The 117,919-nt window shown below is 54.6% G+C and overlaps 5 protein-coding genes across 8 annotated transcripts; 2 read left to right on the plus strand and 3 right to left on the minus strand.

Annotated features, from left to right (window-relative positions):
• Positions 1 to 40,277: 40,277 nt before the first annotated feature.
• On the minus strand, positions 40,278 to 43,690 carry SOST (sclerostin). The gene is made up of 2 exons (XM_045837563.1): positions 43,471 to 43,690; positions 40,278 to 40,699 (listed from the first exon to the last, which is right to left on the minus strand). Exons 1-2 carry the CDS (start codon positions 43,688 to 43,690, stop codon positions 40,278 to 40,280), a joined length of 642 nt encoding a protein of 213 aa, XP_045693519.1.
• A 3,204-nt stretch (positions 43,691 to 46,894) lies between these two features.
• DUSP3 (dual specificity phosphatase 3) lies at positions 46,895 to 57,425 on the minus strand. Its single transcript, XM_045836702.1, has 3 exons — positions 57,231 to 57,425; positions 53,951 to 54,177; positions 46,895 to 50,588 (listed from the first exon to the last, which is right to left on the minus strand). Exons 1-3 carry the CDS (start codon positions 57,353 to 57,355, stop codon positions 50,383 to 50,385), a joined length of 558 nt encoding a protein of 185 aa, XP_045692658.1. The 5' UTR covers positions 57,356 to 57,425; the 3' UTR covers positions 46,895 to 50,382.
• A 1,322-nt stretch (positions 57,426 to 58,747) lies between these two features.
• Positions 58,748 to 62,383, plus strand: CFAP97D1 (CFAP97 domain containing 1). 2 transcript variants are annotated; one of them, XM_045837314.1, is made up of 6 exons: positions 58,748 to 59,140; positions 59,676 to 59,746; positions 60,017 to 60,135; positions 61,112 to 61,235; positions 61,713 to 61,769; positions 62,263 to 62,383. In XM_045837314.1, exons 1-5 carry the CDS (start codon positions 59,017 to 59,019, stop codon positions 61,767 to 61,769), a joined length of 495 nt encoding a protein of 164 aa, XP_045693270.1. In that variant the 5' UTR covers positions 58,748 to 59,016; the 3' UTR covers positions 62,263 to 62,383. The 2 variants fall into 2 exon arrangements, with proteins under 2 accessions (XP_045693270.1, XP_045693271.1); XM_045837315.1 differs by lacking the exon at positions 61,112 to 61,235.
• A 7,265-nt stretch (positions 62,384 to 69,648) lies between these two features.
• Positions 69,649 to 94,604, minus strand: MPP3 (MAGUK p55 scaffold protein 3). Its single transcript, XM_045837309.1, has 19 exons — positions 94,553 to 94,604; positions 93,344 to 93,397; positions 92,955 to 93,073; positions 92,620 to 92,697; positions 91,382 to 91,462; positions 91,025 to 91,162; positions 87,782 to 87,863; positions 86,577 to 86,662; positions 84,892 to 84,966; positions 81,897 to 82,093; positions 80,109 to 80,173; positions 78,891 to 78,911; positions 78,239 to 78,280; positions 77,051 to 77,215; positions 76,866 to 76,946; positions 74,397 to 74,490; positions 74,090 to 74,198; positions 72,245 to 72,367; positions 69,649 to 70,312 (listed from the first exon to the last, which is right to left on the minus strand). The coding sequence occupies exons 2-19, from the start codon at positions 93,366 to 93,368 to the stop codon at positions 70,136 to 70,138; spliced, it is 1,758 nt and encodes a 585-aa protein (XP_045693265.1). The 5' UTR covers positions 93,369 to 93,397; positions 94,553 to 94,604; the 3' UTR covers positions 69,649 to 70,135.
• A 7,534-nt stretch (positions 94,605 to 102,138) lies between these two features.
• On the plus strand, positions 102,139 to 116,601 carry CD300LG (CD300 molecule like family member g). 3 transcript variants are annotated; one of them, XM_045837310.1, is made up of 8 exons: positions 102,139 to 102,238; positions 104,486 to 104,821; positions 107,343 to 107,441; positions 108,122 to 108,464; positions 109,110 to 109,222; positions 111,125 to 111,177; positions 114,783 to 114,887; positions 115,402 to 116,601. In XM_045837310.1, exons 1-8 carry the CDS (start codon positions 102,196 to 102,198, stop codon positions 115,510 to 115,512), a joined length of 1,203 nt encoding a protein of 400 aa, XP_045693266.1. In that variant the 5' UTR covers positions 102,139 to 102,195; the 3' UTR covers positions 115,513 to 116,601. The 3 variants fall into 3 exon arrangements, with proteins under 3 accessions (XP_045693266.1, XP_045693267.1, XP_045693268.1); XM_045837311.1 differs by having other exon boundaries at positions 108,365 to 108,464; XM_045837312.1 differs by lacking the exon at positions 107,343 to 107,441 and having other exon boundaries at positions 108,365 to 108,464.
• The last annotated feature ends 1,318 nt before the right edge of the window (positions 116,602 to 117,919 follow it).

The following is a 117,919-nucleotide window of genomic DNA, read 5'->3' on the forward strand; positions in this document are numbered from 1 at the left end:
AGTGTGGCGGGGCCCCTTCTCGTGGGGAAACGCATGAGCATCTCACAGAGGCTGCGGCCAGCGAGGGAGGGCTTCCCGGTGTCTCCTCGGGGCCCTGCATGCTGACAGGCCCTCTTGGGCTTCCCCGACTCTGGGTCTCCCCTCTGGGGGGCTCCCCAGTGTCCATCAACACTCAGTTCTCTTACGTTCTCTCTTCTCTCTTCCCCGTCCCTGGAAGAATTCTCCACTCTCGGAAAAGGCTTCGATTCGGTTGTCTGAGACACGGCTCACGCCCGGAGTGCTGTGGGGTCCCCGGGGCCGGCCTCCTCTGCCGCCGGGGAAACTGAGGTTCATGCCTGCTCTTCTCTGCCGGGAAGGGGGCGTGGGGGCCAGCAGCTGAAGACACTTTTTTTTAAAGGAAAGGGTGCACATATTACTTTTACAAATTTTAAAAAAAGGATATCCTTATCTAAAAGAATATTCAGACACAAAACAAGATATGCTTATATGCCTGGCAACAGCCCATGCCTAACTGAGGCCCTGAGTGGCCCGGCCTGGAGGGAGGGGCAGGAGGGAGCATGGGGGGAGGGTTGAGGCGCCCCGGGGGGCTCTGGGGACTGTAGACTGTGTGAGCACAGGTTTCTGCTGGCCTCCCCTGCTCCTTAGTACCACGGACAGTGCCTTGCACACAGTAGGTCCTCAGTAAACACCTGCTGATCGCTAAGTGAGGCAAAGGCCTGGATGTAAAGTGTGCCTGAGGCCAGGGCAGGGGAGTGGGGGTCCCACTAGGCTGCAGGGGAGGGTGTCCCTGGGGGCAAAGGTAAACTGAGGCCCAACTGGAGGAGCGTTTCAGTGCCAGCCCAGGAGGGGCTTCCTCGCCCCATGGGGAGGAGCGGCAGCCCCAGGCAGGGGCCCAGGAGCAACATCTGAAATCAGCATTTTAGAAAAATGCAGGCAGTAGCCCAGCCGGTGCCAAACTGTGGACTGGAGTGGACTCCAGGAGGGAGGGGCCCCTGAAGCCCCTGGGTTTTAGACAGTCCTCAGAGAGCCCCTCCCCCCGTGATGGGCTCCGCTCAGACCCAGGCCACCAGGGGGACATGTCTAGACAGTGAGGTAATGCCCAGGGTCTCAGGGGCAGGGAGGGGCTGGAGAGCTGGGAGGAGCCTTCCTCACCTTGAGAGACGAGATGGGGCTGGCTGGGAGGAGCAGAAAGGTGAGGGCTGGATGTTGGAGAAGGTCCCGTGGGGGGGGGCAGAGAAGGCAGTGGTGGGGGTGATGGAGTGGGGGGGAGTTCGGGTGGGAAAAGCCACAGAGGCAAGGCGGGGGCACCTCAAAGAAAAGCAGGAGAATGAGGACTGGGAAGGGCCCGGGACATGGCGTGACTGTGGCTTACACTGGTCCTTACAGAAACCAGACGTGGGTGGGGGTCCTCCCCCAGGGGCCCCTCCTGCCCCAGCTCTGCTTTTCCCCGTGTTCTCTGGCTCTCTCAGCAGGCAGCCAGAAACACGTAATACCAGACGAGGGGAATAAAACCCCGAGTCCTTCCCACCGGATCTGTCCCCAGCCCCCTTCTTGAGCGTTCTCCCGCCTCGCCCACTGGGCCCTGGCTGGCTCCCTCTGCTCCAGCCACACAGTCCCGCCCCTACAGAAGCTCATCCCTGCCCCGGGACCTTTGCACTTGCTGTTTCCTCCGCCTGAAGTTCCCCACCGCAGATAACCACACTCCTCACTCCCCGCTTCCGTCAGGCCGCCGCCCCCCCCTTATCAGACGGCCTTCCCGCCGCCCTATCTGCAAGAGCACTCGCCACTCTCTTCCCTTCCCCAGCTCCCGCCCGCCAGTTCCTGTTGCCACCCGACATCGCACCTTCGCCCGCTGGAGTGTTTTTACTCCATCTCTGCCCGTCTCAGTCAGCTACTGCTGAAACAATGCCGCCTAACAAATCATCCCAACGCTCGGGCTTAAGACAACAAGCATCTGTTCTTCTCATTTCCGAGCCCGTGGGCCAGTCAGCCAGGGCACTGCGCTTCCAGGTGGGGGCTCAGGCGCAGGTCTGCTCCAGGTATTTCTGTATTCGCCTGGGACCAGCGGCTTCAGGGCACGTTTCTCAGACAGGGCGGCAGGAACTTAAAAGCCAAGGTGAACCTCACAGCATGTTCAAGGATGCTCGTGACATACCGCTAACGTTTTACTGGCCAGAGAAGTGTCGTGGCCAAGTTCCGTGTCAGCGGAGTGGGGAAGAAGACACGCACCCTATGACAGGTGTGCGAATGTGTGGGTGGGGGCCGGTGGGGTGGGTAGAGGAGTGACGGTTTTCATGACAATAGTCCAAGCAGTCATACCGCCCAGGAGCACGAACACACCAGGAGGCTACAGCTGGGCTCTACCCAGCTGCGTCTCCAGCACCTCGAACATCCTCCATCCACAGCAAGGGTGCAGCAAGCGCTTGCTCAGTGCACACACAGGGGAACCGCTCAGCATTCGGATGATGAGGTCGTCTCCCTCCTGCCAGCATCTGTGCCTGAAAGGCCGGTTGTCTCCCCACCTCTCTAACACGGCTCTCCTGCCCCCACCTCTCTGGGCCCGGGGATCGGGCGCTGCAACTGGAGGTGTGGGCGCCTCTTGTCTCCCTTGGGTTCCCAGTACCTTGGAGAACCTGTGTGCACCCTTCCCCCCCGGGCTCACCTGGACTTGCACCCCCAGGACCCTCTGGAAGAAGCTTCCAGGGCCCCCCCTTGTCATCCCATTTGCCTTTATTCTCTGTGCTGCCCACGACTTCTGCCCGTGTGATCACCTGACTGCGGAGCCCTGGCCAGCAGTGGGGCGGCCACGCCCTGGGGCCGGCTCCCTGAGACCCTGACTGTTGAAGAGTCTGTCAGGCTGGACTGGGGGAAAAAAAAAGGCTGTTATAAAGGGTGGTCTTGGACAACCAGTGAGATTTGAAAATGGACCGTGCTATATATTACATCACAGTATTCTGTTGATATTCAGTTTCCTGGTGTTGAGTGGTCTCCTGAAGATATAGAGAAGAATTGGCCTGAAATATTTAGGGGGAGTGGTCACAATCTCTGTAACTACTCTCCAGTGGCCCAGCGGAATAAAAGAGTACAAATCACAATGTGCACATTATGATGTTAGACACACGTATGTACAGCAAGAAAGAACTAGAGCAAACGTGGCAAAACGTGAGAATGGGTGACTCGAGAAGACAGGCCTGTGGCCGTCAATGATGTTCTTGCAACTTTTCTGTAGGACTGCACATTTTCAAAGTAAGTTTAATAATAAACACAAAAGCGGGCAAGGGGGGCCTTTTAAATCCTCTCCGAGGGAGCTGCCCCCTCGTTTTCTGTCCCCTCCTCTCCTCTCACGCATCCCTCACCCCACTCACGGGCCAGCGTTCCGTTTACTACACATCCCAGCAGTGAGCCCTTGCCCCCTGATTTCGTCCATCACAAATGCGCTCGCTACTCACCACAGGGCAATTTGTGACAGCCTGTGGCTTGCACTGCGAGGAGCACCGTCCAAGTTCACCGCAGCCCCGAGCGGAGACGAGGGTTGGGGCCAGACACTGGGCTGTGGGGGTGGCACGGGCACCCGGGCAGCGCTGCCATCTTCCTGTTTATCAGCCACGAGAGGCTGCAGAGGGCAGCGGGCGCTGCTCCTGCCAGGCCAGCCGGTCAGCTCTGTGCAGCCAGAGCCCGGGGTGCCCTGACTCCTGGGAGCTGAAGCAGATGCTTGGGCCAGCTCTGCTTTAAGTGCCTTATGTGTATGCATTCATTTAATCTGCACCCGAAGCCTGGGAACAGTTGTTGTTACTATTGTTATTACACCCATTTTGTAGACGAGGAAACCAAGTCACAGAGAACTGTTAAGTAACCTCCGCAAAATCACCGGTAAGTGACAGAGTCAGGTCTGACTGGCATGGTCATCACGCCACATTGCTAAGTGTGTTTCATTGACATCTCACGATTAAAAGTCATGAAAAGCAACACTTTCACTGCTGCCTGAATCACCTCCCTGAACCCTGTGTAAAAGCCTCCATTAGCTCCTGCTGCCAATTTATACAGTAGAAATCCTTAACCTGTACAAAGCCCTCTTCCTCTCTGGTTTCCCGTTTCCCTGGTCCCCCTTCTGGTAGCAGCCCTTTCCCCAACAGCAATACATGTAGTTCAGGGGGAGCTGACTCCAGCTTGCTGTGCACCAGACCAATCATGTGACCCAGGACTGGCCAATCAGGTCCCCCAATGCCCCAGCTATAGTGATTGGTTTAGGGAGGGACACATGACCCAGCAGAGCCAATGAGGATCTATTCTGGGACTTTTTTTTTTCTGAACTTGAGAAAAAAAATCTCTCCTAACCGTGCAGTGGTTGAGAGAATGAATGAGAGCCGGGAGTTGCTGGCAGTGATCCTGCTGCTCTTCACAAGTTCTGAATAGTTTTCGCCCTTTCTGATAATTCTAAATCTTCATACTTCCTGGTACTTCCTCTCACCAATAACATCACAGCACTCGAGGGCTTACATGGATTCTCAAACTCTTGGAGTTAAAAGCTGCCTTTTTCTTTGCAGCTTTCCTGGGCTGAGCCTGGCAGCTTTCTAAAGCTGCTTGTGGGGAAACTCTCTGCCTGCCCTTCCTCCCCGGTTTTCTCAGAGTACAGAGTCCCTGCCCCACTCTTCTCCCACAGGGGCAACACAGGAGAGAGTCAGGTCGTGGCTGTAAATGCACAAGCCGCTGGCGGTGCAGCAGAGAAGACGCCAGCGTTGGGGCTGAAGACTCTGGTTAGATCCTAAGCGTTGTCCGCCACGTCAGTTTCGGTTGCCCCACCAGTGAAACGCGTGCTGCCGAAGGTTACATGGGGTGTGGCCTTTGGAAGTGTGGAGCACCAGGCTTCCCGACTGTCGCCTCAACAGAGATATAACTGGGTGTCTTCTTATCCAGGATGTCACTGAGGTTCCGGTCACTGGGAGGTGGGTGGCTGAGTGCAGGTCTGCGCACACGCAGACAAGGTTGCCTCCTGTATCCATGGGGCGTCCACAGCCTTTGCTGACGGCATGTGGACCCCCGATCAGAGTCTGCAGAATGCGTGGGTCCGTGAGAACTGGGTCAGAACACAAACACAGATGCTGTCTCCTTTCGGTTGTTGTTACTCGACGGGACTAGTCTCACTACAGGACTACAGCACAGAACCCAGAAATTCCGGCGTCTGAATAGATGGTGTTTGTGATTCCAAGTGACCTCATCAGGACTCTCTTGTCCCTGGGAGTGCGTGGAAAAGTCACAGGCTTGTGCAAGTTTTCATTCAGCAACGGGAGATTACTCTCCCGGAGGAAAATTTAAAAAGAGGTGGGGACGTAAGTAAAGTCGCGTTTCAATGGAACTGGGAGCTGTGCTGGGTCGCTGTGCCAGTTACATCGGCTGTCACGGACGCCGTGCGTCAGGGCACCCGGAAGTCTAACAGTGTATCCAGAAGGCCTCGGAGGGCATGGGAGCAGGAGAGGTCCGTTGGCTAAAAATGTGAATTAAACCCCAACAGCCTTCCCTGCCCGTCAGCCCCCCGATTCTAGGGACTCTGTCCTCGAATCTCACTGCTTCTCCCACAGGCTGCTGGGAGTCGGAATCCACCCCAACCCCCTCCCCCAGGCCCCAGTCATGGGAAGGGGGGCTCCTGAGCAGCCAGCCAAGCCCCGTTCAGCCTGGACCCAGATTCCCATCCATGGGGTGGTGCGGGCAGTGGCCGGCCGAACAGTGGTAATTACTGTGAGGTGCCGGGCACTCAGGCGGCCCCCAGACCCCCACCTCCCTGTGGGCAGTGAACGGCCCCGGCCCCAGCCTTGGCTAAGACGGTGTCGGCAGGCGGCTGCCCACCCCGTGCTGGGTTCCCAGGCCCCCGGAGCCCTCTTGTAATAGGAGCCGTTTGCCCCATAACCAGTGGGTGACCAGGTTTTTAATCTTGGAGGCCCCTTGGATCTCAGCTGGGAAGTGGGATTTGTCAAATGGGGAGGGGAGAGCCTGTCTGGGAATCCAGAGGGCTTCTCAGGGGAAGGGGGTCGTCCTGGAGCAAAAGGTCTCGGTTCCAGACCAGCCCCTGCCATCCCTCCAGCCTCCCCCAGCCCCTGACAGACGACGGCTCTGCTCCCCATTGTGTTGTCTCCAGCGCAGCTACCCGTGAACAAAAGCCTGAGTTCGAAAGCAGGATGGCTTACTTTGCACTAACTCGGGGGCACATCAACTTGGGGTACGTCTCTGGCACCCCTCCTCCCTCCTTCGAAACTTCCTCTCTGGCCCGCTGCCTGTCAGCGACTGTCCCGCAAAGGTCCCCCACCTGTCCGCTGCAGAAGCCGCCTCCTGGGTGCCAGGAAGGGTGAGAAGCACCCTTGGACCAACACCTGCCTCCTCTCCATCACAACTTGCTGTGGGACCCTGGGCAAGTCATTTCCTCTCTCGGGGCCTCGGCTTCAGCAGGGGGACAGACTCGGAACTTCTTGAAGGCCCCGTTCTGGAGACACGTGACCCCATACAACCCTTGCCAATGACCCTGTGACCTGTCTCCTTTTCTCATTTTGCAGGGCGGAAGACGCTGCCTGGGAGAGCCGAAGCGACAGACTCAGGCCTCACAGCCAGTTGGTCTGGGGCCAGGATCCGGAGCCAGGTGTCTCCGATGCCCCTGCCTCAGCCCTTTCTCCGCCACTGTGACCTCCAGGAGATCCCGAGGATGTCTTCCAGACTAAGGCGGAGAGCTGTGATCACAGCCCCTGGGGCCCCCTGCCTGCCCCGGGGCATTAGGTGCCTGCCCACCCCGGCTCTCTCCTCTGAGATTGCTCCCCCCACCCCCCGAGCATCTTTCCCCAACGTGTACGGTGTGTGCAAGCTGCTCGCAGTTTAGCCTTTGAGCCCCCGTTTCCTCCTCCATAAATCCGGCTTTCAGGGTTGACATGCTCAGATTCCGCCTCCTGGGGGGGTGGGTGCCTTCTGGGGCCATGCCCCAGGAGGCAGAGCCCCGCACTCATGAGGGTGAAAGTATTTCACATCTTCACCAGTTTATTATCATGGGTTCCCCAAGAGAATGGAAGTTGCACAAAGACAGGGGCTTGACCTAATACGTTCACTGTTTTCTCCCCACCACCGAGAACCAGCCCCTGGTTGGCCATGCCCAGCACACATGGCGTTCAGCATGTATCTGTGTGTGTGCATTTCTCAATATGTGGTGAAGCATGAATGAATGACTTTATGATATAACACAGCTACCAGTTCTGGAGTGCTCACTGCGTGCCAGGCACTGCGTCGAGATTCCTAACCACCCCACGAGGAAGGGCAACTGGGATACCCATTCAACAGATCGGAACCCCGAGTCGTGTGGCAGTTAAATAACTTACCCATACCCTATGGTCTGGCTTTCAACCTCTGCGTGTCTGACTCCGGTGCTTGTCAGAATGCTTCATCGACTCAAAAGTGCCTAAAAACCAAGTGGCTCATTTTGACAGAGCGTCTCCAGGTCGTGCTAAGAGCTGGACCTCTGCCGTGCATGGAGCCCCCTGCGTGGCCGGCCCTCTCCCAGGCCTCCTGGCCTTGCCGAGGGGAAAAGCACCGAGGCCCCACGGGAGCCCTGAGCAGGGACTTGCATCTTCTCTCTCTCGTCGGCAGTTGTCCAAGATTGAAAACAAACACTTTAAAATAAAAGCCATATTAAAACCCAAACCCAACTTTCTGCCTTAAAATATTGCGAGCCAGGGGGGCAATTAGCAATTATGCCGTATTTTATTATGAGGAGATGGAATTCTAATTGGACTGATTTGAATTCCACACACCTCCACAGATTGTTTTGGGAATTAAGGTATCAGTTGTATCGGTAATTATGGTTTACCGTGAAATTAACCCCCCACAGAAAGCTGTTAAATTGTCTGTGACGGTGCTTAAATTTAGCCCGGACCCATGTCCTATGAAGACAGAGCGAGTCAATACAAGCCACCCGGAAACCACTGGGAGCCCTGTGCCAGGCGGTAATTAGGGGTTGAGGTTTCCAAAGTTTTACCTGAGACAGCAGGGACAAGCCCTGGGCTGCAGGATGCTCACGTGGAGGGCCGGGGCGGCCCCTCCCCCAGCCCGGATCGGCGTTCCTGGATCCCGCTCCGCTTGGCTGGGCCAGCACCTGAGCCGCAGCAGGCATTCTGGAAGGCGGTGTGCTTTCAGCTGACGGGCGATGCTTTGGCGAGGTGGACCAGCGCGGAAGGAGGCCTAATAGGGCGGTGAGGGACCGCATGTGGCTCAGGGACTTTGCAATCTCACGTATCGGGGACTGAGCCCCTGCTCTGCCATTTGGAAAAGAAACTCAGGAGGGCGGGCCACTTGATTCCCTTGAGCCTCTGTTTCCTCCCTTGACAAGGGGGTGCGTGCCACCTGCCTCGTGCATGGGCTGTCGTGAAGATGAACTCAGACCCGTATGGTGACAACAACCTCTCCAGCGCCCTTGCGGTGTGCCCCTCACATGCACCCGTCTTTCCTCTCCACGACCACCCTGTGAGTCGGGTAGAAGCGCCGAATTGGGAGGATTGTTTGACTGCAAGCCATAAACCTCGGTTCCAGCTGACTTCAGCAAACCTGGAATTTATTGGAAGGGCCGGGGGCACTCACAGAACGGAGAGGAAAGCTGGAGACGAGACTCAGAGCAGACAGGAGCCAGGAAGCATCCGCGGGCGCCAGAAAATTGAACTGCTCATCGCATGCTCCCAGATTCCCCAGTAAAACAAGCCAGCTCTGATCGCCTCACCCCTTCCTGCCCCCCTCACCCCTCCCTGCCCCTCTCATGACCCCGGTTGTATTCTAGAGCCCCCTTGGCCCTACAATGTAGGGCAGCAAGAGGAACTTCCCAAAGGGCAGGCACCTGGATTTCGTATTCCTCAAGACAACACCAGCAGCGGTGAGGGCGAATTGGGGGAATGGATACAGGCAGGATGATTGCTACCCCCCCGTTTTCCAGACCAGGAAACCACGGGTCGGGTAGGAGCTGTTAGCCACTTGCCCCAGCGCACACAGTCAGCAGGGAATGGAGCTGGGACTGAAACGCAGGCGCTCCCAGAAGAGAGCTCCCCTTCCCTCAGCCCCCAGTCCGGACTCCTCCAGCACAGGACCGGGCATCGGCAACTGGGGCTCCGTGGTGGGGTCTTGGGGTCTTGTGCAGATGTCTGCCTCTGGGGAAACTCCCCCCAACTCTGCCGGCGGAGTGGGAAAGCCTCAGGATGGAGGCGCAGCTACCCTCACACGGCCAGATGATTGACGTGAAGACCTTCTCTCTGACCTTTCCATGTGCAAGACACACGGCTGTCCAGGATGAGCTGGGGGTGAAGGCTTGTTGTCAGGACATGGAAGAGCGTAGAGGTTGTCAGATGTTCAGGGGCTGGTTTGATGGGTGAAAGTCCTTCCCTCGCCCCTTCCCTCCATACCATGGCTTTTGCTGTTTCCTCCACGTAGGATGATGTCTCCCCATCAAGGTCTGACAGTCCTACACGCTCCTGAAAGCTGGACCCAAATGCACTGTATCGATGAAGCTTCCCTGACTCCCCAGCTGGGGCCGACTGCTCCTTCCTCCAGCCTCCAAACCCTCCTCAGGGTTTGTTCTCGTTGCCGTGTGTGGCCGAGGGCTTGTTCTCACACCTGCCACCCTGGCAGCGACTCCAAGAGGCCTCACTTAGCTCAGCCCACAGCATCATGTTGGATCCAGGGGAGATGCAACCGAAGACAAAACAGCTCCCGCCCACCCCACAAACACTCAGTTTGTGGATGTCTTTCCTCCCACGATTGTGTGGGTGTCACCCCAGCTGACATCATGGGCCGTGGCGTGAGTTCCCTGGCGACGCTGGAGGAAGCAGGCACTGCATGGGGGACCCCTGGGCTCTGGGAAGACAGACTTGACTCCTACTCCTCTCTAGCTACTCAGGGAATGGGGGCCCCAGCGTCGTCCAAGACGCAGGTCTGGGTGGGTTGGCCGTGTGTCAGCGCGTTCTGGGGGGCCCCAAAGCCCCTCACAGAGTCTCATATATGCTCCCAAGTCTTCCTCCCATGTCTGCGCCATGGGGGAGTGGACAGGAGCTGGCCCTGGCAGAAGGGACTCTGAGGGTGGACGGGAAGGTGGGGGTTTGGGAGTGACCAGTTCAAACATCTGACAGAGAGAACGGAAAGGGTAGGAGAAGGAGTCCGAAATCCAGGAAACCTGCCCTCCCAGAAAGCACCGACACCAAGGAGAGAGCACCCACCCCTCCGCCTCACTTTTCACGTGGACCTCTGCCCCGCCTGGAGCCGCCCACAGGGACCTGTTCTTCTGATCCCCAAGGTCATGGCCTTTGAGTGTGGATAAGAAAGTGCAGCACACATGTTTGATTATCTCCTCCTTTTAAACTTTTAAAAAATATATTTATTCATTTTTAGAGAGAGGGGAAGGGAAGGAGAAAGGGAGGGAGAGAAACATCAATGTGTGGTTGCCTCTCACATGCCCCCTACTGGAGACCTAGCCCGCAACCCAGGCACATGCCCTGACTGGGAATCGAACTGGCGACCCCTTTGACTTGCAGGCTGGTGCTCAACCCACTGAGCCACACCAGCCAGAGCAACTCTTCCTTTTAAAACATAAATTATCAGACATAACGTTTTTGGAAAGCAATTTGGCAATAATACCAAGTGACATAAAAATGTTCATAGCCTTTGGCCCAATAATCTTCCTCCTGGGAATTAATGCTAAGGAAATAATTCATCAGGAAGAAAGAACAATTCTATATCTACAGAGACATTTACTGCCACGTTATTTATGATAGGGAAAGACTGGAGACGTCTTCTCCGGCCAACATAGGGGGATGGTCCCCATTATTAATGGCGCATGCTGTTAATAATATACCTCCAAAGAAGTATTATACCACTAGGAAAATGGTACATTGGAACACGGCATAACAGGAGGCTGTTTAGAAATTAAAAGCGTGTGGGAAAAGGAGCAGAGAACTGTACATATGCCACGATTATCACAAGGCTGACGAGTCTGTGCGTGCGTAGGGGCGAAGCGCCGCCAGAAGCTGGAGAAGTTAAAATAGCCATTGCCTCGCGCGCAGGGGTTGGGAAAGTGGGTGTAACTGTGCTTCAGATGTCCTTCCCCGTGGCTGGAGGGTCCAACTGAGAAGTCATTTTTGTGAAACCGTAATTCGTCACGGCGGGTTTTGGCTTTCTTTATGGCCTCTTGGGAGGCGGCCCGAGAAGCGCACCTCAGACTTGGAAGCCTTGGTCCTTCTTCCTCCGCCACCCTGGCTCCTCAAAGATGCTGCAGCTCCCGAAGCCCCGTTGCGGCGTCTGTCCCTTTGCTCTGAGCTCTCGGTGGCAGACAGAACACTTTGGGGCACTTTTTCATGATCATAATTCAAATTACCTGTTTAAGTCGGTCAAATGAAAAAATAGCAGCTCCGCCCGCACGGGGCCGGCGGGGGCGCCTGGAGCGCCGGGGCGGCTGCCGTGCGCTCTCCGCGGCGGCCAGGCCGGCCGTGAGCTCATTTCCTGGGGCGCGCGCGCCGGGCTATTTCAGCCTGGCGCTGTGCAAACAGGACAATTTACTGCGGCCAAAAGGGGCCCAAATTACAATCGTATCACAGACAAATATCCGCCACGCCAGGCCTCCGGAGGCCAGGGAGGGGCCTCTCTCCCGGCGCAGGGGTCAGGCGGGTCTGAGGGGCTCAGCCCCTCCGGGACGGCGGTCCCGGCTGCGCCCCTGTCCGCGCCTGCCTGTGAGTTGTGCCCGCACCCTGAAGGTGGATCCCTGGAGATCATTCCTAGGTGGTCTCCACTGCGTACACGCCTTGCCTCTTCGGGGGATTCTTCCTGATTTAAGGCCCCCTTTTATTTGGCTGCCTCTCTGCACTTAGGATAAAAGCATCCCCACGTCCAGCCCAGAAACCTCAGTGCCCCTCCCTCACCCTTGGAGAAAAGCCCCGAATCGCCAGCCTGAGGGTCAAAGCGCCCATGTCCTGACCCGGTCCATCAGTCCCAGTTAGCTCCTCCACCGCAGCCCCACCTGCGTGCTCCAGCCACTGAGAACACGCCAGGCTTCTCCACAGTCTCTTGTCCTGCCATTTGCCTTTCCGCTCCGCCTAAATGTTCCGTTTTCTCTGCCCGGAGAGCTCATTCACATTCTTCAAGACCAACTCCTGTGTCACCTCCTCCGCGAAGCCCTCCCTGACTTCCAGGCGGAGTTAGTCCCTTTCCCTTCCTAGCACTGTGCAGAAGTCTATGATGCTTCTCCCGTCCTGTGTATCACTTGCTTGAATGCCTGCGCTACCATGTCCCCTGGTTACAGGGAGTCCCTCCCTCCTCCTCTCTGGCAACGGATGCCAGGTCCCTCACCCATTGGCCTCACTCAGGCTTGGCTGTGTGTCTCGCTCCGGCCAATGAAGTGGGGCATGAGAGTCGGTGGGGAGCAGAAGTTTGCAGAGCTCAGTGTGGTTCCCCATGCTTTGCTTTCTCTCCTTACAGCAGAACAAACACAAAACGCGAAACATCCCAGACACTCAGCCTCCCGGTCAGAGGGAACCCCCAAATCAACACGGCTGAAAGCGCTCTTCAACAAGGACAGGAGAGGCCAGGTGCTGGCGAGGGTGCAGAGAAAAGGGAACCCCGGCGCACTGTCGGTGGGAACCTAAATCAGGGCAGCAGCGGTGGTGGAGAACAGTACGCAGGCGCCTCAAACAGTTAGGAGCAGAACTACGGTGTCCCTCCGCAATCGCGCTTCGGGGTGTATAGCTGAAAGAGATGACGTCACTATCTCGAAGCGCTGTCTGCATGGCCCCTGTTCATAGCAGCCGAGACGTGGGAACAGCCTGAGGGTCCATCGCCAGGCAAGTGGACGAAGAAAACGTGGTGTAGGCCTATGCAACGGAGCATTAGTCAGCGACGAAAAAGGGAAATCGTGCTACGAGCAACAGCGTGGATGGATCTTGAGAGGATTATGCTGAGTGAAGTAAGTGGGACTGAGAAAGACAAATACCGCGTGATCTCTTATATGCGGAACCTAAAAAAGCCAAACTCACAGAAACAGAGAGTGGAATGGCGGTTTCCTGGGGCAAGGAGTTGGGGAGGGTGGGGAGATGCGGTCCCAAGGCTACAAACTTCCGGTTCTAGATGAGTTCTGGGGTTTGATGCCCAGAATGATGACTGCCGTTAGCAATACTGTGTGGGATGCTTGAAAACTGCTAAGAGAATGATCTTAAGTGTTCTCACCACACACACAAATGGTAATTGTGTGAGGCGATACGGGTGTTAATTGACCTTATTGTGTTAATCATTTTGCAGTGTATCTGTGTATCAGATTGTCACATTGTACACCTTAAACTTATACAATGTTACATGTCAATCATACCTCAGTAATGTTGGGGGGAAAGATTGGATATAGGAGGTCTATCCAGAAGGTGTCCTGCCATGTAATATGAGAAACAGAGACATTTACGGAAGAAGATACAAGGTACAAGAAACATGGTAGGTAGGACGATGACACCTCAGTCCCCTTCAAAGTAGGCACCTTGGGACCTCACACAGTTCTCCCAACCACCATCAGCTGCCCCATCGTATTTTCCCAAGTCTCATCAACAGTCTGAAATCTCTTCCCTTTCAAAGGTGATTTTAGTTTTGGGAAAAGCCAGAAGCCACAGGGCGCTGAATCTGGGTTGTGGGGGTTTGAGTCACCTGGGTGATTTGATGCTTTGCCAAAAAACTCTGCACAAGAGGTGATGCATGAGCGGGCACATCGTCGTGATGAAGCCGCCATAGCTGCAACCCACTGAATCATCCGAATCGTTTCCATAGAGGAAGGTTCAAGCTTAGTGCAGAATTCGATGCAGATTCATTGCTCTACTCCCTCAGTCATTCAGAATGTGACAACCACACAGTACACATGCTCACTCAATGGCATTTGCTGCCCCCACTGACTAGTACAGAGAGGTCATCACTGTTCACACATGTGCATTCCAGTCCACTCTCCTTGGCTGCCAGGTTACATCGATGTCACACAAATCATTCTCATTATATTAACAATGGCTAGACTTTTTCTGGACAGACCTCATATATTTTTTTTAATTTAATTTTTTTTAAAGATTTCAAGTGCCCTATAGAACATCCAAGAGAGGCAACTAGAAGGCTAAGGTCATTTCAAAACCTCAAAGCTAAAATCTTTTAGCTCTTCTTTTTAAAAAACGTATTTTATTGATTATGCTATTACAGTTGTCCCATATTTTTCTCCCCTTTATTTCCCTCAACCCTGGACCCCCCCCCCCCCCACCTTGACCTTCATGGCTTGGGAATTTTGGCAACTTCTTAAAGGCCTCCCTTTCCTCATCTAACCTTGGCCACAAAGTCATCCATCCAGCTCTGAGTGATTAAGTCTACGTGTCAGGTCCAGGAGAGCAGAAATGAGTAGGCTGTCTTCAAGGGGACGAGTGTCTATGGGGAACAAAGACCTCTAACAAATTAGAGGACGGTGGTGTGCCAGGGGCCGTAATAGCCGTGTGTGCCAGGGCCCATTGAGAAAATGAAGGGGTGAAACTCCAGCTCTTATGGGAAGCCCAGGAAAGTGCCTGGAAAAGTTAGAGTTGATCTGAGCCTTGAAGGATGAAGAGGAGTCTTCCCACAGAGGAGATGAAACAGTGTCCCGAGGAGCCATACGCTGGGAGTCAAAACTCAGGTCAGTGACATAAACGACCGGGGCAGGCACGAGTGAAGCAGCAGGGACCGGCGGAGGCCGGCGACTAGAAGACCCGCATCCTGCCTCCGGCACCTCCTTCTGCCAGACAGGGAGCCTGCTCTGGATTCAGCCCCCACTCGCCCCATCGGCCAGGTGCCTCTGTGCACAACCTCTGTAGCCTCACACGGTTGCCTAAGCTGGCCATCAACTGTGTATTGCCAAGGCTGAAAAGGAGGACTTAGTGTTTGTTTGTTTTTTGCTGCATCTTGCTTTTTTAAAGAAAAGCCAAAGTGTCGCAGGTTCGATTCCCAGTCAGGGCACATGCCTGGGTTGCAGGCCATGGCCCCCCGCAACTGCACATTGGTGTTTCTCTCTCTCTATCTCCCTCCCTTCCCTCTCTAAAAATAAATAAATACAAAATCTTAAAAAAAAAGAAAAGGCAAAAACTCAAATTTTAATGTAAAATTCTCCAATTCGTCCAATCCTGTGGAGGCCAAACAATATCCAACCTCCGACTGCATCCACCCTCGAGTTCTCCCTTGCAGCCCCAGAGGGAACCAGTTCCCGGACACATTCCACTCTCTCCTTCCCGTGCGCACCGCACACCCAGGCCTTTGCTGACATGCTACAGGGAAAGGCACGGCCACTGATGAGACCCTGTGCGAGCTGCTGCAAAGCCCTGGTAGAAGGACGAGGCTGGCTTTCGTACGGGAGGAGAAAAACGTGGGGCTGTCTGACCGCGGCCACCCGGTCAGACGGAAGGGTACAACTTTAATTTATGGATGTACCCTGTCTTGAGAGCGCCTCCCCTGCCCTCACGGCTGCCCTCACCCCAGCCCCTCCTGTTTTGCTAATGATAAATGACAAGCAGTGGACGTTATTAATTAAACTGCCCCCAGTAGCCGGCGGGAACACTCGAGGCCTCATGCGGACGAGGCATTCAAAGCATTCCTGCTGCCCCCACCCAGGGCGCAGGCCCCGGGCTCTCTCCGGCCCCGGCTGTAGCAGGCCCCGGCGGCCACAACCTCGCACAACGGGCCTTCCCTGGGGACCGTCTGGGCTCCGCTCTGTCAAATGGAAATCACCAACCTGGGCCACACAGTAATTAAACTCCTGTCATTCTTCGGACAAAAAATGTTCCTCCTGGGACATTCCCACAGGCTGCCGCAGGGCCGTCTGGGGCCCGCAAGCTCCCAGCTGATTACCAAGGGATTTTTGAAGTTGGCCTTGACTGGGGATCAAAAGGGGACGGGAGTTCGGGGGGTGAACATGGGGGTGGGAAAGGCCTTAGAATTAAATTTATCACTCGGTTATTCAGCTGGACCCGCCAGTAACGGCGTCCCCACGACAAGATGGGCAGAGAGAGGAAAACAGACCTCAAGGTCACTTTATTCCTATTCTTATCGTCTGTTCACTGGTTTACCCCAGGCACCTGAATAGAGCCTGGCGTATAGTAGGTGTTCGAATGCTGTATTTTTGGACTGTAAGACACACTCCCCACCCCCAGATTTGGGAGGAATAATGGTTGTTAATGCTGCTGCTGAGTTCTGTTTACATTTACATTGGTGAAATACTATGTTATTTATGTCGTTAAATATTTCGCCACATTTTTTGCTTCAAAATTCTTTTCCCTATTTTCCTCCTCTAAAACCTAGGTGTGTCTTACGGTCCGAAAAAAAATTACAGTAAGTATCAATTAAATGATCAGCAGGAGATGGGCTGGTGGCAGTGCTGAAAAGCAGCAGTCAGGAGCAGTGCCCAGTGAACGTTGTAGAACCAGTGGCTTCTAAGTGTTTGTTGCCACAAGACTGTACGTGTGTTGAGGATGAGGCCGGTGTCTTATTCAGTTGACTGTCCTCAGCGCCAGGCACGGTGCCCAGCCCAGGGCCTGCACGCAGTGGTTTCTTAACGGTGTCTGTTGACGTAAGGACTCGGGGGCGGGGGACGGCGGGGGGGAGGGGGGGACCGCAGTCCTTGGCCGGGTCCCGCAGAGCGCCGCTGGGATGTGACCTGTGTGAACTCAGGCAGGCCCTCGAGCGGCGGCAGCAGCAGCAGCGGGGGCAGTGCCAAGGTCAAGAAGCCCAGGGAGCAGACCCACAGTGCATGTCCTAGATGGCAGCCAGACTCTGTGCAGAAAGAAGAAATGAATTTGTTACAATTGGGGATTTCTAAGAAATGCGACTTAATTTCCCTGGGTCTGTCTCTTTGAGACCCCCATGCTGCCTAGCAGCGGAAAACTTAATCGATTTCAGCTGAACTCAGAAATGTCGGATTTAAATTCAATCAGTGGAAGCCAGAGAAGGGATTATGAGGACCCCCCTCACCTGCGTCAGCCAGCACAGGTTCGAAGCTCCTGTCCCCTCCACAGGGCAGATGGGAGGGCCCAGTGTGGACTCCAGCCTCTGCCTCAGACCCCCCCACGCCCCAATGTCAGCCCTTTCGGATTCCAGGGGGAAACCTGTCTTCCTCCTCCCATTGAAGAGGGGAGCTCCAAGTCATGAGCAGGGGAGTCCGATGGGCTGGACGTGAACCCCAGCTCTGCCACTCCCCAGCAGCCGCCCCCAGCAACTTGAATCATCCATAAACCATTTTAAAAACACATCCTTGGAAGGACTCGTAAAGTCCTTAAAGTCCTCAAAAGAAGAGGGGAAACTAGGACCCTAAAAGACGCAAACAGGTGATTAGACAAATACCTCATTAGCTGCAGTGGCGTCAAGCCCATGGTTTCCCTTGGTCCGTGACACTGGGCAAGTTGCTTGTCCATTTCAAACCTCAGTTTGCTCCCCTGGAGAAAGAGGCTAATAAATCCCATTTCCCGGCGGTCGTCGGGACGTTGTAACAGAGCGTGTCTTCGTGCCAGGCAGACGGTAAACATTCGATACAGTCGCCTCCCCTCCCTTCCTGCGCACTGGGACCACACAGAGGCGCCCACTGCCCTGGGCCCCGGCTTTAAGTAGCTTGTGGTCACCGAGAGGCTCCCACACTGGAAGTACACGCATCCCAAATTGATGCCTAACTGTATACTTCCTGGTGGAAACTATATGTCGACTCTAACTTTAGCCCGGGGGAGCTTCATTATTTGTTTCCCTTTCGTGGAAGCTATAATAGAGGGAGAGAAAACCCTTCCTCATGCATTCCAGTTCCTGAATACACCATTTACAATTTTCGGGGATATTATTTAAGCTTATTTTAGTTTTTGGAGTCTCACCATCCCCGTGGGGTGCTCATTTAAGTTCCGGGTAGGCTCTGGGAAGCCTGGAATATCTCGGAGGGAGGGAAGGGGCGTCTTCCCGGTCAGTTACTAGCAGGGTCAGGGGCTTGGCAGGTTCCGGGGCTCAGAAGTCTCCCGGACACCGGCTGAGTGACCCCAGCGTGCGGGCTGTGCTCACCCCAGGCTCTCCTTTTCGTGGCCTGGAGCTCTGGCAGTTGGACTTCCTAGCAAAGCCAATGAGAGGGACCTGCTGGACCTTGGCCTGGCCGGGGGCTACGGCTTCCTCCCTTCTTTCTGGAGATGGCCATAGGTGTTTGCTGCCGGTACCCGCACCCCGCGTGTGAGCACCGACCAGTGACTTCCGTCTGGTTCTCAGAAGGGAACCAGAGGCACCCCCAAAAGGATAAAAACCATCAGCCAGATGGTCAATGTCTACCTCCCTCCCATCCACTTCCTGCCCTAAGTCCTGTTCTGGGGACAAGACCGTCCCTGGCTGTCAATGGGGGGTCCCCGGGAAGGCCCCAGGCTCGCTGAATACCCTCCCAGGAGGACCCCTGCTCCTGGGCCGGCGGCGAGGGCCGTCCTCGCCGCGCAGGGTGGAGTGGGCAGCGCGCTGGGACTCTCCCTCCTTGTTCTGGCTGCAGGTCGTAAACTCCTGTCCTGGAGCTCCACCCCAGAGCCCCCAAAGCTCAGTGTGCAGACGCACCTGCTGTGTTTTTAAAAGCAGGGGATTCTGAGGCAAGTGGGCACTTGCAGACACACTGGTTGCAAAAGCTGCTAGAAACCTGTTCTGAGTTGCTGGGTGTGTTTGAACTGTTAAAATAATAATAATAATAAGCCCTGGCTGGCGTAGCTCATGGATTGAGCGTGGGCTGCGAACCAAAGTGTCGCATGTTCGATTCCCAGCCAGGGTACATGCCTGGGTTGCAGGCTATAACCCCCAGCAACCGCACATTGATGTTTCTCTCTCTCTTTCTCCCTCCCTTCCCTCTCTAAAAATAAAAAAAAATAATAAAATAAACAAATAAATAAATAAAATAAAATAATAAAGTAAAATATAAAATAAAAGTAGGTGCCCCTTAAGAAGGCTGGCTGAGCTAGAAGACTGGTCCCCAGGGAGAGCAGCCTGTGAGCGCAGTAAGAACATGGCAGCTGCTCCTGACGTAGCACCACTATGTGCCGGGCGCTGTTCTAAGCACACAGGACCCACAGCCCCGTGAGGAAGGTGCTCTTCGTGGCCTTGTTGTTCCGACGAGGAAACAGGCACAGAGAGGTTGAGAGGGGTAGACAGGGGCCCAGAGTTACTCGGGGGGCTGGACCCCAGCAGTCTGGCCATAGAATCCCTGCTCCCCAACCCCATGTGGCAGAACAAGCTCAGGAGTTGCTGCCTCTGTTTCAGGAATGGCCTTCTGGACCCTGCGGGAGGGTGAGCGGGGGAGGGCCGTGGGGCCTGGGTGGGTGAAGAGGTGGACCCCGAAGCTGGAGCAGAACTGGGAGCATTTGGAGACCGTGAGGTGTGGTTGGCAGAATGACGCCCCTTCAAAGGTCCACATTCTGATTCCTGCAACCTGGATTATGTCATGGCAAAGGGAACTCTGCAGATGTGATGAAAGATCTTGAGAGGTCGAGAGTATCCTGGATTATCGGGGTGGGCTCAGTGTCATCACAAGGGTCCTTAAGTGTAGGAGAGGGAGGCAGGGGCTGAGGGTCCAAGGGGTGCGATGGGAGAAGGCCTCGGTCAGCCACTGCCGACTCTGACGATGGAAGGGGCCACCAGCGAGGAAGGCAGGCCGCTCTGGAAGCTGGAAGAGGCGTGGAAATGTCTTCTCCACCAGACAGGGCTACCGCCCGCCGGCCCCTTAATTTCAGCCAAGTGAGACCCAGCTTGGACTTCTGACCTCCAGGACTAGGAAGGAATAGATTTGTGTTGTTTTAAGCCCCTAAGTTTATGATAATTTGTGACAGCAGCCACCGGAAATGAATAAAAGGAAGAGAAGAAACTGTCAAGAAAGATTGCGCACTTGGCTTTGCACAGTGGCTGGAAACAGAGGAGAAAACAGGGAGAAGAGGTCCCAGAGTGGGGAGGGCGGGGCAGAAACAGTCTCCTCCCAGGATGCAAAAGGGGTGGGACTTCCAGACGGCTCCGGGAAGTTTGTCTCGTGATGCTTTTCAACATTCAGTAGAAATAAACCAATTTCTGGGCTGTCTTTATGTAAGATGTTTGTTAGGAAAGGATTTTCTTTTCCCCCAAATACTTGCTTCTCTTAGCCTGCCAAATATCCAAGAAAAAACCTGGTGTTCGAATAGCATTAAAAAGCTGATGCCATTCACCTGGTACATGCTCTAAAATGTACACAATGTATCTAGGACGTCTTCATAGTAACAATTAATAGCAACCCGTTGCTAATATGTAACTGCTAACGGGAAACTGAGTGCTTACTCTTTGCCAGGCGCCATACCAGGCAGCTGGCACGTATTGCTTCATTGAAGTTCGCAATGACCTTTGTTAAAGTAGATGCTACTTTGGTTTCCATTTTATAAATGAGAGGCATTATACTGGGGTGCAGCCAACACGGTCAGTTGCCATCAGTCTTTACTCCCTTTTTTTCAAAGATTTTATTTATTTTTTTATTTTTTAAGATTTTATTTATTTAGTTTTAGAGAGGGAAGAGAGGGAGAAAGAAGACAGAGAGAAACATCAATGTGCGGTTGCTGGGGGCCGTGGCCTGCAACCCAGGCATGTGCCCTGACTGGGAATCGAACCTGCGACGCTTTGGTTCGCAGCCCGCGCTCAATCCACTGAGCTACGCCAGCCAGGACTGTTTATTTATTTTTAGAGAAGGGGGAAATAAGGGAGAAAGAGAGGGAGAGAAACATCAATGTGAGAGAGAAATATCAATTGGTTGCCTCTCAAACTGCTCCAACCAGGGATCAAACCTGTAACACAGGCGTGTGCCCCAACTGGGAATCGAACTGGTGACCGTTGGCTTGGAAAGACGATGCCCCACCTACTGAGCCACACGGGTCAGCACCCTTCACTCTTCTTCCTCCTTGCTAAGGACACCCTTCGATGGTGGTCAGGAGTTGGCCTTTGAGTGCAGTGAATTTTAGCTAGTCCAAGTGGCCTTTATTGCTGACTAGAAATAGTTTAACAAATACCCACGCCGTGGCTCCACCTCGGAGCCATCGATCACAGAGCTCTGGAGGGGGCTCAGGGAGTCAGCCGAATCTCTGAGGGGGTTCTCATGTGCCGTCAGGATCCACACCCACTTGTCACAGCCGGCCAGGGCGATTCATGCCTCTCCCTTTGGCCAAGGCGTGGCACGTGAGCCGTTCTGGCGGAGGAAGCGGGAAGTCTGCTTCTGGACGTTGTCCTCTGAAAGTGACGTGCTGCACGGCGGCTGTCTCGGCCCCGTGAACGGGGAGGAGGCGCTGCTGGGCGGCTGAGTTAGCTCCCCAGGAGCCACACGACTTCCAGACTCACCGGGGTACAAGGAATGCCTGCCGTCCTGGTTCAGGACCCAAGTTGGCAAACCACGGCCCAGGGGCCAATCCAGGCCACAGCTTGATTTCATACATAAAGTTTGATTGGCCGACAGCCACGCCATTCACTTACACACGGTCGGCTTGTTGCTTAGTACCACCACATCGGGGGTGAGTTGTGACTGAGGGAGCCCTTACTCTCTGACCCTTCACAAAAAAAGATTGCTACTCCTGGTTTAAGGGTCTTTTGGTGGCTTTTTTTTTTTTTACTACTTGGAGCTGAGGGTATCTGCCGTTTGGGAGTTTGGGAGTTGAGCTTCCCAAATATGGCATTGTGAGGGGTGGCCAGCTTCGCCCTCTTTAAGCCATTTTTCATGAGAGAGTTATCCCAGCACAGTCTTTCAGGGATTTAACAATAGCACCCACGCCCTCCCCCCCGCCCCCCCCCCCCCCCGCCGTGGGGATGCGGGACGCTGTGCAGTCACGCAGGTGGGGGCTGCAGGCGGGCCTGCGCTGACGCCGTGGTTCTGCCACAGAGAACAGTCACTCAAACCCTCTGGCCTTCAACTCTCTTATCGAAAACAGGACAACTATATTTATGTGAAGGATGAGTAGGACTACGGAGGGAATTTCAGGCAAAGGAATCAGTGCTGGCAAAGGCACCGCCCTAGTCCGCCGCGGCTGCCGTAACCAGACACCAGGGACTGGGTGGCCCGCACAGCCGGAGTTCATCTTCTCACAGCTCGGGAGGCCGGAAGGTCTCAGGAAGGTCCAGCCGGGTCCGTGCCTGGTGAGACCCCTCTTCCCGGTTCGCAGGTGGCCACCTTCCTGACCTGTCCTCCCTCGGTGGAGGGGGTGCACACAGGAGGGGGGAGAGAGAGAGACAGAGAGAGAGAGGGAGAGAGACAGAGGGAGACAGTGCAAACTCTCTGACGTCACTTTTTTATTTTAAAGATTATTTATTTATTTAGAGGGAAGGGAGGGAGAAAGAGAGAGAGAGAGAGAGAAACATCAATGTGCAGTTGCTGGGGGTCATGGCCTGCAACCCAGGCCTGTGCCCTGACTGGGAATCGAACCTGAGATACTTTGGTTCGCAGCCCGAGCTCAATCCGCTGAGCTACGCCAGCCAGGGCCCCAACCTCACTTCTGTTAAGGACACTAATCCTGCGGGACCAGGGTCCCACCCTCGTGACCTCATTTAACCTTAATCACTTCCTTAGAGACCCCAGGTCCAAATACTGTCACCTTGGGGGTTAGGGCTTCAACATAGAATTTAAGTGGGAGCGTTGGGGGATGCTGGAGGACAGAACTCAGTCCGTAGAGGACACTGAGGCGGGGAAACTCCGAGCCCGTGCAGAGAACAGCGGGGAGGTCTGTCTGACCTGAGCCGAGGGCGCGTGGAGGGGGTCACGGAGGGTACAGGGGTGCGAGTTGGTTGGGACGTCTTGGGTCCTTGTCCTGGGCCCCTGGGAGGGAGGGCTAACTGCATGGGATTTCCCTGGTGGTAGGAGTAGCTCTGGCTGGCATTCATGATGGGGGGTCCCTGGGACACCCAGAGTTCATGCTCACGAAATGGCTCATGGTGGGCCCTTGGGTGGCTTCAGGTTAGGGGCTGTCTGTCAAAGACTCACCGTGGGATTAGAGGGTCCGGGCTTTGAGCCGGGGGGTGTCAGCCCGGCCTCTGGGGAGGGAAGAGGGCTGGAGATGTGGAGTTCGGTCACCAACTCAGTCAGGGTGCCTTTGTAATAAAACTCAATGAAAACCCTGGGGTTATGAAAATGAAAAAGCATGATCGAGCTTCCTGGGTGGTGAGCACATCGTGTGCGGGGAGGGTACCTATCCTGATTCCATGGGGGGTGGGGCGGGGGGAGGGCAAGGAATCTCTGCATCCTGACCCTGTCAGACAGACCACACCCTACAGATCTCTTCATCGGTCTTGTCCTGATTTGTATCCTTTGTAATAAAAGCATAATTGTAAGCATAGCACTTTCCTGGGTTCTGTGAGTCATTCTAGCAAATTATTAAACCTGAGGGGGTCATGGAAACCCCCAAAGTTAAAGCCAGTTGGTCAGAAGTTCGGGTAACCTGAGGACTGCCCCCCCTTCCCCCTGCAAAACTGTGGCCGGTGTCTAAGGCCAGGGCAGTCTTGTCGGGGACAGTGCCCTTCACCTGTAGCGTCCGCTCTAACTCCAGGCAGTGTAGCCCCGGGTTCACGAATGCCTGATTCAAGAGCGGGCCCTTATTGGGTTGGTGGCTGGGAGTCATAGAAAGTTTATGAGGAGATGAATGATAGGGTTAGTAACTGGGATCCTGGGGGAAATGATCCGGCAGACACCGAGGCCGGCCTGAATTCTCCAAGGCCCAGGCCCCTGTGGGCATGCTGTCTCAACTTTGACATGTAATGCTGGGCACCAAAGATACTCCCTTTCAAAAAATAAAGAGCTACCTGCATGGCAGGTGTGGCTCGGTGGGGGGTTGTCCTGCAAACCGGAAGATCACCGGTTTGATTCCCCGTCACACCCGATGTTTCTCTCCCTTCCTCCTTCCCTTACCCGCTCTCCAAAATAAAAAAATAACAATAAAATTTAAAAATAAATAAAATAAAGAGCAGCTATAAAGCAGTCTGCATGGATTTACAGTTGTGAGTACACAAAACACAGAGTTCATTCTTATATTATTACTTATTAATTATTGTCTTGTTTTCCATATGAACAACTGTAAACCAACTTTTGTCCCACCCTGTATATTGGTGGGGTGGGAGCCAGGGCAGGCCAGCCAAGCAGAGGCAGAAAATGCTCACTCCTGGGAGGGGAAGGTCAGGTGGTTCCTCCTGGCTCACCCTCTGCAGGCATGGAAGTTCAGGAAAAGAATCGTGTGTGTGCACCCAAGCACAGCCGAAGAGAAGCATGTGCTTTCTCTTTTTTTTTGTTTAAAGATTTTTATTTATTTATTTATTTTTAGAGAGGGAAGGGAGGGAGCTAGAGAGAGAGAGAGAGAGAGAGAGAGAGAGAAACATCAATGTGCGGTTGCTGGGGGCCGTGGCCTGCAACCCAGGCATGTGTCCTGACTAGGAATCGAACCTGTGACACTTTGGTTCGCAGCCCGCGCTCAATCCACTGAGCTATGCCAGCCAGGGGTAGAAGAATATGTTTTCTCTTTAAAGCACAAGGGATGTGGCAGCATCCCCTCAGGTGTCTGGGGAAACTGGATTCCCTTCTCTCAGCCTTCCTCGCTCTCCAGCTTACTTCTTTCCTGCAACAGCTAAACCTTGGCACATTCTATTCTGACATTTCTTGCACAGCCCTATAAGCCAGGCACTCGGCTGCGTGCTGCCTCTGATTCTGCCCTCACTGAAACCCTGCCCGGGGTGATGACTTAATCTCTGGGCCCAGTGAGTAGAGCCACAAAGTTCAGATGGATTTTGCAAGACAAAAACCTAAATGTATTTTGTGGCCGCCGATACACATTCTGACTTCACCACATCCGCGGTCATTTAGACCACAAACACAAAAGGTGCTATAAATTTTTTTCCATGCGGTATTTGACTGTTTCTGGCATCATTCATTTCTTGATAAGTCGGCCAGTCAAAACAACCAGGCCAGGTCTGTCACTGGTCCCACCAGCCAGTGCTGGTGTCCTTGCATTACTAACGTGTTAGGTCTTAATTGTTTGCAGCTGTTTCTTCCCGAGAACTCTATTTTCTCATTGACTTTGATGAGGAAAATAATTTGAGAGAGATACTAGTGAAAAAGTTTAATTGCACTAAAAAAAAACAACCCAGCAGCCTTTTTTTCTTAGGATGGTGGTTGACAGGGGCTTAGAAAAATGGGGAGTTATTTTTTAATGGGTATAGAGTTTCAGTTTTACAAGCTAGAAGAGAGTCTGGAGGTAGATGGCAAACTGGGGTCGCACAACAATGTGATTGTACTTAATGCCATGGAACTCTACATTTAAAAAGAGTAAGATGGCAAATTTGATGTTATATGTATTTTACAACAATTAAAAAAATGTAAATGAGTCCTGGCTGGTGTGGCTCAGTAGATTGAGTGCTGGCCTACAAACCAAAGAGTTGCTGGTTCGATTCCCAGTCGGGGCATATGCCTGGATTGCGAGCCAGGTCCCCAGTAGGGGGCGCTCGAGAGGCAACCACACATTGATGTTTCCCTCTCTTTCTCCTTCCCTTTGCCTCTCTAAAAATAAATAAATAAAACCTAAAAAAAAAAAAAAACCTAAATCAATTGACCATACGTGTAGGGGCTTGTAGAATCTTTAAAAAAATAATTTTAAGTACCCTTTGAGATGCACAAAGAATATGCCATCCTGGGTTCAAAATAAGTCACAAGAACACATTTGTAAGTTCCAGACTATGATGGAACTTTCTAGAACTTAAAATTATTTTTTAAAAGCTTCTACAAACCCATGCACTGGATTCATCTAATTTATTCCGAATGTTCATCTGTAAAACCATTCTTAGCTCACAGGCTGTAAAAAAAAAAACAAAAAAAAACCTTTTTTCATTGAAACAAAGACAGAGGGCCTAGCGTATGGTCCCCTCCAAAGTTCTAGCAGCTTCGCTAGTAGTGAGCTGTTGCTTTTGTCTCCACCCTAGTTTTGCCTTCCTTCTTTCTTTTTTTTTTTAATCCTCACCCGAAGATTTTTTTTTAATCGCTTTTTAGAGAGAAAGGAAGGGAGAGAGAGAAACGTCGATGTGAGAGAGAAGCACACATTGGCCTCTGCAGGACCAGTGATCTCCTGTGTGCCCGGACTGGGGCGGGGCCAGGGAAGAAACGTGTGCACCCAACCCGGAGTCGAAACCGCGACCTTTCGGTTATGCTCCTCGGAAGATGCTCCAACCAGCTGAGTCACACCGGCCAGTGCTGCACCCTCATTTGTTTTTCTTTGATCACCTCTCTCCTGTTTCATGCAGTCCTGGTGCAGCTCTCAGCCCCTCCCACCCCGGCCATCAGCGGGAGAGAGCAGCGGTGGCAGAGCTTCCCAGCTGTGGGGCTTGGAGTTAATTCCCGCCTTAAGGATCATGCCACCGTGTCTACCTCGGTCTTGAGGGATTTTTGAGAACCACGCTCCATCTGCCCTGCTCTGAGGCCAGCAGACAGTCTTTGCCGTATCCACTGATCGATTCAGTTTGGTGACATCTAGTCATGACCCTCCCGTCCTGGGCAGATGCGTCTGAAGTGGCCCCAGGGATTACGGATCTGGCTGTTCTCTCTCCAGCAGCAGCACGGCCGCCCCACGGACTCTCTTGCTATAACACATTCATCTGTGCGCCAGAAACGGGACCCTCTCCCAGTCTGTTTGGGCCATGGGGTCGGACAGTGGTGCTTATCTTCTGGGAAACAATCAGGCAATATGAGTAAGAAAGGGCCCCTTCTAGGAAAAAAAAAATCCTAAATACAGAAAACTGTATTTGGGCAAAGATGCCCAGTGTCCAAATTTGGGTACAGGCTCAGTCCGCCAGCAGCGAGTACTACTCAGGATGCAGGAGGTTCCCACGGTCTCAGCCGGGTCGCCTCCAGAGCAGTCCCGTGGTGCCCGACGGCCTCCCTCCCCTCCTTCCTTCCCTAGCACTCTTCTCTTAGAAAGCCAGCCTCATCCCCTTGGGCCAGGAGCCAGCAGATCTGGGCTGTTCCCTGTGAGCTGTGTGCCCGAGTGAACACGACCCCCTGTCTGCATTCCCCCCACCCTCTGAGTGGAGGACCATTGACATGATCAGCCTCGCTGGGTAGGATGGATTCCCACCGTGTCACTCTAATGATTCATGACATTCAAAGACTCCATCTCCAGTAGGGGATGAGGACAGAGAGGGGAGAGGGCCTCACAGGGCTGGCTGGGTTCATGGAGCCAGAACCTGGCCCCAGGATAGGACATGGAGCTCCAACAGCTGTTAAGGAAACCATCTCAATGATCCATCATCTCAATGGCGCAGGCAGCTGTTAAGAGTAATGGTCGTTGCCCCAGCTGGTGTAGCTCAGTGGATTGAGTGCGGGCCTGCAAAGCAAGGGGTAGCTGGCTCCATTCCCAGTCAGGGCACGTGCCTGGGGTTTGGGACCAGGTTCCCAGTAGGGGGCGCTCGAGAGGCAATCACACATTGACGTTTCTCTCCCTCTCTTTCTCCCTTCCTTCCCCTCTAAAAATAAGTGAATAAAATCTTTAAAAAGAAGAATGGTCCTGAAGACTGCAGCAATATGGAAAATGCTTATGCTATCCTGCAGAACAGGTAACTGTATGGACCTACAATACAAACACACGTGCACACACAGGAAACGGACCGGAAGGAGTTACACCTCATGCAAGCCACACTTGTGTTGACTGGGAGGGGTGGGATCGTAGGTGGGTTTATTTACTCTGTATTTTTAAATAAAATAATGACCCAGGTCAGGAGATAATTTAGTCAGCACTTCGTCTGGCAGCCTCCAGGGAGAAGCCCAGAGCATGCCAAATTCCCACCACCAGGCCGCGGAGGTCTGAGAGGGCCAAGAGTCTCCTCCTCCCTCTCCCGGGGCCCTGAGTCAGGGACCTGGGGCCACATTCACTGGGGCACCCGGTGGGGACAATAGGAGCGGATGCCGAAGCTGGCAAAGCCCAGCCACGTGGGGGTCAGCACGCTGGGACGCCGGTCCTGCTTCCAGTGCGTCTTCGAGGTCACCCCAGGCTGCTGCCGCCTCAGCAGCCTGGAGGCCGGCAGCCCCCACCCCACGCTCGTCCATTTCCCCAGCCAGCTGGGCCCAAGGTGCCTCCAGGACACCAGCTTCCCCGCTCACGTGTAGAGGAAGGCATCGTCTCCCTGTCCCAGCTCCCCAGACACGGGCAGCTGTGGCGTGTGCTCTGAGCCCCTCCCGTGGGCCTGACCCGGCCGCTAGCCACGCAGCCCTTCCCAGCCCGTGCCCTTCTCGGCCCTTCTCAGCACTGCTCAGCGTTCCCAGGAGCTTTCCTTGCGGCTGAGGCTTTGCTGGGCCTCTGCGTCCAGGTCGGGACCCCGGCAGGGCCCCGCACCGAAACTCCACGTTGGTCTCCACTGCCTTTTCCAGGAAACATGCAAACTCTCGAGTCCCTTAGTCCGAGCTCAGGGCTTTCAGTAAAAGCAGAAGATGACCTATAATAGGGATTAGGCATATTTTGACAGTGAGTAGTGTTAACAAACGATGGGAAAGTCACTTATTTCTCTATCGGAAGAGGCAGAACTTCCCTCTAGAAAAGTATCAGACTTAATCGGTTAGAAATACATTCTGCCCAGGCAGTCAAGCCAGTGTGATGGAGACTCACTCAAGATATTGGCTGAAAAATGCAGGAGCCTGGGCCCAGCTCCAGAGCCACCAAATCAGCATCTGAGGGATGCCGAAGACAGGGAGTCTGACGTTATTTTTTTAAGATTTTATTTATTTATTTTTAGAGAGGGAAGGGAGGGAGAAAGACAGAGAGAGAGAGAGAGAGAAACATCAATGTGTGGTTGCTGGGGGTTGTGGCCTGCAACCTAGGCATGTGCCCTGACTGGGAATCGAACCCGCGATGCCTGGTTCGCAGCCCGAGCTCAGACCACTGAGCTACGCCAGCCAGGGCAGGGAGTCTGACTTTTTAACAAGCTCCCGGGTCCTTCTGAAGTACAGTAAACCAGTGGTTGAGTAGCTTCCACGCCAGGGCAGCCTGTCCACCCCCTCCCCCGACCCGGGAGTCCTCCCCCACCCCCAGCGTGTGAGCTCCTTGTTGCTAAGATGTTCCGTGACCTGGGGGTGAGGAAGCAGAGGGCAGCCGGAGCCGCAGCTCGGGTGTGTGCCAAGTTCCCTGGGAGCCCAGAGGAGATCGGGCTCTCAGGGAGGAAAGATTTCTCAGGGAGCAGGTCTCCAGGCCGGGATCCTGAGGTCGAAGTAAGGTTGACCAGCTAAATAAGGGAGCAAGGACATTCCGACGGAGGGCATGGCATGGCACGGGCCAGGCACATGGGGAGTATAAATAGACGGGGGATGAGAGGAGGCTGGAGAAATGAATGGGGACAGGAGCCCCTGCTGGTTGGTGTTATTTCAACTTGGTAAACCTGGGAATAACGCTTCCCAGAACCCCCCTCTCCGAATGGGTTTGGGGTGGAGCTGGGCCAAAGAGAAATCTGCAGGAGACTTGGAAGATGCGGCGACACCACGACTCTCCACGGGGCTGTAGCTGTCAGACGCCGGGATGGGCGGAGGCAGGGGTGTCTGGCCCGCTGGCCTTGCTGAGGAATAGCTGTCCAGTGCCCACCGTGGGCGACCAGATGCACTTGATATCTGGAAGGCCTCTGCGAGTCTGACTTGTCGCCCGTGGCAAGACTGGTTAGTGACACTTTCCCTGATCATCCACTCCCCTTGCAGGACGCCATGTCCTCAGCCCCTCCTGCACTGGGAGTGTGTAATGCTTGTAGTGAGCCCCCATTCCCATAGACCCTGCTGCTTCCCGGCTGACCCTGACCAACCTGGTCCTTATCACGGGTCGCTCTTGAAGAGCAGGGAGCACCTTGCCTGTGAGCATCTTCCCCAACACGTACACACACACACACACACACACACACACACACGCACGTGCACACGCACGCACACAGGTGGCTCACTTGGGGTAGACCTCGTAATAGCCAGGAGGGCTGGAGAAGGAGCAGTCCTCGCCCACCCACATGTTAGGAGAGCTGTGCCCTCCCTCAGGCCGCCTGCCAACAGGAGGAGAAGGTGCGTCCAGCCCTTCGGTAGCAGGGCTCCTTCAGGCCTCGGTGCTCTCTAGACGTCTGAGAACTTTTCTATGGCTCCTCCTTCTGGAACCCGTCCTCCTGGCTGGGACCCCGAGGGGCAGGGCGTTTGATTGACATCCTTCTAGCCGGGCTGCTCCTGAATGTCCCAGGATTTTCAAATCGGGGTCTTCTCTCCAACCCTGAGCCTGGCAGCCAGTCGCTGTCCTCACGAAGCCCCCCAGGCTTCCAACAGAGGAAACAGACAGGGCAAACCGGCCATTAAAGGGCACTCTGCGGGGGGCGATATGAGGGACACTGCAGTTTTCCACGAGCATACAGGGACGGGTCCTCGAACAGGCCGGAGGGAGACCCAGAGGGGGCTTCCGGGAGGAAGTGATGTGAGCCCAGGCAAGAGCAGCTGGTGCTACAGGACAGGCTTTTAGGAAGGGCCCAGCTGCATGGAGGCTGCAGGTGGGAGAGGACGTGGGACTTGGGCGAACAGGGAGCTGCCCAGAGAGACACCCAGGAGGTTGCCAGGCAGTGGGAAGAGAAGCAGCTAGAAAGGTGGGAAGTCAGATCAGGTCTAACCCGGGGTCTGGCTGGGGCACACGGGCAGGGATGGGGGGGTGGGGGGGGGCCAGCCCGGTCCCTGATGAGTCGTGCTTAGGAGTGGGCAGCAGGAGCAGACGTGAGGTGACACCAAAGTGACAGACCCTGACAAGGGTTGGGAAAGAGAGCAGCGGGGTCCCGTGTCAGGTGGGGTGGTCACGGGCAGCCCCCGAAGAGGTGACATTTGAGCTGAGGCTGGAAGGCGGAGAGCCCAGGAAGGGCGTCCCCGGCAGAGGGAACAGCATTGCTATGAGTGACGAGCCTGTGCTTTCGAGGAACCACAGGAGGGGCAGCGTGGGTGAACCGGGATGGGTGTGGGGAGCGCGGATGGGACACCAGGCTGGAGAGGGGGTGGGGGCTGGCTGTGCAGAAACTGAGATACTTTAGCCAAGTCCAGGCCAAATGATCCCCCCGGGGCCCTTGCTACCCCGGGTTTCTGTGACATTTTAAGGCGCCAGCCTGGGCACGTCTGTCCGTGAAAGGCTCGGTGACGGTCTGCGTCCATCCCCAGCTCCCCTTTAAGAAGAGCAGGCACCCCGGCGGCCAGGGGACAGGTGACACCCAGGCTCTCATGGAACAGGTGACCCAGAAGATGGCCCTTGATGCCCTGCGAACTGTCTAGCAACATTTTTAGAAAATGTTCCCTTTTAGGTCCAGCTTCTCTTAGCCAAATTATCCAGCGAAAAATAAGTCCCTACAAATAGCGATCATTGGCAAACGAGGAGAGTCATTATCTTAAATTGACGCTGGTTTCTAAGAAAAAAAGAAAAAGAAAAAAAAACACAAAAACAAACCCAGGCCGCTGAGCCAAAACCTCACCCCCAGCACATACGTGAGGCGGGCGACCCACCACCCTCCCTGCCAGTGCGGGGTGGAGAGGGCCTCTGGGCGAGGGGAAGGAAGCAGGCAGGGAGGAAGGAAGGCGAGAGATTAGAGAAGCTGACAGATGTAAATAGCCTCGGAGGAGCCACGCTGTCCCAGCGCTCCTCCCCAGGGAGCCCTTTGTCCTGGGGAATCTGGTTGCCTGAATGAAAAATGATATCATTTATTTCTTTTGTCAGAGCTGAGCTGTTTTCTTCAGACATAGAAATAACCTCACACCGCAACACCAAATTGGTGGCCAAGTGATAGAGGTGGCCGTCATTGGGGCGCTCGATAATGTTCTGGGTAAACAACCATGGACTGGGTTTCTTGGCAGGGGCCCTTCTCCCCTCAACACCGTTGTTGCAAAGTGGCAGGGGGACTCGCAGGAAAGAAATGCTTTTGAAAATGTCCGGGAGCTCTTGCCTGCTGCTGAGCTAGAAAGAAGCCGGACCTCTCATTCCTGCGGCTCAGACCGCTCCCCGCCGGCCGCGCGCCCATTCATTCGGCAGGGGTTATTGCGCACGGACCCTGGCCAAGCCCGTGCCAAGGCACCGGGACTGCCGCTGTGCAGAGGCTGGGGCCTCGCCCTCCGCAGACCCACAGCCCGGAGGGGAGGGAGTCACGGCGGCAGTCGCTGCGCTGCAACGCCGTCTGCACGTGGCGCAGTGGTCTGCTCCCGTGGAAGGGGCAATGTTTGAGGTGAGACTTGAAGATGCCGAACACATCCCGGACCAAAGAAGAAGCGGGGTGAGGGCGGGGGTGTATGTGGCAGATGAAACAATGTGCGAAAGCACAGAGGCTTGAAACTGCCCGGACGTTTTGGAAATTTTTAAAAAATACAATGTTATAGCCCTGGCTGGCGTAGCTCAGTGGATTGAGCGCGGGCTGCGAACCAAAGCATCGCAGGTTCGATTCCCAGTCAGGGTACATGCCTGGGTTGCAGGCCACGGCCCCCAGCAACCGCACATTGATGTTTTTCTCTCTCTCTCTTTCTCCCTCCCTTCCCTCTCTGAAAATAAATAAATAAAATAAAATAAATACAGTGTTATAGAGAATAAAGCGCTAAAGAGGCCACTGGTCGAATGTATAATCTGGCAGAAACCAGGTTATATCCTTGTAAAGGAAAGAGTGTATTATGCTTTAGGTAATAGGGAGCCATGGAGGAATTTTGAGCAGGGAAACGATGTGATTATATTTTTGTACCAGAATATTCACTCCTTTCCACCTTAAAGAGACTCAACCACATGTCATGTCAAGAGACTAATGCAGGAAACATCCTCACAGCATTGCTTGTGGTAGTGAAAACGCTGAGAACGCAACGTCCGCCAGTAGGAAAACGGATACATGAATAAGGGGACAGTGATAAAATATCATCGAATTCAATAGTTAAAAATAATCTGCCCTGGCTGGCGTAGCTCAGTGGATTGAGCGTGGGCTGCAAACCAAAGTGTCGCAGGTTCGATTCCCAGTCAGGGTACATTCAAACACATTGATGTTTCTCTCTCTCTTTCTCCCTCCCTTCCCTCTCTAAAAATAAATGAATAAAATCTTTAAAAAAATAATAATCCGATGTGGCTGGATCTTAAAGACACAACTTTGAGGAAGAACAGGTGCATTTCAGAATATGTGTAGTAGGATGAAGTGCGTGTAAATTTAAAACCACACGTGTGTGTGTGTGTACCAGTCCCAAATAATACACGTGTAGAAACATGGATTGTTGCTTCTGGAGAGGAAGGGAAAGGCATGGGGGCGGGGAGAAATACAGAAAGAATTGTATCTATAATCGTTCTATTATCTTTATATTTAAAAAGAAATAAGGGAGCAAAAGCGCCGAGACATTAAATTTCCTGCATTTAAAAAAATGTTGAGTTTTTTTAAAAAAACAGAGGAAGGTCCGTTGGGTAGTACTGCAGCAGGTGGAAGGGAGGAGGCTGTGGGAAGGCCCCTTGGCACCCCCCCACCCCCACCCCCACAGCTCCTCCCGGATGGAACAGAACTGGGGGCAGGCGGTAGGTGGCCCCCGGAGGGCAATGCATACAGACAGCGCCCCACCTGGGGGGCTGCTTTTGGCCTCTGTGCAGAGCTGAGGTGCAGTCCTGGCCTCTCATTTGGTGTCCCTGGACGACAGAGCGTTTTGCCCAGAACCGGCTGCCTTTCTGATCTGACTTGACGTCTGGGCCGCAGCCTTGTTCACAGTCCCCGGATGCCAGTGCCACGCCTAGATGCCCGCTAACCAAGGAGCAGAACCAGGCGGCGTTCGGCACTCTGGGGATTGTCTGGGGATTGGCAGTGGATGCCGTGACTAGAGCGAACCCGCAGAGGGGAACATGCTTCTATGCTCCAGAGAAGTAAAAACAGATCTTTCCAGAAGGAATTCTAGACTCCCTCTTACCCTTCAGACCTCACTCCCCCGACCCACAGGATAAACACGTGCACCTCGACACAGATCTGTGCGTCCGGGCTGGAGCGCTGCCGGGAGGAACGCCAGCACACCCTGGACCGAGCTACTCCCTGCTTCTCCCCCAGCCTGGATTCTGCGGGCACCCAGCACAGGAAAACGGCAGGCTTTTCTGCAGTTACCTACGGATTTCCTAACGCGTGTCCTAGGAAGAATGCACCTGCCCAATGCCCACAGCCTTACCTGAGCAAACCTGTCATGCACTTTAAGAACAAAGGTGCGCGTGGCTACAAAATTAGTAACATGCAAATTATTCCTCTCTGGGGGCCCTGTGTTCTTTAACATGCAGAGCCAGGAGAACAAAAAGACACTCTCTTACACACGCACTTCCCCACTATAATTATAATTACTACGCTGACTTCCAGGTCTGGGGTTAGCGGCCTTGGCACGAAGACGCCTGAAAGACACCCAAGGCAATTAGTGGTGTTCCTCCCCCACCCCCACCCCGCCCCCAACCTTGCATCTCTTCCAGGCCTGTGCACTTGCTGGTCCCCGTCCTGGCACATGCCTCCCCCAGGCCCTCAGCTTAAATGCCGCCTCCTCAGAGAGGCCTGGCCTGGCTCTCTGTCTGCTCGCCAGCTGTGTTTTGTGTCCCAGAGCTTTGCATTCCTGGGTGTCACGCTCTGCATTTCTTTGTCATCCGCCTGGCCTCCATCTCCCTGCAGGCACAGACCACTAGCTTCGAGAGGCTCCCTAACCACAACCACACTCTTGGGGCCTCGGACGGTGCCTGGCCCACAGCGGGCACTCAGCCAGTATTCGTGGACTGGTGAATGCTTACCCTTCACTTCCTCCCCCATCCATCCTCTCTCTTTCTGCCTACTTCCCCTCCTGCCCATCTTTCCTGCCTCCACCTGAAGCCTGGGGAGGGTCATCCCTCAGGTAGCTATCGGGAAGATGAGGGTTGTTGCCTGGACTCCTTTCTTTCCATCTCCCTTTCCTGCTCTCCCTCCTGGGTACCTGCCTGCTACCTGCAGCTGCCCACGGCCAGCTCTGGTGCATAGGACCCAAGCTCTGGAACCCCGGATGGCTGTAGGGAAATTGGGGATTAGGGGAAGGGGGTCAGGCTGTAAAGAAGGCAGGACTCACTCTCCAAAGAGGAGAACAGAACGTCGTTCAAGGGCCCTTCCAGCACCCACGACCCAGCTCCTTCTTTCCCACGGGAGCCCAGGCCACCATTATGGGGACTCAGCCCCTCCTCCTTTTCGCTCTATGCTTCCTCTCTCCTGCCAGGAGTGACAGTGTCCAACTCTGCCCCTCCCCACCTCCTCTCCTTCCTGACTTCTGCTGCTTCCCTGGGTAAGAAACTCGGCTGGGGAGCGCTCGCTGCACGCCAGGTCCCAGGCTGGCATTGCCCCACCCCCGAGCCTTTCCCTTCACTGCCTCTTCTCCCTGCCACTCTGCATCCCGACTGCTCCGCAGGACCTCGCCCCTGCCTTGCTCCTCTGAAGCCACCCACCCCTTCGGGCCTCCAACACGCTGGTGACAAAAGATCGTATCTGCTCCCCAGGGGCATCTCATGCGCTCATTTTCCACTTGACTCCCCAGCAAGATTATAAACTGCCAGAGGGTAGGAGCTGTGTCTTATCCTCACAGACGCGGTAGAAACTGATTCAGGCAAACAGCTTCTTTGCACAGGTGTCAGCTCCTCCCTTCCCTCCTCCCACCGTCGCCCAGACATCCCCATCCATTCCATCCACTCCTCCCACGAGCGAAGAGACCCCAAATAGGTTAAGCAACAACTATACAACCTCGGTGCATGGGAGGCACCTGCTGTGCGCCGGGTACCTGGAGTGTCCCGTGGGCAGCAACAGACCAGAGTCCCTGCTTTGCTGGGTCTTATCATCTAGGAGGAAGGAAAGATCAATCAGATACTTACATGAACAAATCTATGATTGCATAACTCCCGAGAAAAGTTCTCTGAAGGAAGGGAGCTTTGCTCATGGGAGTGAAGGCGCAGGGGTTTGGACGGGCCCCACTGATCAGGAAGAGCGACATCCATCCGAGAGCGGAAGGATGGACTTGATTGGGCCCGCAGGAAGCGACCCAGACAGAAGGACTGGCACTGGAAATGCTCAGTTGGGCCCCAGTCATCCCCGAGAGACTTGCATCTCTTACTAGTGAAGGACCGTATATAATTTATTGCCCAAACTGGGACATTTCTAAGAGTAAAAGCAGGGGCTGTTAATAATTATGCTGGGCCAATAGGCATCAATGCCTAGGCGAACCCAGTGCATGGTCACACTCATTTCAGAGCGACAATCCCCCTGCCTTCTGCCCTCCCCTCCCCCCAGCCACAACAGGAACGCCAGCTGTTGGCCAGGGCTGCCAGGGAACTGAGCCTGCGCCCTCCCGGAGACAAGGGAGAAGACAGAGGCTGCACCCCAGGATCGAGGCAGGTGGGGCAGAAAGGACCGTGCGGGCCCCAGAGCTGGGACCAAAGATGGGAGCTAGGGCAGGCCTGTGTGGTGGGGGGCTTGTGGGAGGCAGACAGGTGTGGGATTGGCACCAGCTTCCTGTTGCTGTGACAGCGAACTCGGCTGACACACAGGTGGCTTTGCAAGCTCTCTGGCCCTCCCCAGCTGCCCAAGTCCCGCCTTCTTCGAGGAAACAGATTCCTGTGGCTTCCTCCGGTTTCTTTTGCTCTGCCCGCTTGTGCAAAGGTGGCCTGAGTTGTGCTTGGAATGTAGGTAGAGCCCCAGGGACAAGAGTGTATGTGAGTGTGTGTGTGTGTGTGTAAGAGAGAGAGAGACCTGTTTCCCTCCGTCCCTCTGTCTGACTCTCGGACCATTAACACAGCCCCACGTCGGGCTGCACCCCCAGAACCTGCGCTACCCACAGCAGAGCCCCACCCCTCTCAGCGGAGCCCATTGCCCTTTCCGTTTCTGAGCGGCGCCAGGCTCACAGACCCCATGGAGGTAGAATATAACTTTCCAAAAATAACCCCTAGTCCGACCTACAATTTAGCCTTTGGGGTTTTTTTCCCCTCGTGGTAATGGGATTGTAGCCTGGCCTGGTCCCTCCTGGATCTCCGGTCCCCGAAAGCAGACTTTAGGGGTGTCTGGTGTGGGGCATCACTTGGGGTTCCCGGTGCCCCGCACTCCCTCGCGCAGGGCGAGGGCTGCGCGTGCGCTGAGCAGAGGCAGACTGTGTCTGGCCCACGTGACCAGCCGTACCTCCTCGCTGCCCCCCTCCCCACCCCTCAGCCTGTGCGAGAGCCTCGCCCCACCTGTGCACCTCCAAGCTGCACCACCTCTGTGAGGCTTTTTCCCTGCCCTTTATCCCTTGTCCCCACCGCAGAGCCAATCACTCCTGTCTTTGGTTTCAGAACACTTTGTACGGAGCAAGGTGACCCAGTCGTGTGCCCACGTGCCCACCAGGCCCTGGGCAGCTCGCGTGAGTGAGTGTCCTGGGGGCAGGGAACTGAGCTCACAGCCAGCTGTGGGCAAAACATTTAACCCCTTGGTGCCTCCATTTCCTCGGATTCAAACTCTAACCCGGCTCCAGAGCTCGTGTTTCACCCACAGAAGCACCTTTCCTCTGGGAGCTGGAAAACGTCCCCATCGCCCACAGGGGTGCTGGGCTCCGGCGCGCTCTTGCCTTGCACCCAACACCTCGCAGCGCGCACACGGCTTCCCTGCAGGGTCTCACCCAGGCCCCCTGCGGCCTGGAGGCGGAAACACGCTGACGCACAGCGCAGGCTTGGTGGTGCTGCTAACGGATTTAGGAGGCTTCCTCCGGCGTTGAAGTCACCAGGGACGACCTCAGCTTACTTTAGGGGGGTGAGGAAGGCTCTTGGGGTGGGTTACCCCAAGATGGGCTGCACTTGATTTAAAACTTTACAATCGATCATCCCTGCTTATGGCAACTGAAGAGTATTTCTTGAGTCTAACTAGCATCCGGCACTTTCACTAGAGAGGCATACAGCTTGCATTTGGTGAAGAGCTTGGCCGAGCCCCCGTGAGCTGGCCCTGAATGGACGTGGCCTTGTGTCTATCCCAGTACCAAGCAGGGCGTGGCCAGATAACACAGGTGGTCCTTGAATGAAGGTCAAGTGAAAGACAAACTCAGGAGCGAAAGGACGGGTGTGGACAAAGGGGGCCGGACGTCTGAGGAGAGAGGGGTCAGTGGGGACTGGAATATCTCTGGAAGGTTCAGGGAAGAGATGACAAGGAACGGGGACCCCGAAGGAAGAGCAGGCGCTGTTGGGGGTGGTGGGTGGCAAACCAAGGAGGCAGCGGCCGTCAGAAACGCCCGTGGCCACTAGGAGCCGTTAAGGAAGGTTGATGGAGCGGGGGATGGGAATCAGGCAGGTGGAATTCCGCCTTACATGTCAAACTTAGCAGCCTGAACTCGATCCCGGGCAAGGAGGAGCTGCTAAGGGACCTCGAGCAGGGCTGTGACTCACGATAAGAACAGTGTTTTTGGAACAGCGTGAAGGGCAGGCTGCTCGAGGGAGACTCGGCTGAGCTTATTCCGATGACCAGAGTGAAAGGAGGAGGTCTCAGTTTGCAAAGGGAGGGACGAACACGACTCTTCAAAGGAAGGACGTAATTGCCCCAAGGGCCACCATAGTGCAGACCAAGGTGTCACAGTGACCATGGTAACTTTGACAGACGTGACTGTGTGTGGTTAACAAATCGAGACCACAGCCTCTCCGTAACGACTCACTGTCTTTATTAACAATGCCTCTGGATTCTGAAAGAACAGACCAGTACTTCATAAAGCAATATTACTGTTGTCATTCTCTACAAGAAAAACTTTGGCATAAATAACTTAAGTGAGAAAATAAATATGTAACTTAACTCTTTAAAAAAAACCCACAACTTTCCATCTTTCCCGTGGGACGAATTCCACATGAAAGATTGCAAAAGTCGACCAGCCCAGCAAGCTTTCACATGGTGTGCGCGCTTCTTTTTTGTTTTTTTTTCTCTCTTTTAAATCTTTTTTTTAACAATTAGAAACTACCCAGAAAGGGAGAGGTGACTGGAAATGATGTTCAAAAAGGTTTTTGGATGGCAGTTCTCAGGCTTTGCGGCTTCCCAGCGTATGTACAGCACGTATAATTGCTCCCCAGTGATATTATTTGAATGTAAGGTACGCCATCACGTGTAACAGCATCAAAAAGCAATTTTCGACACAGAAGTGTGCCTGGGAGGGGTGGGCAGGAGGAGGGTACCCTGGAGGAATCTGCTGGCCTTGGAGTGGGGGGTGGCTGCTCCCTTGCGCCTGCAAGCCCAGGGTCCTGGGACCTTGAGATTTTCTGCAAAAGGTGGCTTTCACAGACGGCCATAGGGGGAGGAGGGTGCTGTTTTTTGGGAATGGCGGGGGGCATGGTTTCTGTCCTTCCCACCACCCTTGGGACCTTCTCCTTATCTACCCCAGCTGATGGTGTGTCTGCATCCTCTGAGAGGGAGGGGCGGAGGTAGCCGAACACCTGAGGAGGCCAGGCTGGGAAACACCTCCGCCCCTCTCAGGTGTGTGTCAGCCACAGATGGACTCTTCTTTGCCCCTGCGTGGTTTTCATTCACCTTTGGCTGTCAGATCAGAGGTGTATGAGTCCGAATTCTGGACTCGTACCCTGGCAGTGATTCAATCCAACGCTCTCTCCCCGCCCTTTCAACAGGCACCCAAGCCCTCAGCATCACAGGACAGGAGATCCCTTCCGATTCTAATCCCACCCCCACCCGCACTTTACAAACAGAAAGTCAAGGTCCAGAAAGAGAAGCGTGTGTATAGTCCAAGGTCACTCAGCGAGTTAGTGGAAGAGCTGGGACTAGAAACCCTATCTACGGACCCAAGTCCTGTGCTCTGGGCACAGCACGGCACTGTGATTCTGTGATTTATGACGGACAGAGAGGGGGACAGGGATGTCACCTAACTTTCATAACCAGTTCCCAAGACTTCTCACTCCCCACAGCTCCCTCAGACCCCCGGGGGCGGTAAAAGGCTTCCTTTTCTCGCTGCTCTGAAGTGGGACCTGCGAAAATAGGCGCCCCAGTGGGCGGGGCTGCGTGGCTCAGTGTCTGTGACTCTGCTCCCTCCCCCGCCCTGCGGGAACCCTTGACGGCGGGTGGGGACTGTGGGGCTTTGCCGGCGCCCGGGATCCGCAGGACCTGGCTACCTCCTGCGAAGCCAGGCAGGTCGGAGCCCCCTGCCCTAGGTTGCAGGCATTTAAAATGAAATACAAACAATCAAACCGCGCGCAGAGGGCAGAAACCTGGGGCGCCCGGTTCAGGGGCGCCCGCTGGGGAGGCGCGGTGGGCAGGTGGCTCTAGTAGGCGTTCTCCAGCTCGGCCTGGTTGGCTTTGGCGCCCCGGGCACGGGGCCGCGGCTTTCGGCCCTTCTGCGGCCGCGCGGCCTCGGGCCCGAAGTCCTTGAGCTCCGACTGGTTGTGGTAGCGGGTGAGGCGCTTGCACTTGCACGAGGCCACCAGGCGCACCTTGCGCGCGCGCGGCGCCGCGCCACCGGGACACAGCAGCTGCACCCGCTGCGCGCGGTAGCGGTCGGGGATGCAGCGGAAGTCGGGCCCGTTCGGGCGCCACCACTTGCCCCGGCCGATAGCGTTGGGCAGCAGGTGCGCAGGGCCGCACTGGCCGGAGCACACCAGCTCGGTGATCGGCTTGGCGCTGCGGCAGGGCCCGTCGGTCACGTAGCGGGTGAAGTGCAGCTCGCGGCAGCTGTATTCCGACGCGTCTGCCGAGAGAGGCGGCGCGTGAGGGCCGCAGCCCGGCCCAACCACCCCTCTCGGCCCCGGCCCGGCCCCCTCCCTCCACACCACCCCGCCCTTCCCAAGCCTGCCTCTCTCCAGAGGCTTTGCCTTTATGCCCATGGGCATCTATTGTGGGAAGGGGCCAGCTGGTGGAAAGATCTCGCCCTAAAATTTTGGAACCAAAGTGTGTGTGTGTGTTGTTTGTTTTGCTGCGGTTCAGATACCAGCTGCATCACTGTGTGATCCTGGGCAAGCTACTTAACTTCTCTGTGCTTCCCATCTGTAGGATGGATTGTCCTCCGAGTGCAGGGAACACCACCGAGCACACAGTGCGATCTGGACGTCTTGGCCGTGGTTCTTTGCTATTTGTATTCCCTTCCAAGGGGGACCCCTGGGCCAAACTTAAGTCACACCTGTGCCACAGAGTCGCTGGCCATGGCAAGGCTGATGCTACTAGCCACCCAAGTCTCATGGCTCTGGCTGATCCCAAATTCCTTTTCCAGCCACTTGGGAGGGGCGGTGAAAGGAGGAGGGGGTTAATTGAAGGCAATAAATCAGGGCAGCTGCTTGGGAGGAGAGAGCTGGAAGGGGAGGTAGAGAGGAGGAGAAGTCGTTAGGCTTGAAAGGGAGCAAAGGCGGCGTGCCCAGCCCCCTCGTTATCACTGAGGGCAACTGAGGCCCGGAGAGGGAAAAGCATGTGCCTGAGAAGAAGAGCTGGACCCCCGACTCTGCTCCCCCAGGGTCCCAGCACCACTCGGCTCCCCGCCGTGGGTGGAAGCTGCGTGCCCAAGCTGGGCTGGGAGCCTGGGGGTGGGGGAGGAAGGGCTGTTTTTCACTATAACACTTCCCTACCAGAGGGGGACCGGGACCAGACTGAAGACCCACAGGGTCAGCGACCACAGACACTCAGTAAGGACGTGCCATGTGCCAGGCACCCTGCTGGCCACAGCTCTGCTTCGTGCCGTTTGCATGGGCGTCCAATGGTGGCACAGGCTTGCTTCGTGGGTGGGGGGAGATTGGGCTCTGGGGCTTGGCTCCGTCCCCTGAAGTCACCTGGATGGTGTCTTCTAGGGTGGGGTTCAATGGGTGGGAGCTTTTTAAACAGCTGGTCCTCATGAGAGCACCTGTCCACACCCAAGGGTCTCACGGGGGCCATTCCTATATGACATGAAGGGATGAAAAACAGTCCCGAGACCAAAGCCAGAGAGAGGGCAGAGGAGGCCAGGTGGCTGCCCCGGCACTGGAGGGCAAACCCAGCAGGGGAGGTGGGGTTTGCCCCCCACACACACCCCCCGTGGCTGGCCTTCTGGTTTCTGGGCTGGTTTGGCATCCTTGCTCCTGCTCCTGGGCCGCAGGGGTGGTGTGTAGGGGCGGCTTATTTGCCCAGGGAAGGAGGCTTTGGGGCTTTCCAAGAATAGTGCCCCAAGGTCAGGCACTTCCTCTGCACAGGGTGACTCTGTTTTGAGCAAGTGGCTTCCTCGGGGCTTGCGGCCTCCCGTGGGGGCCCAGGGAAGCAGACACCTCATACCTGAGTCCCATCCTTTGAGCTTAGTTGACTTTTCCCGGGTGGTAGTGGGAGCAGGGCACACCTGACCCCCAGAATCCCTCCTCCCAGCTTCCTCTGGAGTTGCCCTTTGCAGAGACCCACGTTCCCAGCTGCTCGTGAGGCAGGGGAGGATGGGATGCAGGAGCCTGGGCAGTGGGCTCCTCTCCCACCTGGACAATGGCCAGAGGGCAAGGAGGCCCACACTCTGAAGTGTCGTCCCAGCCCCTGCCCCCAGCCGTTCCTGCCAGCTGCAGAGCCAGCTGTGCACACTGCCCCCGGGCTTCTCTGTGCAGACCTGACCGGGGCCCAGGTGTGCCCTCCGCTGGGCCACTGACCCTTCTCTGGGGCTGGGCTCCCTCCCCAGGAACGAGGCTCGGCTCGGTCTGAGGTGGGGACCCAGGACGGACGCCAGATTCAGTAGACACCCCTGCACACAGGATGCTGCCTCCTCTCCAGGGCCTGGGCCCAGCTGCCGCCCGCGGCGGAGGCTGACGCTGCGCCTACACTCCCATTCAAGGGCCAGCTCGCCGGACAGGCCACGGGTGAGGGGAGCTGATGGGGTGCTTCTCTGCCATCCCTTTTCCTCCTGCCTTTGGAGGATTTGCTCTGGCTGTCGGTCCCCAAAACCCCACTCGCAACCCCCCAGCAGGGCTGTCCTGGAATTGGATCCAACTGGGCTCTGATCTCAGTTCTTCTATTCACTACCAGATAGATGCCTTAACTTCTGGAGCCTCCATTTCTTCAGCTTCGAACCTGGAGTTCACCTCACGGGGCCCCCACATGGTGGGTCCTCAGGGCACAGGACACGCACAGCCCACGGGGAGCACCCGGCGCCCGGCAGGTACTCCCAACGGGAGGCTGCCCTGCCCCGGTGCTGCTGGCGGCTGGAACTGGCTCTTGGACTCTCAGGAGGGGATTCCTCGAAACCTCCCCCTTTCCCCGCCCCTGAGCCTGTGCCAGTGCTGCGCCCCACCCGCTCCGCCCTGCCCCCCTCGCCGGCTCTCTGCCAGCGCCCTGCCAGCCTCCAGTCTCTTCTCCCAGATGCCAGGACCACACCGGCATGCCGTCCTTCTCCTGCCCCCAAGGCAAGACGGTCTCTCCACCTTCCGCCGGCAGTGCCTGAGGGTCTACCCCGATCTCCAACATGTCCCAAAGGGACCCCCCCACCGGAGGACCCTCACCCTAAAAGTACTCCCTTACACCCCATACCTTTGGTCTCAAAGGGGTGGTGGGGAGGCCTCCCACCGTTCTCCGCCCGGTTCATGGTCTTGTTGTTCTCCGGCTCTGGCGGGGGCTCGGGGAACTCGCCCAGCTCGGGGATGATCTCCGTGGCGTCGTTCTTGAAGGCCTGCCACCCCTGGGGCTCCACCGTGCGGAGGGTCGCGTGCAGCAGCAGGCAGGCGAGACACGGGCCGAGAGAGAGCTGCATGGTGCCAGCTGGAGGAGGGCACCTGGCCTTCCGGTAGCACGGGCTCCAGTCCCCAGCCCGGACTCGTTTGCCTTTTTAAAGCCCCCTCTGCCTCGTGCCAGCCAATGACAGGCTGGGGCAGGGCTGGTCCCATGCTTCCCTCAGCCCAGGGGGAGGGAACAGGGTGTGCTCGGAGTAAGCCCTCTCCAAAGACGTCGTGGCCTTTCCTCCAGCACAGCAAACTCCCACATTGCTGCCGGTGCTCCCAGGTGACCCAGAGAGGGAGGGGGGGCGGCGTGTGAGGCATGCCTGCTGTCCAGCACTTCCCCTGTGCGGGCGGCTGTGGTTTCCAGATATCAACACGAGCCCCAGATCTTAATCTCTACCTCCCTGGGCCCCTCGGGCTTCCACAAGGCAAACTTTAGACCAGCTGAACAAAGCAAGCTGCAGCTCTGAGTCCTGCATAGGGTGGAGCCCAGCCGATGCCGTGCCTCCGGCCAGGTTGATCTGTCCCCCCAACGAATGGCCCTACGGGTGTCAGTTGGGCCCCCACAGACCCAGACAGAGGGAGAAGGATGCTTTTTAAGAAATCTCATGGGTCCTGATTCCACAAGGCTCAGCCTTGATTATCCTGGCCAAGGAAGCCTCTCTTGGCATCTCTGGACGGCGGGAGAGAAAGCCGAGGGCCACCCACTTGGGCAAGGGGGCGGGGATTCTGGCTACCAGGACCGGATGAGCAAGTCAACAGGCTGTGGTGATGGAACTCAAGGAGGAAACCTCAGCTCACGCTCCTCAGACATCCTGCGGCACGTACTTTTGGGGCAGGACACTCAGTGTGTGGCTTGCAGGCTGGGGTCCTAAAGGCAGTCATTTCCCTAGTCAGGCTGCGGGTACCAGTGGAAAGCACAAAGTCCCTTTTCTTACAAATGCCAAGGCCAACATTTTTAGTGCTGACTTTTTTTTTTCCTGGTCTCCCAGCCCATACATTTTTAAACACCACCTTCGAGTCCTAGATGGAAAGTCTTATTGCTGCATACCACGGGGTGCATTCCATGAAGCCATCCCCGGCCCTGCCAGCCACAAAGAGACCCAAAGGAATTGCTAGCTCAGCCCCGGAGCGGGAGGAGGGGCCCGGGAGGGGCGGAGGCGTGGGGCAGGAAGGTTCACACCTGAGGTGCAGGAAAAGGAAGGAGGGCCAGCGGAAGCTTTCATTGCAGGTGGATGGCGGAGGCAGCGGCCGCTCCTGGCCCCGAAGAAGACTGGGAAGAGGGCTGTGGCCCGGGCCCCCTTGGTATTTTCACTGGGCAATGAATCAGCAGGCCCCACCTGCAGAGCCTCTGCGAGGCTCCTGCCACCTGCCTCGACTTGTAAGTCGCTGTGTCCATCTGCGGCCGTCTGTCCCTCCTTCTTTCCATCATCCATCACTCCACACATGAATGCAGCTGCTCTGACAGTTTTACAAGCCAGACAGAAGCCCCTGCAGGAAGGGCCCTCTCTGATGCCTGCTTCCTTCGTCTTTCCTTCCTTCGGGGCAGACGAAAACAGCTGTGGCCATTGTTGGGGGTGATCTATCTCTCCCAGCAGAGCCTGTGTGTTGTGAGAAGCTGGTCCTTCACGCCCCCCCCTCCCCCTGTCTGTGACCCTCTAGCCTCTTCTTCCCTTGCTCTGGAATGTGGACCGTTAACCCTGTTGTGGCCGGACAGCTTACCTTCTTGCCCGGGACTTCGGAGAGGGCCGTTCAGATGCCTGTGGTCCTTGAGTTGATGGGACTGATGCTGGAGCCCCACCTGCTGTTGGAAGCCGCAGGCCCAGCCGCTGAACCGGAGATGTGCAGACCATCCTTGGAACACTTCCGCCACCTGCCGGAGATGCAAGGGGAAGCCAGCTCCTAGAGGCTAGCGAAGGTCAGGATTTTATTTATTTTATTTGAAACAAAAGTACTATTTTAAAAGAGAGAGATGGGAGAATCCAGTAGGCTTGAATCTCTAGATTCTCTCCAAACTTTTGAAATATTCTCTGTCAATGTCTAGCCACGCTTTCCGCAGAACGGCTCAGAGGCAATGTGCTATGAAGCCAACTGCTGTTTCACGTAACGTAAATGCAGCTTTGCTCACCCGGTCCCCACACTTGTCGTCGCTCAGAGCTGACGAGGTCAGCTCCTGGGGTCAGCCCCCCCAGCGCTGGGTCTGACTCTGCTGTGGGTACTTAGGTTATGTCCGATGTCCCCCATCCTGAGTAGGGGGACATCGGACATGCTATTGCCATGCTATTGAACATTCTGTACAAAGAAACTTTTTTAGTTAAACCTTTTTATTTTGAGATTATTGTAAATTTACATGCACTTGTAAGGCATCATACAGAGACAATTCCATGTGCCCCATTTCTCTCCATGGTAATGTCGTGCAAAAGCAGAGTGCAATATCAAAACCAAGACACTGGCATTGACACAGCCCACCAATCTTACTCCGATTTCCCCAGTGTTATCTGCACATGTCTTTGGTGCTATGAAATTGTGTCACATGAGCAGGGTCCAGTACCCACCACACAGGCAAGATAAAGACCAACTCTGTGCCCTGGCTGGCGTAGCTCAGTGGATTGAGCGCAGGCTGTGAACCAAAGCATCGCAGGTTTGATTCCCAGTCAGGGCACATGCCTGGGTTGCAGGCCACGGCCCCCAGCAACCGCACATTGATGTTTCTCTCTCTCTCTTTCTCCCTACCTTCCCTCTCTAAAAATAAATAAATAAAATCTTAAAAAAAGAATATTCCAGTCAATGGTATCTCAGTAAAGCCGAAACCTTTTAAAATAAATAAATAAATAAGCCCTGGCCACATGGCTTGGTTGTTTAGAGCACTGTCCTGTGCACCGAAAGTTTGCGGGTTTGATTCCCAGTCAGAGCACATGTCTAGGTTGTCGGTTCAGTCCTGGTGAGGGTGCAAAGGGGAGGTGGCCAATTGATGTCTCTCTCTCCTCTCCTCTCTCTTTCTCCCCCCTTCTTCTCTAAGTATATCCTCAGGGAAGGATTAAAAAATAATAATAGATTTCTTAACACAGGAAATTCCTAGTACTGGAGGGATGTTCAACAGATATGTACTGTATAAATATAATCATGGAGCCTATCGCTGGCTCAGGAGGGCTAACTTTTAGGTGATTGTTTTAAAAAGAAAAAGCAAGCATAAAAGCAATCAAGGGTGATAAAAACAAAAAAAAAAGAAAGAAAGACCATTTCTTGGTAATATAGGACATTTATTTTGGTTACAGAATTAGTATTTTAACACTGATTTGTGATATAACAGACATTAAACCTCTTTTTTTTAAAAAAAAATCTAATACATTCCCCTTTTCTGTCCAGAAAATTCACACTTTCACAATCAAATTACCCTAAAAGCTGACAGGAGGTAAGTTACACTTCCAACCAATCCATTCTCGCAACCGGAGATGGCCTTGGTTTCCAATCAGGATAAAATCTTGACTTGGAAAGACCATCCTTGTTGCCTCTTTAGTGGTACTTGGCACCGGCTTTATGGCAGAAATTTCCTGTGAGTAAAGCTTATATCTTTATTATGAGAGTGCTTATTTTGATTAAAACATTAGCATCTTAACATTAACTTGTGACACAAAAGGCACCAACATTCATTTCCGAAATCATCCGTCACCCCCTCCCCCCGGTGGAACACAGCGCCACCTGCCGGTCATCGTGTAATTACATCCCCTCTGATTTCCAGGTGGTGTTCAGTTACAAGCGGGGACTCCAAGAACCCTCCAGTGTCAGGGCTAAAGGGACTTCAGAGGTCCTGTTTGGTAGATGGTGAGTTCTGCTCCCCAGATAATCAGAGGGGAATAGACCAGCCTGTGGTATGTGTACTCCTTTACAACAGAGAAGAATCGCTTGGTGCTCTAATTTGGGCATCCTGCTAGTCAAGGAAAGGGACTAGGTCAGCGGAGGGAGTGAGGGCACCCTGAGTTCCTATTTCATCACTTCCCAGGGGCAAAAAGCTGTCCAGAAACAGCTTCCACTCAGCGCTGGGCGTGGGTTGACTCTTACACAATAGAATTCATTTCCTCAAAGGACGAGAGGCTAAATCCCGTGACATGAGTATGGGGTTTCCGAGAATGCAGACTACGGAGAAATCCCAAGTCATGGGCATAAAAGTCGTCCCAAAGTGAAGGCAGTAATTCTCCCACTCACCTCTTCTCCCTCGTACTCCCCACAAACAGGCCTTCAAGAAGAGCTCCTAAGCAGCTGTGGCTATCCTGTGGGGTGACCCCCGCCCGGGCATGGGAGGGGAGGCCCAGACCCACATCCTGAGCCTCTTCCAGAAGTGCAGCAGAGAGCTGCGACTTGGGGATGCTACATGCTTCCTGGAAGAAGAGTCACTCGTCTGACCCAATCCTTTACTTCCTTTTCCTGGAGCAGGGATGGGTGTGTGCCGACTTCGTCCCGCCCCCATCCAGGTCTTTCCTGGGCACCACAGCTTGAATCTTTGTCCTCTGTCCACAAAGCTAAGTGGCCCTTGTGCACACGGGCGGGGTCAAGGGCAGGCGCAAGTGCACCTGGTCACTCCCAGGAGGCGCACTTCTTGAGGAGAAGTGTGGCATGAGAGGAAGAATTCAGCTTCAGGGAGCAGCAAACCTGAAATAATGCCCCAGCTCTGCCGTGAGCTGGGCCATGCCCTTAATCACCCTGAACCCCAGCTCCTTTTTTTTTAAAGGGAACAAGACATGAATCTCTACCAACGAGGGTCACTGCCAAGGTCAAGTCAGACTGAGCAGGAGGGCGATCTGAAAACTGTGAGGTACAGGGTAGAGAACGGCCATTTCACTTGGGTGGCTCCCTCTGGGCAGCCAGCATCTGAAAAAGACGGCAGATCCTGATGCGTTCAGGGCTGCCGTGCTCACAGAGGACGGGGGCATCGGGCCGCATGGCGCTGCCCCCACCGAGACACTGTCACGCCTGCGCGTGAGCCCAGAGGCTCGCCTGCTTCTCCCGGTCCCGGCCCACAGCTCCTGCTCAGCCGAAAAAGGCACATTCCGCACTTCCACGTGTTCATCCTGGCTGAATTTAAATTTAAAACAACTTTAAATATTCAACAAAAGTCCCTGATATTTCATTTTCAGGTAAGACTCCTTTAGAAGCCCTTGCAAGTGATCCTACCACAAACTCGGGGATTCTGGGAGCTTGATATACCCACCAGAACAACGCCCTACATATATTTGGTGCTCAAAAAAAAAAAGCTTAATTTCACAAACTTTTATCAGACGCCTATATGCTAGGCATTGGGGGCACGGCAGAGGACCACCCCTGTGCCATGAGGGAACCTGAAGATGACAGAATTGTATCACTTTCCATGACAACAAATCATGCAAAGCCCTAACAAGACTGTGTCGAGAATAAAAGTCTACATTCTGACAAACGTGCGCGCCCATGTGCGAGCAAGCGCGTTCCAACGTTCTCCTAAAAAAGTCCTTTCTTTCTGTTTGTTTGCTTGTTGGCTCTACCACCAATAACGGCTCCGTTTGGACGCACCGTCGCATTTCATTTCGGCCCCACTGAGTCATTTCTGCTCCCCCGGGGGTCCAGGGTCCTTTCCGGCACCAGAGAGCTGTCAGAAAGGCCTGTAGGTGGGTGGGCTGTGAGCCTGGGACCACTCATCTCCCTGCTCCCCGGCCCCCTGGCTGTGTTTCTGAGACACCGCCCCCCCTCACCCCACACACACCCCCACATACACGCTGTAATTGGCCAACTTCCTCCTCCTGGTCTGAGAATAGCAACGGAGACAAAAAGCAGCTGGCACGAGCAGCCTGGGCTCGCCAACACTATAATTCAGGACGAAACCCTTGTAATTCTCCAAATGGCGGGGCTTTAAATAGGCTGGACTTCAACACCCTGTTTTCTAAAAAGGACACACACGCCGTGCCCAAGGCAGCGCTCCTCGGACCAACCGAGTGACCAGAGCGGTCCCGGGACACGTTCCCGTGGATTTGGAACGCGAGCCTTCCAAGGCCTCGCATTTTAGAAACTCCTGGTTCAGGGGAGACCCCCGGGGGGAGTCTGTGTGCCCACCTGAGGGCCTTGTTGTTCAGGTATCTTTAATCCTAAGGAAATAATTAACATGTGGTCTCTCTGCGGGCATTTCCACCCACGAACAATGGACGGCTACCCCACGCCGGCCGCAGACCCCGGAGCGTCTCTGCCTACGAGCAGGGTGTGGGCGGCTGTGAGGAGCCGGGGGAGACAGACACGGCGGGGGAGAGGGGCCCGAGTTTGCATAGTTCCTTTACAAGGCTTCAGGTGCTGCGGTCCCCACTCAGGAGAGGACCTGGGGATCAGGAGTGGGGGTGGGGGGGGGTGCAGTCAGGAGGGCCCCCTGTGAGCGTCTCAGGCCTTCTGCTTCCACGGACCTGCTGCCCCGGGTCATCCAGAAGCAGGTGCCTTACACGTCTCCCCCTCTGCGGCCCCACCCCAGCGGGGCGGGGTGTCACAACCTGCAGGCACCGGACGCACCAGGGAGCAAAAACGTCCTCCGTAGCAAGCTTCTTTATATGCTCCCCGGGGGGTGAGGAGGCCCAGGGCTGTGTTGGGGCAGATCTGTGGGCGAGTGCCTGGCGGTGCTGGGAGCAGGGTACATCGTGTTTCCTAAACGTGGCAGTTAGGGACGCCTCAGCCAGGGCCTCCCCTGTGCAGCCTCTAGAGAGGAGGCGGTGGGGGGACCCTAGAGTTTCAACTTGCCCTCCTTGACTAGTCTGTCGTTGAGCTGGCAGAGCTGGGCCAGGAAGCCGTCGTTGGGGCCGATCTCACGGTTCTGCCTCACGATGCTCAGGGCAGACTTGACGTCCATCTTCTGCCGCATCATGAGGTACGCAATAACCAGGGTTGGGGAGCGGCTGTAGCCCTCACGGCAGTGGACAAGCACGCGGCCTGGAAGAAACGGGGTGACACGGTGAGCTGGTGCCTCCAGTCGCAGTGTGACTCGAGTCAAAACCCTCCCGGCAAATGCAAACAAGGCGTGAAACGCAAGGCCATCCTGTGCCCACCAGATTGGCTAGAATGAGAAGGGCGGGAAATGCGGAGCTCAGGCGAGTGGGTGGAGCAGCCAGGACTCGGACACGTGGCTGGGGAGGGGCCAAGAGTCCGCACGCCCCTTCGGGTAACGGGGAAGCGGCATCTCCTGAGGCTAACCCCACGCATCCCCTGTGGCCCAGCCACGCCATCCCAGACCCACGCCCGGCAGGAATGCGCACCCACGCTCTCTGAAAGACACGCATCAGGATGTCCCCTGAGCAGCACCATTCCTAACAGCCCCAGTGTGGAGGCTCCGGAGGCCCCTCGACGGCAGAACAGGTACATGACCAGAATGCACACTCCACCAAGCATCGGCAGCCACATGCATGAAATGCCCCGGTAGGAAGTACAGGATCCCACAGAGCAGGAGCGCAGGCGCACTGCGTCTGTGATATCAGGAGCGTGGAGAGGGATGGAGAGTTGGGGGCAGAGGGATCTGAGGCTGGGCTCTCTGGGGTGCTGGTCATGTCTTATTTCTCAATCTGAGGAGCCAGTCCACAGGTGTGTGCGGTGCACTGACCTAAACTCTTGTGATATGCCCATTCATTCTCTGAATGAATCTTGCGTTTCAACCCAAAGCAAAACATGGAAACAACCCAAATGCCTATCAACGGGTGAATGGATACATAAACGGTGGTACATCCAGATGACTAAATACTATTCGGCGTTAAAAAGGTTGAATTACTGACACTTGCAACAACGTGGATGACATGCAAAGGAGCTGTGCCGAGTGAAGAAGGCCAGACCAAAAATGCGAGCACACTGTGCGATTCCAAGTCTATAAAGCTCTGCCGACGCACGGGTGTCTGGTGACAGAGAGCAGATCGGGGGCAGGGCTCAGGAACGGAAGGCAGGGAGGGCGGCAGGGAGAGGTCACGGAGGGACAGAGGAAAATCTGGAGGGGTGATGGAGACGCTCACTAGCTTAGTTATGGCCATGATTTCACAAGTATATACAGGTGTCGAAACTTGGCAGATTGTACTATGTGTGGTTTATTACATGTCAGTTATATATCAACAAAGCAGTTAAAAAATAAAAGGAACACACATGTCAAATACAAAAACAAACCAAGATAAAAAAAAATCAAACACACAAACAAAAGCACCTTGTCGTGGCTCCGCAAATGGGCCACGAGGCTCTGCAGCACCTGGCCCCCACCGGATGTCCTCCCCGCCTCTCCCTCCTCTGCTCCCATCGTTCTACCCCCAAAGCACAGCTCTGTGTTCCCGCTGCCTCCCAAAGCAGGAAGGGGAGTCCTCCACTCTCTGGCCCATTCAGTTTGTGCTCAGTGTACCCTTACTCAGTGAGGCCTTCCTTGCCCCTGCCCCTGCCCCGGCCACGGGACCCTCTGCAGAGGAGCTACCTCACCCCCTGCACCACACTCAGCAAACCCAGGGCTCACACAGCCAGTGGGGAAGGGAAGGGTTCAAAGCCCATCTTCCAGGCCCCACACGAATGCCACCTCTTCTGGGAAGCCTCCCTTGATCACCAGGACTGGAAGGGACTGCTCCCTCCTGAGCGCCCCTGCTCTCCAAAGTGACGGGCCCCTGGCTCCCCTGAGCCCTGCACACTGTGGGAGGCCAGTGAATTACTGCTGATCAACTTTGCTGATCAATTTTAAAACTACTTATATTTGGCATGAGAGCCCACAGAATTCATTTTTGTCACTCATTTGGTAATCCCCTAAAGGGTCCCTGCTATGTGCCCAAGGCTACATCAGGTGCTGGGGGGACAGACGAGACACAGAGGACTCAGCCTGAGGGCAAGCTTCCCGGAAGACAGGACATGAGGACAATGGGCCCAAAGCTAAAGCTCACACCGGGGTCTGCCAGGGGACAGCTCGGGAGAGGCAGGAGGACCTTTCCAGACCGAGGACCTAGCCCACAGAGGCTAAGGCAGGGGGTCACAAAATGTCAGGGTGTGTTCCTAGTTGTACAGGAAGAGGAAACCAAGCCAGAGAGCTCCAAGTGTCCTGAGTGATGGCCGGCCAATATACGAGGGCAGCATCCACCCCGTTACTGGGACCCTCGTTCTCATCCACGGAGGAGCTGGGAACAGCCGGCGTGCAGGGCGGTGACACGCAGGAGGCCATGAAGGACCACAGAAGGGCTGACAGTCAAGTGCGCAGATTCCCCGGGCAATGAAACCTCCCCCCTGGGCCCTGAACGTGAGTCATCCAGGGTCTAATAAACCCTGCGCCCTGGGAATCATCTCAGTGGAGAGGATGCCGGCACGAGCAGCACCCACGTGACCAAGACAGGCTGGTGTCGGGGGGACCAGGCCAATCACACCTCCTCGATGGAGGTCACTTCCCCGGGGAAGGTTCAGGGTGGGGAGGAAGGGAGAGGCTGGAGGCAGCATGGACATCAAGCCAGCTGCCGAGAGAAATCCGCTGGAAGCAGAAAGGGCAGGCGGCCCAGCCTGCGTGGCGACGTCTGCCCTGTGGCCTTCTAGGATATCTCTCCAGATCGCCCTGTCCCGCTGCCAGCACCTCAGCAGGTCTGCTGTAGCCTCACCTTATGCTTGGGAGCAGCGGAGGCATGTCACACCTGACCAGGAGACTTAGCCATAGTGGGCCGTGGTTTGCCAACCCCCAGCCTGAACCAACCGCAGCCGTCTGGTCCCCTGCCAGGCACTCAAATCACCCAACTCCAGCCAGAGAGACGTGAGGGAAATGCCCCTGGGGGCTTTGCGGGGGGTGTTTCACTTGCACTTAAAAAAATGAGAGAAACACAAGGAAGAGACGGCTGCTGCATCTTGTACATTATGTCCTATTGGGAGGCGATACTCGGGAGGCGGTAACCACAATGCTGCAGCCATCTCGGGCCCCTCGGGGGCCTGCCCAGCCCTGAGGGTGGCAGAAGGGACAGGGGGAGAGCACCTGCTCTGAGGCCACCACTGAGCTGTTTCGTCATCCAGCCCGGAGCTCCGTCATGTCAGGGCTCCTTAAATAAATGTTCACTCCTGAAGCTCTTCCAGCTGGCGGGGGGTGGGGGGGCTGGAAATGAACTGTCCGTCAAAGTCACATCAGACACAAAAACCCCCAAGGCTGCCGCTGTGTGCCAGGTTTGTGCCTCTCGTGTGATGCTGGACGGGCAGTGAGAGCGAGACGTGAAGCTCTCAGCCGCTTGCCGCAGGAGACAGGGAACAGCGGGCCATCCAAGAGAAAGCCCAGTCACAACCCCCTCCCGTGGTTTCCTGGACGGCGGGTCCCTTACCATTCTTTTGAGCCAAGGCCTGGTCGATGAAGTCCGCGGCCCTTTCGAAGTAGGCGCTAAGGTTGAACTCTTGCGTGTCATTGGCCTTGATGCCCAGGTAGGTGATGCCGGAGTCCTTGTAGAAGCTGGCGTTGGTGTTGACGTGCATGAAGGACCGGCCCTCGGCGGCGTTCAGGACGTGGGTGATGCCCAGTTTCTGCAGCTTGGGGATGTCTTGAGCCACAGACCTGGACAGGGGACAGCGGCAGGAGGTGCTGAACTGACCAACGGGCAGCCCCAGCGGGAGGAAGATGGAGAAGATTCCAAGCCTCTTGGCAGAGTGAGAAGCCCTCCAAGCTCTGGCCCGGGCCAGAGCTTCTCCGCATCCGATGGCCCGTTTCCCGCTCCAGCTATATCAGCAGCTGCCAGCAGCTGCCCCAAATAGACGGGGCGGGTTCGTGCCTCTGCCTAGAGTGCCCTTGGCCATGGCCGTGCACCCTCTCGTTTTTCACACCCTTTGCAGCGTTTGCTGATTTTCTCCATTGCACTTGGCAGCATGCTCCCTGCACCGTGGTGGCAGTGCACAGGATGTGCTCTGGAGCCGGGCCGGACCCAGCCCTGCCTCTTACCCGGCAACGTTGAGGAAGTCATTTAACCTTTCTGTGACTTGGTTTCCCTGTCTGTCAAACGGGGACAAACACTGTGCCTAACCCCTGGGCTTTGTCAGTGTTAAAAGGGCTATTCGACAGACAGAGCCACACACTGAGTCGGTGCTACTATTTATTCTAACCCTTGTGTTCATTCGTTTCACGTCCGGGCTCCGAGCTCTGGGATGGAGGAACCCCATCTGCCTCCAGTCCACTAGCCCAACGCCGGGTGTGGTGCCTGGCACAGAGCAGGCGCTGAATGAACACTCGGTAAGTCAGTGAAGAAGAATGAGACCGGCATGCCCCGGGCAGCCTCCTTCCTTGGACTATTATGTGCGGCTGTGCCCTCCCACCCCCCGGAGGGAGCCTGCCTGCCACCCACCGTCCACTGGGCACGCCGCTGACGCTCTCCTGGGTGAGTAAACACTCGGGAGCGCCGGCCCCAGCAGGACGATGGGGGTTACAAAACATTCGCTCTGAATGGTCAAAGGGCTCCTTTATTCCCTCTCTCAACAACACCCCAGTTCAAACAGCCGCTTCTGCGTTACCCAACGCCTGGTCCTACGTGATCTCGTTCGCCTGTCACAGTGTCTGTCAGGCCTGGGAGGAAGGACAGAGCTTAAACTCTGGCCTGACAGGACGGCGGAAGGGTGTGCATGCACTCACGTGGGCTGCTGAGAGGCAGAGCTGGGTGAGAGGAGGCCTCCTTTCCCCCGACACCAACCACACGGCTCCTCCGTCTCCCCCCTACTCTGCCTCTCACGCCCACATCACTGCAAATACCAAGACCCAGAAAATGTGGCTCATCCAGTCTCCTCTCCGCCCCTCCGTGAGCCCTGATCAGGAGCCCCGATTTCTTTCAGGGGCTCCTGACAGGTCGGGGAGCACCAGGTACTCGGGCAATCATCCCTGCTGGGCCCTCCACACATGCCTGGCTAAGTCAAGGTCAAATTTGCTCAGAGGGCAAGAATGTCTTTTCTACAGCGGCCGTCAGCACTTGCCTCTCTGGCTTCCAGCAGAGGTTCACAATCTCAGTTTCCACTTGGGAAAGGGTGGCAGCTGAACGTGCCCAACTGCCCAAGGGATCGGGGTTTGCAAAGGGCTCCAAGGGCGCTCGCTGCTTGGGTGGCTGGAGAGGAGGCTGCCCTCAGAACTTCGCAGTTACTAAGGCCTTCGGCTGGGACCCTGGGACTCTACTTGATCTATCCCTACTCACGACACTGCATGCAACGGTAAAGCACCGGCTCCTTTAAGAAAAAATATAAATGAATAAAATAACTGAAGAGTCGCCACCATTCCTCTCCGCCTTCCCTAATGCTAATTCAACATGCAATTGATCCACCATGATCATCTTCCTCCGAGTGAACACTGCGCACTGCCTGATACGCAGGCACTCAATATGGCGAATGAATGATGGCATGGACGAGACAGTCCCCTATGAGGCTGGGGCCTGCCTTTTGGACCCCTTCTGGCTCCTAGATGACCCCCGTTTCTGTGGCAGTCTGTGGCAGAGTAAGCATCAGGTCCTAGTCCAGGACCAGGGGACACAGACAGGGCAAGGCACTGACCTGTCCTCACCATCTCTCAACCACTTGCTTGGTCGCCACTGTCTCTTTCTGCGTAAAACAAGGGGAGTAGTTCCAGCTTTCTAACGTGCGGTCCCTGGGCCCTGGTCTGAGGGCACTGTAACAGGGTCCTCCTGGCTTTTATCCAAGTCCAAAGAGCCCTCCTAAGGCCGTGCAGGGTTGGTAACCTGTTCCGTACCTACGGCTGCTATTTCAGCACCTCTCAGCACAGTTAACTGGTTCTCCTGCTGCTGAGAATTTCTTCCTACAGCAATTTGACTGACAGAAAGTGGGAAAACCAATGGTGAAGAATTCACAAGTGATAAATAATGCATTTCCTGGTCCCGAGAAGGTGGGAGCCTTTTCTAAGTGATGGGTCAGGCCCTTATGGGGTTTATCATGGGATCATTCCAGAATCCATGTAAATCGAACCCCATCTGGAAGGCAGGGGAAGGAGCGAGGAAACCGTGTCCCAGCTCTCTGGATGTCCCCCTCATTTGGGGTATTTCAATTCCCCAGATCCGAACTTGTCCAGCCGAGAAAAGTTCCACGCCCGAACTGTGACGTCAGCCAGTTGCCATGGCAGCGAAGGCAGACATTCCGCGGTGACCTCACTGCAGAACCAGGCAGCTGTCACATGATGCGCGGGCCGGGGACTAGCAGGGCGACAGGGCCACCTGTTTAGTGAACATGGTAGCCCCGACACCGCCCAAGGCCGAGTCCCTAGCTGGCGGCGGCTTCGGGGTGGACGTGGGTCTGGCCGAGCGGCCTCCAAGGTTCAATGCACCCCCCGGAAGGAAAGGACCCTGCGGGGACCCGGCGAGAACCAGCCTCTCCGACCCCCGCGCGGGGGTGGGCGGTGACTCCAGCCCCGGCCCGGCCCCGGCCCGGCCCCGGCCCAGCCCCCGGCCCAGCCCCCGCCCAGCCCCCGCCCAGCCCCCGCCCAGTCCCCACTACAGCCAGGGAGAGGCGAACACGCCCCCGGCTCCCCGCAACCAGCAAATGCCGACGCCCCCTCCCCAGCTCCCGAGGGAGTGGTACGCCCCGGGGAGGGCCCAGCAGAGCCGCGGCTCTGGAGCGGCGACTCACGCGTTGCCCACGTAGATCCTGGGGGTGACCTCGTTGCAGGGCTGGCTCGGGAGGCTGTAGCAGCCGCTGCCATCCGAGAGCAGATCGTTGAGATCTTGCACCGAGAGCTCGTAGGGGCCAGACATGGCGGCGGCCGGGCCCTGCACGCCGGGGCAGCCGACAGCGAGGGGAGAGCGGTCCGGTCAGCTGGGCGGGGGCTCCGGAGCCCGGCCCCGCCCCTCCCCGGCCCGCCCCGCCCCGGAGGCGGATCCACGGTTTGCTCCGCTGCTCCGCTCCGAGCGGAGGGCCGCAAGCACTTTGCTCCCAGGAAGTACGTGCACCCTCCGGGCACCGAGCGAACGAGCGTTCAAAAGACCTCTGGGCCCGTTCCCAGGGATGGAAATGCCACCAAGCTTGCAGTTTGGCAGCGGGGGTGGGGACCCTATCCCAGCCCTAGACAAGACATTTCCTGTGTCACTGTATACGGGGAAGTGTAGTAACTTCATCGGATCGAATGCTGGGCACAATAAGTGTTCCTATTGACTGGGGAGCACCGAATGTAGTTTTGTTTTGTTTTGTTTTGTTTTGTTTTGTTTCAGATTACGGAGACACCGGAGTCTCACTTATGAGTTCTGACTCTCCCTGCTGCAGCCCAGCAGCACTGGCAAGAATCCCGAACGTGTCGAAAAGAATCTCTGCCCCAGCACAGGCCCTGGGAATGACGACGTGCATTTTACAGCCCCCGGGCATTTTCAAGTTTGAGAAGCCCGACTTGGGGCCCATGTCCTTCGACACTCATTGAGAGTCAGCCTGCTGCTTCAAGGCTTGGGCTCTGGGCAAGCCAGCCTTGGCTTTCTGACCCCGGGGAATTCTCGGAGCCTGTTTGTTGGAAAAGAAAAAAGGGGGATGGTGTGGGATACTACTACGAGTTCCTAACTCCTCGGGCTGTTTGGAAGATTAAATGTGACATTTAAAGAAAGAGCCCAGCATTACTAGGGAGCACTGAATCGGCGTTCTCCTCCCTGTCCATCAGCAGACTGGCGGAGCACCTAGGTGCTGCTGCTCCCAGCGCTACTGCGGAGATGAACGCCTCCTTCGCAGACCTTCCGGAACAGCGGGCAGCCCGCTACGAGCCGCGGACTGCCCTCAGCTCTTCGTTTACTGAGATCTTAGGAACAAAGGGCACCGTCTCTGCCCTCCCCCACTGTCACCAAAAGGGCAGAATCACCCACCCCTCCAAAAAGCCAGTGTTGTCCTGGGAATTCAGGAAACCCGCATTCTGAGCCCAGCCCTGCCACGGACTTGGATCCTGAGCGGCTTGCTTGCTGCTCTGGGCTTCCGGTTTCCTCACTTGCAAAGTGAAGAAATTGGATCCGATTATCATTCAGGTCATCGTTCGCCTTCCTGGAAAGCTTATAGTCTCACGCTTTTAGGGGAACCATTGCAGGAGAGCCTACTTAGCTTATAGCCCGAGGTGCGGCTTTCTCTGCCACCCAGCGCCACCCCCCGCCCCGCCCCCACACACCGCACCTCTTCCGGCGGCGGCGGGTGCTGCGGGCATCTGCATTCCAGGCCGGTGAGAATGCTTCCGAGTTCCTCGCCCTTCATCTTGACTTGGGTCTAGGTTAGCTTTCCAAAGAGGAGCCGGAGGACAAGCAGGCATGCTCTGCTGCCGCTGCTCCTCCTCGCCTGAGACCTGTCCCTGATGTCACAACTGGGTAACTATGACAACCCATCCTGGGAGCAGCTAAGCACCTCACAGAGGAGCCTAGCTGCCTCATTTCTGAAGTGGGACTAGGAAGAGAGGATGTACAATTCCCTGGATTACCTAGCCTATCCTGTAATCGTCTCCAATCACAGGCAGACCACAACCTTCAGGAAGAAACTGGACCTTGGCAACTATATATCTCACAAGAATAGGATAGAGATAGGTACGTGGGCAGTTTGGGTGGGGCACTGCCATCGGGGGTTCAGGGAAGGTCCCCCTTAGAGATGCTGACAGTACACTAGACCAGCACATAACTCTTCGATAATGTGGCCTTGGCTGAGCTGGGTCAAGAGGACATTAGCATCAGGGACAGAACTTGCCTTCCACGAGGGAGTTCATTTGGTAGAAATGCTCGCTGAAACTCTTTAAAGCCAACGTAAGCTAGAAAGAGGCTAGGCCGTCAGCACGCAGTAGACAAGCTGGTCCTGGTGGGAGAAGATGGGAGAGGGGCTCTTTCACGGGCTTCGGCGGACAGACAGTCTCTGTACATTTCACTTTTTTCCAACCCCTCCCGTTCTTTTATTTCTTGCTCGAAATTCTTCCAAGACATCCATCTGGGAACTTAAATTCCTGAACTAAGGTCAGAATACGAAATCCTAATGTTTATCGAGCAGGGCTACTGTCTAGTGTGTGAGGTCGTCTGAGGCTGCTGGGCGGACACCGGCGATACAAACTGGCTCTCTCTTATCCTTCCCCAGTGAAACCTACCGTGGACACCAAACCTCCAGCGGCCCACGCACATCACATTTTACAGATGAGAAAACTACAGGTAGTTTTTGCTGTCTGCAGATGCACTTCACGGGTTTTTATCTGTGTCTTAAGGAGCCACCTAACCAAAAGATTCCCCCATTCTCCTCCCCCCCCAGACACATCACCCCCAGTTTCTTCAGCTCTGCCCCCTGTCTCCACTGCGGCCCCTTTTTTAAAGGGCCCTTTCCCACAATCCCGGAAGAGAAGGGTGTTCAACCACGTGTGCCGGAGCACGGTGTAACCATGATGCCACCACGGAGCGGGGGTTGGGGGGGTGCTTTCTCACCAGGGTGAACAAAAGCGAATCGACAAAATCGAACATGAAAACAAGCAGCTGTGCCAGAAAATCGCCAACGCCCATCGCGGCCCTGCCCAGGTGGATTGCTGGAACGAGTATTTTTCCAAGAGGTAGTGTTTCGGTTTTTGTTTTTCCCCTTCGTGTCATTTTTGGAAAGTCAAAAAATGACTTTCCCCTTGTTGAGCTTTAGTGCAAGGTTCTCCCGAGTGGGAGGAATACTGAAGGGCAGTGCTCTTGAGGGATAACCAGAGAGACCGTGTTAAGGAGGATAAAAACTACCAAATATGGGGAACTCCCCTAGCGTTGAAGGGCTTTTATATCATCTCAGAGACTGATTCACAGTCCCGTTCAGACTCTGTCACAGAAGAGCACTGCACGCTTTTGTAAAAACGGTGGACACCGCTGAGACTAGAACACAGCATTCACAAGAATCGGTTCCACAAAGATTTCCTGAGCTCCTGTGTGCTCAGCGCCGGGAACGCAGGGACCAAATAAGATATATGTATATATATTTCCTAACCTCAAAGAACCCAGGTCTGACAGGAGAGACATTCATGTAAAAATGCAATATGGCCAGGGCTACAGAAGTATGTGCAAGGCAGAGAGAAGCATGTGTTGGGGGGAAGGGTCAAGTTGCCTTTCCTGCATCCTTGCACACCTGAAATTGACCTGAAAGCTGAGGGAAGCGAGGGGAAGCAACACTCACCCCCAGCCGGGTGAGATTTATCCACAGGCAAGGCCTTCCCTCATCCCAGAAATCAAACATTCTCAAGTCTCGATTCCCATAATGCCTACAGGGCTTTCGACAAAATGCCACTTTTTGCAAGCTGCACCCCAGAGCCGAGAAGCAGAAGCTTCTGGTGGACAGTGGGACTGAGAACCGCTGACCCACACCTGCCCAGGCCGCACACGTTTCCCGGAGAGCAGTCCGGTTCGGGGGGCAGGCTGGGCCTCGGGGCTCGGCGGGGGCAGCGTGCGGCAGCCTGGGTCTAGGACATCATGATTTCATCACCCCTGTGCCCAGCCAGGAGGAGAATTTTATTTTTTAACCATCTCAGGGTTTTATGGGGGTTTTTTTCCCCCCAGCTTAAACAGAGAAACAAGGAACCGGGACCTAGTGAGAATCACCATGGAAAACCAGGGCATTCTGAAGAGGCTGGGGGACCGCAAACCGCACTACGACCGCAAGTTGTCCGAGGTGGACTGGCAGGCACGTGGGGACCCTGGGATACCCCTGCGCGTGGATAGACTTAGTCTGTGTTTATCGTACGGTCAGTCTCGGGGGGGACCCGTAGGTGGCTGAGGGCTAGATCATGAGAAATACAATAATCAGTCAAAGAAAACCACCCAAAGCAAACCATCCAGGAGCTAAGGACATCTCCTTGGTAACAAAGCCATTATGCATCGGGTTCAGAAAAACATCCAGCACCATCTTCCCTCACCCCTCAATCATCCAGAACAGATGAATGTCCAAGCCAAGAGAGAGCAGGGTGTACGATCCAGAACGTGGTTAATGTGCCTTATTTAGGAATGACCCTTTGAGAAGGGGGGGCACTTGCAATATTTTAAAACCTCCGTACCATGGCTTCGACTGGTAAGACTTTCCTAGCCATGCTTAGAGTTTAAACCTTCAACTTTGCACCAGCACCCTGGCTTTGACATAAACCTTCATTTTTTTTCCTTCAAGAAATCAAGACGCTACATCAGAAATACAACAAGGTACCTTCTCTCCCGAGATAAATAGGTATGTCTTACCCCAGCTACTCTTTACTATAGAACGCGGTGGCCACACTGGATACCAACCCTGAGAACTGTATAGAGGGTGAAGGGCCCAGTTATGAGGGGAATTCGCTCTTCTATAAAATCTATTGGTCATCCATTCAGAGAACTTAGAGGTCTGCCTGTCATTTCTCTCCAATTAAGGAGGAAATGACTGTCTTTTGTCACCGGCTTTGAGGCTTTCCATGAGTCTAAGGGGAAGGGATTGATTCCAAGAAAGATATAAACAGGAGGTCTCATGGCTTTCCTGCTGCGCCAAAGCTACATTACAGGCCTCTGTCCCTACTCAGGAGTACCGTTGCGTTGGCATTTTGTATTACTGAACATTATTAGTAATGAGTGAGTTTGGTTTCCCCCCTCTGGGGAGAAGGATAAATGGATACTCGGGGTTTCCAAAGGATAGTTCTGTGTAATTGATGGTCCTCCATTTCTCTCCGTCTCTTCTCGCTGAATCCAAGGTTACTCACCACGGAAAAGATACAAGAGGAGGCCCTAGGATGTCGTAGCCGCTTAGAATCTCAAAGCACTCCTCAATGGCCGGATGCTCAATCTTAGGGGTGCGACAATAAAGCTTGGAACGTGAAATGAGTCGGTTACATTTCAGGTGCCCGGCGCCTTTAAGTCCCATCCCCAAATGGAGACGGAATGGGGCAGGCAGAAGGGAAGAGGCAACAAGCATTCTCACCTGGGGCTATGAAGTTTTAATGAGAGAAAAAGAGAGGGAGAGAACTTTTTTAAGAAACATTTTGTCACTTTTTAAAAATTTTTACTTATTTATTTTTTGAGAGAGGGAAGGGAGGGAGATAGAGAGAGAGAGAGAGAAACATCAATCTGCAGTTGCTGGGGCCTGTGGCCTGCAACCCAGGCATGTGCCCTGACTGGGAATCGAACCTGCGACACTTTGATTCGCAGCCCGCGCTCAATCCACTGAGCTACGCCAGCCAGGGCTGGGAGAGAACTTTTTAAGACATACACCATCACCGCCACGCTGGGGGAGAGAAAAGGTGGAGTGAAATGATGTGGCCACAAGTTCAGCTCTGTCGAAACGGAAAACGAGAGCGCATAATGACATTTGGGTTCGGACGACACAGAACAAATGCCATGGGGTCCTCCGGGAATGCACGGACCTGGAGAAGAACGCTTTCACCGCGCAGCTTCTGTGACTGCCCGCGCTGGTTCTCAGCCTGACTTATTTTGAAAGACAGTCAATCTTACATGTTCTCATCACACATCAACTTTTTACTGTAAAATAATCAGATTCACAGTTGCACATAAATGTATGGGGCTGGGCATGGGGGGGCACCCTTCACTCAGCTTCCCCCAGGGATAGTAGCATCGGGTGTAACTGGAGCACAGAATCAGACCGGGGCCCCAGCATCGGCGCAATCCATATAGCGTGTACAACACCTCGCCAGTTCCACACGCTCTCATTTTGTGTGTATAGCTCTGTGCAGTTTTTAAAAAATATTTTATTTACTTATTTTTAGAGAGGGAAGGGAGGGAGAAAGAGAGAGAGAGAGAAACATCAATGTGTGGTTGCTGGGGGCCGTCGCCTGCAACCCTAGGCATGTGCCCTGACTGGGAATCGAACCTGCGATGCTTTGGTTCGCAGCCCACGCTCAATCCACTGAGCTACGCCAGCCAGGGCTTAGCTCTGTGCAGTTTGACCACGTGTGTAGCTCTGTGGAACTGCAACCACACTGAAGATCGTTACCTGTACCATTATCCAAAGACTTTATTGTTGCACCCTTCTCAGCCACAGCCACCCTCTCCCTCCCATCCGTCAGTCCTGCCTGGCGATCACAGATCTGTTTTCCATCTCTGTCATTATGTTACGTCACGAGTGTTACATGGATGGGATCATGCAGTGTGTGTCCATTCTTTTGAGACTAGCTTTTTTTCATTCTGTGTCATTTCCTTGAGGTTCGTATGGGCTGTGTGTACCAACAGTTCATTCCTTTTTATTGCTATTATTCCATGGTATGGAAGTACCAAAGTTGACTTAACCATGTGCCCATTGAAGGGCATGGAGTAGTTTTGAGTTTTTTGATTGTTGTGAATAAAACTGCTACAAACACTTGTGCACAGGTGTCTGCATGAAAAGAAGTTTTTTGATTTCTCTGGGATAAACGCCCAAGAGTGCAGTTGCAGGGTTATATGTTAAGTTCATTTAAAAGGGAACTACAAAATTATTTTCCAGAGTAACTACACCATTTTGCATTCCCACCAGCAAAGGGTAACTGATCCAGTGTTTCCACGTGCTCATTAGCATTTGATAGTATCATCATCTCATTTAGCCATTCTAACACATGTGCGGGGACAGCTAGTGTGGTTTAACTTGCATTTCTCTAATCAGTGTAGTTGAACATCTTTCATGGGCTTCTTTGCCACTTGCCTACCCTCTTGGGTCAAATGTCTGTGCGTATCTTTTGCCTATTTTCTGATTGGATTCTTCTTTTTTAAAATACTGATTTTCGAACGTTCTTTATATATTGTAAATACAAGCCCTTTTTTCAGTATATTATTTGCAAAATACTTTCAGCTTGTGATTTGTCTTTTCATCATCCTAACGGGGTCTTTCATAGAGCAAAGCATTTCACTTTGATGACACCCAGTTATCAGTGATGAAGATGCGCTGTATCCTGACTGCACCAACGTCAGAATCTGGTTGGGCATTGTGCTAGTTTTCACACGTGGGAAACCAGGGAAGGGCTACATGGGATCTCTCTGTATGACTTCTTACACACATGTAAGTCTTCAGTCATCTCAATACAAAAAGTTTAAAGAAAAATCAATATGCCCAAATATAAATTCAGCATCGAACTGGTCCCAGCCCATCGCATTGTGAGGAACCAGCATTTTCCAGACACCCAGGTGAGAAACTTGGCGGTCACCTTTGACTTCACTCCCTCTCCTTCATCCCTTCCCCTTCCCTATGTTTTTTTTTTTAAGCTGCCAGTCCTACTTCTCAGTGCCTGTGTGTGTTACTGCCCGTAGTTCAGGAACTTGTGACTAACAACTGGCATTATTAGTGCAAAAATATGCCCCTATCGCTTTCTAAGTTAGCACCTTCTGTCACTTGCCATTCCTTCCAGAATGAGCCATACTTTTAGCATGGCGTGCAAACTCCGTAAACATGGCCCCCGTGACCCTGCCTTTGCAGCCTCCCTCCGTATAAACTCTTCATGTCAAGAAACAGAAACTGAACTGATCTGATTTACGTAGTGAGAGGACTCATTAAAAGAATAATTGTTGAAGCATTTTTATTACCACTGCTTTTAAATCTTTGTCAGGTACATTCTAACATCTGAATTATATCAGCATTGATATCAGATGATTGTCTTATTTAGATTGGGGTTTTCCTGGTTTGGGGTATGATGGGAGAGATTTTCTTTTGCATCCTGGACATTTGGGTTATTATATTAGGGATGTCTTCATCCTATTTGCATCCACCATTTCCCAGGTAAGAATCCTGTTGAGGTGCAGTACATAGGTTCTTGCTGCTTTTATGGGTTTTAGCACCGACGACAGCTCAGTTTTTCTGCGCCTTTGCACTGCGACTCCCATCTACTTTGTGGGGGAGGCATTGCTCCCGCTCAATCCATGCTGATGTCCTCTGTGGTCTGAAGGTGCTCCCCTGGGCTGCATGGTGTCACCGGGTCATCTCCTGCACAGGGGCAGGCACCTGCGTTTCCTCACGCCACTGTGTGGGGACCAGGGCTTCACTGCCACTGCGGATGACTTGGGCCCCCGATGCCCTGGTGTGGAGCTAGGGTTGGGGGTGCCCCACCAGGTCTCTGTTGGGCTTCCCCTTCCCTGTACTTGAGCAAAGAAAGCAAGCCATTCTTTCTCTCCTGCCTACGGCTGGTGGTGGTTCTGGCTGCGGGCCACTCCAGAGCCCAGGCCGGGGTAAATAGAAGACGGAAGAAACAACAAGAACCACCCAGGAAGCTCACCACATTGTTGTTCCTCAAGTTCTCGGTCCCTAGTCAGCCCACCATCTTCTCTGCAACTTTCAGAGTTCTTCCACCACTGTCTTTCGAATAAATTTCCAAGGTATTTCATTATAGTTAGAGGAGGGGAGGAGGAAAGGTGGTTCTCTACCATCTTGTTCTGAAACCTGACTTTGGAAGGAAGCAATGGTTTGAAACTGTATTCTGAGGGCAGGACAAAGTAGAGTAAGAAATTAATTCCCATTGACTCCGCCAGACAAAATGCCTACTGCGTCTGAACCGTGTGGTTCAAGAACGGCTTTGTGCAGATACAGGGTCCGCCACAAATAACGCCCCTCCTTTTAAATCACTAAATCGTAAGCATGTAATTCCGGAATATAACTATCACACTGCAGCACACCATGGGACATTTTAGGGAAAATGTTCATATTAAAACAATAAATTATTACACCCATATGATTACCCTACCAACCACACTCAAGCAAGCGTTACTTCTGTGGGACCCTGCACATGCTGGTCTGCGGTTATTAAGTAAATTGACAAGTGCTATCATTTTTTTTGGATGTACGATCCTATGTTTGGTGGCATAAATGATATAACACTGACAAGTGGGTACAAAATTTTGATGGGCCACTTGGCTTAAAACGTGTGTGCTTTTAAAAACATACTGGTCCAGGCACGATCGGCTAATATTTAACACAGCCGACCACCGCCTGCGATGGATGGATGGCTGCGACGTTCTTAACCCCATCTCCCGCAGGGAGTGGAGTGGGTGGCAGAGAAGGCTGCCAATGTCCGGGTCAAGGATGGCAAACAGGACTGACTTACTGGCTAATTCTGCTGAACTGATACTGGACAGTGTCCTGAAAGACCCAAAGGCAGGGCCTAGATTCTGCAGGAGAGGGCCGTGACCAGCGAGTGCAAGAAGGGGTGAGCACACTGCCTATGCACCCCACCCCCCCACCCACGTCGCATCCCTGACCTGCACCAGTCTGCTAGCGCTCACAAGCTCTGTGGTTGTAGACACAGGCAGAGAACTCACCTGGGTTGGAAAGCTCAAGGGGAAAAACACGGCCCATCTCCAGAGTACGTAATAAGGAGATTTCTCAGTGTGGAGGCCCAGACTGATGGATTTTTGTGGCATTTTTGCCCAGGAGCTCAGAAGGTATAAATGAACAGCTAGAGTGGGAGTTACAGTCGCATTTGCACGCATCCGTCAATATGTATTTGTGAACAGGTGCATTTTTTTCAGCAACACTCTTCTGCTTTTTCCAAACAGCAGAAACCCTTTCTGTCTCCAGGGCCCTCTTCATTCTCCTCTCTCACGTGGTATCAGACAAACAGCCATAGACACAGCTTATCTCGGGGGCGGGAAAAGAGCCACTTGGACAGGATATAAAGCAGGTAATAAAGCACTTCAATGCCTTGCTTCCTAATGTACAGAAGGAGAATTATTACCATTTCCACTGACAGTTATGGGAAAATATCGAGCAGAAAATGTCTGTTGCGTAGTATGAAATGCAAAAAAAAAAAAAAAATCCTCTGGTGCTCAGCCACTGTGTTCCCGCACTGGAGAAAAAACCACCCAGATGGGATCTCCAACCAGCTGCCTCCCTGGGGGATTTTTCACGAGTACTTTTGACGTCCGTGTTTTCTGCCTGAGAACTGACTTTCGATCGCGGCTCTCCTGGGAAATTCGACGTGGTGCGTGCCGCTCTGCCTTCAAGGGGCAGCTGCCCCTCCCGCCCTGCTTCCGTGTGAAACAGCTCAAGACTAGTTTCATGTGAGAAGAGTCCTATGTTCTGTGAGTACAAAAAAGTCCTCGTCCTTTTGCTAGAAAGGTCTAAAAAGCGCGATCTGGTGACGTGAACCTCCCAGGTTGGTGAGCTAGAGAGCTGCAAACGGGTCCTTGTAACAAGGCAAAAACGGAACTTTCTAAACGAGCAGCAAATGTTTCCCCTGGTGTTTCACCTTGAACCCGAACTCCTTTCCTTCTCGTGAGGAAAAGAGCTTGGAAATTCACACATGTAAATATCTAATACTTGTACATGTGCGAGCTTCTAATAATTTTCAGGATTAGAAGCTACAGCCACACTACACATTACAGGAAATTCTAGCCATGAACATATTCCTCACTTATAATCAATTATTTAACGGGCAGCCTCAATGATGGGACCACAAGAAGGATGAAGGCGTATAGGATGGTGACTAATGACCACCTCTGGTATTAGTCTAGGGCTCAAATACCAGAGCTCTGCCATTTACCGTATTGTTAGGACTAGAAGACGCACAGGACCATAAGATGCACCTAGGTTTTAGAGGAGGAAAATAGGAAAAAGATTTTGAAGCAAAAAAATGTGGTAAAATATTTAATAACCTGTGACGCCACTCCACCGCCGCCCATCCCCCCACAGCGAGCCAGGTAAGCTACATTTGGACTATAAGACACAACCCCTTCTCCTTCCAAATTCGGGAGCAGTGCATCTTAGTCTTAGAAATACGGTATTTAAAGCTGTGTGAGCTTGAACGTATTATTTAAATTTTCTTGGTGTTTTTTTTTGTTTTATAATTTTAATTTTTTAAAATTTCCTAAGCCTTGTTTCTTTTACTGTATAATGGATATGATAAAAATCCTATGTTAGGTTCCGAGTCTGTATCAAAGTAATGTACCCAAAGGCCTTAGCACAGCTCCTGGCACAAAATACAGACTTATATACACTGGCTACTAGTAAGAAAATGAAATTCTCTGGGCTAAGATAGCTCCCAAATCCTGTGTGACTGTTTTGTTCAAAGACAGCCCATTAGGCCCACGACTCAGAGCCTATATAGTCTGATTTTCAGTCAGGACTAACATCTTGTGGCTTAGACATAGTTTCAACAAGAGGTCTCATCTGGTTTCCCGGGATCCAGCATGACAGGAGCCCCCGTTATCTGAAGGCAGGAACGGGCAAGGACCAGGACAGCTGTCAGTAACGAGAGGGACACGTGGTGGAACAGATCAAACAAAGCAAGGACCCAATCGTAGGGGCCTGGGCGTACTGAGGGAGAAGACAAGCAGCCTTACCTTCCTCGAGAGTCCCCGAAAACCCCCTTGTACCACAGAACAGCACGGTAGCTCATGCTGACGGTGAAGCGTGCCTCAGCCTCCCGCAGAAGGTCAGTGTGCTCACGATTTAAGGAAGCCGAGAGCCGCTCTTCCAGTGCCAGGCAGGGACTCGCCATCAACGTTTTGGTGCTCGAAGCCAGGGGCACCTCACCAGCATGGGAAAATCCCCTTGGGGTCTGGCTGAGGTGGCTCAGTGGATTGAGTGCCAGCCTGCAAACCGCAGGATCGCTGGTTTGAGTCCCAGTCAGGGCACATGCCTGGGTTTCGGGCCAGGTCCCCAGTAGGGGGCCTGTGAGAAGCAACTGATCAACGCATCTCTCACACATGGGTGTTTCTCTCCCTCTCTTTCTCCCTCCCTTTCCCTTTCTTTAAAAATAAATAAATAAATAAATAAACAAACAAATAAATAAATAAAATCTTTTTTAAAAAAGTCTTTAAAAGCCCTGGCTGGTGTGGCTCTGTGGATTGAGTGCCAGCCTAAAAACCAAAGGGTTGCCGGTTTGATTCCTAGTCGGGGCACATGCGAGAGGCAACCACACATTGATATTTCTCTCCCGTTCTTTCTCCCTTCCTGTCCCCTCTCTAAAAAAAGTAAATAAATGAAATCTTTAAAAACTAAAAGAAATTTTTTAGGTCCTTAAAAAACCCCCTTGGGTGCCCTGGCTGGTGTAGCTCAGTGGATTGAGCGTGGGCTGTGAACCAATGCATCACAGGTTCAATTCCCAGTCAGGGCACATGCCTGGGTTGCAGGCCATGACCCCCAGCAACCGCACATTGGTGTTTCTCTCTTTCTCCCTCCCTTCCCTCTCTAAAAATAAATAAATAAAATCTTTGAAAAAAAAAAACCCTTGGGTAAAACAACCCAATTCCCAACAAAGCTGGGTACAGGCAGTGTCACCCCCTTTCTGCAGCTCACACCGCTGCAAACCGGTACTGTGTAAACTCACCACCCCCGCCCTGAAAAGACAGTGGCTACTTGACTTTGCTACAAACAGTCGGGGTCAACTCGCCTGCGATCCTTTAATGAAGGAAATGTGTGACTCTGTGACATGCCCCTTTTCAACTCTTGCTTTCTGCCCCCAGAGGGGTGTAGTGGAAAACGACATAAAAGCAAAAACAAAACAGGACTTCCCACATCTACTCTTCTTAAGGACGGAGTTCATGGAAAAGTCTGCCCCCTTGCACGCTTGCGATTCCTTGGTGGTGGCGGTGCGGCGGGACTAGGCGGTCGGTCTTCCGGGTCCTCTCCCGCCGGGGTGTTCTGGCACGCAGTTACCTGACCCAGCTAACGGGGACCCAGTGAGCGTCCTTGCTCAGCTTCTCTAAGAGCACTCTGAGCTGGCTGTACGCACTCTGGAGGTCCTCCTTCACCAGCACGGCGTCCACCAGGTGCCCGTAATGCTGGTCTATGAAGGCGGCAGAGGCAGACATCTCTTGCTGCTCCTCATCCTGCAAGGAAAGGGACGCTTAGGGAGCCACAGGGCGGCTCTCCCCACAAATAAGAAACCCACAGCCAGTGTCTTGGGCAGCGTTCTGACCTCGGCTTTTGAAGAGATGAAATGATGGCTATGGCCCGTGAATAACCCACTGTGTACACAACAAACAGAGTGGAGTGGCAATATCCTACCCAACTTCCAAGAAAGTTAATGGGCAACAGACAAAAATCAGTGTTCGGTCATTCATTCACAAAACAGGATCTGTTAACTGAAAGCCATGACACAAAGTGCTTTGGGGGCGGGGAGGGGGGTATAGATTCTATATCTGTGTCAATATCACATTTCCTGTGCACAGGTATTTCCAAAGAAGCGGTGCTATTGCGTTGCACGGCAGTTCAGTTAAATAATCACAGGAAAGATCTATAAATAGTAACAGTATAAAAGTGAAAAAAAAAAACATTTCTGGAATCAAGTGGGAGAAGAGGAAGGTGCATAAAAGAAATCTAATGCCCTCTGAAAACTCCTAACTTCACACGGTAGAGCTCGATTCTTCATTCCTTCATACCAGGGCCAAACCCTAGCACGGGAGACAAAGCAGAGTGAGTTACAGGGCTGGGACAACCCAGGTCAAATTCCCCATTTCCTCAGAGTTCCCGCCTTCTTTCATCAGATTGCTTTCCTGACATTTACCACTGAGGTCTAGGCAGCCAATCACTCTTTCTTTACCAAACCCGCACCATGTTGGCTGCCTAGTTCAAACAACCCTCTAATAAGTGGCATGAAAGCAGACGGCTGACTGGCAATTAGTTTGGTTTAGGGAAGAAAGGAAAGTGGCAGATCCACTCTAAGTAAAACTGCAAAACAAACTTTGTCGCTGGCCTGCACCCACCTCCTTCCTATGTCTTTCCAGTCCCGTGTGGCCTCCTCTCCTCCGCCCCTAGGGGCTCAGCGTTGCGATTCTGCCATGGAGCGGGGTGAGCTGTCCTGCCCCAAAGAGACCCCCCCACAAACTCCTCCTCTTCACTCTCTTGCCAATCAACACCAATTCCTACTTCAGAGAGAGCCCCTGCAGTTTCAGCAGATCCGTTCCAAAGGGCCAGGGAGCAGCTTTTGCACGCTACCGCAAAGACTGCCGGACCTAAGGGAAGGCTGAGGTCATTCCTTCTCCTTACTCCTTTCCCCCAGGAGAGGAAAAACCAGGTGAAACTGAGAGAAGCTTCCCAGGTCTGTGTTGGATCTTGCAGGGCCCCTCTGGTCCTCGAAAGCACTCCGCAGCATCCTGGTGCCGGCCCTGGATCTTCAACGCCCCCACCCCCAGCCCTTGCGCACACATCCCGTAGACCTGTCTGCTGCTGCTGGGCGCCCCCCGCCGCACCCCATCCAGGACTCCAACCATCCATCCTGGAAGCATTTAGCTACCTGAGAAATTACAGAAGGAACATTTCTGCCCACTGAGTACCTCCATCTTCCTGATAAATATCTGCGTCTCGACGGTACTCACATCGCTAAACGGAGTAAAATGTGTGACATTTGTTCTGCAGCCGCAAATCCCCCGAATCGACCTCGAGCACGTGGGAAAGGTTCCCCTCACTCGGCCAGGTACCCCCACGTCGGATTAGCTTACTAGAGCTGAAGTTGGTTTTGATCAAAAACTACTTGGGTTTGTCTTAGGAGTTCAACAGATCCGTGTGGTTGGTCGCACTCAGGGCCCTATTTTCCGGGAGGGTGCTTCTGTGAGGGAGTAGGACCCCCACAAGGCCACCCCGGAATGAATTGTAAGGCACTTCCAGCTGCCTCCCCTTGAACCTTCCGGTCGCTGGACCGAGTCAGTCTGACCAATAGACAACATGGGAAGAGGGTCGTGTGCAGGAGGCAGAGCACCCGTACATAACAGTAACAGGCCCCGTTAGGCCTTCAGAAAAGAAATGATCGACTTTAAACTTACAAGTGGGGCTGCTGTGTCCTCACAAGCCGGGGACATGGGGGACGTCTTCCTTTTCTCCTGAATGGCAGGCTTTACAAATATGACATAGGGTTTGAACTCCGAGGTCCTCAGCTGTCTCAGTGCCTGAGGGAGCAAGTTCGAAAACATTACATCCTTTGAAAATATCTGACAGTGAAACATACTTTCCAAATGCTCAGTACGGGCGTGCTTCATCCCGTGACCTCAGTGGCAAAGTTTCCGACTACATGGCCAGATGACAATGAACTTCAACTGGGCAGATCAAGTGCTCATTGTCTCTCTCTCTCCACTTAGCCTCTGCACTCAGCGGGGCCCGGATGGCCTGCTCGCTGAGAATGCGGAGAACGGAGGGTCGAGAGGCTTGGCTCCAAGGGCGGCCATCTTTCTTGGCTCTGACCCTGCAAGCTCTCAGGAGCCTTCTGACGCCCTTCGCTTCCTGCCCAGTCCTGATGGGTGGGCCGGCAGGATTCAACGCGTATCCACCGAGTCGGACGTCATCACTTGGGACTGCGCTCATGCAGGGTACCTGCTGCTGCAGAGGCCTCCTTAGGCTCCTCAGAGAAAAGGTTTGCTGAGCAAGTGAAGGGACCGAGAGCTCAGAACAAACCACACAGGCTTTAGAAGGTTTTCTACGAGCAAACCGTCCTCTTTTTTTTTTAATGCTGTGTCAGTAGCTTGAAACAACAAGCATTTATTGTTTTTATTTTTTTTAGACTTTTTAATAAAGATTTTATGTATTTATTTTTAGAGAGGGAAGGGAGGGAGAGAGAGAGAGAGAGAGAGAAACATCAATGTGCAGTTGCTAGGGGTCATAGCCTGCAACCCAGGCATGTACCCTGACTGGGAATCGAACCTTCGACACTTTGGTTCGCAGCCCACGCTCAATCCACTGAGCTACACCAGCCAGGGCTGCAAACCATCCTTTTACAGCATTTTTTTTAAGGGCCTCTGTTCGTAAACACGGGTACTAAACTGTTCCATGTGCAATCTGCAGCCAAAACAATAAAATCACTTTCCCAATAAAATCTTGAAATTTAGACTTTTAATTTCCACTACCAACTCCCCGGAAGTCTAAGTTAACGCGGGGTTTTCCTCATCCGTAATGTGCTTTTCGGAGTCTGTTTGAAGCAAACTTCTATAAAATAAAGCCTACAGCTTCCATCATAAAATCAGAGCTCTATTTCTATAGAGGAATAAAAAAAAAAAACCCAGATGAGGTGAAAGCTTAGCAGTCTTTCCCAAAGACAAGGTTAGGAGGACGGCCGAGCCCCTGTCGAGTGCACGGCAGGGAGAGCGTGCGGAACGGAACAAGTGTGTTCGAAGCACTTCACAGGGGCACGTCTCCTTCCCCTTTGCCTTTCAAACTGCTCTCCCAGCCGCCTCCCTCACTGGTTCCCCAAGCCACCGGTCTCCTGGTGCCGGTCAAGGAGGGGTGCCCTGACACCCCCACCTGGGCACTGGCATCTAAGTCCCTGTCACATCACAACTGGCCAGTCGGTGCCACCATCGACGGCACGACTTGCTCCACGCAGAGATTCCTGCCCTGGGTCTCTGGGCTGCCAAGAGGGTCCATGAACGCCCTGTCATGTTAACGCATTTTTCGTGTGTGTACAGAGGTACCTATTTTAGGATGCAAAGCTTTCATTAGATTCTCAGGAAAACCTCAAGACCCTCTCAAGACTCCTCAGGAAAGGGAGACCTCAGGAAATGTTCATATCCAGTGCCCTAAAAACATCTTAGACTGAGGCCCGATATTCTGTAAAACGTACAATCCCCTAGTTTAGACATTCCACGAACAAAACATGCCCAGCTGGCCCAGGAACTCACGTCCGGCTCCACGTCCACCAAACAGACTTTGTTTCTGGCCATCACGGCCTGAATGGCCTCCAGGCTGGTTCCATAAAGGTTCTCCTTATACTCGCCATGCTCCAGGAACCTAGAACGCCACGAGAGGAGGAAGGGCCTTCAGTTCCTGCGCTTGCCCACACATTAGCGCAGACACGTGAGCGGGCTTCCCACGGGGACCCTCTCCCGCCTCCTCCGCAAGCCCTCCCAGCTCCAGTGAAACGCTGGTCCTTGGGCAAGGACCCACCGCCGCACAGAGGGCCCCCTGGGCCACCAGGCAGAGACGTACTTGTTGTGATGTATGTCGGCCTCAAATGCTTGCTTAGAGACAAAGTGATACTCCACCCCGTCCTTCTCATGGCTCCTTCGGGGCCTGGTGGTATCTTTGAAAGAAAGAAGAAGGAAAGCTGGGCAGAGAGAGGTCACCGTGCAGCGGGAGAGACCAGCAGCGCGCCTGTGCCCGTATTCGGAGTTCATTGCTGACTCCTCTATAAACCAACATCTTCCACTCATCCAGGGTCCCTGTGTGAATCCCTGGCTCACGCAGCTCTTTGATGAAGGTGAAGGAGGCCTCCCACTTTGCGGGAGAGGAAACAGAGGTGCAGACCTCTGGCAGAAGGCAACGGAGGCCTCCCACTTGGCAGAGAGGTGAGGCGCCGAGCCAGGGACCCGGAGCTGGCAGGCAGCGGAGGCGAGGTCTGAACTCTCTGTCTCACGCCAAGTGCGCTCCCTCGCCCCCCTGCCAGGCTGCCTCACTGATGCTGCGGCTTTCAGAGAATCACCCACCGAGGAGATCCCTCGCCCTAAACTGTTATTATTCCCTAGTCCTCACTGCTTGGTGAGCGCAGAGGAGGCACAAACACAGATGACTGTGCTGTAGGCTTTTAATTCTCTATTCAGCTGTTCCTCATTTTGAGAAAGGAGACGTGAAGACAGGCAGTCCCTTTACGGACGAGATGCGCTTCGGCGGAGCGGGCTGTCGCTTAGTGTCAGAGCGCAGGGCATTTCCGGTGGGTTCCCACAATGGAACGGCAGTGCGCAAACCCTGCCAGGGGCAAGCAGGTCCTCCACAGAACAAGAGCGCGCACGAAGCGACACGCAGCTTCTTCTTCTGCAGCATTCCGAGAGAAGAGACGGGGTCTCGGAAGACAGTGTTTTCTGGCCCTTGGAGGCCACCCTGGGAGATGCTCTGTGGTCCCCATGGGGGTGTCTTTGGCCAAACTCTGGCAGAGCTGCTGGGGTCGCCTTTCTGGCCACGTCATTCACTTCACCCACTGACTGCATTCTAAAGACCTCAGATGAGTATAGGAGACCCTGCGGGCCCGCCCAGCCCCCAGCTCCGCTTCACCTCCCCCACGTCATCCACACCGGCGGCCCCGGCCCCCAACACTGCTCCGCTAGGCCACACCTTCATCCCTTTGTACAACACACTGTTCCCTCTGGAGAGAGCACTCTCCCTTCTTCTCTGCCTGGAAAACTCCTATTTACTCCTCCAAACCCAGCATAAAGGTCACTGCCTCCAGGAAGCCTTCGCTGATTCCCCCAGTTCTTAAATGCAAGGAGGAAAGTCACCCCTCTGTGTGGTACCTGGAAGCAGGCAGGCCTGACCAGCCAGGTACCCTTGACCGAAGGGATGGATCTGAGGGTTTCAAAGGGTCTATGTGTGAGCAGTTCCACGTCCTGTTTCAGTCCATCCTCTTGGCCCGGAAGGCCGTGGCCCCCTGAAACCCTCCAGAAGGGCCTCCCCAACCCCACAACCCGTCCCCATTCCTGCCATTTCAAGTTGGGCTCTGAAGGGCAATTCTGACAACCCACAGGCTGCGCCATGAGCCCTGAAGCCCAGGGGAATGGCTCTGTAGCCACCCTCCCTCAGAACATTCTGGAAAGATCCCACTGCTGCCACCACAGCATCCCCTCTTGGTGGTCACCGTTGCCAGAGGGACAGACAGAGTGTCCCACAGAAAGGAAAGGGACAGCCGAGGGCAGGAAGAGGCAGGCTGCCGTGCAGCCTGGTGAAGACTGCCCAGGGCAGGCTGCCTGGGTTTGAAGCTTCACTCTGCCACTTAACGCTGTGTGACAGTGGGCAAGTAACTTAACCTCTCTGAGCCTCAGTGTCTTCCTCTGCAGGAGAGGATGATGACAATCTCTCGGGCACAGGGAAGGCCGACCAAGTCACTCACATGAGAGCTCTTGGTGTCGTTCCCAGTGCTCTTCACTCTCCTCTTCCTCATCACACTCAGAACAAGGACCTCCCGCCTGCCAGATGTCAGCATCCCTGGCTGCCTCTAGAGCCAGGAGCCGCCCCGACGGGCCAGATCCAGCTACAAGGGAGCGCCCAGGCAATACTGCTCCCTGGGCTCTCTGGCTTCCCTGCCCTGCCCTCTCACCTGAGCAGAGGGCAGGGGCCACAGGAGTCAGCCTTCTGGAAGAGGAGGCCGGAATGGCCCTCATCGCTGGAGGGCCCTTGGCATTGGGTTGAGGTTGCCACTTCATCTGCAATGTGCTCTAGACTCACCTCCTGTCCCAGGCAGGAACTGGGCAAGTGATCCTCTAGCTCCTGCCTCAGAGGGTCCTAGTGGACCGCTGATCATGGGTCTCACCCATCATGCCTAGGTCCCATGTGTCTGCCTACAGCTGGCAGTGCTTGGCCGTTGCTCAGACCCAAAGTGAGGATGAAGATGGATATGGGGAGTCGAGTCCCCGTGAAATAATTCACGGGTAGGCACCACCGCCACCCCACGCACGTGGGCCCTCTTACGTGGAACGGCAACACCGAAGTGCTGTGGGTTCTCCGCCACCACCTTCTGCTTCAGCTCGTGCAGCCGGGCCCCCAGAGACCCTGGGGAAGGAAGGGGAGGCTGGCCAGGGGCCCTGCTGAGCGCCCTCCCCACCCCTCCAGGGAGGAGACCAGCCCGCTCCCTGGAGACACAGGACGTCACCTACCGATCAGCACCACCAGGCGGGGCCGCTTACTGGGTTGGTGCTGGTACCTGGTCACCTCCTCATAGGTCAGCAGCTCCGGAGACTCAGCTGCCACGGACGCCTTCCCTTCCTGCAGGCTTCCCGGTCTCTCCCTGCGGCCCAGCCGGAAGCTCCTCCGAAGACCAGCTTTGGGGACAGGGCGGAGGATACCATGACATTCGTCCACCTGGCCAGACCTGGAGGTGGCACTGAGGCCCCCTGGCCTCTCCTAAGCTCCTCCTGCCACAGGAAGGGCTTCATCAAGACACACAGTAAGACGGCGGAAGGGTGACCGCCTGGCATCCGAAAACAGGGTTCAAGGTCACTGTTTGACTTGGCATGTGACTGACCTGGAACCGGCTGTCACCTCTCTGAGCCTCAATTTCCTTGTCTGTGAAAAGGAAATGCAATGTGTGGACTGCGTCCTGAGTCGGGGGGAATGATCCATAGGATATCGCTGGGACAATTTGGCGAAGTTTTAATATAGACCTTGTATGAGACAGTAGAATGGATAGGGAATGCATGTTACATCCCCAGAATTTGATGACCGCCCTGGGGTCCTGTGAGAGAGGTCCTTAGGGAGCACATGCCGAGGTATCTAAGGGTGGAGGGACCCGGCGTCTACAACGAGCTCTCACGTGACTCAGGCAAAAATGGAGACACGCAGAAAAAGGAAATGCAACAGCAAACACGGCAAACACAACTAGAGAGTCTGGTGCAGAGCGCACGGGAGTTCTGTGGGCAATGCTTACAGCTAGCTTCCCAGTAAGTCTGAAATTCCTTCAGAACCAGAAGCTAGAAAGACCCTGCCTGTCTCTAAGGTCTTTGAAAGGACTGGCCGATGTGGAAGGAGTGAGGGTACTTCGGAGACGGTAACAGACGGCGTGACTGCACGGCGGTGGCGTGACCACGGGCCAGACTGCAGCCGAGATCACGATAATACGATCAGTGTCAATGCAGGGACCCGTGTCCCTTTCCTGTCAGGGCAGGTCAGCCCCTCCTCTGCTGACAGAGACCGAGCAGAAATGCGGGTCCCACAGGCGGAGCTGCTCTTGAAAGGTCCCCAGGGCTCAGATCACTCTGTCTCTGTCTCTCTCGGACCCAGGAGCCCGTGGCGGGCTGTGCGTGGGGCGGGGAGAGGATCCTGGGGGAAAAGCCCCTGCTACTCACCCACGTAATGCCCTCTGAAGTACCCCTCACAGTCACAGGTCTCTGGGAATCAAACAGAGAGGGACGTCGGTGAGCCATGCTGGACCCAGACCCCAGCCCGGAGGCACCTTGCCCCTGGATGGTCAGGAAGAGCCCTCTGGAATGGTATCTCAGGGGGCTTAGGAGAAATCCCATGTCCTGGCCACCCCAGGAAAACAAACCATTCTGCTCAGCTCCGTTCTCCATGCTTAGGCCCCCAATAGCCTGTGCAAGCCCTAGCGGGGGTTCTGGGCCAGCAGGCCCCACCCCAGGCCCTCTGAGCTAGGGCCAGTGTGGGCAAGGAGGGAAGAGTCACTAGCCCTGCCCCCCTCTGGTCTCTTGCCTCCTACCCAGCCCAGTCACAGCCAGCCCAGCCCAGCCCAGGCCTGGGGAGGCTGAGAGGCTGAGCCCTGTGTGCCAGTTGGGCTGGGAGGGGCTCCGTCCCACCCCCGCTCTGCAGCCTCAAGGAGCAGGCCGGTCCAGCTGGCAGAGCAGGGAGAGGTGTGCAGAGATCAGAGGGGGACAGCCACCCCAGCGTGGGGCGGGGGGAGGGGAAGGACAGGCCCCCTCCAGCGCCAGACATTCCGCAGAAAAGGGGCCTTGTCCGAGCACACGGAGCAAACGCCAGGCCTACCTTTGTCACAAGGCTGATCATCTGCGGTTTGCACAAAAGACAGATGGAACAGCGTTAGTGGAGGGGGACCAGGAGGCCCTGCGGCTGAGAGGCAGCCACGGCCCCGCGTGCCTGAGGAGCCCTCCATCTGTTCCCTGCTCCTCTCCCCTGGCCAACCTGGGACCCGTGCTGCGGTGGTGCGTTACGAAACCAAGACTGGCTCTAATTAGTCTTCCTGTGTGTGTCTCATTAGCAGCCAAAAGAAAGCCAGCTCATCCCTAGTGTAAGCAGCCTCAAGGCCAGTCTGTTCAGCAGCCCTTTCGATGGAGGGCGAGTGGAAAGGAGTGGCGGTGGGCTGTGCCACCGAGCCAGGGGAGCAGCTGACTCCAGCACGCCCGCGGTGGGCAAGCTTCCTCTCCGTGCCCTCGCTGGGGACGCTGGCCGCAGGCCCTGTGAAAATGCCACCCCGGTCCCACTCCCTCGACCTCATGAGCCTCCATTTTGCCATCTTGGGAAAGGAGATGCCCAGACCCCGCCACTTCACGGGGCTGTTGTGACAGATACGAGGCAAAAGGGGTAGGTGGTGGGCGCGCCTTCTAAAAGGGAGAGTGTTGCACGGAGTAGAGGGGGCCGATAAAATACAGAACACTGGGTTAAATCTGAACTTCAGAAAAACATGGGATCGGTGTTTAGGACATATAGACCCCATGCAATATTTGGGACGTACTAAGAAATTGTTTGCTGTTTACATGAAACTCAGATTGCATTGAGCATCCGACCCCTCGCACAGAGGCACCCAGAGGGACCCAGCAGCCACCTCCTTCCCCGCCCCCCAGACCAGAGGCTCCTAAACCTACGGGATCGGAGAGCCCCTTGGATGTGGAGTGGAAGCTGTGGACCTTCTCCCGACGACCAGCCCCTCCCCCACACACGCGCACACACACACACGCGCACACGCACACACACAGAAGTCTGCACGCAACCTCGGGAGAAGTGTTAACATGCTCCCTGGTGCGGTCTATGGGCCCCCAATGCAGAAGCTCCTCTCCGGGGAATAGCTCTCCCCCAACGTACCCCCATTTCGCCTCCTCGTCCCTCCACCCCTGCCCCCCTCCCCACTTTCTCCGAGTTCAAGGACCCTTGGTCCTCCCTCCAGCCCAGAGGCCACTTCTTGGCACAAACCGTCCAAGTCCTAACCCCGGCCCCTCCCCGAAGTGCCATCCTCGCCAGTCTACTCACAGGGGGGCTTCTTGAGGCTCTGGGGACTCGGCAGGGGGCCTGCAGCTCTCCGGTGGCTTAGCCGCCTGCGGACAAGGGGACGGGCAGGCCCGTGAGCTGGGGCACGGACCCGGTCACGGCTGTCTTACCGAACACGTGGAGAAACTGCATGCTGGGTCCCACGGGGGGCACAGCCTCTGCTTCACACTGAGGGGGTCCACGGTTCAGGGGTGCTCGCTGCTTCACAACGGGGGAAAAACTGAGTCTCCTGCTCTGGAAGCAGCTCGCTCAGCACAAGACGGTCACACCCAGGGACCCGGGCCAGTGCCTTGGGTCAGCAGTGGGTCATTCCTTTCCTACACTGACCCTCGAGGAAGGGGGGCCTTGCCATCCCTGAGGAAGCTGGAGAACGAACAGCAGGGCTCCCAGGCAGAGGGGGACAGTGACCCTAATTTAACCTTCTCTCAGTGGGGACCCCGTATTCCCAGTGCGGGTGTTCCCGGAGAGAGGGGCTGCCCAGGTCTCATCTCTGACCTGAGACAACGCCCAGGGCTCTGGAAGGCGTTTGGATTTGCACATTTAAGTGCCGCGGAAGAGCCTCCCCACCACGGCCCGTGAGACAGAACGGCCTGTGCGGGTGGCTCTGAGCCCCGCTGAGGAAGGAGAGCAGCGGTCCTCACGCGGCGGCAGCGCCTCAGAATCACCTGGAACGTCGGTGAGAACGCAGACCTCGGAGCCCGCCGCTGGGGTTTCTGATTCCGCGGGTCTGGGGCAGGGCCCGGGAGTCTGCATTTCCCACAGGTCCTGAGCTGGGGGCCACATGCCAAGGGCCCCTGGAGCGGATGAACGAGGTCTGGGGTTACCGCCTCCCACACCTCAGGGGAGGCGATGCAGTCTTAACCGCCAGCCCCTCCGACCCAGAACTGACACTCTTGGAAACCTATCCTAAGGAAACAGTTTGAACTATGAGGAACGGTCTATGTGCAAGACAATACCGCAGCCTGGCGGCAGTGAAACACTGGAGAAGACTGGCAAGTAGGGAAGGAGTCACTTGGAGGAAGGGTCATACCTAAGTGACTTTAGGTTACTTCCTCCAAGAAGCCTTCCCTGCATACCTGGACGAGGGCCAAACATTTTACTGTGACCTCAAAGAACACTATGCCCTCCTCCCTCGCCCCCCTCACATTTGTACAAAGTATGCGTCCGAACCACGTGTGTGACTTTTCAGCTGAACTACCAGCAGCCCCCTAGGGTGGCTGGCACAGGCCAGCTCCATCCATAGTAAGCGCATTCACGCTGCCCATGAATGAATGCTGTGGCTGCTGATGAAATATTAGAGCCACTGAAATCACACCGTAACTAAGAGGTAGTATGTGGAAAATGCTGATGTCAAAAAGTAGAGTTTAAAAAAAAAAAAGCAAGATCTCAGATTCTACATGCAGCACTCAAGTAAAAAGCACAGAAAGGAAATAAGTTATCCTGTTTAAATTGTGGCAAGACTTTGGGTAATTTTTCTTTTCCTTGTCCACCTCTTCCTTATTTCTGTATTTTTTTTTTTTGCCAACTCTCTGGATGTATTATACCATATACATGAACCTAATAACACAGATTTTCGTGTATCTATTTAAACCTCAGTCATCACCACGCATTCTGGGCCAAGTCTTCTTGTACACACTCAAGTACAATTGGCACTTACCTGGAGGACCAATACAAAGGGAGTCTGCATTTCTCACAGGTCGAGAGTCTGTCATCTGCCGCCTGCACCCCTGCCGCCCCTGAACTGCCCCTCACCACGCGCCCCAGACCCACCTCTCCTGGAACTGCTGGGAGGGGATGAGGCCGGCGCGGAGGTTGGTGTCCCCCACTCGCTTGGCCTGCCACCACGTGGGGTCGTCCTGGCTCACCACCTCCAGGACCTGCCCGCGCTGGAAGGGCAGGCCTGCCTCCTGGCAGGGGATAGCGCGGTCCTCCCGCGGGTCGTAGTGGAAGAGGGCGCGCATGAACACCTGCGGGGGGTGGGGGACGGGCGCGGTGAGGCGCGTGAGGGCCGGCTCGGAGGCCCAGGACGACCGCCGTGCGCGATTCGGAAGAACAAGCAGCCCCAAGAGCAGAACACCGATCAGAAACGCACCACACGTATGTTCTTATGTTCTTCCACCATTTGGGATAGTATAGTCGGGAAACCCCTCAAGAATCAGAAAATGAATGGGGCCCCGTGTCCCAATTTCCTTTTCTAACCGACACGTGTCCCCAGGTACCCGATCTGCCGCCCTTCGCATACCCCACGCGACAGTTAGCCCTGGGACCAAGAAGGAAAGGCAAGCGCCGTCTGTGACTCCCTCCCACGTGACTCTGGCACGCTAGCTGCCCCTCGCGAAGTCAGCAGCCACCCGTTAACCAAGTAAACTAGATGTTCTGGCAAGATCACAAATATCAATAGAACTTCTGTTCCTGATGCCTCGCCCCGTTTCTCTGTGGGTACGTGACCACCCCCACCCTGTGTCCAGTTCGGTCCTGGCTCATCTGCCGCACACTCGGCCGACCCCCACCTCCGCCCTTTGCCCTGGAGTCACCGCCCCTGGAGAAGACGGTGGGAAGACACGCTTCCTCGGTCTTTCCTATAATTCGGTGGCATGGATTTATTTCTATTTGGATTCCATTAGTTTAACAGCAAATAGTTTTTTAAAAAGGCCAGAGGGCTCCTTAGACCAACAGTTTTCAACCTTTTTCATCTCACGGCACACATAAACTAATTACTAAAAGTCTGTGGCATGCCAAAAAAATATATTTTTCCAATCTGACAGAAATAGGTATAATTTTTATTCATCCACAGTGGATGGCTATTGCTGTGTTGGCTGTTGTCATTTTTCCAGTTGACAGTCTAAGGGAAAAGAGGTCAGTGCCCCTGACTAAATAGTCAGATGTTGCATGTTTTAAAAAATTTTTGTGGCATACAAAATGTGTTTGAACATCGCTGCCTTAGACAGATCCAAATCATACTCCTTTATATGCTCGCCAGCAAAGATTCAGTTAGACAACAGGAGGGACTTTCTGACCGGATACTGTGAGGACAGAGACCCTCATCGAGCCGCAGATGTTAGCAGGGTCCCAGGCATTCAGAAGAGAAAAGAATCTTAAATGGCCGACCCAGCCCCAGCCCCAGCTTAAGAAGAAACAGTTAGGAAGGATGGGCTGGGGGGGCAGGAAGACCAAGTTCTCTCCTTGTATCAAGTTCAAGCCTTCGGTAGCTGCAGAGGGGGCCCACGCTACCTTGTCCCAGGAAGAACCACGTCTCATCAGGTAGGAGTCCCTGTTCTGTATACCCTGGGAACCGGTGAAACAGTGCAAAGAAGAAGCAAGCCACAAAAAACATTACTTCTTCCTTTGCTATAGAAAAAACAAAAACACCTGACTTCAAAGACATTGTCCATTCTTAATCCCCATTCATCAAAATATCTACTCTGTGTCGGGTGCGGGAATGCCCCGCCCCCTCTTTCACGCACTGGGTACTGGGAGGCCGGGGCTGGGAGTCAGCTCTCTTGAAAACCTGGCATGCTTCCTTCCATCCACCAATGAAAAGTACGTAATTCATGACGTTCGCCTTTCTGCCCTGGCTTCCAGGGAAGTTCAGATCCAAGTTCACTTGACATCAAACAACGCCCTCTTCCGTCCTCTCTGCCACCCCCTCAGCCCCGGTCCTAGCAGCCTCTCCACTAGACTTTTACGTCAGCCTCTCCACTGGACTTTTACGTCAGCCTCCAACCAGGCCTCCCTGCCTCCCGCCTCCACCCGCTCCGCCCTCCTCCAGGGCGCTACCCGGGAAGCTTTCTAAAACACAACTCTGGGTCCTGGCTGTGGGCCCAGTGGACTGAGCGCCGGCCTGTGAACCAAAGGGTCGATGGTTCAGTTCCCAGTCGGGGCACATGCCTGGGTTGCAGGCCAGGTCCCCAGTAGAGGGTGCACAACAGGCAACCACACATTGATGTTTCTCTCTTTCTCCCTCCCTTCCCTGCCTCTAAAAATAAATAAATAAAATATTTTAAAACACACACACACACACACACACACAACTGTGGTTGCATCACTCCCCTTAAAAAAAAAAAAAGCTTCAAGGTCACTCAGAAGATAGCCAGCCCACCTCCTCCCGCCCCCAGACCCCACCCCAGCGATCTTTCTCACCGACCCCCATACTCCTCTGCAGTCCTTCCTTGGAGCTGCTGTCTAGGTGGACCCCTCTGCCTCTACTTCCCTCCCCTTCCTCCTCCCCCCCAGGGACCTCCCCATCTTGCCTCCCTCCAGCCTCACCTCCTCATGCGGACCCGGGACCTCTCCCACGGCTCCTGCAACTCTGCACAGAGCCCTTCCGCAGCACTTCCCGCAGGACAGCGAAAGACCTGCTCCCCGGGCTCCCCTTCCACGCTAGGAACCCTCAAAGCCCCACATCGACCTGTCGCCAGCATCTGGCAGAGCACACAGCACAGAGGAGGCGCCCAAAAAAGGCAGGCTCCACAAAGAAGGAAACACACGGCAGTTCCTTCATTGGTCCCAAAGCCAGCACACTTGGTACCTCTTCTCCCTCTTTATGGCCCTGATTTTCTATTTCAGTTCAAATGCATTAGTCAGCTAGGTCAAATCCTGTTTCCAAAGAGGCAGGGTACAAATAAATATTCGCGACAGAGTTACAATCTGTCGAGCACGCGTTCCGAGACCAGCTGTATGATCTGTTCCCAAACAACCATCTCCAAGGCTGGGCTGGAGCCCTCCCTCCCCACCCTCCCCACCCCGCCTGCAGCTCCCCTCATACCTTGCTCTCCCTCAAACGGTCCTCCTCCTGGGTGGCTGGGATGATCTTCAGGGTGATGGACCCCTGGGACTGAGCCTGGAAGGGGAGAGGGCACAGGCTGGCCGTCTCCCAGGTCGAACCCCCGTGAGTTCACGTCTTACTTCCCAGGTCTGAGAACTCACGTTCGGGGGAAAGTCAGACCTCACTGCCCCGCTGTGACCCACCCTTCTGTGGTGGCAGCGGCTGAACTGACAAAGCAAAATTCAAAAGCCAAGTACCTGCATTTTTAGACACCGGGACATAAGATCTTAAATGAGAATCCGAGGACAACAGGTGCACCCGATTCGAGCTCTGTGTCCCTCCTGACCTCTCGTGCCCCAAGGGGCTGCCCTTCTTCGCTTCCTCTCGGGTTATTTTGAATGACCTAGCCCAGCTCCCTTCTTCTCCTTCCAACCTGGTGGGGGCTGGCTCCCCATCAGTACGGCCCTCTTTGCTTCCATCTCCCCCAGTGGGCTCTCCAATCACAGGCCACTCCGACCTGCCCCGGGGTTCCCCCTCCCCCTGCCTGACAGAAACCCTGCACCCCGACCTGGGGAGCCCACAAGGAAGAATGCCATCAGCCCACGACAGCGCGTCTCGCCCACTGGTCTCGCTGGCCCTGCGTCCCCCAGAGCACAAGGAGGTGAGCGCCCAGAACCAGGGGAAGGGCGGTGAGACCGGAGGACTTGAAGAGGCTGCCAGCAACCAGGGCCCCTCCAGCGGGGCCTTGAAGAGCCGGCCTCCTCTCTTCATACCTCGCCCGGTGGCTGTCCCCACACCATCAGAAGTTAGCAAGAGGTGTCATGTCAGGGAAGAATGCTGAGGACCCAGAGGACAAGACTGCGATGGGGACTCTCTACGATTTCAGGTTCAGCTTGAGCCCCCAGAATGGACTCAGGGGGCTGTGCCCATCCCAGCCCAGATGTGAAGTGCTATATCCTCCTCCAGATGTTTGCATCCTCGTAACCACCCCTCACAGGATGAGCAGCCATCCCTGGCCTTACCTCCCAGGAAAGGAAACTGAAACTCAGGATGATCTGATGACTGGCCCAAGGTTGCAGAGCCAGAAAGTGGCAGAGGCAGGATTCAAACCCAGGACCCAAAGCCCTTTGCTTGGGTCCTCCTTGGGCTGCAACCTCTTACATTCCTCGACCATTTGGAAGAGGGAACCTTTTTTTTGGGGGGGGGCTCCCAGAAGGACCCTCAGGAGAGGGAGCCGGGGGTCAGGGGGATGGCTGTGCTGGAGGGGGGGTCTGCGAGAGGCAGGTGGACTGGAAGCTCACCTCCTCCTGTCCCCCACCCTGCACCCTGCAGCCCTCCCATAAAAACGGGAAGACTAAGCCCTGGCTGCTGTGGCTTAGTTGGTTGAGCGTCGTCCTACAAAGGGAAGGGTCGCCAGTTCGATTACCAGGGCGGGTACGTGCCTGGGTTGAAGGTCCCCCGTTGGAGGTGTGTGAGAGGCAACCGACTGATGTTTCTCTCACACATCAATGTTTCTCTCCTTCTCTTTCTCCCTCCCTTCCCCTCTCTCTAAAGAATAAATAAAATCTTGAAAATAAAAATAAAAAACCGGGGAGACTGAGCCAAACCCACCCTGGCCCCAGGAAGCGCCACCACCACCACCCCGCGCCCGCGCACGCACACGGGCACGCGCACGCATCACGGACCAGAATCTGGCTGATCTCGTCGGGCCGCTTGTGCAGGACGGTGATCCCGTTCACTTCCCGGAGCTCGTCCCCAACGTGGACCAGGCCTAGGAGACACGGCAGTGACCGTCAGCAAGGAGGGGAGTGTCGGCCCCCAGAGCTCAAAGCTCTGGGCATCGCTGGAACTGGGGTAAACTGAGTCCCTACTGTGTGCTGGGTGACGCGCTCGGCGTCACAGCCTCACGACCACCCAGGAAAATCTCCAGTTTACGAGCTGGCAGCTGAGATCCAGAAGAATTATGCACCTTGCCCGAGGCCCAGCTGCTAAGAAACAACACAGAAAGACCGTGTCCTTTCTGCGGTAACCTCTGCTTCTTTAAACATTGCATTAACTCTTCACCTTCCTGGATTTACGGACACACTCTGAGAATGTCCTTCTCAAATCTGAGCGGGAAGACTAGGGAGCACCAGGGAAGATGTCAGCAAGGGTGTCAAACACACCTGTCTGTTGGCCTCCACCTCAATGACAGCTGTCTCCCCATAGGGGGCCCTATTTGCTACTGAAAGTGGACACTGGCCCAGCAGCATTAGCTCCGCCCAGGAAGTGGCTAGGGGTGCAGGGTCTGGGCCCCACCTAAGACCTACTGGATCAGAGTCGCCTTTAGCAAGATGCTGGGTGCGGGGCGGGGGGGCGCGGTCAGGGGCAGAGTTCCCATGCTCACTCATGTTTGAGAAGCTCTGGTCTAGGGTTCTTCACGTCAATGATCCCCAGGCTTTTGGGGCAGCACCCCCCACCCCAGGAGGCTTGCCTCCGACTCAGTTCTTCCCCACACAGTGATTTGCAACTTCTTCTCCATCCAAATGAACCTGGGACATGAACCGTCCCCTGACGAATAGTGGCAGCTGGGTGGCGGGGAAAGGTGTCGCTGCTCCCCCAAGCCCCGACGGCATGCTCAACTACCATATCCTAGGGCTAAGCCACTGCATGAGTCCTTCCGATGCCCCCAAAGCATTCCATGCCTGAGGGATTTCCAACCAATGGAAATTTCTACCTGGCTTGTGAAAGAAAATTCCAGCCCCACTCCCCAACTCCTAATGCTCCCCGACTCCTAATACATCCCAGACAGGTGACGGGATAGGAGGGTGAAATGAGACCTGTGGCCAAACGGGGGAGGCTGGGGGGTGAGGGCCATCACATTCGCCAGGAGGGCACTGATGTCACTCACCACTGCGGTCTGCTGCGCCGCCTCGCATGATCCTGGCCACCACGACAGCCCCTGAGTGCTCGTCCCGTCGGATGGTGGCGCCCTGCATCAGAGACAGAGCAGGCAGGCTCCTCGGAAGCACCCCCAAACCTCATATTCCGACACTCTGAACCCCAAAGAGCCACCCCATTTCTCCCTCTGTCCCCCACGGGACAACTCAGTGGGGACCTTTCCAACACTAAGGACTCAATGAAACTGACATCTCTCATTAGTATCGTCCAGCATTTTACAGTTTAAACAAAGCACAATAAGGCAGCAATGGCCTTGTTTTAGAGAGGAGGGGCTGGGGCTCGGAGAAGGTGAGCATCCTCAAGGTCACCCAGCTGAGAAGCAGGAAAGCTTTTTGTCATGCTGAATTCAGAGCTTTCTCTATCATATCACAGCCCCTGCCTTTTGCAAAGACATTTAATAACGAGAGTATGTGCCAGCAAATGCTCGTCCTGCCTCCAACCAATCACAGGGTTACCGGGCCTTCTGCTGCCGAAAGGAACCAATTACGCCCCAGCCAGAGCCTGGGGGCCAGGACTTGGTCCACGAAGCACCGAACAGAGAGGTCATCGAGGATGAGAAAGACCTGACGGGCCCTCCATTTCCTGCGCCACGCAGGTTGGGCAGTGGCAGGACAGGGCAGCCGTCAGGTCCAAGAGCCAAGGCCCGGCGTTGGACAGCCCTGGGTTTGAATTCACGCTGCCATGTACTAGAAGCATGCGGCCTTAGCAAAGAGCACCTTATCCTCTCTGGGTCTATTTCTTCTGGGGTGTGAGGTAACACTGAACTCTCGGAGTTGTACCAAGGACCACATCAGGTAATGCACGCAAGGCACTTAGCATAGAACAAGCGCTCCATAAATGCTAACCCTTTATTATCGGATGTACTGCAGACGCACTGGCACAATTATGGACTTCGTTCGTGTCATCTAGTTGACCTACGTAAGATAAATACTGCTGGAAAGAGAGGTCATTAGCTGAGAGCCCTGTGGCTTCTTCCCCCTAGAACTGCGTGCTCTCCAGAGTCTGTGCCCATCCTTTCCCCTCCCCCATCTCAGCGGTGGGGAGGGGGGGTCCTCCTGTCCAGGCTGGTCCCTCTTCCCCTCCCTCCCGCTCCTCCGTCCTCAATGCCCCTTCTCCACTGGCTCCTCCTCCTGGCCCTAAACATTTTTATCAAGTCTCTCCCATCATTAAAAAGCCTGCGTCCCCACCCAGCAGAAGCCGTCTCCCTTCCTTTGGAGCAAGCTTCTTAAAGAAGCAGCGTGAGTGCGTCTGCCCTCTCTGCCTCCTGCCCTCGGAGCCACGAACCCCTGCAACCTCAAATGCACCCGCCAAAGCACCTGGCGACCCACCAGATGCCACCCTCAGTCCTCTGTCCTCTGATCACCCTCCTGTCTGACTCTGGTGCTCACCCCCCCACCCGGGAATTGTCTCTTAGCCTGGGCCCTAGTGACACCTCTTTCCAGTTCTTCCCAAAGACAAATCATCTCCTTTGCCGAGTCCTCCTCTCCCTGCTTTTTAAATGTTGGCGAAAGGGCTGGGATTCAGCCCCGGCCCTCTTCTTGTCTCGCTCTGTACACTCTTCACCCACGAGGTCTTGACCTCTCAGGTGTAACTTGAACCGCTCCTGGAGGCGGGGGGCAGCCAAATTTAGATCTCTGGACACGCACCCCTTGCACCTCCTGGTCATCTCCACTTCCGAGTCACCCAGGCCTCTTGAGTTCAATGAACCCTAAGCCCCTCCTTATTCCGGCCCCAGATGTGGCTGCAGCACCTGCCTGGTCCCAGCAGACACCTGGGGGCATTATCCTGGGGGCCTTCCCGGACTCCTGCCCAACTGAGGCAGCCACGGAGGGACATTTCATTTTATTTCTGAAATATTTCCTGGGTGTCTCTTCCCAGTTCCCACAGGCCTAGGTCAGGTCCCCTTTCTAAACTGCATGGACCTGGCCCCCACCTGCAAACGGGTTTCCTGCTTCCGGCCTCACTCTCCAGGTCCCTCTCTACTCAGCGGCCGGTGTGCTCCTTCCACACCGCAAACCCAGCCGTGCTATTTCGTACTGGAAACCTTCCCGAGGCTCCCCGCTGCCCTGGCGGCCAAGCTCAGTCCCCGCGCGTGGACGGACAGTCAGGTTCTGTATGACCTGCCAGCGCTCTGGCCTCACCCCTGCTGCTCTTACCTCCGACTTGGCATTCTACGTCCACCCCAGGCAGCTCTGAGCTGCCCGAATATGCCATTTACCTTCCCTTGGCTCTGCGCATGCGGTCGACTGTGTGGAATGCCCTTCCTCTCCCTTTTGCTTCTGGAAAACCCTGTTTCTTTTGGGGGGGGGGATTCAGCATGGGCATCACCCCTTCCAGGAAGCCCCCAGTCATGACCTCCTGGGAACCCCCAGAGAGCCAGGAATTAGTCATCTCGGAAGTGCCTGCACCCAACAGGGCGTCGGGCACACAGCAGGGTGCCCGATGCGGCTGCCCACGTTGAAGAGACAGAAACACAGGCAGAGGAGAGATCCCACCCCGGGTGCAGAAGCGGCTCATCTGAGGTCATCCAGTGAAAGCTGAAGATAAAGACTGCCAGCCACGGTGTTCTTCAGGGCAAGCGCTCAATTCTCTGGACTTCCCCTACTTCCCTCCATTTAATAAACAACCTTGTCCCTTTGCTCGGTCAATCAGTGCTGAGCCAGAACCGAAATGATAACCATCTGTCAGCCGAGGAGAAGAATGGCTGCTACCCGTGATTCCGGGTATTCAGAGAAGGGACTGGCATTTCTCTGTCAAGGGCCACATTTTAGGCTTTGGGGGCCACACAACCTTCTTTGCAACGACTCAGTTCTGCCGCTGCCGTGCAAAGAAAGCTGCGGACAAGATGGAAACGAAGAGCATGGCTGTGTGCCAATAAAACTTTATTTACAAAATCTGGCAGAGGGCTGGGTCTGGCCCTTGGACCGGAGTTTGCCAGCTCAGAGCATGGTGGTCAGGGCGGCCCCGGGCAGTTGTGCAGGTTGTTTGTTGGCTGCACACGGGAGCCTGGCCAGGGCTGAGGAGGAAGCGGTGCCTACCCAGAGAAAGGGGTGCCCGGCACACAAAAGCGTTGCAGGGACTAGGGACAACCTGACAAAGCTGCCGTCACTTGCTCCAAAGACTTCAGGAGGGTCCCTTCCTAGTTTTCTGGGTGGAACAGGGAAAGGGTGGGGAAGGGGGGGGTGCTACATACCAGGGGTTCCTTGTTCTTCACCAGGCGGACGATCTTCACTGATTCTTCATCGAAATCTTCCTCGATATTATCAGGCAGAGGGGGCAGAACAGGGTCAAAATTCTTCTGGGCAACCGTGTCGTGGACCACGAGCATGGCCTGCCAGGAAGGCAAGAGGAAGGAAAGGCTGGCCCAGAGCTCCCAGGGCTCCGGGGGGTCTTAGGTTTCACACCAGAGAGGCAACCCCCCCAGACGCGCCAACGGAGGATCCGTCACGCAGAAGTCTCCCGTCCTCAGTCTCACGACGGAACGCTCCCTCCCGCCCGCATCTCAGGAGACACACGCTGCGCGGGTGGGTGGGGACCGCGGCGTGACTACCCTGAGGTGGGGGGTGGACAGCAGCTGGAGCAGCTCCCTCTCGTCGCTGCGCACAGAGGCGGCCTGCAGCTCCTCCATCACCTGCAGGGCGGGCGAAGGGACAGGAGGCCGTGGGTGCTTCCAGCCTGCTGGGAGTCACTGGGCAAAACCCTGCTCCCCGGACCTCAGGCCCGAGGGCCCTCCCAGGAACTGCGGCAGCACCCAAGGGTGCACCAGGCCCTCAGCCACCCCACACTGAAGCTCCCGGGGAAATCACACCAGGGGGAGCTTGGGCAGCTCCACAGAACAACCCTCATGGGTGCTAACTGACAAAGCCCTAACTGGGTGTCACTTGTTTTATGTGGAGCCTCTCGCTTAACTCTTGCAGGGACCTAGATGGAGCGGGCACTGGTATGTTGCCATTTTACAGATGGGGATTTAATGAGAGATTAAATACTTCGCCCAGGGCCGCAAAGCTGGTATGCGGCAGAGCCAGGACTTGAACCTGGGCTTGTCTGGCTCCCTTACCTGTGCCCCCACTACCGCACTGAGAAAACTGGGGCTCAGAGAGCTCAGGTGACTTCAGGTCACAGAGCTCGTAGGACACGCAGCGCTGTGCCTGGGGGCCTGGCAACCTAACATGCTCCCTGTCACATTCCACGGAGGAGAAAGGCATGGAAACCGCACCCACGGGTGGCCCCCTTCCCTCGGCAGGCCACCTCCGGGGCTTAGGTGAGAGTTCATTCAGGTGCTGGACTTCGTAACCAACAGGGCCTGCTCTCCCCAAACCATGCAACAGAGAGGACAGGTCCGCAAGAAATGAGGAAGGGCTCCTTTAAAACACAAGAAGCCGGAGCAGGTAAACGAGGACAGACTGCCAGTTCCTTGCCCCCAGGACTTCGCTCAGGCCGCCCCAAACACGCTGGCCTGTTTGGCCTATTGGTATGGCCAGTCCTCGGCGGTTTGGGAACTGCAGGTCTGATCCAAATGCTCGCACTTCGCAGCCGGAGAAACAGACTTTCTCGGGAACACAGTGAGTAGGCGTCCTCCTGTCTCCATGTCCCCCAGCCCAGTCCAAGGCTCACGAGTTCCTCCCAGACTGTTAGGAGCCCCAGGGAGGAGGAGGGAAGGAGACCCTCTTCACCCTGGGGCTTCCCAAGTCCCAGTGTCCCCTGGCTCAGCAGTGGTGAGGAAGCAATACACGGCGCACCGCGGGATGGGGAAAGGGCTGACACCATATGGAAAGGACTGGGGCTTACGTCCTCAGCCAGGGCCACGGCGCTGTGCAGAACGGGGGTCGGACTCTGCCTCTCGTAATAGCGAAGCTTCTCGTGAATCTGCAAAGACAGCCGATTTCTCGCTGGGGCCTCCCAAGCCAGCTGCCGAGGTTTACCCCTGGACAGCACATGGCCCGCCCCTGGCTGTGGGGCTGCAAACTGCGTCATCCACGGGGCAACATAAGAGAAAACCCTGCACAATGGGCTAATGAAGACCTCCCTGGGGCAGGGGGCCGGCTAGGATGACCACCGCCGGCCCCAGCGAGCTAGGAAGACCCCTAGAAACCCTCCCCAGAGGGGAGGACACAGGGACCTACCTTCATTAAGTAACCGAGGCTTTTCTCACTGAAAACATCCTGCAGGAAGCCCATCTCCTCCTTGTGGTTGGAGTCAGGTCTGAGTTGAGAGGTCAGCAGCGCCAGGGTTTCATGCAAGCCTGAGGGGAGTATAAGGGAAACAAAGTACAGCAAATGCAACGGTACTTCCGTCAGGACCCCCCCTCCGCGGGAACCCCCAGCGCACCCTCCAACAACACTTCAGCCCTATCCTGGGAACACTCTTTTCCCAGGCTCTCGTTCCCAGGGCTTGGAGGCCGGGCAACTCCTGACAGCCAGCGCTGGCAGCGACCTGCTTTCTTTCCAGCCCTGCTGCTGGGCAGGTTCTTGTCTTCAGGGCCCTGGAGGCCCAGCCCCAGGGAGGCACTCACCAGAGTCCTCGGACAGCACCGGCATGTCTGTGCTGGTCAGCTCCCAGGCTCTGCCTGCGGGGCGGTGGGAGGAGAGGGGGAGGGGTGAGGCTCCACTGAGCCCATTCATTCCACAGTGACTACAGGTCTACTGTGTCTGTCCCTGGCCGATATGGGGACCGAGGGGATGGGAACAAACAACTCTCCGCTCACTTTGTTTTCGGGGAGGAGAGAAAACTGGGATTTGCTCTGTGCCCCTGATGCACGAAACATTGTGCTGGGTGATTTCGCACGACATTTTCCTTAATCTGCACAAAGCTCTGAGGAATGAGAACTAACAGTACCATTCCACTGAAAGAAACAGAAGCTTGGAGGAATTCAGTCACTTACGGGCCAGGACCCACTGGCTCCTCTCTGTCCGTGGGTGCTGTCCTCTACAGCAACCCCCTTCTCCTGTGACCTTCTAAGAGGCCTCGATCAAGTCCCTTGCCTGTCACGCCTTCGACAAGTGACTGGCTGAGCCCACAAGCTCCCTCCTTCCCCTCCATCCCTCAAGCCCCAATCCGAAGGGCGCCTCCCCCTAGAACAGAGCACACGGAGGAGGTGGAGAAACGAGAGCGCAGGCGGAGGAGCCTGTCTCAGAAGGCCCCCCAACGCGCTCTGCAGCACGTGGACCTCAGAAAGTCCTCCTTCCGAAGGGGACTAGGAGAGCAATGATTCATTCATTCTGAAAACAGGGGCCAGCCCCCCTGCACGCGAGCACGGTGACACTAAGATGCGGAAGAATGGTACCCGGCCCTCCCGCCGTCGTACACCCCCCACCCCAAGCCGGACTAACCCGCTGGCTCCTCCTAGCTGAGCCCCTCAGCCCTGCTCCCCCCCCCCCAGCGGCCGAGCATAGACTCCAGCTCGCTTTCCGAAGGAACCTGTGGGACGAACAAGGAGCGAGGCTGGGCTAAGGAGAGGAGAAACCTGGGGGACGCCGGCGAGGCGGTGTCGGACGGAGGATGCCGAGCGAAGGAGTAGGGCGCAGCGGGGAGGGAGTGCGGGAGGGAAGGCCGGGGGCCACGGGGAGGGGACGGAGCTGCCCCTTACCCCCAACTGGGGACTCGGTGGGCCGCGAGGCTGCCGTGGGCACGAGGGGCGGGTCTCGCCTCCCGATCCACGCCCCCGCCTGGCCCCTCCCGCCGCGGCCCCAGTCCCTTGTCTGTTCCCTGCGCGGGTTCCTACCTGGGCCCGCCGGAATCTCCGCTCCAGCCTGGGAGCCGCGCGGGGGCCCGGAGCCTCCGCCGCCGCTGGCTCCGCCTTCCCGGCCCCTCCCTGCAGCGGCCGCGCCGGGCGGGGGCGGCGGAGCGGGAGGAGGCGAGGCGCGAGGAGGAGGGAGTAGGGGGCGCCGGAGGGGGAGGAGCGGAGGCCGTCCCCGGCGTCTGGCACCGCTAGCCCTTCGCTCGTCTGCGTTGTAGCCCCTCCCCAGTGCCCTCCCACTCGAGCCCCGAGGAGCCCCCCGCCTGTGTCCCCCCACAGGCCGGGCACGCAGCCAGCCTTCCCTCCCGCCCCCACCGCCCACACATACCCACCCCCAGCGCGCGGCGGGGTGGACGCTTGCTGAACATATAATTAAATTTTGCGAACATTTATGGAGCGCCCTCCAAGTGCCAGGCACTGTGCCAGGGGCTGGGGGTTCAAAAACGGCAGAGACAGAGATCCTGGATTTGAGGGACTCCCAGACCGGGCGGGAGACCTCGCAGAGGCGAGGGCAGCTCGCGGTTAACAATGCAACTCGCTGGAAAAGATTTATCGGTGCACGCTGTCCCCGGGGGTGGGGGGGGCGGGCGGCGAGGAGAGGTGAGGGCGGGAGAAGTTGGGCTGGGGAGACCGCAAGGCTCAGTTCTGCCCCGGTCAGGGAGAGAAGGGACCGAGGCGGGAGTGGGGCGGCTCGTGCGCAGGGACTCGGAAATGGCCCTGACGATCACCGACTTTAATTTTGCTGTCCCTGTGCCTCAGGTACTCCTCAAATCCCTTCGCATCCCATAAACCCCTGAGGTAGAGACCGTTACTACCTCTGCTCTGAGATTGAGGAAACTGAGGCTCAGGGGTGGAAGGCTGTGTATGGGGGAGTGGGCAGGTGGTTGCGAGTGTTGGAGAGTGAGGACTGGGTGAGCCCCTCCCCTCCCCCCAGCAGCAAAGAAAGGGCTGCAGAGGAAATGGGTCCACAACCACCCCGCCCCCGCCCCCAGTAGCCTGCAGTGCATGATGGGGAGGTTGTCGGTGGCAGAGCAGGTCATGATTACGTTTCCCCTCCTTCCTCAAACATCTACACCAGTGCTTCTCCCAATGCAAGGTGCCTATGAATCATCCCGCGGTTGTGCAGCCCTGGAGCCCTGCCAGATTCTGCATTTCTAACAAGCTCCCGGGGGTGGGGGGGCGGGTGGACGTGCCCTGCCTCAGGACCTCACTTGGAGTCAAGAAAGACTACAAGAGGCGCAGTGTTACCTGGGGTGTTCAGTGGTCCATGTCGAGAGCCATCTGATGATTTTTTTTAAAGATTTTATTTATTATTTTCAGAGAGAGGAGAAGGGAGGGAGAAAGAGACGGAGAGAAACATCGATTGGCTGCCTGTTGTTAGACCCCAAAGAGGGACCCAGCGCATAACCCAGGCACATGCCCTGGCAGGGAATCCAACCCCGGATATTTCCGTTTGCAGGCAGGGCTCAATCCCCTGAGCCACACCGGCCAGGGCAAAGGTCAGCCAGGGCAAAGGTCGATAACTGTTGACAAGGGCACCAACACATGACGCTAGGACCACTAGATATTCATGCGCATGCATGGGGGGAGGGGGAGAGGGGACTGAATCCCTACTTTACACCACACAGGAAGTTCAGTTTAAGAGGGACCATGGGCCTAAACATAAACTAAACTGGTAAAGCTTCCAGAAAAAAAAAAAAAAACATAGATCGTCTTCTCAGACTTTCAACAGGCAAACGCTTCTTAGAAAAAACAAAAAGCATAGACCCTAAAAAATTGATAAACGAACTTCATAAAAATTAAAAATTTCTGTTTATCAAGAAACATACCAAGAAAATAAGTAAGCGAGCCAAAGACTGGGAGGAAATATTCATAACAGGTACATCTGACAAAGGACTTGTACCTGCAATAAAGGACTCCTGCAACTAAACAATAGTGATAACCAAAATAAAGAGCGAAAGATGTGAACACGTATCTCCCAAAAGAAGATAAGCCTATGAGAAACCGCCCATCCAATATCGTTTGTCATCAGGGAAATGCACGTGACAGCCACAAGCAGGTATCACCACACACCTACCCTGTGATCCAGCAATCCCACTCCTAGGTATTTATCCAAGAGAAATAAAGCCATCTGTCCACAACACCTGTACGAGAATAGTCAATGCATCTTTATTCATAATTGCCCCAAACAGAAAACAATCCAGATGTTCATCAACAAGTGAATGGATAAGTAAATGTGATATATCTGTACACTGCTACATTCACTCGTCAGCAGAAAGAAACAAACTACTATGAAAGATTGTTCCTCTCATGCAACCGCATGGATGAATGTCAGGTGCATTACACTGAATGAGAGGCAGACATGAAAAATACAGACTGGCCCCGGCTGGTGTGGCTCAGTGGATTGAGTGCGGGCCTGCGAACCAAAGGGTCACCAGTTCAATTCCCAGTTGGGGCACCTGCCTGGGTTCTAGGCCAGGTCCCCAGTAGGGGTCATGAGAGATGCAACCACACATTGAATGATTCCTGGGGTGTGTGACCTTGATGCCGTCACTGCACTCACAGACTTGACTCAGCTGGTCCAGAGACGCAACTTAGTATTCTTACACAAATTATTGGAAGTATTCCAGAAGAGACCGACATGAACAGGCTGATCTCAACAGAGTTGTCAAAGAAACACCAGATAGTTCTGCAGGAGAATTCTACCGAATTAAAAGAACAGTTGTCTTTCACTCTCCCAGAACAACGATTTGCAACCAGTGTGCCACAGGAATTTTTCATACATGCGACACTTGACTAGTCAGGGACACTGACCTCTTTTCCCTTAGATTGTCAATAAAAAAAATGACAGCAGCCAGTACACTAGCCATTGGGTAGAAATGAATCAAAATTATGCCTGTTTATTTTGGGGGTGGGGCAGATGTGTAAAAAATATTTTTTTTGGTATGCAACAGAATTTTAGTAATTAGTTTACGTGTGCCATGAGATGAAAAAGGTTGAAAATCACCGTTCTAGAAATATATAAGTATTCAAAATTCTTTTTATAAAGTAAACATAGCATTGATACTAAAACCTGTCAAAGAAAGCAAAAAAAAAAAAAAATCCTACAAACCAGTCTCACTTATGAAGAAAAATCCTAAAAACTATTTTAGCTGACAATTTCACCAGAATACCAAAAGAATGGTGTAAACACCGTGGTCAAATAGAGTATATTCTAAAAATGGCTTAATATTTGGAAAATAAATGGTTTAATACTTGGAAATCTATTGCTATAACTCTACATAAGGTGATCTATTATAGGATGAAAATTAAAAAGTTAATATGATCTCCATAGATGCTTGAAAAGGCATCCTTGCATGATTTTTTAAATGTCTTTCAAAAATGAAGGTAAATAAAAGATTAAACATAAAGGTACCATAGGGTGTAGCAATCCACCCCTAAATATATACACAAGAGAAATGAAAAAAAAAACACAAAAATTGTACCAAAATATTCAAGTGGTGCAATTTGTAATGACCAAAAGGTAGGAAAAAACTCAAATGTCCATCAATTGATTAGTGGATAAATAAAATAGCGCATAACCATTCAACAACATATTATTTAGCAATAAAAAATGAGGTACTAATACATGACTCAACACAGAAGAACCTCAAGATACTATGCAATGTGAAAAAAATCAGTCACGAAAGACCCCGTATTGTATGATTTCATTAACGTGAAAAAACCAGGATAAGCAAATCTTCAGAGACAGAAGGATCAGTGGTTGCCTAGCCTTGGGGAGTAGAAGTTTCTTTCCGAGGTGATGAACATGTTCTGAGATTAGATTATGGTGACAGCTCTGTGAATATACTAAGAACCATTGAATTGTACACTTGGAATGGATGACTTTTATGGTGTGTAAATTGTATCTCAATAAAGTTGTCATAAAAAGTAAATGGTCTAAATCCTCCAAATAAAAGACAGAGATTGAGCCCTGGCTGATGTAGCCCAGTGGACTGAGCACAGGCTGGGAACCAGGCATCGCAGGTTCGATTCCTAGTCAAGGCACATGCCTGGGTTGCAGGTCATGGCCCCCAGCAACCGCACATTGATGTTTTTCTCTCTCTCTTTCTCCCTTTCTCCTTCCCTTCCCTCTCTAAAAATAAAATTAAAAAAATAAAAGACAGATTGTCAGGTTGATTTTTTTTTTAAAAAGCACAACTTCACCGTGTGCTAGCTACCAGAAACTCACTTTAAACATGAAGATACAGAGATATGAAAAGAAAAAGAATTTTAAAAATGTACCATGGAAATACCAGTGAACAAAGCTGAAGTGACTACATTAATATAGCACAAAACAGACTTCAAAAGAAGAATTACTACCAGGGATAAGCAGAGATATTTCATAAAGAAAAGGGATTGGTTGATCAGGAAGACATTTCAAGCTTAAATGTGCATGGATGCAGTAATTAAACCGCGAGGGGCCTCCCCTCACCAGAACCATTTGTCATCGCTCTGGGGCTGTTGTCTACTGCCAGATGAGAAGAAGTAACAGGTAGAGATACTAGAAGGAGTCAGGTCAGGTGACACATGCTATACCTAGAAATTCAAAAGGATTGACTAAAAATCCAGATGGAAATGATGAGAAAAATTAAATAAGATGGCAGAGTACACTAATACTAAAAATCCAATGACTTTCTTATGGACAAAAATAATTCTAAAGTATAATGAAAAAATTCCAGCCCTGGAGAGAGTAGCTCAGTGGATTGAGCTCGGGCTGCGAACCAAAGTGTCGCAGGTTCGATTCCCAGTCAGGGCACATGCCTGGGTTGCAGGCCACGGCCCCCAGCAACCACACATTGATGTTTCTTTCTCTCTCTCTCTTTCTCCCTCCCTTTCCTCTCTAAAAATAAATAAAATCTTTTAAAAAAGGTCCAAACTAAAATAGCAACCAAGGAATTAAATGCCAAGTTATAAATTTATAGAAAAAGTGAAGGACCCATTGAAATATTGGGGGAGGAGGAACTTTTAAAATGCTACTAAAGGACATACACAATAAACTAACTCAGAAAAAAGGGCGGTTCAATACTGTTAATACGTCAATTCATTCTAAAAAAAAAACCTTCAAACACAATTGAACCCCAATCAAAATATAAAAAGGATTTTCCAGGGAACTTATTAAGTGCTACTAAAATTCATCAGAAGAGTATAAGCATTAATGAATAGCAGGAAAATTCTGAAAAGAACGACCAGGTGGGGTGGGGTGAGCTGTAGGAGATATGAAACATTTTTTTATATGAAAACAATTATTTAAAGGTCGGTGCTGAAGAAACCACCAACAGCTAGACAGAACAAGGTAGAAAGTGCAGAAATGGTCTCCCTGTATAATGTAATTAAACTTTTGATAGAGATGACTATAAATATACACATCGCATTTTTCATAGAGTGTGGCTGGATACTTTCTGCACAGGCTGTATGCACATATATTCATGTAAATGTTGGGGGCAGGATTTACTAAAAAAAATAATGTGGGGACAAGTAGCTTATTTTTTTAAGATTTTATTTATTTATTTTTAGAGAGGGAAGGGAGGGAGATAGAGAGAGAGACATCAATGTGCGGTTGCTGGGGGTCATGGCCTGCAACCCAGGCATGTGCCCTGACTGGGAATAGAACCTGCGATGCTTTGGTTCACAGCCCATGCTCGATCCACTGAGCTACGCCAGCCAGGGCACAAGTAGCTTATTCTTTATGCAAAAAGGGAAATACAGGATCCCTACCTCACTCCTCGCACCAAAATACTCTCCCAGTGGACTTGGGAAGGCCTTTCTAAGCAAAATCTATACCCAGCACTATAAAGACACAGAGGGATGTGTGTGACTAAATGAAATGTAGACACTTTTCTTGACAAAAATATTATTTGTAACATGATATGATATCATATGCACTATGATAAACAGTTCAATTCCTTGATTTAATAGTTCACACATGCTTTAAACAAAAGATGAAAAAAATAGAAAAATGGTCAGGCCCTGGCTGGTGAAGCTCAGTGGATTGAGTGCAGGCTGTGAACCGAAAGGTTGCCAGTTTGATTCCCAGTCAGGGCACAGGCCTGGATTGTGGGCCAAGTTCCCAGTAGGGGGCGTGTGAGAGGCAACCACACACTGATGTTTCACTCCCTCTCTTTCTCCCTCCCTTCCCCTCTCTCTAAAATATATAGGTATAATAAAATTAAAAATTAAAATGAAACTAAATTAAAATTTAATAAAATTTTTAATTAAAAGTTTGGTGACACTTCTTTCACTCTCCTGAAATGCAGTCATAAGTAATATGCCTTCTCACGCTTACTTTTTAAAAATCACAATATAACGCCTGAACTGTAAGTGGGGGGAATAAACTGAAAGGAAAACAACTTGTCACCAAATAACACACATTCCCAAGTGTCACGGCGGAGGCCCTGTGACACTAGAAAACATGAAAGGGTCAGGTGCTTCTCCCTGCTTATAACAAAAGTAAGTTAGAATTTAAGATACCTAAGAAGATCAGAAAGTACTCTGTGTAAGGACAAGACAGAAATGAAAGAACAGAGATAGACTATCAAACACTAGAATAAATAGCATTTTAAAACTGCAACAAACAGATTGTTTTTCAGAGTGGAGACGTGTAATGGGAGTGGGGTCCTGGGGGGGCACCATCCTTACAGGGGTGTCGCCGTGTGAGCCTCCGTCCCTGCCCTGCAGAGCCCCCAGGCACTGAAGTTACACCTGTCTCCCACACCACCAGGTCACACACACACACACACACACACACACACGCACACTCCTCTCCGAGAACCACGGAGCTGTTGCTTCAAATATTAGCCCGCCAAGTGGATACAATTCCAGCTGTATATACACCAAAATGCAAACAGTGGTTTCCTGAGGAAGAACAATCACAGGAAATGTTCCCATTCTTCTGCTCCCCCTTCCCCTTCCCTACCCCTTTCCCCTCTCCGCCTGCTTCTACATGTCTGTGCTGCACAAAGTTGTGCTTACAACCTGTATGAATTTTGCAATTAAATATATATATACACATTTATAAGTGTGTAACAGAGGAATAAATGTGCTCCTTAATGAACACCTTAAATAAGCAGCTTTAGTGGAAAGTCTAATAAGTAAAGATTTCTAAGCAGCGAGGAGCGTACACGATATGTTGAGCTATCGGTGACAACGTGATGTGCTAATATCTGTGATTTTTGTGGGTGACAAAGTCACAGGTGCTGCTAACACTCATAATAGAAGGAATGATACTACTTAAAGGTTAGGGCAAGTCGGTAGCAATATCCCCCACGCCCCCTCCCCAGTCCACGGGCTCCCTGACTGGTAGACACAGACCTTCTGCCTGGGTGTCTGCCTGTGGCCAAGGTTAAGACTTCCTGGAGGGAGCATGGGCTGGGGAGAAGCGCTCGAGTGGGGTTTTCAGGCGGGGAGAGGTAAGGAAAGGGAATGGCAGGGGGCGTCACCCTGGGCTGGGCGGCCTGGGCGGTCTAGGGGTGACCTACAGGGCCCCTCCTCTGCCTTCCTGGTTTTGATCTCCATCTGGAGGAAGCGCAAGCCCCCAGAGGCGTTCCCATTCCCAGTGTGTGCGTGCTCCTGCGCGTCTGGCGCCCACCATGAGGCCCCTCGTCCTGCTGTGGGGCTGCCTCGTGCTCCCAGGTGAGAGGGGCGGAGGGAGGAGTGGAGGAATGTGGGGCTTGGGCCCAAGCTCGCTTGTGGGGCTGCAGGAAGAAGGTCTCTCGAGCCTGCGATCCTACGTTTCCTTTCCTGCCTGCAGCAGCCGGGGTAGCCCTGCCTGATCTTTCCAGGCTCTGCCCGCCCACCCTCAGTCCTTCTGAGCTTCCTCAGCCCCCCGGAGGGGCTAGCACTTGCTGCTTGGGAGCGCAGGGCAGGTGTTGTCCCAGACCTAGGGATTCCAGCGTCTTGGTGGCAGTGCGGCTTTGAGGGAAGCTTTGCCTCTCTCCTTATGTCGCCGCTCTGCGCGGAGCCTGGAGGCAGACAGCGCGTCCCCTGTGCGGTGCCACCCTCGACGCAGCGAATATGTTTTTGACCTTCTTCTCTATCACTCACAACAACCCCAGGAGGTAAAGAATTACTCTGTTTTATCGATTCACAGACTTGCTCTTTTTTTTAACCTTTTACCATCAAAAACCAGGATGCATCTTGTAAGTGATGCCCATTCAACTGACAGTTTTTCAGCAGTATATAAAAGTATCGTGTGTCTTACAGAGGATAGCATCTTAAACCCAATGAGAGTGAGCTCGTAGCATTTACAACAGCCAGGATGGACCCTAGAGGGAGTTACGCTCAGTGAGGTGAGCCCGGCAGAGAAAGAGAAACACCGTCGGGGTTCACGAATCGGTGGGATCTGAGGAGCAAAACAAACACGGCCCGTGGGGAAGGTGGAGGGGCTGAGGACTACACGTTGGTGGCTGCAACGCCGTCACAGGGAGGTGCAGCACGGCGCAGGGAACGCAGTCAATAACGCTGTCAGGACCGCGTGTGGTGTGAGAATTACGCGTGGTGTCAGGTGGGGACTGCCAACGCCCGGGGCGGCGCCTCATAAAGCATATCATTGTCTCACCATCAGGCACCACGCGAGGGTACCTGTGCAAAATCGTACTGAACGTAAGCTGTAATGGAAAAAATTAAAAATAAAATGATGTCTTAAAAAGAGCAAATGACAAAGTGCTTCTTGCAGGGAAGAAAACGTGTCCCCGACAGAGAGAACCAGTATTAATAGGTTGGCTGTGGGTGAATAGTAAAGTATTTTTTTCTTAAAAACAACAAAACAGATGATTCAGTATATCATGAACGCTCAAAATATCATGTACGCTCCTCGCTGCTTAGAAATCTTTAGTTATTAGACTTATGTGTCCTGCCTCTTCACCTGGTGGTATTTTGGAGGCCCATATTTAAATCCGAATCTCCAGCCGCTACCACGGCACCAGGTCCCACCCGTTAGACACCAGGATGACTCCGAAAGTCCAAACCAGGGAGGAAGCCACCACGCCACCCTGCCCCATTTTAGCGGGGGTCCGTTACCCCCGAGACGCAGCCGCCCACGACCAAGTTCTCCCTTCGCGCTGCCCTGCGCGCTGGGGGTGACTTTCCACAGGCAGCAGAACCCCCGGGTCTCGGCCGCAGCAGCGCCTCTCCAGACTCCAGCTGGAGCAGCAGCTCGTTGTAACAGGCCAGCAGGCTGAGGGTTTCCACGGACTCCACAAACAGAAAGGGTTTGGGGTTTTTAAGATTTTATTTATTTACGTTTAGAGAGAGGGAAAGGGAGGGAGAAAGAGAGGGAGAGAAACATCAATGTGAGAGAGGAGCATCGATCAGTTGCCTCTCGCACAGGCCCCCCCACTGGGGACCAATGCCACAACCAAGGCCTGTGCCCTGACCGGGAATTGAACTGGTGACCCTTTGCTTTTGGGGTACAACCCCCAACCAACTGAACCACACCGGTCAGGGAAGACAGGGGATTTTGTGGGTAAACAAATGTGCACCTTTAAGTTATTATGTGTATCACTAAAAATAATTCTTTTCAACGAAAAGCAATGCAATAAGACGTTGTCATCGCCCATAGATGACAGAGAAAACTCAGAGGCCCAGAGAAGTCAAGCAACTTCCCCAAGGTCACACAGCTACTAAGTGGCAGTGCTGGGATTCCAACCCCAGGCTGTCTGAACCTAGAGCTTCCCCACCCACAGCCAGGGTGAGGGAAACAATGATATAGAATTATATTCATTTTCACAACCCTGTCCCAAGGTCGCCTAGTGGGAGTGGGGCGTACCAGCTCTGACAGGGCTGCCCCTGCAAAGTGGGGGGGGCTGAGAAAAACCCACTGGCCTTGACCCTGGTGCTTGAGCCAGGGAATTCCAACCTCCACTTCTGCTGTGGTCTCAGGCTATGGAGCCCTGACGGGCCCGAAGAAGATCAGAGGGTTCGAAGGCGGCACCGTGTCCCTGCTGTGTGCCTACGACAAGAAGCTGAGGGACCACCAGAAGTACTGGTGCAAGAACATCGGGGTCCTCGTCGACCGCTGCTCCACCACTGTCTACACAAGAGCGGATGGCCGGGAGAGTACAGAGGGCAGGATGTCCATCCGGGACAAACCGCAGGAGCTCAGGTTCAACGTGACCCTGAGGGCGCTCACCCTGGAGGACTCGGGAGACTACTTGTGTGGCGTGACAAGACTGGGCTTTGATGTCACTCTCGGGGTCTCTCTGGTCGTCCTTCCAGGTAACGAATGTCCCTCCTACCTGGAGGCTGGGAGGGGCAGGGGGCAAGAGGGAGGGGTGGGTAGGCAGACAGCGGTGGGCCCAGTTTTCCCAACGCAAAGGGCAGAATGCCTCACGGAGGAGGGGTGGCTCCAGGACCCAGGGGGTCACACGGGTCAAACACGCAGCAGCAGCAGCGTTTGGGGCACAACAAGCCTCAGCTGCTCCTTTGCTCTCGCTGCCCGAGATCACACACCACGAGTAGGTGGCAGAGCAGCAGGAAACCCAGACCTGTCCGACGCCGGTCTCAGTGCCTTTCCTGTCTGCCCAGGTGTGGGAGAGAGATTGCGAGATTGCGGAGAGCTGGGGACAAAAGGGACCTCCCACAGAATAAAAAAGATGCCCTCCCTCCTGGGAGTGAGAGAGATTCCGGCGGGTTCCTCAGGCTGGGCCTTTAATCACTGCACCCCAGACCCTCCCCACGGTTCACTCAAGCCACGGCCACACTCACCTCAGCTGCGTGGCCTCGGCTCTTCCTTCTCCCCGCCCCTCCCCTCCCCCAGATCTGGAAGTCCCGCGGACAGGCGTGGGGAGTTCCTGGGAACCAGCCGCAGAGGGGCTTGTTTGGCTCAGGGGACAGCAGGAGGCTGGGGCTGGAGCCACGGGGCTCGGGCTGGGCATGGAGCACCTCTCCGGGTGCCCGGAGCCCCACCTGGGCCTGCTGAGCTTGGAGAAAGAGGCCAGAAGGGTCTCAGGGGAGTGGGCGGCCCCAGTCGGAGAGTCAGCAAGGGTGAGGGAGGCCTTTGTACCCCATTTCACAGATGGGGCAGCTGAGGCTCTGAGAGATGAAGTGACTTGCCCAGGGTGTCACGGCAGGAAGTGGCAGGAAGGGCCAGGTTTCAAAAGCAGGTCACTTCTGGCTTAGCATCTGCTCGTTCCCCTCCTGGCCCCAGCGCTGAGAGCCACCCTGTCCCCAGCCCATCCCCACTGCCAGGTCCCTGGCATCCACGGGGCTTCGTTTTAATTCAGGGAAAGCAAAGACACTCTCAGCAAATGACAGCAGCAGCATCAAACCCACATGGAGCCTCTTCTCCATTAGGTATAAGATTCTCTCACGTCTTCCAGTTCTCAGTACTCAGACCTCGCTCTTGCCCGGCGTGACCAGGTTTTCCCCCGTACGTGAGGCTCTCCTGTTCTTCGTCTTACCCTCCTTTACATGTATTTGTGTGTAACACAGGCATCACTATGTTACCCTCCTGTATAAGAGCCTCCGGGCCTCTCTCCGATGACAGGTGAGATATTGAAAATAATGAAGGCTTCTGCCAGCTGTGTGCTGGCGGCTGTTTAGCGACCGGCTGGCCAACCCCCGGCTGGTAGTGGTTGTTCGTTTCTGCCGCGTAAATGCCCCTGCCATGGCCAATTTCTGGCCACCAACAGTGGAACAACCAGCTTACACATTCCCGAAAGGCTAAAATTAGCTCTCATGAGCCCATGGGAGCGTGTCCGCAGCCCACGGCGTACGGGGACGCGTTGGAAGAATTTGTAGGAGGGTCAGAGCAGGACGTGCGTGGCCTCTGGCATCGCCGGCATTCGTGACCTGGGGGTGCTAGGCCACCCAATAGGACAAGATGAAGGAGTGTAAATACTGGAAAGGAAAGGAAAAAAAACTCTTCATCTGCTGAAGCGTTGATTATTGACAGAGAAAAACTGGAGACCTGGATTAGAATTTAAAAATAACGGGGAAGGCAGAAAGGAGGCGACTGCGGGGAGTCCGGGAGCCCGGAGGGTCCCGGGGCTTTGGCCACACAAGGTGTCTGTCTGCCCACGGCGCTGGGCGCCTGGGCGTTTCACCCTGGAGAAGCCTTTGCCTAGCGGAGGGGCCTTGTAAACAGGTTATTGCCACAAACCGTGTGTTAGCGTCACTGGTGACATGCACAGGGCGCTGCAGGCACACAAAGGACAAAGGACTCGCCCTTCCAGGGAAGGTGTGGTGGGGGAGCTGACTTCTGAGCCCGCGCTCGCAGGACAGAGAGAAGCGTGTCGGGTAGCGATGGACAGGCAGGGCGCACGGAGGAGCAGCCCGCCAAAGGCGTGGGGGAGGCGGGAGCCTCGCTCGCTCGGGTGGGACTGCAGGGCGCCCCCGTAGGGCGGTAGCACTCTGGCGTTTGAGCTTCATGAGTTCCAAGTTTGAAGTTCAGCTTAGGGGCAGTGGGGACTCATCGACTGTTCTTCCGCAGGAAGGGATGGGATCCAGTGTATATTTTAGAGACCGAACTAGCATTGGGCTAGCGGGCAGGAGGGGCAAGGGAAGCTGACGGTCTGGGCTAAGGGGGAGGCCCAGGGGCCTGCAGGAGGGGAAGGCCAGCCGTCTGCTGGAACCTACCAGCCGCGGCTCCAGAGTGGCCGAGGGGAGAAGACAGGATGCTCCGAGAGGAAAGAGGGGTGCAGGGAGAGGGGGACGCTGCTGGCTGCCCCCAAGACAGGAAATCTGGTTCAGAGCAGTGACCCCTGCCTCCCTGAGACCCGCCTTCCCTTTCCTCTAGGTCCCTGCTGCTCTCCCTCCCCCGCCCCTTTCCTCCAGCCTCTTGCTACGAGCCTCCAGCCCAAGGCCAGAGCTTGGCAAACTCAGCCCCCAGCACGGAGTGAGTGAATGGTTTTCCTGCCCCCCTCCCGCCCCTTTGTAGAGAAACAACCAGCCAGCACCTGCCCGGTGCAGACACGGTGCTTGGTGGCCCCCGCCGCCTGGGCGCTGGGCTGCCCACTGAGGACTGAGAGGCTCAGCGGCGCTAGGTCGCTCGCTCAAGGTCACATAGGAGGCAGCAGAGCCAGGAAGCAGACCCAGCCTGCTGGCAAAGCGTGTGTGTTCAGCCCAGGGTCTGAGGAACGAGCAGGAGAGGCTGGGCCTTTTGCCCTGACCTCTGGGTCTGTGACCCTGCCCTGTCGACCCCACGGCTAAGGAGGGAGGTTGAGGTCTACATGGGAGGTAGGAGTGGGCATGCGATGTTGCCATGAAGACTTCCAAGTGAGGCCAGGACTGTGGGGGACAGCAGGAAGCCATCTGCCCAGTGGCCCCTGGACTGGGTCTTGGAGGTGGGAGCGGGGTGCGCCCCTCCACCCAGAGAACAGGCTGCGGGCAGGAAAAGGGGCTGAACACTGTGCACAGGTCGCGGGCATGCCTGAGATAGGGCTCGCTCGCTCAAGGGGCTTATTCTGAAAAGCTGGTCCCGAGGAGGGGAGGGTTCAGGGGTCGAGGCTCGGAGGTCTGGGGGAGCTGGGATTCAAGGGTCAGGGAAGGCACTGAGGCATGCTTTTGGACTTGTAGCTTTTCCTGGTGTCCGCCCGAGAGTCACCACGGCCACGCGGGGGAAGACAAAGGCCGAGGCCTCTCTGCTCACAGGCACATCCCCGTCCGAGCACACAGGAGCGTCTTTGTACTCAGGAACCTCTCCGCACGCAGGGACCCCTCCGCGTGCAGGGACCCCTCCATATGAAGAGACCCCTCCGTATGAAGAGACCTCTCCGTATGAAGAGACGTCTCCTCACAAAGCAACCTCTCCTCATGCAGGGACCGCAGGCCCGTCCACTCACCTGGACTTCATCTCGGCAAATGATGCCAGTCTGCACCGCAGCAGCAGCAGCAGCAGCAGCAGCAGCGCCAAGTCCAGGTGAGGCCCCGCTGACCAAGGTCACCTTTCAGGCCATCACACAACCATAAGGGGCCTTGGAGCAAATAGGAACCTAACACTGCTCTCTCCGGGAGAACACAGCTCCTCGTCATGGCCGCGGCTTGAGGCCCCAGGGCAGATTCAGCGTCAGCCCCCGCCCCACCTGCCCTCTGCAGGGCCCTTGGGCCAGGAGCCCTGTTGCCCTGGAAACGCAGGCCCACCCAGGGAGAAGAGTCCACCTCTCTCCCTGCCCCAGCTTCAGGGCCAACCACCCCGGGTCAGGAGCTCTGGCCTGTACACCTGGCTCTGGGCCCTGTGCCAAGCACGAAAACATGCAACAACGATTTTTTCCTACCCAACTGGGGTCCTCTCCCGAAGGATGGGTTCCTGGGGGTTCCCACACACCCGCACTCGGTCACCGGCGCCCAGGTGACTGCCAGCAAGTGCAGACCCGGCTGAAAGCGTTGCCTGGGGTTGGCAGTGGGGACTGGGGTCCTGTCCTTTGGGACTGGCTGGATGTTTGGTCCCCGGTGCCCTCTGAGGTCCTTGGGAGAGACAAGGGACATGGCTGGGACTCAGAACAAGATGTCATGGTGCACCGCACGCCGTTGGTGTCTGCTGACAGCTACTGGGTGCCTTCCGCAGGGTGTGCCCCATAACGGTCCGCATGTTGGCGCCGGTCCTGGTGCTGCTGGCCCTTCTGCTGATTTCAGGGCTGTGTGCCCTCGGCAGGTGCATCTTCCAGTGGAGGAAGAAAGGTGAGCAAAGGTTGATGGGAGTGGGTTGCAGACCCTCGGCCGGCCGGCCGGGGACCTCGCTGAGACCTGCGGTCCTCCTCCTCCACCACCCAGCAGAAGCCGCGTGGCTCAGCGTGTCTGCTTCTCCCCTCTGCGGGAGCCAAAGGGAGAGCGGGAGTCTCTTGGTTGCCCCCCTCCACCTGGGTGCCTCAGTCACTTCTCGCCCTGTGGACTCCAGACAACCCAGGTGCAGTCTCTGCAGGTCCAGCTCCTCCATATGAGGACTGACTGTAGGGGGGAGGGCGGGCCTGAGGACTTGAACTTGAGCATGATGGACTTTGTGGCCTTGGGCCTCCAGACGTGCTCAGCTTCTTTTGCGCCTGGGCTTCAGACGCCAGGTCTACCTGGCTTTGTCACCTGTGCAGCCTCAGGGAAATCCTCCGACCTCCCTGAGCCCGGGCTCCTCCAGGCCGCAGCTATGCGGCAACAGAAACAGAATACAAACCACATGTGTCACTTAGCATTCTCTAACAGGCACATGGAGAGAAGTCAAAAGAAACCAGTGAAGTTCATGTTTTTTTATAATTTGATGAATGCCTTTTTTTAAGGAATTTTTTAAAAGAGTTTATTTATTTATTTTTAGAGAGAGAAGGGAGGGAGAAAGAGAGAGAGAGAAAGAAACATCAATGTGCGGTTGCTGGGGGCCGTGGCCTGCAACCCAGGCGTGTGCCCTGACTGGGAATCGAACCTGCGATGCTTTGGTTCGCAGCCCGCGCTCAATCCACTGAGCTACGCCAGCCAGGGCTGAAGTTCATTTTAATCATAGACTTTAACACAGCATAACCAAAACACGATCATTTCAACATGGAGACAATATAAAATCATAATGATATCACATTCCACACTCCTTTTTTTCACACTGAGTCTTGGAAACCGGAATAATTGGGAACAGTCACATCCCCAGGGCTCGCTGACCGGGTGCGTCTTGTGGCTGCTGTGCCGGGCAGCGCCACTGATAAACTAACAGGAGCCACCAAGGGCCAGGCACCCTTGGGTGGCTTATATTGCCTTTTTTTTTTCAAGGTAAGTACACATGATTTATTTTCTTAATGGTGCATTTTTATTGCAGTTTTTCCATTGCCATTTACCCCCTTATGCCCTCCTCCACCTCCGCCCCTGTATTGCTGTGACCTCCTCTGACCTCCTCGCTGCGGTGCAGTCAGGAGCTACTTGTGACAAGCGCCCCTGTTACCCCAGGGGAGAAACTGAGGCACAGAGGGGTAAGCGGCTCGCCCTGTGCAGGAAGCCGCGGAGCCAGGAAGTTGTGTGGGGAAGCACTTTGCAAACTGGCAGTGTTGTCCCTACGCAGATGGCCTTGGGAACATCCCGCTCCGGCCCACCCCCACCCCCGCCGGCTCAGTGGCTCCAGGAAAAACGTCAGCTTTGTCCAGGTCCCCAAATCCCCACAGGGCAGTCGGGAACATTCCTGGTCGCAGCCTCAGACCCTCTGAGTCTCTGCCTCTCAAATGGTGTCCCCAGCTTGGCGGCAGCGACATCCCCTGTTAGCCTGTTAGTGAAGCAGACTCACAGCCCAAGGCCGGCCTGACGCATCAGAGCCTGTACTTCAGTAGCGCTCCCTGGGGCCCCGCACGCACACGGAGGTGTAAGGAGCCACGACGTCAGCACGCAGAGCTTCGCTTGCCCTGTCGGTTTCTGGCCCGCACGAAGGGATTTCCATGTACTGATCTCAAAAGGCCTGGTCATTGCCAAGGGGCTGGTCTAGCAGGGGCTTTGCTGCCCAATCGGTCTGCTAACTCCCCTGAGGGAGCTGTGGGGGGGGTGGGCAGTCCTTCTCCGTGGGAGCAGCTGCAGGCTACTCCCAGCTACTCCTGGCCTCAAGGTGCTCCTTCTGGTCTCTTTCAGTTCAACTGGCCAAGGAGACTCAGAAGAATGAGAAGGTCCACCACTCACACTTGGTAAGATGGGAGGCGGGCCAAAGCCCAAGCTCAGACCCTCAGACCCCAAAGGCTTGGAAGTCGGGACTCCTGGGCTCCGCCTCTGCGTCTCCCTACCTGGTCCTCCAGGGCTGATCTCCAGGGACCAGGGACTGCTTCCCTCCTCCAGGGAATCCATGAGCCCCGGGACCAGCCCTTCAGGCTGTGAGCTGACAGCCTGCCCCCTCACCCTGACTTCCCATCAGGGTCCAGGCAGGGTCCTTCCCCTGGCCCCGAGCCCGCCTCCCATCCGCTTTCATAACCAGAGGAGATCAGAGCTGGACCCAGAGTGGGCTTTTGAGGTCATCCAGCGCCACCTTCCTCTAAGGTCGGCGCGCAGGCCCTTCCAGAACGCCAGGGGTTGGTGGGCAGGGGGTGTTAGAAGTACACTCTCCCAAGCAAGCCTCTAGGGGATGGGGCCCAGGAACCTGAGCTTTAAACACTGCCCCCTGGGGACCCTGATGGCGCACCAGGACAGGACAGCTCCAGGCTCTAGTCTGCTTTTGCAGAAGAGGAAACTGAGGTCCAGAGAGGGTCAGAATCTTGCCCAAGGTCACACAGCATGTGGTAGCCCAATGGGGGATAGGACCCAGATTTCTCACCTCCCACCTCTCCTCTTTCCAGAACATTCTAACGTGTTCTCTGAGCTTTTCTTGGCTCTGAGGCACAGGCGGAAGGTGGCGCTCTGGGAACCAGGGGACAGGAGGCATGGGGGACCCTCGCCCATCTTCCTAGGGGAGGGGAACCTGCCCGGAGGTGACCCACTGCCAGGCCCTTCCATGGCCCCTGCAGAGAGAGGCCCTGCCTCCCTTCCCACGTGAGGAGAGGGCTGCAGAACCGTGAGGCCAGGAAACCGAGGCCCCACCTGCCTCTCCCCACTCCCCCTCCCTGAGCTGTTTACTGAGATGCCTCCGCTCCAGTTCCCTCACACGTGGCGGGAGGAAAGGGGCTACTGTTGCCTTCTTTCCTGGCACCAGTGCCAGCGAGGACAAAAGTCACAGGCCTGGTCCCTCCTGGGGGAGGTAGAGGTGGGAACGGTGTCCTGGGCTTGGCGAACCCAGCCGCTATTGTTGTCTCAGGAAGCTCTGCAAGGCCAAAGGTGGCTGACGGGAAGGAGGGAAAGGTCAAAGACATGGACGGGGGCTGTCGCTGGCCACTGTAAGAGCTCAGGCCCCTGGTGATTCATGCTGGGACTCACTCGCACCCAACGCCAGAAGAGGGGCTGGGGTAGGAGGGAGACCCCCCAACGCTGCTGTGGGGAGGCCTCGGGGAGGCTGCGAGGGCCGGCACCAGCCGCATCCCCTGCTCTGCTGCCGTCCAGCACACACACTGGAAGGGCTGCCTGGGTCGCTTGTCCTGCCCCTGCCCCTGCCCCTGCCCCTGTGGGAGGGGCACAGGGCCAGAAGGCAGAGGAGCTGGGGGAGGGGGCAGCCCCTTGTCAGGAGAAGGATGGAACAGGGTCTGCTGAGAGGGTCACAGGCACGACCCTGTGACCATGACCAGTTCAGAACTTGGGCTTTTCCTCGGCTCCTTGCAGATGTTAGCAGGGCCGGAAGGTGGGATTGAGAGGACCGGGGGGTTTCTTGGCCCACAGTCCGGTCAGAGGGAGGAAGACACCCCACTCACTGTGCCAGCGAGCCCCAGGCTCTGTAAACACTCGGAGGGGAGTGTCAGGGGTCAGACCAGCCTTTTCCTTCCCAGGAGAGCTACCGCCAGGAGCTCTCCTCCCTTCCCTCTTTTTCCGGCGTACCTACTGGGCACCGGGGGCTTTGCGTCTGTCCCCGAATCTCTGTAACTTACGCACAGCGAGGTGTCCTTTCCCCCTTTCTTACAGAATAAAAAATAGAGGCTCAGAGAGGGTAAGGAACCTGCCCGCAGTGACCCAGCCTGAAAGAGGCGGAACTGGGGCAACTCACTGCAGCCCGGGGGCCCTGTGGCAACACCCCTCGCGCCTCCGCCTCCCACAGGGGAGCACGAGGGGCTGAGGGACGGAGTCAGCTCCTCGGCCCACGACTCTTCCCCCAGACTCAGGAGAAAGAGCCGTCCTTGGTCCATGAACACAGGATGTCCGTGGCCTCCGGCTCCTGGAATAGCCCAACGGGGAGCGCTGGGGTCAGTCAGATCGGGACTCGACCGCCACACCTCCAGGCTTCCCTGCGTCTGTGCTCCTGTTTTTCTAGTGCCCAGAGCAGGGGCTCCCATATATATATGTATCTTGTGTATTCAACAACCCAGAGAATGCCCCGCGCTTGCCAGAACAGGCCAGTTGTCTACAGGGTGGGTGGCAGGACGGATGATAGACTGAACCCCACACTGGACATGGCGTAGGCTCCAGGCCGCTGCCTGCACGTGCAGCTTGGTCTCTACCCCGTGAGGTTCTTTCCTCGAATTCAGTCGCCCTTGAGTGGGTGGCGCGTCTGTGGCTGCTGGCGGTCTGTGGTCAGCAGTGGCTGGGTGTGAGCCCATCACAAAGCCGTAAACAGGGGGTTACAGGGAAATGGACCTCAGTCCCGCTCAGGAGTCCTCTCTGGTCAGCCGTGTCGTCACCACAGGCAGAGCTGGAGGGAGGAAGACCCTGAGTGACGGTGTTTGTAAAATCCCTTCCTCCTTCTGCCTCCCCCCATACTCTGTCCCCTCAAACCTAACCCCCTCTGCCCCGTCCCCGGGGCCAGGGTACTGATGGCAGCCGGAGGCCCGGTGAGCAGGGAGGGGCGCGGAGACCAGAGAGGTGCACTCCATGCCCTGCCGGAGCGGGGTAGGAAAAGAGCTCGGGCCTGAGGTCAAAGCGTGGCCGGTGGGTACAAGTCCCAGCTTAGTTAGCCACTCGCCACTGTGACACCTGCAAGTTACATAATCTCTCTGAGCCTCAGTTTCCCCACCTGACAGGTAAGTGCGAGAGGAGACACCCCGGGTGGGGGTGGGGCCAAAAGCGGTAGCTCCTTCCTTTGGCTTCAGGGCCCATGAAGCCGGGAGACCCAGGGCCAGGGCGCCGTGGTGCAGCGGTGCCCAGGGCCTCAGCCGGCTCCAGCCGGTGCTCTGCCCAGCCGCTAGGACGAGGGGGCAGGAAGTGGAGGGGGCTGGCACCCCAACCTCAGCACCCCGGGGGGCAGGAGGGTCTGAGTGGGGAGATGGGCTTCCCCTCTCCCTCTGGACCACCCACCTCTCTTCCCTGGGCCCCGGTCTCCCCATCGGATCAAGGAGGGGTTGGTTACTCAAACCGACGCTCTCTGAAGAGTCCCTCCCTGTGCTGTTTGTTATTTGGCGAACCTTTGCGGCGTCCGACATAACTATAATGAGAACAGATGCATCATCCCAGGAGTCCCTAGTTGTTGAGTAATAAAACGTTATCATGAATAAGCATTATGACCTTGAGGGAAAAAATTCTTAGCCCCATTTTACAGCTCAGGAAACTGAGCCCGGGGGAGGCTGAGTGGCTTGCCCAAGGTCACACTGAGACTTAGGAAACTGAACCTAAGGACTCTGAGGTTATGACCCCCGTTCTTCCCCCCTGACCCCTGCTCCCCGCATTTCCCTTCTCTGCCCCGGCTGCCAAGAATGGGCTGTTCTGACTCGAGTCTCTGTCTCAGCCTCTGGGCAAGGGCCAGGTCCCGGAGTACGCCATGGTCAACGCCGTCGAAGCACCCACTGGGCCTGCCGCCAGCCCCCGCACGGAGATCCAGTGCCTAGACCAGGTGCGGGCAGGGTGTCTGGAGACGGGGGTCTGGAGCCACTGAGTCTGGCTCCTCTCTGGCAGCTCGGAATGTGGGGGGAGGCTCTTTCCTCAGCACCCACTCCCCAGACTCTGCTCCCCGCATGCACCCTCCTACCCCATCATAACCACAGGCCTCCACCGACCGGTTGGCTCGGGAGCCAGAACTTGTGACCTTACATCCTCTTTCTCCCCATCCAGAAAGTTCTTCAATGACTTGTTGGGAATCACAGCTGGAAGGGCTCTGGGCTGGCAGGGTTCCAACATCTAAAGCCAGAAACTGACCTGAGGTTCCTTCAGGGCATGGATGGCTTGGGGTGGGGCTGAGTCAAAGCCTGGGGAATGGTGGGGAGACATCATTAGTTCCTGGGTCCCCTCCAGTGGACAGAGGCCTGGAGCTGTGTGGGAAAGGCTGGGGGTGGACCCAGCCACTACTTGGAGACACCCCCGCCCCCCACAACTGGGCTCTGCTTTCAACCCCACCGTTGTCTTTGCAGACTTCAGAGCAAGAGGAAGCCCCGTCCCAGCACCCAGAGGGCGAGGCGCGCCCAGGGCCTCCCCTTCACATGTCTGAGGAGCTCAAGCGCTCCGTGTTCGTCTCGGTCTAGCGGCAGGACGCCCTCCAGGCCAGGCCTGCTGTGAATCTGCGTGGCTGGATTTCGGCTCTCTGGAATAAGCTTTCTGCTGTGGCTTCAGGGTCCACCTGCCAGACCCCAGGGCTCTCCCCGCGCTCCCCAGGCTCTCCCCCTGCACGCCCCAGCCTGACCTGGAAGCCTTTGTCCGCCTGCCCTGGTGGCCTCCCAGCTCCAGCAGAGACTGGGGCCTCGCCTAAATGGTCACATGCCCGGGCAGGGCGTGCAGCCGCTGGGCCCTCACCAGGGCCAGGCAGGGCTCAGGAGACCTGGGCTGAGCTGTGTCTGCTGCAGGCAACCCCCCGGGGCCTGGGTGCCCAGCAACAGGCTCCCCACCCCCGCCCTCCGGTCCCCAGGTCTCCTCCCCTTCTTCCCTGCTCAGACTCGGGAGGAGGGAGCATGCCAAGGTGAGATTGGAAACCGTGCCTGGGGCCAGGCCCAGAACTCTGCATTTCTAACCTGTGCCTAGTGATTTGAGGTGGGGAACCCTGAGGCCTGATGAATAGTCAGGTCCCTCCAGCTTGGAGTGGGTTCATTGCCCATGGAGCTGGTGTGGCGGGGGAGGAGTAGAAAACCACTGGTGTGGGTGGGTGTCTGTAATGGGGGAGGGCCTGGCTGGTGTGGTGCAGTGGATGGAGCCTTGACCTGAGAACCGAAAGGGCACTGGTTCGATTCCCAGTCAGGGCATGTGCCTGGGTTGGGGGCCAGGTCCCTGGCTGGGGCCGTGCATGAAACAGCCTATCAATGTTTCTCTCCCTCTCTTTCTCCCTTCATTCCCCTCTCTCTAAAAATAAATACAAATAGCATATCAGCACTTCCGCATGTTTTTACAAACCTTTTTTATTGTATCCGTGCACTTCCATGTGATTGTTCTCCCACACTAGGTCATTATTTCCTATTGCTTTATAAATAACAGCTGGTGACGAGTCTTTGCACAAGGCTTTATTTGCATTTGGAGATTTTTTTTATTTTTTAAAAGATTTTATTTATTTACTTTTAGAGAGGGGAAGAGAGATAGAAAGAGAGGGAGAGAAACAATGATATGTGAGAGATACATCGATGGGTTGCCTCTCACACACCCCCAACTGGGGACCTGGCCCACAACCCAGGCACGTGCCCTGACTGGGAATCAAACCAGAGACCTTTCTGTTTGCCAGCTGGCACTCAGTCCACTGAGCCACACCAGCCAGGGCCGCATTTGGAGATTTCTTTCTTTTTTTAAATATATTTTATTGATTATGCTATTACAGTTGTCCTATTACCCTCCCTTCATTCCCCACCTCCCTGCACACCCTCTCCCACCCACATTCCCCCCTTTAGTTCATGTGTCATAAGTCCTTTAGCTTCTACATTTCCCATACTATTCTTGCCCTCCCCTGTCTATTTTCTACCTACCATCTATGCTGCTTATTCTCCATACCTTTCCCCCTCTCTCCTCCTCCCACTCCTCTGTTGCTAACCCTCCATGTGATCTCCATTTCTTTGGTTCTGTTCCTGTTCTAGTTGTTTGCTTAGTTTCTTTTTGTTTTTGTTTTAGGTGTGGTTGTTAATAATTGTGAGTTTGCTGTCATTGTACTATACATGTATTTATCATCTTTTTCTTAGATAAGTCCCTTTAACATTTCATAAAATAAGGGCTTGGTGATGATGAACTCCTTTAACTTGACTTTATTTGAGAAGCACTTTCTCTGCCCTTCCATTCTGAATGAAAGCTCTGCTGGATAGAGCAATCTTGGATGTAGGTTCTTGCCTTTCATGACTTGGAATACTTCTTTCTAGCCCCTTCTTGCCTATAAGGTCTCTTTTGAGAAACCAGCTGAGTCTGATGGGAACTCCTTTGTAGGTTACTGTCTCCTTATCTCTTGCTGCTTCTAGGATTCTCTCCTTCGTTTTTACCTTGGCTAATGTAATTATGATGTACCTGGGTATGTTCCTCCTTGGGTCCAATTTCTTTGGGACTCTCTGTGCTTCTTGGACTTTCTTTTGCCAGATTGGGGAAGTTCTCCTTTATTATTTGTTCAAATAAGTTTTCCACTTGTTACTCTTCCTCTTCTCCTTCTGGTACTCCTATAATTCAGATGTTGGAATGTTTAAAGATGTCCTAGAGGTTCCTAAGCCTCTCATTTTTTTGAATTCTTGTTTCTTCATTCTTTTCATATTGTATGTTTTTTTCTTCCTTCTGGTCCACTCCATTGATGTGAGACCCAGCTTTCATTCCACCACTATTGGTGCATTTTTCTTCATTCCACTTATTGTAGCCTTCATTTTTTCATCTAATTTGTGACCAAAATCAACCAATTCTGTGAGCATCCTGATCACCAGTGCTTTAAACTGTGCATCTGATAGGTTGACTATTTCTCAGTTGCTTAAAAGTACTGATTGT

This window comes from Phyllostomus hastatus, unplaced genomic scaffold (assembly GCF_019186645.2).
Source record: "Phyllostomus hastatus isolate PE091 unplaced genomic scaffold, TTU_PhHast_1.1 phas_contig_210, whole genome shotgun sequence".
Classification (NCBI taxonomy): domain Eukaryota; kingdom Metazoa; phylum Chordata; class Mammalia; order Chiroptera; family Phyllostomidae; genus Phyllostomus; species Phyllostomus hastatus.

Coding starts and splice junctions, on each gene's coding strand:
- CD300LG (XM_045837310.1), top strand. CDS start 102,196: ATGAGGCCCCTCGTCCTGCTGTGGGGCTGCCTCGTGCTCCCAG. Junction 109,223..111,124: donor CTTCCAGTGGAGGAAGAAAG/GTGAGCAAAGGT, acceptor GGTCTCTTTCAG/TTCAACTGGCCAAGGAGACT. Junction 114,888..115,401: donor AGATCCAGTGCCTAGACCAG/GTGCGGGCAGGG, acceptor TTGTCTTTGCAG/ACTTCAGAGCAAGAGGAAGC.
- CFAP97D1 (XM_045837314.1), top strand. CDS start 59,017: ATGTACAATTCCCTGGATTACCTAGCCTATCCTGTAATCGTCTCCAAT. Junction 59,747..60,016: donor TACAGATGAGAAAACTACAG/GTAGTTTTTGCT, acceptor CTTTCTCACCAG/GGTGAACAAAAGCGAATCGA. Junction 60,136..61,111: donor AACGAGTATTTTTCCAAGAG/GTAGTGTTTCGG, acceptor TTTTCCCCCCAG/CTTAAACAGAGAAACAAGGA.
- DUSP3 (XM_045836702.1), bottom strand. CDS start 57,355: ATGTCTGGCCCCTACGAGCTCTCGGTGCAAGATCTCAACGATCTGCTC. Junction 54,178..57,230: donor AGGATCTACGTGGGCAACGC/GTGAGTCGCCGC, acceptor TCCCCTGTCCAG/GTCTGTGGCTCAAGACATCC. Junction 50,589..53,950: donor GGCCTTGGCTCAAAAGAATG/GTAAGGGACCCG, acceptor CGTTTCTTCCAG/GCCGCGTGCTTGTCCACTGC.
- MPP3 (XM_045837309.1), bottom strand. CDS start 93,368: ATGCCGGTGCTGTCCGAGGACTCTG. Junction 86,663..87,781: donor CGGCGCAGCAGACCGCAGTG/GTGAGTGACATC, acceptor CGTGTCTCCTAG/GCCTGGTCCACGTTGGGGAC. Junction 78,281..78,890: donor TGATCAGCCTTGTGACAAAG/GTAGGCCTGGCG, acceptor TTTGATTCCCAG/AGACCTGTGACTGTGAGGGG.
- SOST (XM_045837563.1), bottom strand. CDS start 43,690: ATGCAGCTCTCTCTCGGCCCGTGTCTCGCCTGCCTGCTGCTGCACGCG. Junction 40,700..43,470: donor CCACCCCTTTGAGACCAAAG/GTATGGGGTGTA, acceptor CTCTCTCGGCAG/ACGCGTCGGAATACAGCTGC.